Source organism: Papaver somniferum, chromosome 5, assembly GCF_003573695.1.
Source record: "Papaver somniferum cultivar HN1 chromosome 5, ASM357369v1, whole genome shotgun sequence".
Lineage (NCBI taxonomy): Eukaryota > Viridiplantae > Streptophyta > Magnoliopsida > Ranunculales > Papaveraceae > Papaver > Papaver somniferum.
In genome coordinates this window covers 121,927,411-122,071,589 of record NC_039362.1, presented here as the reverse complement: position 1 = coordinate 122,071,589, position 144,179 = coordinate 121,927,411, and positions in this window count along the sequence as shown.

Genomic DNA, 144,179 nt, shown 5'->3' with positions numbered 1-144,179 from the left:
GAATCTCTACCATAGGTTTAGTAACTTCATGAGAGCTCAAAGAATGAGTGTTCAAAGAATGAACAATTGTAGCTACCAGTGCAGTCATCTTCTTGTTTGTTGGTTCCTTGATTGAAGAAGATTGTAAAGGCCATAAAACTTTAGTAAAACCTTCATGAACAAAAGTATAAGTGTTGTAATAACAATTATGAACAAAACGACTATCATATTGCCAAGGTCTTCCCAATAGTAAGCTTGCTGCAGTCATATTAATAACATCACATAAGGCATAATCCTCATAGCCAGGGGAAAAAAAAAACTTGACCAAGCACTAATGAGTGATCTGTTGAGTTGAAGAAGTGTTTATCCAACCAACTGAGTATGGATTTGTATGAGTAGTAACAGGTAAACCAAGTTTTTCAACTAATTGAGCAGAAACGTAATTTTCCGTACTTCCACTGTCAATGATCATGTTTCAAAGTTTCTTTTCAATGGGACAATGAGATTTGAAAATACTATGTCTTTGAGTAGGACATGGTTCAGTGATCAACACTGGACGAATTACACCAAGAAAATCTTCATCATAAGTCTCATGTTCTTGTGAATAATTAAACTCGTGATCTCCCAATTCTTCTTCTGCTTGTGTTTCTTCTTGAATTTCATTAATGTAGGCATGAAACTTTCAACATTTACTAGAAGTATGACCAGTCTGGTTGCATTTGTTACACTTATCTCCTCGAAACTTTGAATAAGGATTAGATGGTTTAGATAAAGGAGGAAATTCTTGTGGAAATTGATTACCTCGAGTATTTTGAACAAAATTTCACTGTGGAGAAGCCGGAGGTGGCTTAGCAGATGATATATGCATTGTAGGAGCAGGTTCTGTAGGAACATAAGTAGTTTGTTGTTGCTGATATTGTTGGTTTGCACTTCTGTCGTGTGGATCAACAAAGACAGTTGATCCATGTGAAGATGGATCAACAACGACTGTTGAACCTTTTTCACCTTGGTAACCATAAGAGTTATATAATCTGGCAGCTTTGTAAAAATGTTGATAACGAGCCTGTTTTGGAGTTGGTTGGCGAGAAGTACTGAATACACGCCTTTCAACTTTAAGAGCTTGTTGTATTGCTTCAACCATTGTAAAAGTTGATTGTGTCATCCCTTTTTGAATTAAATTTTTCAACCCATCTACAAAGTGTGCAACTAATTGTTCTTCAGTTTCCTTTAATTGGTTACGAGCAACTAAACCATAGAACTCAGCTACATATTCTTCAACCAATTTTGCTTCTTCTCAACAGTTTTGAAGTTTGATAAACAGTTGTTGCTTATAATCTTTTGGTAAAAACTTGGCTCGTAATAATTCTCTCATTCTTTTCCAAGTACGTATAAGAGGTTTATCATATTTATCTCGATCTTCACATAGTGTTTCCCACCAAGCTGCAGCTCCACCTTTCAATTTATAGGCGACCAGTTTTAATTTAGAAGAGCCAGGGACGTCCATGAATTTGAAAAAGGATTCGACTTCATAAAACCAATCCAGCAAACCTTCAATTTGTAAACCACCATGAAAACTAGGTATATCAGCCTTCAACTTATATTCTGGTAGATTTACATAAGAATGTATAGTAGAGTCCAATCTCTTTTCATCAGTCCACTTTTGAAATTCTTGTTCTTAAACTATATCATCGTCATCAAGTTTTATAGTCACATTAACTTGTTTTTTTGGAGTGTGAAGAAAACCTTCCACCGGCTCTGTATGTTTGATGACATGCGAAACATGACCAGGAATAGAGGTGCTTTGAACAAAAGAAGTGTCCTTAACTTTTTTTGGTTCATCATCTTATGTTTCTCCAGTATTGTTTTCCCCTTCGTGTGTATCATCAGTTAAGCCAGGCATGTCGTTCTCTTCTAATCCAGTGTGTACCAATAATTCGTTTATAAATTCATCATGGGAAACTAATCTTGTTTTTCAATAGTTTCAAGCTTGTTTGTTACGTCAGTTTTATTGGTATCAAACTAGCCTTCCAGAGAGGTAATAGAGGTTTGAAGAGAGGTAACATATGTTTGAAGAGTTGTTAAAGCTGCTGCGATGTCAGCTAGGGTAGGAGTTTTATCTTCCATTGAAAAGCAAATTAGGTTTCTGAGTGTTGTTGCGGAAGCTGTGAAAGATCTGTTTCTAGATAAAAATATAAAAACTTTGTATCTGATACCAACTAGTGTAGCACAGATAAGGGTAACAAGGATAGGTTTAAGTTTCGTCAGAAACTTAATAGAAAACTGATTCTAGGATCAAGATTCTAAGGTAAAGATTGATAATTAATTTTGATAATAATAATAATAATAATAATAATATGTGTTCTTGTTTGGGCTGCACAACGGGTAGGGTGGGTAGGATATGGCCTATTTCGCTACCCTACCCGCTTACTGGCGGGTAAGAATTTTTTTACCCGCCACCCTACTCGCCATTAAACGGGTAAGATCCTACCATACCCATTAATTGGCGGGTCGATCGGGTAGGATAGGGTGGCGGGTATAACCGTTTTTTTTTTGGGTCTGCCTTGACTGTATACAAAAATGCTTCAGAAAAAAAAAGATCTTGCAACAACACAAAGGCCAATCTAGCTAAATATGTACCCAATGGTACTGCCAATCTAACTAGGTAAAAGTGAACAAAGAATAGAACAAAAAAAAAAGATCTTGCAATAGCACAAAGGCTCAAGAAATAAAAGCTCTATTCTTTTCAAAATCGACGATGAATCCCAACATAATTCCATGTTCTTCACGTAACCTTGTTCTTCAGATAAGAGTATCATCACCAAACGCTCTTCATATGACCTTCTTCAATCATCATCTACGATGATGGAATACGTACTAAGATCACCAAGTAAATCTGCATACAAGTTATCTCTTGTTAGATCCTCTTACTGATACAAGGGAGAGAGCAAGCATATAAGTAGTACTATTACAAAAGACCAGCCAATGAGAGATGCCAGGCCGCCACACCAATACGAATATTCTGATCAGATGCAGAGGATGTAAATGAGCAAGTCAGATAAAACAAACATGCCTAGATGAAAAAGCAATTCACAATTACAAGAATACTCTTCCTTATTGTTACTTCATTTCTCAATAAAAAACTCCCAGTTGCCAAACCAATATGGATATCCACACTTTAGGTTGATAGTAAGGTGTCGAATACAGGGAAAAAATAAAACCTTTTAATCTAGCATTTACTAATGGATAATGCATTTCCCTGTTGCAAGAGCAGTAGACAACAAGGTGTGCTTTTTATGGAATTCATTGCCTATTTTAGTACTATCCTAGAAGTCCAGGTGAGTTACTTATCGCCTAATGGAAGTGTGGCAAGAGTGCAAATGAAACTGACTACAAGCAGATTTTAAATCCTAGTTCCATGTAATTTCTTGTGTCTTACATAATCTCCCAAACGAGGTTATCTTATGAGTCTAGATCCTAAATCATTTTACAATTCATACTTCAATCCTAAGAACTTAAAGAATCAAATTAACTACTTCATATCACCTGGTACCAGCTGAGTTAATCGTTACCTTCACACTAAGAATTCATTGGCTTAGTCTGAGCGGTAAATGGCAACAGAATACCACCTGTGGTCTTCTGCTCTTCTGTCTTGATTTTAACAAGCACCCTGTCTCCCAAGGGCTTCAGGGTAGTGTACTGAAGAAATAATAGAGCAGAGCAAAATAGGTCTATTACAATAAGCGGATTTGAGTAATAACATGTGAACGAAAAGTGACAGTCATGGAACTTCATTCTCACACAAAAATTGATATTAACCAGCAAACCAATGGATTCATATACAAACGATATAGTTCGCAAATCTTATCCACTACCTAAACATGCTTCAAATAAACCCACCGAGCAAAGAAAATCATGGCTGCCGGCCTCAAACAACATAAATTATTAGTAAAGCAATCTCCGATTAGGTTTTATATCACCCCTTTATGAACACGCTTTTGATTATGTACAAGAACTATGTTATTATAGAATTTTCTTGGTAAATACCAAGAATTTAGCTCCTAATAATGTCTTTATCAATATTTCAAATCATTACGTTGAGACAATTAGTATCCTTTTAAAAACCTTAACTTATGCTAGTCGTCCTTCTCACTTCACATTTATGTCCGACGGACAATCAATTTCTCAAGATAAAAAAAACTATTCTCAATGCGCTGGAAGCAGACAGAGTCATAATCGAAAGAACCCACCACTAAACATAAGTGAAGGACCAACATGCGAACCAAAGTTAAACATGTGCAAATCAAAGGATCCTGCATACTAGGTGGAGAAATCAAAGTTATTACACTACAGCCTAAAACCAACCTCAAAGACCGAAATATACTCAAGAAGTACAGTTAGCTAAAATGCTACCTAGCCAGAAACTTTAATAAACCTGGTTGTCAAACCACAACTAAATTAGAAGATCACTAACTAAATTAAAATAAACTTTTTGTAAACCCCAAAATCAATTTAGAAAAACCTAGAAATTAAAATTAGAAGGTGGAACACCCCTAGCAATTGCAATTGCAATCTACGAAAGTACAAATTCATTCACTTATGGAAAACTAAGGATCCAAATTCATATCAGAATCAAGCTTCTGAAATATCAAGCTCAACTCAAGTAAGCAAAAGAAATACAAATCAATCACAAAATCAAGAAATTAGAGAAATCCTAATTCCCACGTTCTATTTAAGTAGTATAGGGTTTTTCATAAAAATTTCAAAATCAGTTACTAATAAAAAGGAAATCAAGACTCTAACCTTGATTTCGTCCTCCATGTGGAACAAACTAAACTCCTATGAAAATTTCATCAATCACTTAACATGCATGTTAATTTCTCATAATGGCAATCATATTACTCAACTGATTTCAAATAATTTCTTCAAATACAAATGAAACCACCAAGCAATACAACATACTTCAGGTATAAAAAGAAAAATCCATTCAGATTATCAAAAAAAAAAGATAATTATGTGATTATTATGGACTTACCTAAGATTGGACGTCAGTTCATAACTTCTTCATCAGATTTGCCGGAATTAGATTATTAGGGTGTAAACGAACCAATTGAGTAAAGGGTTTTAACCGAGACCTTGAAAGATGAACACGAATTCGAGAAGAGTAAGGTCTAGGGTTAGCACTGGGAAAGGGTTTCTATGACTCTGTGTTCGATTTGAGGAAGAAGAAGAAAGAAGAGAATAGAGATAGGTAGGCGAAAAGGCCAGTTTACATAATACCCCTAATATCTTTTAAAATAACAAAAAAATAGGCAGGAGAAAAAAAACAGTGGAAGGGTTATTTTGTCTTTTCAATATAAGGCGGGTAGGCGGGTAAGATACGATAATTTCGAGCTTTACCCGTTACCCTACCCATTTAGCGGCGGGTAAGAAATCTCTAACCGTCACCCTACCCGTCACATGGCGGGTAGGGTAGGATACGGTTAAAAATCTGGCGGGTAGGGTAGGATTGGCGGGTATGGGTAGGGTATGTGCACCCCTAGTTCTTGTATACAAGAGACCTAGCCTTTATATAGGCTTATATGAGCTGATAAAAGGAAAGAGTTTAACGAAAACTAGAAAAAGAAATACTTGCAAAGCAAACAAACTTAAACTGACGTAAGGAATCAACTACCATAGTTGATCCATAAACATGGGATCAAGTGTTAAGGTTGATACAAAAGAAAGGGATCAACAACCATTGTTGATATAGAGAAAGATGTACTACATCAGAACTTATGTATTTTCTCTTCTACGGGATCCTTAGAAAGCTTCAAAAATATTAGGTACAGCTGACATTGTTGGTCAGATAAAGGAAGTTCCTTTGTTGTACAAGAACAATCCGTGCTTTGAGCTGATACATTTGATGAGTTACATTGTGGATACCCTAGATAATGACTGACAATTAATCATTCTTGTTCTTGAAGTAGCAAACCAGCATTTTTAGAGCAACAATAAGCAAACTGAATCTTTGTTATCTTCAGGCGCTAAAGTTGGCATTAGTTCACCTTTGTTTGGCTCTTTTGGGAAGATTTTCTAAAATTTGTTGGCCGGCTATAAGCAATTCTGAATAAATGATTCGGATGCATCTGTTTTCACGTTCTGGGTCGAAGCGATGTGCACAGATTCATTTACATGGAATTCTATTCTTCCTTTCAGTGTTGCCATCTCTTTGGTTTCTCACCATGGATAAGTATCACGTGTTCCGGGGACAGGAATTTGACAAGATCCATGATTCCTTTTGCATCATTATGAGGACAAAATGATAGCTGATGAATCTACAACAGAGAAAACACAACCAATTTAGAAAGCGGAAAAATATTGAAGCATCTCGTAAGAAAAACTTCAATCTTAATTGGACTTACTATTCTCGTATTTCAGTTAGCCAAGAAAATATATATTGATTGAAAATATAACTTTAAAACCTGACAAAAAGAACGAAACATGATAATGAAATAACTTGGAACTTGACGTTGATTTTAGTTTCCTTATCGACCAAAATTTTGCCTTGTCTACCTGACATCAGCTTATGCCTTATGACAGAGTTTGTCATGGAAATATTCTCAAGGAATACAGACTCAACTTATACAAGATTACAGACGATAAATAAGGAAAAAAATACAACATAGTAACTACAGGATAACTACACAATATATGCAAGATATGGGATATCGTAACATGCAAGATACAGAATATCTTAACACCCCCCTCAAACTCAAGATGGTGCACAACACATCTTGAGTTTGTTAACCAGAAAACGAATGCGAGGAGAAGGTAGAGATTTGGTGAAGAGATATGCTAGATGGAACTCAGAAGACACGTGAGGTAGTGCAATGGTTTGTTGCTTGTAATGATGACGAACGAAATGGCAGTCTATTTCAATATATTTTGTGTGTTCATGAAAGACATCATTATGAGCTATATGAATAGCAGCCTTGTTGTCACAATAAAGAGGAGTAGAATCTGTCAGATGAACTCCCATATCAACCAAGAGACATCGTATCCATACAATCTCAGAGGTAGTATGAGCTAAAGCTCGATATTCTGCTTCTGCACTAGAGCGTGACACAACATATTGTTTCTTACTGCGCCAGGAAATGAGATAATTGCCAAGAAACATACAGTATCCAGTAGTTGATCTTCTGTCAGTTACATCTCCTGCCCAATCTGAGTAAGAGTGTGCACGAAGGCGAAGATCAGAGGCAGATGAAAAATATTACCCTTGATACAAAGTACTTTTAATATAGCGTAAGATCCGAAGAACAATAAAAAAATGTGTTGACCGTGGAGCATACATGAATTGACTAACAACATGTACTTCATAACTGATGTTTGGTCTGGTAATAGTCAGATAGTTTAGACTTCCTACTAGCTTCCTGTAAAGAGTAGGATTTAAAAGGGATTTTCCTTCGACAGGATTGAGCTTGACATTTAATTCAAGTGGTGTATTTGCAATTTTACAATCAGTTAGACCATCACGATGCAAAATTTCAGATGCATACTTGACTTGTGAGATGAAATATCCTTCAGAAAAGTTGTCAACTTCTACTCCAAGGAAATATCTCAAGAAACCAAGATCCTTCATTTCAAAACAAGAGCGGAGATGAGATTTAAGAGCTTGAATACCTTCTAAGTCACTTCATGTGATGATCATATCATCGACATAGAGAAAAAGAAGAACCATACCCTTACTAGTTGATCGAACAAACATAACTGAGTCGTAAGGGCTTTGAGTCAAACCATACTTAAGGATTACAGTGGAAAGATTTTCAAACCAAGCACGAGGGGATTGCTTCAGCCCATATAAAGCCTTGTGCAACTTACATACTTGATTTGGAGCATGTTCTAAGCCAGGGGGTGATCTCATATAAACTTCTTCTTGAAGATCACCATGAAGAAATACATTTTTTTAACATCCATTTGGTGGAGATTCCATTTGCGAGCAGAAGAAACAACGAGCAATGTACGAACTGTAGTCATTCTTGCAACCAGAGCAAAATTTTCTTCATAATCAATACCATACTCTTGTGTATAACCCTGTGCAACCACACAAAATTTTCGACGATCTAACGTACCACTTGATTTAGTCTTGACCTTGTAAACCCATCTACTTCCCGCAATAGGTTTACCAGGAGGAAGATCAACTATATCCCATGTGCCATCTTGTTTATGAGCAGTTAGTTCTTCTCCCATCGAGTCTTACCACTCTGGTATTACTGAAGCTTCCATGTAGTTTTTAGGTCATGTTCTGCTAAAATAGTTGTTAATGAGCAGTGATAGTCAGATAACTTAGCTGGAGGTCGTCATGTTCGAGGAGGAAGTTGAGCAGTTTCATGAGCAGGATCCCCATGTTTATTTGTTGTATTGGGATCTTCGATAGAGTGGTCAACAACTGCTTCTGTGGATTCAATAGGTGGAGGTTGAAAAACATTGCTATTAGAGGTACTAGGAGAAGTTGAGACAGATAGAGATTCATCATCAAATGGATCTAAGTATGAAAAGTTTTCTAGAGAAGATGTTTTACTACTAGGAAGGTACCAAAAGGTATCTTTTCCCAGAAGGTAATATGACGAGAAATACGTAATCTCCTGCTTTATAGATCGTAACATCTATACCCTTTCTGCTCTATGCTATAACCAAGAAACACACAAATAGTGTTCTTTTTACCAAGTTTGTTGCATTCTCTTTCAGAAGTAGGACAAAACAAGTTGAACCAAACATACACAGCTCTGAATAATATGGTTTCTTACTATATAATCTTTCATAGGGAGATATACCACCTATAACAGCAGTAGGAACTCGATTAATAGTGTATACAGCAGTGAAAACAGATTCACCCCAAAAATTAGAGGGAACAGAGGAAGAGAGAAGTTGTGTCCTAGCCGTTTCTATGATATGACGATGTTTACGTTCTGCGACACCATTCTGTCATGGTGTTTCAGTGCAAGATAACTGAATTAGAATACCCTCAGATTTCAAAAACTCTTTGAAAGGATTGGATATGTATTCACCTCCCTGATCTGCTCGAAATATTTTGATGGATTTTTCGAATTGGGTTTTGAAAAAGCGGGGGTACAACAACCACACTCGATATTTCGATTAGAAATCTGGATAGACAAACTCCAATATACTTTCTATAGAATCAACTAGACAGTCAGACTCAATCTAGATTAAAAGTATATCAAAGAGTTTACATCTCAATCTCTCGATTTGATCTTTACTCAAGCAAATAGAAATCTGCGAGTCTTTATCAAAGAGATATAACTTGGATGGTACCAAAGACCAATATCCAAGTGTCAATCAATTTAAATCAAAAACCAAAGAAGGTCGGATATTCTAATTGATTGAACATCGCACAAACTGTATTATTTTAATTATATAAACAAATATAATGCGGAATAGAAATAACACAGACACCAGAATTTTGTTAACGAGGAAACCGCAAATGCAGAAAAACCCCGGGACCTAGTCCATATTGAACACACATTGTATTAAGCCGCTACAGACACTAGCCTACTCCAAATTAACTTTGGCCTGGACTGTAGTTGAACCCAAATTAATCTCACACTGATCCAAGGTACAGTTATGCTCATACGCCCCTGATCTCAGCAAGTACTGCACACTTGATTCCCTTAGCTGATCTCACCCACAACTAAGAGTTGCTACGACCCAAAGTCGAAGACTTTAATAAACAAATCTGTATCACACAGAAAAGTCTACGATAGTAGATAAATCCGTCTCCCACGAATATACCTACGAGTTTTGTTCCGTCTTTTGATAAATTAAGGTGAACATGAACCAATCAATAATACCAGACTTATATTCCCGAAGAACAGCTTAGTATTATCAATCACCTCACAATAATCTTAATCGACACAGCGAAAAAAAATATTGCGGAATCACAAACGATGAGACGAAGTTTGTTTGTGATTACTTTTCTATCTTTCCTATCGGAGATATAAAATCTCAAGCCAATTATTTCAATTGTACTCGTACGATAGAAGATGCAAGATCAGATCACACAACTACAAGAAAAGTAGTATCGGTCTGGCTTCACAATCCCAATGAAGTCTTTAAGTCGTTAACCTGGTTTAGAAGAAGAAATCAAAGGTTAAAGGAGAATCGACTCTAGATTAGCACAACTAGTATCACACAGAATGTGTGGGGATTAGGTTTCCCAGTTGCTAGAGTTCTCCCTTATATACACTTTCAAATCAGGGTTTGCAATCAATGTTAGCTTCGTAACAAAGCATTCAATATTCACCGTTAGATGAATACCTGATTAGATTAAACCTAATATTTCTCAACCGTTAGATCGAAAACTTAGCTTGTCACACACAAATGAAATGTCCAATTTTGGGTTTATGAACCGTACCCAAACATTAACATTTGTTGGCTCAACAAGTCAACCAAATGGTTAGCCATATGATTACTCTCATGTCAACCTTATTCTTCTTCACTATAACTAGTTCAAATGACTCAAATGAAATAGTGAGAGAATTGTTTAATTGCAAGGAAATCTTATGTAACTACATAAGACACAATTGAAAAAAAATCGGTTTGATTCACTCGAATCGGTTCATGAAGTTTATAGCCACGGTTTGCAAAAGCATTCCGTAGTTTATTTAAACATTAGTTCAAGAACAACCGACTTTAGATATAACCTGCTTAAGTTCGCGGACTGGGTTCGCGGACTTAAGCTCATGGAAGGAGTACACGAACTCCAGCAGAAAATCTCGGGTCGAGAAGTTCCGCAAGTTCGCGGACTTGGCTCACGCCACTTCCAACTTCTCTTGATCAACAAAATTTAGCAAACTTTGGTTCAAGAAATAGGACTTATGCATATATGTGTTTCCACAACAATGCTTATATCCATCAATGGTTATGTAATCTAAACTCTCATTTCAATCATTGAAACATTCTCAGAGAATATTATATATCCGTTATTCACATACCATTTTTCGTCAGAGCAGAATGTTATATAGCCGTTATTCACAAACCATTTTTCGTCAGAGCAATTTTCAAAGTGATTAAAACATAACATGACTTTCGTCACTTGGTAAAGATGAATTCGGCTAAAGCGAAAGCTTACCAACACATATTTCGAGAAATAGATAGGCGAGATAAACTCGGGTCAAAATAGCAAATGTGTATAATGAAAGTCTATATATCAAAACGACTTTTGTCTCAAGAGTAGGAGATAGAGTAAATAGACTTTTGAGTGACAAATAAGTTCAAGTCTCCACATACCTTTTAGTCGATGGAGATCCACCAGTTCCTTGAGTAGTCCTTCGTCTTGTATGATGATTTCCATGGAGTATTGAGCTCAACTACACTTTCTATCCTAATCCAAGACCTTAGCTCTAATAGGCTAGTAATCAAGACTTACATTTTTGATCACTAATATTGACAAACATGCTTGAGATAGCAACGCATGCGAGTTCGACCGAGCAATGCTATAACAATCTCCCCCTTTGTCAATTTTAGTAGCAAAACTATTAAGACATATGGAATACAAAAAATAAATAAATTAACTTTTGTAGATCCTATTCCACATGCCTAATTTTCAACATTACTCGAAATATTCTTCACTTCCAAGTACTCCAATGATCCCAAAGGTTGTCAGTTTAGCATCATCGTTGTTGAAAATCCGTAGCTATAACAACAAGAAAACAATAGTTCTCAATCATTGTTATACAATGTCATAGTATCATTATACAACGTCAAAGTTCAATTGTATCACAACTTCAACAACAATACTATGGTGATATGTATCACTCCCCCTTAGTCAATACTCCATCTCACATGGAAACCACTTCCCCTTACATAATGATCCGAAAACCATATGTATTTGTAGTGTGAACTACATATTAATTCTCCCCCTTTTTGTCAATAAAATTGGCAAAGGTACAAGAACGGGATCCTAATGAAATTTCCGAAAGAGACATTTCATGAACAAAAGAAAGAACACATATCATCTTATTTAGATACAATCATAAAGCCGAAGCTAAATGCATTCATCAAGGAGTTTAAAGATACAAGATAACCCCTATAATATTCCACAGTCGCACTCCCCACAAAGATTTGGAAATTAAGCGCAAGTTCAAAAAGAACTCTCCCCCATAATATGTCATTCCCAAGGGAACAACAAAAGCGACCTTAATTTAGAGAGAGAAAAGAAGGATTTCTTTGGACATAACAAATCACATAAAAGTATGAATTTGAATCCAAAATATTAAATTAACCACAAGAAGTTCATGATTAATTTAACCGAAAATGCTCAACACAAGTAAACTTATGGAGACTTAAGAGCGCTTAGTTAGATTAATCACAAGTAAACCCATAATTAATCTAATCGAAATACACAATCAAACTAATCACAAAAGTAATCAATTTAATTGGTCATACTCACATAAGAGAGTCTATGGAGCAATGACTAAGTTAATCATGAAAACAATCAACCCAGTCATGAACGCTCAAACATAAGAAGACTTATGGAGTCATAACTAAATAACCAAACAAGATGATTAATTTAGTTCAATTTGCTCAACATAAAGTACCTTACGGAACAACAACAAGGATAATCATAAAAATAATCAACTTGGTTGTTTAATGCTCAACATAAGATACTTTACGGAGCCTCACAGTAATACATAAAATATGGATTAGGGAAGACCAATTACTGCGGAATACAGAAGGATTCATTCTATTTTCCATCACTATTTGCATAACGACATTTAATAGACATAATCTTTGCAAACAAAATATTTTAAGCTATCTTCCATCAATAATTGACAATATAGGCTTAACTTTTGTATTTGTCAAAAGTCTATTCATTCTTTTATCAATACATGAATATCGACATTCGAAAGACTTTAGTTTTGACAAGATATGGAATAGTCAAGTTCACGGACGTAAACATACACATCCCATAACAAACTTGCAATATATAAAATCATAAAGATTATTACTGAAAAAATCATCTTCCAAACAATTTAGAATTTAATCAATAAATCTAAAAACATGAAGATGAAAACGTTGGACATAGCTATGTGTAATCACAATAATGGCTATTCCAAACTCTAGTTATTCTTCTAAACAAAACAAATAAAATAGAAGATTTACTAGACAAATAAAAGAAATCAACAATCTAGGGAACAAAAGCAGACTCTAGTGCCATGTCCGAATACGAACTAAGGTCAAATAACGGTTCAGGATCTTCACGAGTCTTGGTGTCTTTGAGCTTGTGATTAGCAGCATCCATTCCATCTTCAGAGAAGAGATTCTCTTTGTGAAGATCATTGATGTGAGATTTTATGAGACCAAGGTCAGATGAAACCTTTTTCAACTCAGTTTTCAACACATCAAGATTTTTCATAGTATCAACGAGCTGCAGTTTTTCTTCCTCAGAATACTTAAGAAAGTCATGAACCACTTCAGCAGAAATCATATCATCCTTCTCAATATTCTCATGAGTATATGCATAGTAACACGAGGCATTAGGATGATCTTCATCTACAAGGGTTCTTTTCTTCCTCCCTTCGGATTCAAAACCAATACCTTTATCAAGAAAGCCTTTAGCAAAACCACTCGATTGTGAAGAGGACGAAATTCTTGATAAACCAAAATAACCTAGAGTACGCAAATGTGACTCAGTGGTTTGGTATTTATATGTTTTCTTAGGGAAAAAGATATTTAGGGTTTACAAACTGTTGACTCGTGATGGTAACGCACGTACACATACGAATACAACAAGACCCACAAAGAAAAACTAACAAAAACCTTTTGCTAAAAAAATGTCTCAATAAATTTCATAACAGGAAGAAATCTAGAACACAAGTGTAGCAGACCATAAATACAAAAAGTCTTGCATCAAAACAGAGAACCGATACTAGACAACACAAATACTTTTTAGGCAATATTGTCTGTAGACACTAGTTTAGCTATAAACGATAAGAGGATAGCTCAACTAGACAGAACATCAAATCGCCACAGTATACCTGACTTTTACACATCTTGCTCTGCAGGATTTTTATGAGCAAGTTCTCAACTCTTGTGATTAATTGGCACAAGTACGATCAAGTCTCTTTTTCCTTCTAAATTTATAGAGGGATCCCTTTTGATATGAGGAATTATCATAAAACTTACTATCATCAAAATATGACACATAGTTTGAGTTCTTACCTGAAGAGTTTTGGCATGAGGAGGATGACAACCTGTCGACGATTTCTTTATACCCTTCAATTGTCTCTATCAGATTATTTCTCATATCATCAATTTTTCTTCTTTCTCCTGAAATTTCATTCACATCAAGGTTAATGTTATTTCTCGAGGAACCGACTTGATCTTTCCTTAGAAAATTCTTGTTAAGACTTCTGTTCTGCTTTAGAACATTTGAGGAACTCAACGAACTGACTTTCCTGGTAACATACACAGGGTAAGTACGAAAACCAACTGGTTTAGACATACGTATGTCAGTTACACCTTTGAGAATTAAGTCCAGGGTGTGTTGAAATTTATTCAACCTCGAGTTTCTCTTTTGTTTAGCAGATCCTTTTGCACTGCAAAAGAGACATACTTTCTGATCACAAGAGTGACTAGACACAGTAGTCTTAACAACCTCGTTAGGAGATTTCTTCCTTTCATGTGATATGGAACATCCTTGATCAATGGGGACTTCAGATACATGTTTTTTTGAGTGAAAAGGATTTCGATTTTACTTCTGAAGTTGTAACATTTTCAGTTGTAGCAGAAATACTTGGTATGTTAGACTGCTTAGAGCATCCTTGAATAGAGAGTTTACTCAAGCGATGTTCTATTTCCAAAGCATCATTTTTGAGGCTAGCCTCAAGCGACATACATGAACAATGATCTTTAATATTTTCTTTGAATTTAGAGTCTCTTACAACACCAAGAAGGACTTCAACATGATGTTTTAACCGATTAAATCCATCAGCTTGGATTCTAACAAGATTTAGAGTCAACTTACTCTCTTCAGCTGTTTCCCGTTCATTTAGAGAGATAGACTCTTTTGAAGGGTAATCAGAAGTACACATGTTGGAGCATGTCTGTCTTCTTTGAACACAAGGTTCATCTATCTTTGATATTGAAGAATATTTCTCATTAATAGAAGTAGACGATACAGATCTTTTATTTCTGGTGACGCGTTTATCAGAGATACTATCGTCCATCCTCAGATCGCTACAAACACAGACTTGTAAGGTCTTGAACGTGTTTGCCTGCTCTGATACCAATTGAAAAAGCGGGGGTACAACAACCACACCCAATATTTCGATTAGCAATCTGGATAGACAAACTCCAATATACTTTTTAGAGAATCAACTAGACAGTCAGACTCAATCAAGATTAAAAGTATATCAAAGAGTTTATATCTCAATCTCTCGATTTGATCTTTACTCAAGCAAATAGAAATCTGCGAGTCTTTATCAAAGAGAGATAACTTGGATGGTACCAAAGACCAATATCCAAGTGTCAATCAATTTAAATCAACAACCAAAGAAGGTCGGATATTCTGATTGATTGAACAACGCACAACTTGTATTATTTCAATTATATAAACAAATATAATGCGGAATAGAAATAACACAGATACCAGAATTTTGTTAATGAGGAAACCGCAAATGCAAAAAAACCCGGGGACCTAGTCCAGATTGAACACACACTGTATTAAGCCGCTACAGACACTAGCATGCTCCAAATTAACTTCGGTCTGGATTGCAGTTGAACCCCAATCAATCTTACACTGATCCAAGGTACAGTTATGCTCCTACGCCTATGATCCCAGCAGGATACTACACACTTGATTCCCTTAAAAGATCTCACTCACAACTAAGATTTGCTACGACCCAAATTCTAAGAATTTAATAAACAAATCTGTATCACACAGAAAAGTCTACGAATAGATAAATCCGTCTCCCACGAATATACCCACGAGTTTTGTTCCGTCTTTTGATAAATCAAGGTGAACATGAACCAATCAATAATACCAGACTTATATTCCCGAAGAACAGCTTAATATTATCAATCAGCTCACAATAATCTTAATCGATGCAGCAAAAAAGATATTGCGGAATCACAAACGATGAGACGAAGTTTGTTTGTGATTACTTTTATATCTTTCCTATCGGAGATATAAAATCTCAAGCCAATTATTTCAATTGTACTCGTACGATAGAAGATGCAAGATCAGATCACACAAGTACAAGAAAAGTAGTATCGGTCTGGCTTCACAATCCCAATGAAGTCTTTAAGTCGTTAACCTGGTTTAGAAGAAGAAACCAAAGGTTAAAGGAGAATTGACTCTAGCTTAGCACAACTAGTATCACACAGAATGTGTGGGGATTAGGTTTCCCAGTTGCTAAAGTTCTCCCTTATATACACTTTCAAATCAGGGTTTGCAATCAATGTTAACTTAGTAACAAAGCATTCAATATTCACCGTTAGATGAAAACCTGATTAGATTCAAGCTAATATTTCTCAATCGTTAGATCGAAAACTTAGCTTCTCACACACAAATGAAATGTCCAATTTTGGATTTATGAACCGTACCCAAACATTAACATTTGTTGGTTCAACAAGTCAACCAAACGGTTAGCCATATGATTACTCTCATATCAACCTTATTCTTCTTCATCAAAACTAGTTCAAATGACTCAAATGAACTAGTTAGAGAGTTGTTCAATTGCAAGGAAATCTTATGTAACTACACAAGACACAATTGAAGAAAAATCGGTTTGATTCACTCGAATCGGTTCATGAACTTTATAACCACGGTTTGCAAAATCATTTCTTTGTAAACATTAGTTCAAGAACAACCGACTTTAGATATAACCTGCTCAAGTTCGCGGATTGGGTTCGCGGAATTAAGCTCATGGAAGGAGTACACGAACTCCAGCAGAAAATCTCGGGTCGAGAAGTTCCGCAAGTTCGCGTACTTATTTCGCGGACTTGGCTCACGCCACTTCCAACTTCTCTTGATCAACAAAGTTTAGCAAACTTTGGTTCAAGGAATATGACTTATGCATATATGTGTTTCCACAACAATGCTTATATCCATCAATGGTCATGTAATCTAAACTCTCATTTCAATCATTGAAACATTCTCAGAGAACGTTATATAGCCGTTATTCACAAACCATTTTTCGTCGGAGCAATTTTCAAAGTGATTGAAACATAACATGACTTTCGTCACTTGGTAAAGATGAATTCGGCTAAAGCGAAATCTTACCAACACATATTTTGAGAAATAGATAGGCGAGATAAACTCGGCTCGAAATAGCAAATGTGTATAATGAAAGTCTATATATCAAAACGACTTTTGTCTCAAGAGTAGGAGATAGAGTAAATAGACTTTTGAGTGACAGATAAGTTCAAGTCTCCCCATACCTTTTAGTCGATGAAGATCCACCAGTTCCTTGAGTAGTCCTTCGTATTGTATGATGATTGCCATGGATTCTTGAGCTCAACTACACTTTCTATCCTAATCCAAGACCTTAGCTCTAATAGGCTAGTAATCAAGACTTATAGTTTTGATCACTAATATTGACAAACATGCTTGAGATAGAAACGCATGCGAGTTCGACCGAGCAATGCTCTAACAGGTTTTGATCATATTGGAGAACTTAGTGTAAATTATTAAGAACTCTGATCTGTATTTAATAATATACACCCATGTATAACGAGTGTAATCATCAATGAAAATAACATAGTACAAAGCTCCCCCCTTTGAGGAAATAAGAGACTTTGCCCAAACATCAGAATGAATGAGATCAAAAGGTAGGAAGAAAAAGTAGTACTGTTATTAAATGGAAGAGCTGGTTGTTTACCCATCTTACAAGCAATACACTGAGGATATTTGTCTAAAGGAACAAAACCTAGCATCCATTTACTAATCATATTGGAAAGATGAGAAAAGGAGACATGACCAAGCTTAGAATGCCAAGAAATAAAAGGAGATACTATGGAAGGTAAAGTAGAAGATAGAGCAGCAACAAGTTTGTTGTTGGATTGAGGAATAGCTAGAGACTCCGGGAGGTAAATACGACCAACTCTACGGCTTATCCCAATAAGCCTCTTTGTTTTGGGATCCTGTATAACACAACCATGAGATGAAAAGAAGATATTAAAACCCTGGTTACATAACTGACTAATAGAAATAAGATTCATCTTAATTTTAGGAACAAGAAGGACATCTGCTATGTATATCTTGTTTGATACTTTAACCTGCCCAATATGAGTAGCAATGATACCTGGCCCGTATGATGTATGAATCTTAGGAGTAACTTCATTTTCTCAAATAAATTTGAGTTATATGTCATATGGTTTGATGCTCCTGAATCAAGAAACCATTCAGTTGAAAAATTACCTGAAGGAACTGAAAAAGAAGTTGTTGCTGTAGGATTGTTACCAATTACAAGAGCTTGTTTCAGCATCTCTTGAATGTCTGCCAAATTGGTTGTATCTGAAAAATTGTTTGATGTAGAGTTTGATGAATCATGTGCTTGCTCTAGAACTGGTGCCGCAGTAACATGACCTGGAGAGTAATATGATGGAGCTGCAGTACCAAATCTTCTCTTGTTTCTCATATTTCTTGAAGATGGAGAAGTGCAATTTCCTACAATGTGTCCAAATTCCTTGCAGTAGTTGCATTGTGGTGTGCTTGGTGATGGTGTTGAACCTTGCATAGTTAATCTTTGATAGTTACCTTGAGAGTTACTTGTATTCACAGGTGAAGGAAAATTCTTTACTAGATGTCCAAAATTCTTACAGTTATGACACTGTACTTGAGAAATATCACGATAATTTGGAGCTGAAAAGTTTCTCTGTGAACTAAAACTTGGATTAGAACTTGGACGAGAAGGTACTGCAAGAACTGTTGGGATATCTGGCTTGATTCTGTTGTGCGTTTCTTCAGTAATAAGTTCAGATAAGGCACTTTCTACAGTCGGCATTGGATTTCTATGAAGAATGGAAGCTCTCACAGATTCGAACTCATTTCTTAAATATATTAGAAGTTGAACAAGCCGTGATTCTTCTTTGTATTTCTGCCAAAATTCTACATCAATTGTACATTTAGGCTCCATAAGTGTGATACCCGTTGTTTTTGATCCGAATTTTGGTTTTGAAATGTGGCCCATTTTGTTAGAACACTGCTCGGTCGAACTCGCATGCGTTGCTATCTCAAGCATGTTTGTCAATGTTAGTGATCAAAATTATAAGTCTTGATTTTTAGTCTACTATTAGCTAAGTCTCGGACTAGGATAGAAAGTGTAGTTGAGATCAAGACTCCATGGCGATCATCATACAAAGACGAAGAACTACTCAAGGAACTAGTGGAACTTCATCGACTAAAAGGTATGTGGAGACTTGAACTTATCTATCACTCAAAAGCCTATCTACTATATCTCCTATCTTGAGACAAAAGTCGTTTTGCTATATAGACTTTGATTATACACATTTGTTATTTCGAGCCGAGTTTATCTCGCTTATCTATTTCTCGAAATATGTGTTGGTAAGCTTTCGCTTTGGCCAAATTCATCTTTACTAGTGATGAAAGTCATGTTAAGTTTCAATCACTTGAAAATGGCTTTGACGAAAAATGGTTTGTGAACAACAACTATATAACGTCCTCTAAGAATGTTTCAATGATTGAAATGCGAGTTTAGATTATATAACCATTGTTGGATATAAGCATTGTGTGTTAACTCATACATGTATAAGTCCTTATTCCTTGAACCAAAGTATGTGTACTTTGTTGATCAGGAAAACCGGAACAGAGTCAGCGAATCCAGTCCGCGTACTGTCGGAGGTTCTCTTCCCGAGAAAATCTGCTGGAGTTTGTGAACTATTTATAAACTTATTCCGGGTACTTAAGTCTGCGTACCAGTCCTCAGACTTAAGTTGGTTATTTTCTAAAAACGATTATTCGTGAAGTTAAACTTATATAAACTAAGGAATGCAAGTTTGCAAACCGTGGCTATAAAGTTCATGAATAGATTCGAGTGAATCAAATCGTTTTTGTTTCAATTGTGTCTATTATAAATATCTAAGCAATTGAACAACTCTCTAACTAGTTCATTTGAGTCATTTGAACTAGTTGTGGTAAAGAAGAATATGGTTGATATGAAAGTGCTCATATGGCTAACCATTTGGTTAACTACTGTTGAACCAACTAGATGTACATGTTTGGGTACGGTTACACAAACTAGATAAACGTGCATTTCATTTGTGTGTAAAAAGCTAAGTTTCAATCTAACGGTTGAAAGATATTAGCTTGAATCTAATCAGGTTTTCATCTAACGGTGAATATTGAATGCTTTGTTACTAAGCTAACATTGATTGCAAACCCTGATTTGAAAGACTATATAAGGGAGAACTCTAGCAACTGGGAAACCTATACCTCCTGTGTGATACTAGTTGTATTATCTAGAGTCGATTCTCCTTTAACCTTAGTTTTCTACCGAGACCCTGTAGGTTAACGACTTGAAGACTTCATTGGGATTGTGAAGCCAGACCGATACTACTTTCTCGTAGTTGTGTGATATGATAATGATGTTTCTATCGTACTAAGTACAATCGTAAAGATTGACTTGAGATTGATTTCTCCGATAGGAAAGATATAAAAGTAGTCACAAACATCTTCGTCTCATCGTTTGTGATTCCACAATATCTAGTATTAGAGCATAGCTCGGTCGACCTCGCATGCGTTGCTATATCAAGCATGTTTGTCAATGTTAGTGATCAAAACTATGAGTCTTCATTTATAGTCTATTATATCTAAGTCTTAGACTAGGATAAAAAAGTGTAGTTGAGCTCAAGGACTTCATGGCGATTCATCATACAACAACGAAGATCTACTCAAGAAACCATGGAACTTCATCAACAAAAAGGTATGTGGAGACTTGAACATATCTATCACTCAAAAGTCTATCTATTCTATCTCCTACTTCTTATAAGACAAAAATTCGTATGCTATATAGATTGGATCATACACATTTGACATTTCGAGCTGAGTATTCATTACTTATCTTTTTCTCGAAATCGTGTGTTGGTAAAGCGTTTAGCTTTGATCAAGTTTATCTTCACCTAGTAACGAAAGTCATGAAAAGTTTCAATTACTTTGAGAATTGCTCTGACGTGAAACGGTCTATGAATAACGGCTATATAACGTCCTCTGAGAATGTCTCAATGATTGGAATGAGAGTTTAGATTACATAACCATGTATTCCTTAATCTGAAGTTTTCGAACTTTGTTAATTGAGAGAAACATGAGAAATTGGCTTTTCCAAATCCGCAAACTCAGTTTGCGAACTCAGTCCGCGAACTGATGGAAGTTCTCTTGCCGAGAATTTCTGCTGGGATTTTCCAAAAACTCGTTTGCGTGTTTAGTCCGTGAACTGGCGGAAGTCTCTTTGCCGAGATTTTCTGCTGAGTTTGGAAACTCTGCCCGGTTTCCTTAAGTCCGCGAACTTGTTTGTGAACTTGAGTGGGTTATGATCTAAAGATGTTCTCTGAACATGAAACTTAAATTAGTAAGGAATACTTTATGCAAACAGTGGATATAAAGTTCATGAGCCGATTCATCGAATCATCTTTGTTTCAATTGTGTCTTGTGTAGTGACATAAGATCTCATAGCAATTGAACAACTCTCTAACTAATTCATTTGTGTCAATTGAACTAGTTATGGTGAAGAAGAACTAGGTTAATATGAATTGCTCATATGGTTAACATTTTGGGTTACTATGTTGAACCAACATACACGTACACGTTTGGGCACGGTTTTCACAAACCCAGTAAACGTCTACCCAAGTATGTGTGACAAGCTAAGTTTTCGATATAACGGTTGAGAAATATTAGCTTGAATCTAAATCAAGTTTTCATCTAACAGTGAATATGGATTGCTTGTAACTAAGGCAAAACCCTGATTTGAAGGCTATATAAAGGAGACATCTAGCATTGTGCAAAACTAATCCCCACACATTTGTGTGATACTAGTGCACTCGCTAGAGTCGATTCTCCTTTAACCTTTGGTTTTCTTCTCTAAAACCAGGTTCACGACTTAAAGACTTCATTGGGATTGTGAAGCCAGACCGATACTACTTTTATCGTAGTTGTGGGATATGATCTTGCATCTTCTATCGTACGAGTACAATATTTGATTGGATTGATATCGTGAGAGTTATCCGATAGGAAAGATAAATAAGTCAAAAACATCTTCATCTCATTGTTTGTGATTCCTCGACAAACCGCTTGTGTAGTCAAGAAGGATTGTTGAGAGGCGATTGATTAATCTAGGATGTTCTTCGGGAATATAAGACCGGATTATCAATTGTTTCCTGTTCACCTAGATCTTATATCTTAAGACGGAACAAAACCTAGGGTTTTTCTGTGGGAGACAGATTTATCCTTTGATAGACTTTTCTGTGTGAGACAGATTTGTTTGTTATCAAGTCTGCGATTTTGGGTTGCAACAACTCTTAGTTGTGGGTGAGATCAGCTAAGGGAATCAAGTGCGTAGTATCCTGCTGGGATCAGAGGCGTAGGAGTACAACTGTACCTTGAATTAGTGGGAGACTGATTGGGGTTCAACTATAGTCCAGTCCGAAGTTAGATTGGAGTAGGCTAGTGTCTGTAGCAGTTTAATACAGTGTGTATTCAATCTGGACTAGGTCCCGTGGGTTTTCTGCATTTGCGGTTTCCTCGTTAACAAAACTTCTGGTGTCTGTGTTATTTATTTTCCGCATTATATTTGTTATATAATTGAAATAATACAGGTTGTGCGTTTGTGTTCATCAATTGGAAATCCGACCTTTGGTTGTTGATTGATGTTGATTGATCCTTGGACATTGGTCTTTGGTACCGTCCAAGTATTCCTTGTATTTGATTAGGACTCGCTGATATATTAGCTTGAGTAATATCAAAAACAAGAGAGAGATATTAACTCCTTGAGATACTTTTATATAGATTGAGTTTGACTGTCTAGTTGATTCTCTAGCAAAGTATTTCGGAGTTAGTCCATACAGATTTCTAAGCGAAATATTGGGTGGTGTTGTTAGACCCCCGCTTTTTCAATTGGTATCAGAGCAGGAAAACACATTAAAGACCTTATAAGTTTGTGTTTGTAAGCGATCTGACAATATGGACAGTAGTGCTATCTCAATAAATGCACCACCAGATCCAGGGATTTCAGAATTCTCTTCCATGAATGATTTAATTAAATCTGTAGAAGAAATTCTATTTAAACCTCCACCAGGTTTAAAATCCCTTGAAGTGTTTCAGGGCTTGAAAAAAAGCTTGAGAACTTATCTCTTGATGTTGAGTTATACCTCCAGAAAGAGCAAGAATCTCTTGACAGGCTAAATCAAGTTATGATAAATAATATTTATGTTGAGGTTGATATTGATTTACTAATCAGTGAGAGCAATGCTCCTCCTCTGCGTAATCCAATTAGTTATAACAAACTAAACGAATTACAAGAGGAGTTTAAATCTCAGACATCTGAGTGTATCACCTCAAAGCATGAATTGATTCGTTGCTCAATTCCTGATACTTCATATCAAGATAGTAGTATTGCCTTCTTTTTTGAAGAAGCTAGGATGTCTCTGTTTACCAAAAGAGTTTCCCCTCGCAGTACTAAAAACTATCTGCAGAAACTGTTTTTTATAAGTTGGAAAACAAGAAATCAGAAACACAAATCCTTTTGGGTTCTCTTGAAGTTCTTTGATAGACTTATAAAAACAGTTCCTTGGGTGTTTCTCAACACTACAAGATGTAAGAGTTGCTGGAAAGAAACTCTCTCTTGGTGTCATGGTGAGCAAGACAATGTTCATCTCAATACAACTTGTTTGTGTTGAAAGTGCATCCTCACCAAGGAATGCCCTGTTACGGTAAAGGAAGCACGAGAACTGGGGCACACAGATTGTGTTCAGTAAGGCTATAGAATTCGATTGAATTCTTATAAAAAGGTATGTCTATAAACTTGAGAAATATTTGTGTTTTTACTTGATTAAGTACTTATTATGATCCATGTACCTTTCTTATCGTTCATTTTTACCAAACTTGATCCGTTTTAACGTTCTTATATGTTTAGGTTTGAAAATAGTTGCACGGGATGTTTAGACTTCATGGTACACATTCCAGGGATGCATACCATCATTTAAAATCAAAATCCAGGGGTTTAAGTTCGCAAACTTCTTCGTCCGAACTCGGAATAAACTCAGTCTTTTTGCATTCTCTTCCTCTTTGAATTCTATTCAAAATGGGGATGAGAATTATTGATTTTGAATGAGTTAATATTGGTATTTGTCATGTATCTTGTTTTTGAGTGTTTTGCTCCATTTCGTCGCACTTGTTCCACTTCTCTTGGACTTGGGCACTTGGATTCTTGGAGTAATACTCTTCTAAGCTAATTTGTAGCTTTTACTAGAATGTTGTTGGTGAATCACAAATAAGGAAGTTCAAGAATGGAAATTAGTACGCGTTGCTATGGGATTCTTGAATGTTCACAATCATCCTTTGTGAACTATGGTGCATGGTCGTTCGTGACTTTGTATGTTCTTCTTTGTGAAAATATTTTTATACGCCTTTGGTAGCTATTCTTGGTGTAAATCCGGGAGGAAAAGATTTATTCTATCCTCTAAGGACAAATCATCTTATATGTGCATTACGAGTTTGTCTTGATGCCTAGGAAACTTCTTAAGAGAATTTATTCTTGTTTTTGAGAAGCATTACTAGAGTTTGGAATAGCCATTATTGTGATTACACATAGCTATGTCCAACGTTTTCATCTTCATGTTTTTAGATTTATTGGTTTAAATTCTAAAAATATTTTGAGGATGATGTTATTGCAGTATCAATCTGTTTGATTTTGAAGTATTGCAATATTTTTATGGGGTATGTATTGTTTGCGTACGTGAACTTGAAGGTCCCATATGTTGTCAAAAGTAGAGTCGTTCATAAATTGGTATTCGTATTGATGAAAGGATGAATGGACTTTTGACAAATACAAAAGTTAAACCTATGCAGTCATTTATTTGATGGAAAATAGGGTAAAATCTTTTGTGTGACAATGATAAAGTCTATTATGTCATTATGCATATAGTGATGGAAAAATAGAATAGATCGTTGTATATATTCCACAGTAATGATCATCACTGATCCTTATCTTATGTATTACTGTGAGGCTCGGTAATTTGTCTTATGTCGAGCACGATACAACTAAGTTGATTATTTTGTGATTAACTTTGTTGGTTGTTCCGTAAGGTACTATATGTTGAGCATTATGAACTAAATTAATCGTCTTGGTTGGTTATTTAGTTATTTGCTATGAAAGTCTTCTTTTGTCGAGCAAAACTTTTGACAATTAAATTGATTACCTTCGTGATTAGTTTGGTTGTTTGTGTTCCAATTAGATTAATTATGGGTTCTCTTGTAATTAGTCTAGTTGAGTTTTCATATATTCAACAAGTTCTTGTGTTGAGTATATGAACGGCTATACTAACTATGTTCTATTGGTTGATGTAGTTGTATATTTCGTAAGGTTTTCCTTATGTTGAGTATGTGAACGATTAAGTTAGTCATCTCCGTATGATTACCTTAGTCGTAGCTCCGTAAGTTTACTTATGTTGAGCACAATCAACTAAATTGATCACTTTTGTGGTTTGATTTAGTTGCGTATTCCAATTAAATTAATCATGGGTTTACTTGTGATTAATTTGATTGAGTTTTGGATATAGAAAATCATTTTCCTATGGTTTTTGGTGTCCAATTAAAAAATCCTTCTTTTCTTTCGAAATTAAGGTCGCTCTTGTTGTTCTTTCGGGAATGACATCAAATGGGGGAGAGTTCTTTTGAACTTGTGCTTAATGGTAATATCTTGCGGGGTGTGCGGCTGTGGAATTTTATAGAGGTTATCTTGTATCTTAAAACTCCTTGATGAATGCATTTAGCTTCGGCTTTATGATTGCATCTAAATTAAGTTGGTATGTATTTTTTTTCTTGTAGTCTATGAAATATCTCTTGTGGAAATTTCATTATGATCCCGTTCTTTTACCTTTGCCAATTTTATTGACAAAAAGGGGGAGAAATAATGTAGTTCACACTACAAATACATATGGTTTTCGGATCATTGTGTAAGGGGGAGCGGTTTCCATGATCGAGATGGAGTATTGACTAAGGGAGAGTGATACATATCACCATACTATTGTTGTTAAAGTCGTGATGCAATTGGACTTTAATGTTACATAATGATACTATGATACTGTATAATAATGATCGAGAATCTCGATTTCTCTCATTGTTAAAGCTACGGATCTTCAACAACGGTGGTGCTAAACTTACAACCTTTGGGATTATTGGAGTACTTGGAAGGACGAAGATTTCAAGGAACGTTGAAGATTAGACTATGGAATAGGAGCCACTAAAGTTTATCTTTTTTGTATTTCATATGTATTAATAGTTTTGTCACTAAAATTACAAAGGGAAAGATTGTTAAAGCATAGCTCGGTCGACCTCGCATGCGTTGCTATATCAAGCATGTTTGTCAATGTTAGTGATCAAAACTATGAGTCTTGATTTCTAGTCTATTATAGATAAGTCTCAGACTAGGATAGAAAAGTGTAGTTGAGCTCAAGGACTTCATGGCGATTCATCATACAACGACGAAGATCTACTCAAGGAACCGTGGAACTTCATCAACAAAAAGGTATGTGGAGACTTGAATTTATCTATCACTCAAAAGTCTATCTATTCTATCTCCTACTTCTTGTGAGACAAAAAGTCGTATTCTATATAGACTGGATCATACACATTTGACATTTCGAGCTGAGTATTCACTACTTATCTTTTTCTCGAAATCGTGTGTTGGTAAAGCGTTTCGCTTTGATCAAGTTTATCTTCACCTAGTGACGAAAGTCATGAAAAGTTTCAATTACTTTGAGAATTGCTCTGACGTGAAACGGTCTGTGAATAACGGATATATAACGTCCTCTGAGAATGTCTCAATGATTGGAATGAGAGTTTAGATTACATAACCATGTATTCCTTAATCCGAAGTTTTCGAACTTTGTTGATTGAGAAAAACCGGAGGAATTGGCTTTGCCAAGTCCACGAACTCAGTACGCGAACTGACGGAAGTTCTCTTGCCGATAATTTCTGCTGGATTTTCCAAAAACTTGTTTGCGTGTTTATTCCTCGAACTCAGTCCGCGAACCTAGTCCACGAACTGGCGGAAGTCTCTTTGCCGAGATTTTCTGCTGAGTTTGGAAACTCTGCCGGTTGCCTTAAGTCCGCGAACTTGTTTGTGAACTTGAGTGGGTTATGATCTAAAGATGTGCTCCAAACACGAAACTTAAATTACTAAGGAATGCTTTATGAAAAACGTGGCTATAAAGTTCATGAGCCGATTCATCGAATCGAATCATCTTTGTTTCAATTGTGTCTTATGTAGTTACATAAGATCTCATAGCAATGACCCATTGATCTCGTCTTATCTTTTTCTCTAGTATTATTGGCTCTTCAGGATTGTCGCACAAATATGACAAGCCTTAATACCCTTGCGAGTAAAAAGCCTCATGACATTTGCGTCTTAAGACACTTATCAGCTCCCTAACGGAAGGTGTCGCCCTTATCTCCCCCTGGTTGCCCCTTCAAGGAGGCGTACTTCTACCATACAAGGTTAGCTCCTCTCATCCAGTCTTAACAACAACCAGTTGTTTTCGCAGCCTCCTATCCCTTTTACCTAGGGCTTATGGTTACGATACTGTGGGGTTTTCTTCGGGTCGAGTGCAGTATAAGCCAAGACTTGTCAAGAATGGCAAGGTACGCTCCAGACGCCCCTGGCACTCTTGACTCAACCGTGTACCTAGGCGCCTTGATCAGATTCTGTACTCCTTGGGAGAGTCCTTATTACCTTAGTCTCCCAACCTAAGTCATATGCTTAAGCTGAGAATCCAAGGTGTCTCTCCCGGATGGGCTTTATTGACCCCAAATCTCCATGACTCAGGTTCCAAGGGCGGTGTAACCTTTTCCCTGAGTCATGCTACAGGTACCCCCTTCTATGACGTACATTAGGTCTTACATTTGCCTCTTGCGAAAGTTTATTCGCGAACTAGGGTGTACGCCATAAAGGTTCGCCCCATTCTAATCTTAGATTTTTATGGATCTTAGATTGTCTCTTGCGAAATTTTCGCGTTTCTTTGTTCTTTTATTCTTTCATTCATTCTTTCATTTCTGTAATTTCTTTCATCCACTCTTTCATTCTCATAATATCATATCATTTGAAGCAAAGTAAATATTCAAGAGAAATTCTAATACATTATAATTCTGAAATCTTTGTAATTGTGAAATCTTTGTAATTCTGCGATTGTTTCGCATTTTGTAAATCAAATCAAAAATATTTTTATTCTCTGCAAAAGATATATTCTAGAGAAACATATAAATTGAATTTTCTCAGTTTTCTGTAATTTTGAAATCTCGAAATCTCTGTAATTTTGAAGTCTTTGTAATCTTGAAATCTTAGTAATCTTTATAATCTTTGAAATCTTGAAATCTTTGTAATCGTGCGATTGAATCGCTTTTTGTAAATCAAATCAAAAATCTTTTATTTTCTGTAAAAGTAAAATGTTCAAGGAAAGTGGTACTTAGCTTTTATGTGATTCGCTGTTGTTGTCAATCTCGCGCGAAAAATACGTTGCATGAAGTATAAATGTCGCTTAGCAAAAATAGATGCGAGAGGAAAGAATTGAACCCGCGACCTGCTACTTGCATATTCTCACACAATACCAACTGTGCTAAGCCTCTCTTGCGAAATAATCAGATTTCTTGCGAAGTAATAAAATTCCAACTGTGTGAGAGGCAATTCTGTATAAATTTCGCGTAACAAAAATAATCATGCAAGAAGCAAGAATTGATCTCGCGACCTGCTGCTTGCATTCATGCCTCCTGACCAACTGTGCAAGCTTCTTCTTTGCGAAATATCTCTGTGAAATTATCATCAACTCTCTTCTGTGCGAAATAATCAAAGAAATATATGTGCGAAAAAATACGCCTGTGTCTCACACGACCATGAACTCATTAACTTCGCAGATGACCAATTGTGCTGCCTCTTGTTTGCAAAATAATGAAACAATATTGCGAAATTATCATTTTTTCGCTCTCTGTAAAAAAGAAGAAAACTATGTTCGCAGGCGAATTCAAACTTGCGACCACGAACGCACATACTGCTCTCTGGACCAATTGTGCAAGAACCTCTCTGCGAAATTAACGCATAACTTTTTTCCTTATTCTTTTATTCTTCCATGCAAATGAGAAGAAAATGAAAAATATGTGTCTTTGCGAATTCGAACCCGTGACCTATTTGTTGTTCGCTCAGCCTTGAACCATATGTGCGAATTTCTGTTTGTGATGGAAATTGCAGCATCTGCCTCTTATCTTTTCTTCGTCCTTCCTTAACTTCTTTCACATTTGCCTTCATCTCCTGAATATGAAAATCTTCCACTGAAACTTCCATTTTTTCCTTAAATTTCACCACAACAACTAATTTTTTTCTCTCTCTCTTTTCATGTCTTTGAATTGTTGATGATGTTTACTCCCTGAAAGTGTGATTTCTTCCATAAAATTTCCATTTTTGAACCTAAATTTTGTAGATCTAGAAAAATATGAACAGTAGCTAATCTTCATGGAAATTTCTTGAACCAACAAGTTACAGGAAGGATAAATCCTTTACTCGCTCCCTGTTTCTAGTGCCAAAAATGTAGCTGCAGGAAATCCCACAACACACCCCTTGTATTATCATGACTATAATTTCTAGGTCTAAACTTATTTGATATGAAAATAAAGATAAAGATAATGAAAATATAAAATAAGACACAAGATTTACGTGGTTCGGTCAATATGATCTACATCCACGGGGTTAGGGATCTTCACTATGATTGTTTGTAATTACATATGAATTACATTGAGACTCCATTAATGAGTATTTGGAGCTCTCTCTCTAGTTTTTGGGGAAGAATAAGAAGATAATAATAATACAAGTTACTTTTCTCTCTCCTACCTTTCTCTTTATATAGGATGCTACCTAGTGGATGACAGCTCATATACAGTTAAGATTTCCCCTAATTTCGGATCTGGCTTGCGATGATATCGCAAGCTTACAAATGTTAATTTCACAGATCTTCTAATCTTCGCAAAGTTATTACATTTTTCTTATGTTTAAGCTAATATCACCTATTGTGTCGTTTCTCAAAGTACTCTGCGACATTTTTGTAATGCGTTGTTAAGAATTTCGCGAGCGTATCGTTGTCGCGAAATTCTGATCCTACAATTCTCTAGCAAAGTATTTCGGAGATAGTCCATACAGATTGCTAAGCGAAATATTGGGTGGTGTTGTTAGACCCCCGCTTTTTCATCTAGTTTCGCCATCATACGATTTAGATTATTGTGAGGTGATTGATAATACTAATCTGTTCTTCGGGAATTTAAGTCTGGTTTATCAATTGGTTACTGTTCACCTTGATTTATCAAAAGACGGAACAAAAACTCGTATGTATTTCTGTGGGAGACAGATTTATCTATTACCGTAGACTTTTCTGTGTGATACATATTTGTTTATTAAAGTCTTCGACTTTGGGTCGTAGCAACTCTTAGTTGTGGGTGAGATCATCTAAGGGAATCAAGTGTGTAGTATCATGCTGGGATCAGAGACGTAGGAGCGCAACTGTACCTTGAATCATTGTGAGATTGATTGGGGTTCAACTACAGTCCAGATCGAAGTTAGTTTGTAGTAGGCTAGTGTCTGTAGAGGCTTAATACAGTGTGTTCAATCTGGACTAGGTCCCGAGGTTTTTCTGCATTTGCGGTTTCCTCGTTAACAAAACTTCTGGTGTCTGTGTTATTTCTTTTCCGCATTATATTTTGTTATATAATTGAAATATCAGAGGTTGTGCGTTTGAATCAATCAATTGGGAAATCCAACCTTTGGTTGTTGATTGAAATTGATTGATACTTGAACATTGGTTTTTGGTACTGTTCAAGTGATTTCTCTCGTATTCAATTAGACTCGCAGATTTCTATTTGCTTGAGTAAGTATTGAATCGAGAAAGAGAGATATAACTCTTTGATATACTTTTATTAAGATTGAGTTTGAATGTCTAGTTGATTCTCTTAAAAGTATATTGGAGTTAGTCCATACAGATTTCTAATCGAAATATTGGGTGTGGTTGTTAGACCCCTGCTTTTTCAATTGGTATCAGAGCAGGCAAACACATTTAAAGACCTTATAAGTATGTGTTTGTAGCGATATGACTCTATGGACAAGAGTGCTATCTCTGATAAACGCATCACCAGAAATAAAAGTTATGTCTCTACGGTATATATTAAATAGAAAGATTCTTCAATCTCAAATATAGATGAACCTAGTGTTCTGATGAGACAGACAAACACTGACGTGTGTTGTTCCGATTACCCTTCAAAAGAGTCTATCTCCATTAATGAAAGGAAAACAGCTGAAGAGAGTCAACTGATTCTAAATCTTGTTAGAATCCAAGCTGATAGATTTAATCGGTTGAAAAACCATGTCAATGTCCTTCTTGGTGTAGTAAGAGACGGCAATTCCAAAAACGTTGTAGATCAGTCTTCATGTATCCTACTTGAGGCAAGTCTTGAAAAGGATGTGTTGGAAATTGAACATCGATTGAATAAAATCTCTATTCAAGGTCATGTCAAAAAGTTTATACCATCTACTTCTGTTGAAACCAAAGCTCCAGGTTTAGAAGTAAAATCAGAATCCCTTCCTATTAAAAAGGATGTGTCTGAAATCTCCATTAATCAAGGATGTTGCACATCAAATGGAAGGAAGAAATCTTCAAACGATGATGTTAAGACGAAGCCTTCTAATCATCCTCATGATCAAAAAATATGTTTCTTTTGTGATTCAAAAGGGCATGTTAAGCTAAAAAGAAACTCTAGGTTGAATAACAATTCCATTGTTCAACTTCAACACACCTTAGACTTAATTATCAAAGGTGTAACTGACATTTGCATGTCTAAACTAATTGGTTTTAGTACTTACCCTGTGTTTGCTATCAGGAGAGACAGTTCAATGAGTTCCTCGAATGCTCAAAAGAAGAACATATGTCTTAACAAAAATCGTCTAAGGAAAGATCGGAACGAAATCCCAGGATACAGAAGAAAAATTGATGATATGAGAAGTAACCTAAAGGAGATAATTGAAGGCTATAAAGAAATTGTCAACATGTTGTCATCCTCCTCAAGTCAAAATTCTTCTGGTAAGAACTCAAACTATGTCTCATATTTTGATGACAGTAAGTTTTATGATAATTTTTCACATCAAAAGAGATTCTTTCCTAGACTTGAAAGGAAAAAGAAACTCAACCATGAACTTCGTTCATCTAATGAGCTGAGAGCTCATTCTTGTGCTAATTAACCACAAGGGTTGAGAACTTACTCATAAAAAACCTGCTGGGTAAGTTATGTTAATAATCAGGTATACTTCTGCCAAAAATTGTTTTCTGTTTAGTTGAGCTATTTTCTTATCATCTATAACTAAACTATTGTCTACAGACAACTTTTCTTAAGTATTTGTTGTGTCTAAAGAGGTTCTTCGTTTTTCCTTCTCGTTTTCAAAGAAGTTTTTCTTTGCAACTATGATTGCATGCTACTCTTGTGCTTTAAATTATTTCTCTATGGAGATATAAAATTTATTGAGCCAAATTTCTTGTGATATTTCTCACATAGCAGAAATTCCGTCTTGTCGTAAAAATACGACCGATTGCGTACCTTTGTTGTTGGGTCAAGATTGTGTTCGTACGAGTACCAGTGTTACGGTTACGAATCAATTCTTAGAAACCCTAAAATTTACCTTCCCTAAGAAACCATTTAAATACAAAAACCCTTGAATCTCTTACGCATACTCTGGGATTTACTTTTTTTGGTTTGTAAAGGATGTCTTCTTCTAACTCTAGCGGTTTTGCAAAAGGGTTTCTTGACAAAGGTATTGGTTTCGAGTCCAAGGGAAGGAAGAAAAGAACCCCATTAGAAGATAATCATCCTAATGCGTCAGGTTATTATGCCTATACACATCAGGATATTGAGAATGAGGATATGGTCTCTGCTGAAGTGGTTCATGATTTTCTTAAATATTTGGAGGAAGCAAAACTGCATCTCGTTGATACTTTGAAGAGTCTTGATGTGTTAAGAACTGAGTTGAAAAAGGTTACTTTTGACCTTGGTCTCATAAAGACACATCTTAAAGATCTTCTCAATGAGGATATCTTCTCTGAAGAAGCAGTAGATGCTGTCAATCACAAGCTCAAAGACCTCAAGGCTCGTGAGGATTCCAAAACGTCTATTTGACTTCAGTTCGTGTTCGGCTTCGGCATAAGAGTTTGTTTTTGTTTATTAGCTTGTTGATTTTATTTTATCTAGTAAATCTTCTTATGAATTCTTGTGTTTTTAGGAAGAATAACTAGAATTTGGAACAACCATTATTGTGATTACACATAACTATGTCCAACGTTTTCATCTTCTTGTTTTTAGGTTTATTTGTTTAAATTCTAAAAAGTTGTTTGGAAGATGATTTTTGCAGTATTAATCTTTATGGTTTTATATATTACAAACTTGTTATGGGATATGTGTGTTTGCGTCCGTGAACTATGATTGTCCCATACTTTGTGAAAAGTTATGACTTTCATATATCGATATGCATGTATTGATAAAAGAATGAATGAGCTTTTGACATTTCAAAAGTTTAAAGCCTATTATGTCATTATGCAAATATTGATGGAAGATAGGATGAACTTTTTTTTACAAGGATTATGTCTATTGTATGTCATTGTGCAAATAGTAATGGGAAATATAATGAATCCTTGTCTATTCCGCAGTATTGATCTTCCCTGATCCATATTTTATACTGTGCGGCTCCGTAAGTTCTCTTATGTCGAGCATGACCAATTGAATTGATCACACTCTTGTGGTAATTTATTCGTGTATTCCGATTGAATTAATCATGGGTTTTCTTGTGGTTAATTTAATTGAGTATTTTTGGATTCAAATTCATATTCGTATGTGATTTGTTATGTCCAAAAGAAATCCTTCTTTTCTTGTGAAAGTAAGGTCGCTCTTGTTGTTCTTTCGGGAATGACATTTTATGGGGGAGAGTTCTTAATTGAACTTGTGCTTAATTGCCAAATCTTTGTGGGGAGTACGACTGTAGAAATAGGGGTTATCTTGTATCTTTATAAACTCCTTGATGAATGCATTTAGTTTAGGCTATATGATGGCATCTAAAAAGTTGTTATGTGCTTGCTTTTGGTCATGAAATGTCTCTATGAAAATTTCATTAGTATCCCACTAATTTTCCTACCTTTGCCAATTTTATTGACAAAAAGGGGAAGAATTAATGTGTAGTTCACACTACAAATACATATGATTTTTAGATCATTATGTAAGGGGGAGTGGTTTCCATGTGAGATGGAGTATTGACTAAGAGGGAGTGATACATATCACAATAGTATTGTTGTTGAAATTGTGATGCAATTGAACTTTGATGTTGTATAATAATACTATGACACTGTATAACAATGATTGCGAATTCTTGTTTTCTCATTGTTATGACTACGGATTTTCAAAAACGGTGATATTAAACTTACAACCTTTAGGATCATTGGAGTACTTGGAAGTGACGAAAATTTTGAGTAATGTTGAAGAACCAAGAAGATTAGGAATGTGGAAGAGAAGCTACAAAAGTTTATTTATCTATTTTTGTATTCCATATGTATTGATAGTTTTGTCACTAAAATTGACAAAGGGGAAGATTGTTAGGGAACTGCTCGGTCGAACTCGCATGCGTTGCTATCTCAAGCATGTTTGTCAATGTTAGTGATCAAAACTATAAGTCTTGGTTTCTAATCTACTATTAGCTAAGTCTCGGACTAGTATAGAAAGTGTAGTTGAGCTCAAGGCTCCATGGCGATCATCATACAAAGACGAAGAACTACTCAAGGAACTGGTGGAACTTCATCGACTAAAAGGTATGTGGAGACTTGAACTTATCTATCACTCAAAAGTCTATCTACTCTATCTCTTATCTTGAGACAAAAGTCGTTTTGCTATATAGACTTTGATTATACACATTTGCTATTTCGAGTCGAGTTTATCTCGCTTATCTATTTCTCGAAATATGTGTTGGTAAGCTTTCGATTTGGCCAAGTTCATCTTTACTAGTGACGAAAGTCATGTTAAGTTTCAATCACTTGAAAATGCCTTTGACGAAAAATGATTTGTGAACAACAACTATATAACGTCCTCTAAGAATGTTTCAAATACTGAAATGAGAGTTTAGATTATATAACCATTGTTGGATATAAAAATTGTGTGGTAACTCATACATGTATAAGTCCTTATTCCTTGAACCAAAGTATGCGTACTTTGTTGTTCAGGAAAACCAGAACGGAGTCCGCGGATCAAATCCGCGTACCCGTTCCGCGTACTGTCGGAGGTTCTCTTCCCGAGAAAATCTGCTGGAGTTTGTGAACTATTTACAAACTTATTCCGAGTATTTAAGTCCGCGTACCAGTCCGCGTACTTAAGTTGGTTATTTTCTAAAAACGATTATTCGTGAACTTAAACTTATATAAACTAAGGAATGCAAGTTTGCAAACCGTGACTATAAAGTTCATGAATCGATTCGAGTGAATCAAATCGTTTTTGTTTCAATTGTGTCTATTATAAATACCTAAGCAATTGAACAACTCTCTAACTAGTTCATTTGAGTCATTTGAACTAGTTGTGGTAAAGAAGAATATGGTTGTTATGAAAGTGCTCATATGGCTAACCATTTGGTTACCTACTGTTGAACCAACTAGATGTACATGTTTGGGTACGGTTACTCAAACTAGATAAACGTGCATTTCATTTGTGTGTAACAAGCTAAGTTTCGATCTAACGGTTGAAAGATATTAGCTTAAGTCTAATCAGGTTTTTATCTAACAGTGAATATTGAATGCTTTGTTACTAAGCTAACATTGATTGCAAACTCTGATTTGAAAGACTATATAGCAACTGGGAAACCTACACCTCCTGTGTGATACTAGTTATATTAGCTAGAGTCGATTCTCCTTTAACCTTAGGTTTCTACCGAGACCCCATAGGTTAACGACTTGAAGAATTCATTGGGATTGTGAGGCCAGACCGGTACTACTTTCTCGTAGTTGTGTGATCTGATCTTGTTGTTTCTATCGTACTAAGTACAATCGTAAGGAATGACTTGAGATTGATTTCTCCGATAGGTAAGATATAAAAGTAGTCACAAACATCTTCGTCTCATCGTGTGTGATTCCACAATATCTAGTTTCGCCATCATACGATTTAAATTATTGTGAGGTGATTGATAATACTAATCTGTTCTTCGGGAATATAAGTCGGGTTTATCAATTGATTCTTGTTCACCTTGATTTATCAAAAGACGGAACAAAAACTCGTAGGTATTTCTGTGGGAGTCAGATTTATCTATTACCGTAGACTTTTCTGTGTGATACAGATTTGTATATTAAAGTCTTAGAATTTGGGTCGTAGCAACTCTTAGTTGTGGATGAGATCAGCTAAGGGAATCAAGTGCGTAGTATCCTGCTTGGATCAGAGACGTAGGAGCGCAAATTTACCTTGAATCATTGTGAGATTGATTGGGTTTCAACTACAGTCCAGACCGAAGTTAGTTTGTAGTAGGCTAGTGTCTGTAGAGGCTCTATACAGTGTGTGTTCAATCTGGACTAGGTCCCGGGGTTTTTCTGCATTTGCGGTTTCCTCGAACTTCTGGTGTCTGTGTTATTTCTTTTCCGCATTATATTTTGTTATATAATTGAAATATCACAGGTTGTGCGTTTGAATCAATCAATTGGGAAATCCAACCTTTGGTTGTTGATTGAAATTGATTGATACTTGAACATTCGTCTTTGGTACCGTTCAAGTGATTTCTATTGTATTTCTATTTGCTTGAGTAAGTATTGAATCAAGAAAGAGAGATATAACTCTTTGATATTTTTATTAAGATTGAGTCTGACTGTCTAGTTGATTCTCTTAAAAGTATATTGGAGCTAGTCCATACAAATTGCTAATCGAAATATCGGGTGTGGTTGTTAGACCCCCGCTTTTTCACATTTAATATAAAAATATTTATCTTTTATAATAGTACTGTTGGCATTTAAAACCTTTGCTAGAATTAACTTTTGGAAATGAAATAAAGAAGAATTAAATTTGCAAGATTGTAAGGGTAGAAATAAATGCATGCAAATGCAAATGCAAATGGAAATCAACTGAAATTATTATTGGAAGCACAAAAGTATTTTTTTCTATACGCCATAAAGGAAAGTATTTTTTTCTATTTTTCTTTTGTTCAGATGAGCATTGATGATTTTATTGTACTATAAAACATTTTTGAGGATAAGTAAATAGAAAAATGTTAGTTTTTGTGCGTTCCGATTCGTAACGCTTAGAGTTCGTATTTCAAAGTGGATTTGACCCTGATCCGGAACTCGGGGTGTTACAAGTTGGTATCAGAGCTCTAGGCTTTAGATCTTACATGGGACCGTTAAACTATTTTTATTTTTAAAAAAATAATATTTAAACTCTGTGGGCGGAATTTCTTTTTAAGGAGGTAAGAATGTGATACCCGTTGTTTTTGATCCGAATTTTGGTTTTGAAATGTGTCCCATTTAATATAAAATATTCATCTTTTATAATATTAGTGTTGGTATTTAAAATTTTTGTTACATTAACTTTTGGAAATGAAATAAAAAAGAATTAAATTTGCAAGATTGTAATGGTAGAAAATAAATGCATGCAAATGCAAATGGAAATGAAATGAAGTTATTATTGGAAGCAAAAAAATCGTTAAAAGGTTACTTAATAAGATTTACTCATTTTAAAACGTTTAGCATTATGAGTCTGCATGGGCAATCAATTAATTAAGTCTTGATTTGAGATATATAGGGGATATAGATGGGAGGAGAGGGAGATAGTACAATGGAGGGAGAAAAAGAAAACGTTATGATGTTCTTATACTTTTTTATTTTATTTTGTTTTGCATGTAGTTCCTTTTTAGAATGAATAAGAAAATCCTTAGTTCTTGACTACTGTCGATAATGTTGCAGGAAAGACGTACATAAGGTGTAGAGCTCAGTTCCTACTTGATTTGGAAGTTGCTAGTGTGATTAGTGGATTAGATATGAAGGTGTAACTGTAAAATGAGAGTGTAGTGATGTGATTCAAAAGTAAGATTATTTGTATAAGCTGTTAGTTATAGTGTCCCGTACCAGTAAATGGATAGGCAGCATCCGTGCTGAGGATACACGGATAGGTGGGGCATGATCCAAGGATACTCGTGCAAATGTTGATGGCAGTGTCCATGATGAGGATACACGGATAGGCGGGGCACGAACCGAGTATACTCGTGCATTTAAGAGGACTGGATGGAAGTTGTGGAAAGGTATGAAGGCGGTTGCAAGGCTTCTGTAGATGAACTACGGCATGCCTGATCCCTTATTGGGTACGTAGGCATCCGCTTTGCGGTTCAGCATTTACGCCATAAAGGAAAGTATTTTTTTTCTATTTTTCTCTTGTTCAGATGAGCATTGATGATTTTATTGTACTATAAAACATTTTTTGGGATAAGTAAATATAAAAATGTTAGTTTTTGCGCGTTCCGATTCGTAACGCTTAGAGTTCGGATTTCAAAATGGGTTTGACCCTGATCCGAAACTCGGGTGTTACAATAAGTGCTAGTTGATTCCTCACAATTGACTTTTCAGAGTGAAAATCAGATATTGTTTGCTCTGGTTGTTGTTTCAACGCTCGAATATCTTGTTCAAGCTTGTATCTCCGTACAAAGTTATCTTGTGTGTATCTCTTTGCAAAAAAATCTCATGCTTGTTTGGCTTCTTCAAAACTAGTAAGCTGCATACTTATGGATGCAATGATAGTGTTGCTTATCCAAGTGATGATTTTGTTGTTGTTGATTTTTGAAGGACCTGTATCTGCAACATCTTTGTCTTTACAACTAGTGCTAGTCATCAGACGTTTTTATTTAGCATCAATATATTTCCACATGCTTTTTCCCTTTAGAAAACTTCTCATGAGAAAGGACCAATGATTATAGTTGGTTCCATCGAACTTCACAGTGATAGGTTGAGATTCTTCACGCGATATGATAACGGCTTAATGGATAGCTGGAAAAACACAGCAAGGATTCTTGACAGGTAGGGTTTAGGTTATAAAAAAAAGATAAAGATGAGATAGATTTATGGTTTCTTGATCACGATACTGAGAGTTTGATTTTTTTTTATTAGCAACGGAAGTGGATTATTGAATCTGAAAAAGCGGGGGTTTAACAACCACACCCAATATTTCGATTAGCAATCTGTATGGACTAACTCCAATATACTTTCTAGAGAATCAACTAGACAGTCATACTCAATCTAGAGAAAAGTATATCAAGGAGTTAATATCTCTCACTTGATTTGATCTTTACTCAAGCAAATAAGAATTTGCGAGTCTTTATCAAATACAAGGATAATAAACTTGGATGGTACCAAAGACCAATATCCAAGGATCAATCAATTTCCAATCAACAACCAAAGGTTGGATTTCACAATTGATCGATACAACGCACAACCTGTGATATTTCAATTATATAACAAAATATAATGCGGAATAGAAATAACACAGACACCAAAATTTTTGTTAACGAGGAAACCGAAAATGCAGAAAAACCCCGGGACCTACTCCAGATTGAACACCACACTGTGTTAACCCGCTACAGACACTAGATTACTACAAACTAACTTAGGTCTGGACTGTAGTTGAATCCTAATCAATATCACACTGATTCAAGGTACAGCATGCGCTCCCTACGTCTCTGATCCCAGCAGGATACTACGCACTTGATTCCCTTAGCTGATCTCACCCACAACCAAGAGTTGCTACGACCCAAAGTCGAAGACTTTAATATACAAATCTGTATCACACAGAAAAGTCTATGATAATAGATAAATATGTCTCCCACAGATAAACCTACAAGTTTGTTCCGTCTTTTGATAAAAATCAAGGTGAATAGGAACCAATTGATAAACCGACTTATATTCCCGAAGAACAGCTTAGTATTATCAATCACCTCACAATAATCTAAATCGTATGGTAGCGAAACTAGATATTGCGGAATCACAAACGATGAGACGAAGATGTTTGTGATTTATTTTTATCTTGTCCTATCGGAAAGATATAATCTCAAGTCAATTATTCAATTGAACTCGTACGATAGAAAATGGCAAGATCAGATCGCTCAACTACAAGAGAAGAAGTTTCGTCCGGCTTCACAATCCCAATGAAGTCTTTAAGTCGATAACCGACAGGGTCCCGAGAAGAAACCTACGGTTAAAGGAGAATCAACTCTAGCAAAACCAACTAGTATCACACAGGAGGTGTGGGAATTAGTTTTTCCAGTTGGTAGACGTCTCCCTTATATAGTTTTCAAATCAGGGTTTGCAATCTAAGTTACCTTGGTAACAAAGCATTCAATATTCACCGTTAGATGAAAACCTGACTTATCCAAGCTAATATATTTCAACCGTTAGATCGAAACTTAGCTTGTCTCACACAAAAATGAAATGTATTCATTTAGGTTTGAGTAACCGTACCTAAACGTGTACATTGGGTTGGTTCAGAAATAGTTAACCAATGGTTAGCCATATGAGCACTTTCATATTACCCGTATTCATCTTTCTCATAACTAGAACTAGTTCAAGAGTTGTTCAATTGTTTAGATATTTATACATAGACACAATTGAAACAAAATCGGTTTGATTCACTTGAATCAATTTATGAACAATATAGCCACGGTTTGCAAAGATTTTATTCCTTATTGATTTATTGTTTAAGTTCATGAACTTCCGATTTGAGAAATATAACCAGCTTAGGTACGCGTACGGGTACGTGTACCATAGCTACCAGACTTGAGTTTGGAAACTCAGCAGAAATTTTCGGTTTGAAAACTTTCGTGGGTACGCGTACGGGTACACATACCTAGGTGACTGGTTTTCAGTTTGAAAACTTCACAAACTACAGCAGAAATTTTCGGTATGAAAACTTCCGCCAGTACGCGTACGGCTACGCGTACCTAACCTGTCTCCTTCACCAATACCTCATGCACACATATGCACGCACTTGGTTTCCGACACATGGATTTATACACTAATGTGCAAACACACTATATATGCTTATATCCATAGTTGGTTACGTAATCTCAACTCCACGTTTCAATCATTGAAACATTCTTCCATAATGTTATAATAGTCGTTAGACAAAAAGAATCGACTATCGTCATCATGACTTTCTGATAGACGCATTAGTCCTCAATATTTCGTATTGTTAGTACTTGTTTTCGTCCTTATTATGGTGTTTTGTGAGTTTGTAAGTATTTTTTGGAAATAAATATTGATGGAAAATTCGGCTCAAAAAATTGTTAAAGGCACCCCGGAGGACATATGTTATTCGGACTCTAGCAACGGATAAGGGGCGACCACTGGATAAGGGGTGACCTTCTTTAACAAATTCAAAATTTTATTTTGGCGGGAAAATGGTGAAGAGAACTGGCATATTTTCAATCGGATGTTTGGACGTGATTTAGTGAGATTCAATCCCTGAAACTTCATGGTAGATGTGATTTGTCATAACAAAGCTGGTGTGGGTGTTTTTTTAGATCAAATTTGGCTAAATAAACCAAGATATGAAATCAGAGCATCACGGGTTGGTTTTCCATTCCGAGTCCTGATTGAGTGACCAAGAGATTTTCGCGTGGCTGCTGCATGTTGGAACACTTCTGGACAATGGCTGGATGCATTGAGAGTAATTTGGCGTGGGGAAACAGCGTGAGAAGCTAAATCAGGGAAGAAAATATTCCCAAAATATTTTTCATCAAGGCCGAGTTAAGAGAGAATTATCTTGAGTTATAGCGAGATTTCTTGGTGCTACTGGCTATATAAAGGGTGCCGGTGTTTCATAAAGGGGCATGGAGAGTTTGGGAGAGGAATAGAGCACCACGGAGTCGAAATATCAAGCGGCAGAGAGTCACCATTTCTGCTGCTGCATAGCTGAAGAACACGAAGAACAGACCAGCAAAGACAGTCGTTTTTCTACAGTGATAACGACACACAGCCAAGGGTCGTACATCAGAGACAGACTTATTTGCTACAGTATCAGTGACACATACTGTGGGTCGTTCTGGTTTGTAACACATATAACTGTTACAAACCCGGTTTTCATTATATTTCTCCCTTTTCATCATTTGTAAACCATTTTTGAGCAATAATAATGAATTTCGAGCGTGTTTCCAACATGATGATGTGCTAATTCTCTCACAACCAAGGCAATGAGGAAGCTATTTACGCATGAATAATTTGGTAACTATTATATTTTCTCTAATATTTAATTATAATTCACTCAATCACTGCTTTTGCAGAGTTTTTAATTGTTTGCATAATTTTCTTCATTAGTTGTGATTCAAGTAGATAGGTTATGCTTTGATTAGATAATCTATGCTTAGGGGATACAATGATTTCTGAGAATTTGCCTGATTATTTGTGAGTTAAGAAAATAAGGGACTTAAAGATAATTAGAGTTTTGGGTTATTTACCATCATTCATTCATGTGTAATAGTGGAATCAGTGTCTTGGTTGTTCCTAATATCTTGATATCACTTTATTTGAGGTTGCTATATTTTTATTTTAAAAATTAAATCTAGAATCTTTTGCTTTCACAAGTCTTACAAACCTTTTTACTACAACGACAATCAAAAATTTGAATCAATTTTTGGCTCCGCCGACGCGGACTTGTCTTTAGGCTTGAGTTTTTAGATTTTTTTTCTTTTTTAGGTTTTTATTTGTTTTTATTTTTTTTGTTCTTCTTTACGTTTTTGGGTTTTCGTCTTTTCCTTACAGAATTTGGAATTTGGAGCGAAAGAAAATTTTGCCAAAGCTTTTGGTGAATACTTAAAGACTTGGAGTAAAAGGCAAAGCGAAAGGAGCGAAAGAAGAAGAATTTTTTTTTATTTTATAAAAAAAAAGAGACATTTTTAATTGTTTTTATTTATTTTTTTTAGACTTTCCTTTTCCCTTGTACTTTATTTTTTGGACTTTGGACTGTAAACTTTGGGACATTATTTTTAAACCCTACGGAAGGGTAGTTTAAATATTAAACTGTTTGCAGAGAAGGACGGCGATTACGATATCGCCTCTGCCACTCGGGTTCGTACATGACATAGGAGTCGTGGTCCAAGTCGACTACAACGGTTCATCCCCCGTCTGGAACGAGAGGTAAGTTTGTCGAAACACTCGCGAATCCCCTGCTAGCGAGTTACTGTATTCCTTCATTTGCATATATGTCGAGGAACTGAATACGGCTGCTTTAATTTCCTAGTAAAGGGCAAGGACTGGCCATACAAGATAAGGGTTCGTATTTCATCACTGTTTACTTCTTGCCCTCCTTAGGAAAACGATACTTATCGCGAACCTAAGCTTTAAAATTTGGAATAGAACGAGACCTATAGGGTAACGAGCTTAGTAGGAAAGTCGTTCGAAAAATATTGGTTACCCTTTTAAGCATACTTCGAAGTTCATGATGGTTTCTGTGAGTTGAATGCGTGACTGCGCCGCCTTGTAATACCAGTGAGGCCTTGGGTATCAAAGCTCCACTGAGCTTCCCTCGCCTCTATTCAACTTACTTTGACTCGGATTGATTCCAGAGGGGTTTGCTTAAATTGTAACGAATTCCCTTTCGAAGGATTAGAAGCTGGTCTAGAAACAATCTAAGTGGAGCCATCATGCTTTTTGTTTGCTAGAAATCAGTAGGTTTGCTGTGTTGGAGTCAGCCTTGTTTGTGTTTGCTTAGATATTCCCTTCCTTTTAGGATTTTTCTTTGTATTTTTGTTTTTCTAGTGTATGACTGAGGTCATTAGAGAGCGGGCTTGGAAAATAAACACTCTAGGTCGTTTGATTAGTGACAAACCTAGTAGTTCTTCTTGTGAAGACGACGAGATCGAAGACTCTTCTTTTGAGAGCCATGTCTTTGGAAATTTCATCTTTGAAAACTTGACAATTAGTGAAGAAAGTACTCCTAGTCCTTTGGTAGTGCCAGAAATGGCAACTTTGAAAGCTTTGTTAAACCCAACTAGGACCTCTCGTCCATCTTGTATCAAGTTAGCTGAAACCGAAGCAAATTATGAACTGAAACCTGGGACTTTACAGATGCTCCCAATGTTTTTAGGAAAAGAGAATGAGAACCCCTATTTTCATGTTAGGGAATTTGAGGAAGTTTGTAGCACTCTGAAAATTAAAAACCTAAGTGATGATGCGTTGAAACTTAGGTTATTCCCCTTTTCCTTAAAAGATAAAGCCAAATCTTGGCTGTATAGTTTGGCCTCTGAGTCAATTGAAACCTATGACCAACTTACTTCTGCCTTTATACATAAGTTTTTCCCAAGTCATAAAACATCGTCTATTAGGACACAAATCTGTACTTTTTCCCAACAAGAGGGAGAATCTTTATATAGGTACTTAGAAAGGTTCAATGACTTGATATCTCAATGTCCTCATCATGGTTTGTAGAATGTTAGGTTAGTTCATATCTTCTACGAGGGTTTAGATTATTCAACAACAACCATGGTTGAGTCCTTATGCACAGGTGGGTTTGAGAATAAAACTGTTGATGAAGTGATGACATTTTTGAATGAAATCGCCGATAAGACCCAACAATGGGAAAATAGTAGGGAACCCCAGAAAAAAATTCTTCTAAGTAGAGGAAATGTTAATAGGGTAGAAGGAAATTATGAGTCAGATGCCAAAATAGAAGCTATAGCCAGAAGGTTAGAAGCCTTAGAATTAGGTCATTCTAGTGGTAGTAGTGGAAGAAATGAGCCTTTTTGGGAAGGCCTTGCTGTTGAAGAGCAAGCCAATGCTCTTTATAACAACACTAGGTTTGATAACCGACATAAGTTTGACCCATATTCATAAACCTATAACCCTGGATGGAGAAACCATCCAAACCTTTCTTGGTCCAAGGGTCAGAATCAAGGTCAGTCTAGTAATGCTCAGGTTCCCCCAGGTTTTGGCTATACTAAGAATCCTTCAGCTCCGGCACAGTTTCAGAACCTTTCGGATAAGAAGATTATGAGTTTAGAAGAGTCTCTTGCTTTGTTAACTCGTAATACTGTGCAGTTTCAGCAATCTGTTGCTCAAGGTTTAGAAGAAAATAAGAGAATAGGTCAGGCTAACTCTCAGGCTATTTCCGAGTTGAAAAACCAGGTTAGTCAGATAAATGAGTCTTAAAGAGAAAGAGGTAAGTTTCCTAGTCAGACTCAGCCCAACCCTAGAGGAATTAATAAAATAGGTGAAAGACCATATGATCATGTGAATTCTGTTACAACCCTTAGGAGTGGGAAGAAAGTTGACAATAAGGTCACCATGCCTGAAAGTGAACATGTTGTAGTTCACCCTTCTGAGCCAGAAAATGAGGATACTGATAGAGTCTCTAAAGAGACCAATGAGGGTCATGTTGAGCCCGGATTTGTTCCCAGAGCCCCGTTCCCCCAGCTGCTAGTTCCAACTAAGAGGGAGTCCAACTTTAATGATATATTGGAGGTTTTTAAGGAGGTAACTATCAACCTACCATTGCTGGATGCAATTAAGCAGATTCCCTCTTATGCCAAGTTTCTCAAGGATATGTGTACGCGAAAGCGAAAGATTAATGTCCAGAAGAAAACCTTTCTAGCTAGTCAAGTGAGTTCTATTATTCATAATATCACTACTCCTAAGTATAAAGACTCAGAGTCCCCTACCATTTCTTGCACAATAGGTAAATACCGTGTTGAGAAAGCGTTGCTTGACTTAGGAGTCAGTGTGAATTTACTTCAATACCATGTGTACCTCAAGCTAGGACTTTGTAGTTGCAGGAAATCCTACACTACACCCCTCATGTGATTTCATTGTTGATAAACTCATTTTTAGGTTTATATTCTTAATTTTATTGATTAAATTTTGAATGTTCTTACAAGAAAGATAAAGAAGTCAAGAATGATCTCTGCTCTGAACTTTCTCTCTCCTATTTACTTGTTTCTTACTCAAAAAAGATCTCTCTCTTTTCTTTACAACTCGAATGACTATTTATAAGGAAATACATAGTGGATGACAGCTAATATGTCCTTTATTTTTGGATATGGTTTGCGACATTCTCGCAACCTTACAAATGTTAATTTCGCAAGCTCTCTAATTTTCGCAGGACTATCATATCTTTCTCATGATCCTTGCTGACGTCGTTTCTGAAATTATTATGCGACGCTATTGTGCTGTACCATTGATAATTTCGCTGAGATATAATTGTTGCGAGATTCTGATCCTACATCTTGCCTCTTCTCATATATTCTCTGCAAAGTAGAGAATGATGTGAGAAATGCCGCAACTGTTTATCTTTTCATATTCTGCATTTATCACATGTATTCTTTCTTCCATTTATTTCTCGACGCGTCTTTTGTAACCGTTACTTTTTAACCGCTTATATATTTCCGTATTAACTGTGTTTATTTTCTCGAGGAAAAATTCCCTCTATATATATTCCTTTTCACTCTCTTCTTATTTCCTTTTATTCTCTCTGCAACTTCATCATTCTTCTGCAAATTCCATTACTGCAACTTTTCTTTTTTCTTCTTCAACCTTTTTAAGTTCTTCTTCATCTTCATACTAGATCCCTATAGCTCGTAATTTTCTTCGAGACAATCTCCCTGCTATTATTTTTCATGGATTCATCAAGGTTAGTCTTTTTTTTTTCTTCCTTATGATTTTTTGCTGAAATTGACATATTTGAAATTGATCTTGTTTATTGCCTTATTTGATGTTGTTTATGTTGTTTATGCGATTCCCATATTCTTGTTATTCCAGCAAAAGCGTCTCCAACACTAAATTTACAGTTCAGAACCCTAACAATCCCAAATCACAGCATAAGGTTGTCGCACATAAAAGAAAGTCTGCGAATGAGAAGGTAGTAAGAAACACTATATTTTTCTAATAACAATATTGTTGCCTATGTTTCTTATCTGGATTGTAATTCGCAGGGTGATAAAGATCTTCATAAACCTCACAAGAAATCTCGCCACCTTAAAACTATTCCAACTTCTATTCCCTTCCACCTACTCATTTCTTCCAAATCTCCTGCGACATCTTCGCAAGATAAACCTTTATCTCCAATTCGCGAAAATGCTGCTTCTGATTTCATTTCTTCCAAATCTCCCGCGACATCTTCGCAAGATAAACCATTATCTCCAATTCACGAAAATGCTGCCTTTGATTTCATTTCTTCAGTTGACCTTTATATGATTGAAATTCCCCCTGTGGATCCTTCTGCGAATGAAACCTCTTCTGTTCCCATTGAGAATGTTTCTCAACCTTCTGTCTCTACCAGTTCTCTATCCAAGTCTCTTCCTCCGTCGAAAGAAAACGTGTAAGGGATAGATATTGCTTTCAAAGTTTTATTTGAAATTCTGGATGATGGCAAGAAGTCTTCTACTGATCCCACCAAGTCTAATGTTTGCGAAATTCTGAGCAAGCATTTGGGATCTGGCAGAGCTGCTTCGCAGACAGCTTTAGAAAAAGAATGTAATGCTCTTCGTCTTGAAAATCAGAAGCTTCAGAATGTTTTGCTGGATCGTGACAATCTTCGCAAGAAGAATGATGAATTAAGAGGTATGATTTCCTTATCTATGTCTTTAATTTGCCTTTTCGATAGTTTTATCCTTCCCATGTTTAATTATCCTTTAAATCCCTCTTTCGCATGTTAAGCATTAAATCAGAAACGAATAATGGAGAGATATCAATTTGAATCTGCTGTTGAAGAAGCCCGTGATGATAAAGAAATCTTGATGGATCAATATAACCAATTAGATAACCTCTATTCATATTCTCTTGATCAGATAAATAATCTTACCAATGAAAATACCCAATTAGTTCAAATACAAGATCTATTAAGTAATGAAGTATCTCATCTTTCTTATTCTTTAACTAAAGCTAATTTAGGGATGGAAAATTTATCAGATGAGAATAAAACCTTATCTCAAGAGAAGCGAACTTATTTAAACAAGATGGCGATATCTTCGCAACAACTTAATATTCTCCAAAAAGTATGTGCTGACCAAGAGCAATCTCTTCGCTCTTTGAGAAATGAACTTAAAGAAGTAACAAAATCATCTATCGCTGAAAGAAATATACTCATTCAAGGTAGAATAGCTTTAAGTGTGAAGGAAAATTAGCTTAAAGAACAATATTCCAAATTAGAAGAATCTTATTCTTCTCTTGCGAAGAAAAATGCCTTTCTTGTTTCTAAAGAGAAAAATCTTCAGTCTCGACTTAAAGGTTTAGTTGGAGATAAATTTGATGACGCAATGGACCATTGGGAAAATAATTGTCTATCCTTGATTGAACACCTTATTTCACAAAAGGAAGGTAGTCATAATAGTTTGACTGCCTTAATTATCTTTTATTTGTCATATCTCTCTGAATTCCTTATCTTAGTAAAATTTTGTATTCTATTTTTCGCAGAGTCTGAGAAGAATCTTCATTCTTCTATTTCTGATTTGGAGGCTAAATATGCTAAAATTCGCAAAGAAAATGCATTGCTCGTCTCTACCCTTACTGGTTCTCGCGACCGAGCGGAAAGAAGACTTGATTATCTTGCTTATTTTAAGGATATTCAAGATAGGAATCATCAAAGAGCACTTCTTCTCCAAGTTCATCTCCGGGCTGAAGTCCTTGTAAATGACATCTTACTGTCCAACTCTCTTCCTCCTACATCAATTGATCCTCTAGAATTAGATGATGATGAAGTTCCTCGTCCTGCTGATAGTGATTATGATTACGAAAGCGGCGCAGAGGATAATTTCCTGGAAGATGAAGAGAAGGTTCCTTCTAAAGAAGTATCTGCTGGTGTTAATCAGAATGAGAAATAAATTTCTCCTGAAGAAGTAATTGCTGGAAATAATCAAGATGCTAGTCATGGCAAAGATCAAAGCCGAAATGAAGGAGAAGCTTGCGAGAATGTTGGCGAAGAATTTCTGTCATCTCCTGCTACTGACATTAATATTGAAGCTTGAGATTCTTATCTAGCTTTGTCTTCTTGAATTGTCTTATTTTTATCACTTTTGAGAGTTACATTTTTCAATCGACTTTGGAGTCAACTTTTCCTTTTAATATTTTGTTGATAAGAAAGATAATGCTTCTTGTGTATCGATTTTCATACTTGCCTCTCAAATATGACAAGCCATAATACTCTTGCGAATATAAAGCCTCATGACATTTGCGTCTTAAGACACTTATCAGCTCCCTAATGGAGGGTTCCGCCCTTATCTTCCCCCTGGTTGCCCCTTCAAGGAGGAGTACTTCTATCATACAAGGTTAGCTCCTCTCATCCAGTCTTAACAACAACCAATTGTTTTCGCAGCCTCTTGTCCCTTTTACCTATAGGGCTTATGGTTACGAGACTGCACCCTAAGTGGGGTTTTCTTCAGGCCGAGTGCAGTATAAGACAATACTTGTCAAGAATGGAAAAGTACGCTTCAAACGTCCCTGGTACTCTTGACTCAACCGTGTACCTCGGCGCCTTGATCAGATCTGCACTCCTTGGGAGAGTCCTTATTACCTTAGTCGCCCAACCTAAGTCATATGCTTAAGATGAGAATCCAAGGTGCCTCTCCCGGATGGGCTTTATTGACCCCAAATCTCCAGGACTCGGGTTCCGGTGGCGGTGTAGCCTTTCTCTGAGCCATGTAACAGGTACCCCTTAATATAACGTACTTTAGGTCTTACATTTGCCTCTTGCGAAATTTTATTCGCGAACTAGGGTGTACGCCATAAAGGTTCGCCCCTTTCTTTTATGTCATTGTTATGTGATTATCTCTGCGACAATTTCGCACATCATGATCTTCTTTTGATATGAGTAATTCTGCAATTATTCTTTCAGAATTCATAACTTCTCAAAGCTTCTTACTGATAATATCTTTTTAAATACAACCTGTTCCATGGTCTGTCTAATCTATGACCAACATCTCTTCCTTCTGGATCCATTAATCTATAAGCTCCTGTTCCAACTATCTCCTTAATGATGTAAGGTCCATCCCATTTTTCGCTAATTTTCCACCATTTTCTCGCTGATATATTGGTGTTTCTCGCAGAACTAAATCTCCTGGTTGAAATTCGCGTATTTTGACACGTTTATTATATTCTCGAGCTAATCTTCGCTGATAATTCTCCATATGTTGTAAAGTTTTTCTCTTTTCTTCTAATTCATCAAGTTTGTTTAAAATTAAGCCCGCACTAAGATTTTTCTCCCAAGCTTCTCTTTTTGTTGTCGGAATAACAACTTCTGTTGGTAACACCGCTTCAACTCCGTATGTTAAACAAAAAGGTGACATTCCAGTAGCTTCTCTTCTAGTTGTATTATAAGCCCATACTGCATTATGTACTTGTTCGCACCATGATCTGATGTCCTTCCAATTTCTTCTTTAATATATCTGCAATTGTTTTATTTGTTGCTTCTACTTGCCCATTAGCTTGTGGATACAAAGGAGTGGACTTTCCACATTTTATCTTGAATGCATTAAGTAACATTTCTATATTCTGCCCCTCAAACTGTTTCCCATTATCAGATACCAACTGTGCAGGAATTCCAAATCTGCAAATGATATTTTCGAATATGAATGTAAAGATATCTTTGTCGCGAATATGTTGTACTCCTTCACTTCTGTCCATTTTGTGAAATAATCTGTTGCGACTATTAAGTATCTTCTTTGTCCAGTTCCTGGTAAAAATGGCCCCACAATGTCTAAGCCCCATTTTCCAAAGGGCCACACACTGGTTGAAGATGACAATGGTGCTCCTGGTGCATGTATTTTCTTTCCATGCCGCTGACAATCTTCGCAACGTCTTGATATTTGTTTTGCATCTTCATGCATGTATGGCCATAATAACCTTGCATTTTTGCTCTATGTGCCAAAGATCTTCCTCCCTATGATTGCCAGCATCTCCACTATGTAACATTTTCAGCACCTTTTCTCCTTCCTCTCGTGTCAAACATCTGAGTGATGGTCCACTAAAGGATTTTCGGTATAGCAACCCATCTCTTAATTCATAATTCGTTGCTCGGATTTTTAACTTGTGTGTTTCCAATCTATTTCTTGGTGTTTCTCCTTTCGCCAAATATGCATGAAGTTCCATTCTCCAGTCTGCGACATTGTTTATTTGTTCTTCTTTTTCATTATCTATTATCATCACATCCACATCTTCCTCTTCTTATTTATTGATGGTGACAGAAGTGTTTGTATTTTTATGCATCTCGCAGTTGGATCTGTCATCATGCTTGAGATGAAAGCAAAAGCGTCTGCGAGTCTATTATCCTTTCTTGAAATGTGCCTCCATTTTATCTTTGGGATTTTCGCTGATAATTCTTCAACCAGCTTCTTGTATTTCTTCAAGGATTTCATTTGCGAATAACTAGCTGCGAATCACTAGTGATCCTGGCATTTTCTAGTTTCATTTCTATTGCGAATTTTAAGGCATGTATCACAGCTTCATATTCTGTTTCATTATTAGTGGATGCAAATTCCAATCTGAATGAAAAAGCCATCTTTATTCCTTCTGGCGAAATTAAAACAATTCCAACTCCATTTCCTTCTCCATTTGATGATCCATCTACCAATATTTCCCATCTATTTGGTTCTGTTAATAAATCTTTTGGATCTCCATGTTCTCTTCTACATCCATCATTTCTTCTACTGCTTCATCTTCTTCTAAAGGAAATTCTGCCAAGAAATCCGCAACAACTTGTGATTTTGGTGAAGACAAAATTTCATATTTAATATCAAAGTGGCCTACTTGTGCATTCCATCTCTCCACCCTTCCTGATCTTTTAGAATTCTTCATCACTGATTCAATTGGTACTTTTGTTAATACCTTTATCTTGTGTGCTTGAAAGTATATGCGGAGCTTAAATGATGCATAAACTAATGCTAAGATTAACTTTTCAATCTTTGAGTAATTCTTCTCAGCGGTATTAAAAGTTTTGCTAATGTAATAAATGGGTTTCTCCACTCCTGCGTCTACTCGCAATAAACAACACTTAATGCATGCGACGTTGTCGCAAGGTAAATCAATAATTCTTCTCCTGGTTCTGCTTTTGTAAAATAGTTGTATTCATAAGATGTTCTTTGATTCCTTGAAAAGCCTTTTCACATTCATCACTCCATTTAAATTTTGCACCCTTCTTGAGTATATCGAAAAAATATTTGCATTTGTCTGATGATCGCGAAATGAATCTCCCCAGCGAAGCTAGAAGCCCATTCAACTTCTGTACATCTTTTATTGTTGCTGGTGTTGGCATGTCACGAACTGCTTGCACTTTTTCTGGATCAACCTGTATTCCTTCCTTTGATACAATGTAGCCTAAAAATTTTCCCGATGCAACTCCAATAGTACACTTCTCAGGATTCAATTTAATGTTATACTGCCGCATTTGTTCAAAAATCTCCCTCAAGTCTTGTACATGGTCTTTAGCTTCTTTACTTTACTAACATGTCGTCCACGTATACTTCTAATGTTTTATGTATCCATTTTGCGAACACCTTCTCTACCATTCTTTGATATGTCGCTCCCGCATTTCGCAAACCAAATGGCATTTTCGTGTAACAATATAAACCTCTAGGGGCAAAGAAAGCAGTATGTTCTTGATCTTCTTCAGCGAGAGGATTTGGTTATACCCTTTGTACCCATCTAAAGATGATACCCTATCTTCCCGCTGCGGATTCCACCATTTGAGGAATATCTGGTAACGGAAAACTATCTTTGGGGCAAGCTTTGTTTAAATCAGTGAAATCTATGCAAATCCTGATTCCTTGTTTTTCTTTGGGACAATGACCATATTCGCTATCCATTCTGGGTATTTAGCTTCTCTTATAATCCTGCCTCAAGCATTTTCTGTAATTCTTCTTCTATTTGGGAATGGTAAGTTGTTGCAATTTTTCTTATTCTCTGTTTAAATGGTCTCACATTTTTGTTAATCTCCAATTTGTGGCATGCAATTGATGGATCTATTCCTGGTATCTCATCCATGTTTCCTGCGAAAATATCTTTATATTCTCGCAACAAGTTAACAGTTCTTTCTTCTTCTATATCCATTTTGGTTCCAATTCTCAATATTAGAGGCTTCTATAGTCCCAATTTATTTCTTTTGTTGGTTCTGCGGCAGTGTAACTGGGTTTAGGTTCTCCCATTGGTGTTGGTTTTATTGCTTTTATGGGTCCTTCCCTTCTTCCGAAATTTCGCTGGGTATTCCTTTGCCTTTTTTCCCTTATCATATATACTCTAAATTCTTCTTCTTCTTTGCTTCCTTTGCCAATTTTCTGCGAAATTGTTTCTTTTTTGCTTGTTCTTCATAATGTTTTACTTCAATTTGATGACATAATTTCGCATTGTCAACATCTCCTCTGATTTCACCTATTCCATTTGGAGTGGGGAATTTAATACATTGATGCAACGTTGATACCACACTTTTATCGCATGTATCCATGATCTTCCTAATAACATATTATATGGCGATTCCATATCCACCACGCACAATGTTACATGTGTTTCGATTTCTCCAAGTGGAATTCGTACCACTATTTCTCTTTAGGTTTTGTTGTGGATTTTCCAAAGCCGTGAAAAAATATGTTGAACTGGACATTTCTTCATCTTTAAATCCCATTCCCCGGAATGCATGATAAAATATTATATCAACTGAACTTCCTGTATCGATTAAAGTTCTGTTCAACATCCATTCTCCTGTGGATTTTATTGTTGTCTCCTTCTCTTTTCGTGTAATAGGCACTGTGATGACCAACGGAGATGTATGGTTCAAATTTTCTTTTGGTATTTCTTCCGCCATGAATGCAATTTTTTGCTTTTCCCAATCTTTCAAGGGTGATGTTTTTTCTACCGCCATAACTTTCTTTCCTTCAAAATTTCGTTTATGTATTCTTCCTTTGATGTTTTCATGGAATTCATTAATCAAGCTTTTTGTTATCATATTACACTCCAATTTTGCCATTTCATTAATTCTATTCATCTTTCTTCTAACTGATTCACTGATTTATTTAATCACTTTCTTGATTTGAATATTCTCAATCAACAATCTTCAACTTTCGATCTTCAATCCCTGTTTCTAGCGCCATTATGTAGTTGCAGGAAATCCTACACTACACCCCTCATATGATTTCATTGTTGATCAACTCATTTTTAGGTTTATACTCATTTTATTGATTAATTTTTGAATGTTCTTACAAGAAAGATAAAGAAGTCAAGAATGATCTCTGCTCTGAACTTTCTCTCTCCTATTTACTTGTTTCTTACTCAAAAAAGATCTCTCTCTTTTCTTTACAACTCGAATGACTATTTATAAGGAAATACATAGTGGATGACAGCTAATCTGTCCTTTATTTTTGGATATGGTTTGCGACATTCTCGCAACCTTACAAATGTTAATTTCGCAAGCTCTCTAATTTTCGCAGGACTATCATATCTTTCTCATGATCCTTGCTGACGTCGTTTCTGAAATTGTTCTGCGACACTATTGTGCTGTACCATTGATAATTTCGCTGAGATATAATTGTTGCGAGATTCTGATCCTACAGACTTGATGATATGAAACCTACCCAGATGACACTTCAGTTAGCTGATAGGTCCGTTAAAATTCCTCGTGGTGTGATCGAGGATGTTCTTATTGAGGTCGACAAGTTTATTTATCCGATGGATTTTGTTATCCTAGATACCCAACCTGTCCCTGACCCAAAGAACCAGATACCAGTGATTTTAGGTCGCACATTTTTAGCAACATCCAATGCGATCATTAATTGTCGAACTAGCATTATGAATTTGTCTTTTGGTAATATGACTATTGAGTTGAACGTCTTTCATATTAGTAATCTACCCTATGAACTAGATGACTCGAGAATAGAAGAGGTAAACATGATAGGAGTCATTACCAAACACTTTGTTAGAAGATCCGTTAGAGAAATGCCTAGCTCACTTTTGGGATTGATTTCGATGATGATAATGTGATTAATGAGGTGAATGCTTTGTTAGATTCAACCCCTTTGTTAGACACTAGTAACAGATGGAAACCTAAGTTCGAACCACTACCAGTTTCTAATTCTACCCTAGTTCCTTCGTTAGAAGAGCTTCCTAAGTTGGACCTAAAACCATTGCCAAATACCCTGAAGTATGTGTTTTTAGGCCCGTCTGAGACTTTACCTGTGATTGTTGCTTTCGACTTGGATAGTGATCAGGAAAGTAGGCTAGTGACCGTCCTTCAAAACAACAAGGAAGCTTTAGGGTGGACCATAGCATACATTAAGGGTATAAGTACTACTGTTTGTATGCATCAGATCTATTTAGAGGAAGATACCAAACCTTCTAGGGAGATGCAACGAAGACTAAACCCTAATATGAAAGAAGTAGTTCGAACCGAGGTTCTTAATCTGTTAGATGCAGACATTATCTACCTCATTTCAGATAGTAAGTGGGTCAGCCCCGTTCAGGTTGTTCCCAAGAAATCCAATATTACTGTAGTCCGGAATGATAACAATGAGTTAATCCCGACCCGAGTGACAACGGGTTGGCGTGTTTGTATTGACTATAGGAAATTGAACAAGGTCACTCGGAAGGACCACTTTCCCCTTCCCTTTATCGACCAAATGCTAGAGAGATTAGCTGGACATAGTCATTACTGTTTTCTAGATGGCTACTCAGGCTACAATCAGATCGTTATTGCCCCAGAAGACCAAGAAAAAACTACTTTTACCTGTCCCTTTGGCACCTTTGCGTATAGACGCATGCCTTTCGGGCTATGTAAAGCCCCTGCGACTTTTCAGCGTTGCATGATGAGCATATTTTCCGACATGGTAGAAAGTTTTCAGAGGTCTTTATGGATGATTTCTCAGTTTTTGGTTTGTCTTTCGATGAATGCTTGCATCATTTGTCATTAGTGTTGACCAGGTGTAAAGAAAATAATCTAGTGCTTAATTGGGAGAAATGTCATTTCATGGTTCGATCAGGAATTGTTTTAGGGCATATCGTATCTTCTAAGGGTATAGAGGTAGATAAAGCCAAAGTTCACCTTATCAAGACTTTACAGGTCTCAAAAACCGTAAGAGATATTAGGTCATTCTTAGGGCATGCAGGTTTTTATCGTCTATTCATTAAGGATTTTATCTTGATTTCTAGACCTCTTTGCAATTTGCTTGCAAAAGATGTTAAGTTTGTCTTTGATGATGCTTGTTTAGAGGCTTTTGAGAAGCTCAAGACTTTACTCACTACCGCCCCCATAGTCCAAGCACCCAACTGGAACTTACCCTTTGAGATCATGTGTGATGCTTCAGATTATGCTATTGGTGTTGTGCTAGGTCAGCGAGAAAACAAATTACTTCATGTGATTTACTATGCTAGCAAAACTCTGAATGATGCCCAGTTGAACTATACCACTACCGAGAAGGAACTGTTAGCCATTATGTTTGCCTTAGACAAGTTTAGACCCTATCTCTTAGGTTCTAAAAATCGTCATATATACTGATCATGCCGCTTTGAAATATCTTCTGTCTAAGAAGGATACAAAACCTAGATTGATTAGATGGATCCTTTTGTTGCAAGAGTTTTCTCCATACATTAGAGACAAAAAGGGTGCCGAAAATGTTGTAGCAGACCACTTGTCTAGGCTAGTTGTTAGTTCTCCTGATGATTCCCTTCCTATAAGGGATAACTTTCCTGATGAACAATTTTTCTTTGTTACCCAACTACCTTGGTATGCGAATATAGTGAACTATCTTGTTACTGGTCGAATGCCCCAACATTGGGGTAAACAAGATCGTTCTAGGTTTTTAGACGAGGCTAAGCACTTCTTTTGGGATGATCCTTATTTGTTTAAGTATTGTCCAGACCATATTATTAGGAGATGTATACCTGAGAGAGACCAGTCCAGTATTATTTCCTTTTGTCATGATCATGCTTGTGGGGGTCACTTTAGTGCTAAGAAGACTGCTGCTAAGATATTGCAGTGTGGATTCTATCGGCCTTCGTTTTTTAAAGACTCCCACATTTACTATGTGACTTGTGAACGTTGCCAGAAATTAGGAACCATATCCCGTAGGAACATGATGCCCTTGAACCCTATTTTAGTTGTTGGGGTCTTTGATGTGTGGGGTATTGACTTTATGGGTCCGTTTCCTAATTCTTTTGATAAATTATACATCCTTGTCGCTGTAGACTATGTCTCTTAGTGGATTGAGGCGGTTGCGTGTAAAACCATTGACCATATGGTTGTGATTGAGTTCTTGAAAGATAATATACTTACACGTTTTGGTACACCGCGAGCTATAATTAGTGATGGAGGGTCGCACTTTTGTAATGGACCTTTTAGGCTTTTGATGAAAAAATATGGTATTACACATAAGGTAGCTACTCCGTATCATCCACAGACTAGTGGTCAGGTAGAAGTTTCCAATAGGGAGATAAAACGTATACTAGAGAAAACAGTTAATCCTAATCGGAAAGACTGGTCGTCTAGGATTACTGATGCCTTATGGGATTACCGTACTGCGTTTAAGACCCCCATTGGAATGTCGCCTTATCGGCTTGTTTATGGCAAGGCATGTCACTTACCTGTTGAGTTAGAACATAGAGCTTATTGGGCTGTTAAGCAGCTATATTTTTCACTTGACAGCAGGAGCCCATAGGAAACTCCAGCTCAATGAGTTGGAAGAGATTCGTAGAGATGCATACTATAGTGCTAAGGAGTATAAGAACAAAATGAAACTTGTGCATGATAGAAATATCTTAAGAAAGTCATTTTCTACAGGTCAAAAAGTTCTTTTGTATGATACCCGCTTGCATTTTTCCCCTGGGAAGTTACGTTCTCGGTGGACGGGTCCTTTTATTGTTCGCACTGTCTTTCCTCATGGAGCTGTTGAAATCGAGACACCGGATGGTAGTAGTTCTTCGAAGGTTAACGTTTAGAGATTGAAACCCTTTTTAGAACCCTTTCCTACAGGTGATATTGAGGAGGTCCCTCTGGAGGATCCTGTTTACCCTTGATTGACCATCGAGGCGATTGTATGTTGTATATTAATTTTTGATTTCTCTCTTCACCCAGGTACTATCTTTCCGACTTCTCTCTTTACTGATTCCTCGTGTTACTTTACTTTTTGGTATTTCTCTTTCATTAGAAACATTGAGGACAATGTCAGATTTAAGTTTGGGGGTGGGGAAGAAACTTTTTAGCTTTTAGTTGCAATAAATAAACTCCAGAGCCTAGAAATTTATGCTTATTAAGGTTAGCACTAACCAATCTAATTGGATGGGAACATCTTGGTTGTAGGAGTTGAGGAACCAATCTGATTAGATGGAAACATCTAAAGATTCTATTCATAAAAGCACAGAGCTCAGGTGTTAGAATTAAAAAAAAAACATGATGGTTTCGCCATTTCTCGTTGAATCCTAATCCTTCTATTTTTATTTTCTTTAAGTGATTTGGTGGGGCACACGATTCAAGTTGTTACAATTGCTAGGGTGAAATAAAGTGATTGAGATTTCAAAAAAAAAATAAAAAAAAAAAATTTGAGTATTGAGACCAGACCATCAGACCAACCGGAATAAATTCAATAAAGTCGACCGCTGGTGCCCTTGTATATGTCAGTTGTGTTGACCTAGAGTTAGGATTATCGACCGCTGGCCCCCTTGTATATGCCAATTGTGTTGATATTAGTCTGACCGATATCTCAGTCCATTAGGATAGGTTCATCCTAGCATAGGCCTTTAGACAGATATGGGAAACACCGTTCACTTTAAACCATCTTTTTCTTTATCCATCTTCTTAATCTTTCCATGTGATTGGTTGACTCCAGTTATGATGTCCAGAAACTATCTGAGTAGAGCTCTGTCACTTTATATGAATTTTAGTATGCTTGAGTGCAAACTCGTGTACAACAATTGGAATTTCGCATCAGGGTACTTCCTCCTGTAGTCAGTGATTGTATGCCAACCAAGGAGATTCTTTAGTGCCTTCCAAGGTTCTGCGTAGACAGATAGGGTCTGGAGTAATGGTTTTGTGGGTACACCTCTGGTAAACCCTCCAGAGATTAACTCGATTTTGTTTATTTTTTTAGTTTTGCTCGAGGACTAGCAAATAATAAGTTTGGGGGTATTTGATAGACGCATTTATGTGTCTAATTTGTCCTCAATGTTTCGTATTGTTAGTACTTGTTTTCGTCCTTATTATGGTTTTTTGTGTGTTTGTAGGTATTTTTTGGAAATAAATATTGATGGAAAACTCGGCTCAAAAAGTTGTTAAAGGCACCCCGGAGGACATATGTTATTCGGACTCCAGCAACGGATAAGGGGCGACCACTGGATAAGGGGTGACCTTCTTTAACAAATTCAGAATTTTATTTTGGCGGGAACATGGTGAAGAGAATTGGTTGATTTTCAATCGGATGTTTGGACGTGATTTAGTGAGATTCAATCCCTGAAACTTCATGGGTAGATGTGATTTGTCATAACAAAGCTGGTATGGGTGTTTTTTTCAATCAAATTTGGCTAGATAACCCAAGATATGAAATCAGAGCATCACGGGTTGGTTTTCCATTCCGAGTCCTGATTGAGTGACCAAGAGATTTTCGCGTGGCTGCTGCATGTTGGAACACTTCTGGACAATGATTGGATGCGTTGAGAGTAATTTGGCATGGGGAAACAGCGTGAGAAGCTAAATCAGGGAAGAAAATATTCCCAAAATATTTTTCATCAAGGCCGAGTTAAGAGAGAATTATCTTGAGTTATAACGAGATTTCTTGGTGCTACAGGCTATATAAAGGGTGCTGGTGTTTCATAAAGGGGCACGGAGAGTTTGGGAGAGGAATAGAGCACCACAGAGTCGAAAAATCAAGCGGCAGAGAGTCACCATTTCTGCAGCTGCATAGCTGAAGAACACGAAGAACAGACCAGCAAAGACAGTCGTTTTTCTACAGTGATAACGACATACAACCGAGGGTCGTACATCAGAGGCAGACTTATTTGCTACAGTATCAGTGACACATACTGTGTGTCGTTCTGGTTTGTAACACATATAACTGTTACAAACCCGGTTTTCATTATATTTCTCCCTTTTCATCATTTGTAAACCATTTTTGAGCAATAATAATGAATTTCGAGCGTGTTTCCAACATGATGATGTGCTAATTCTCTCACAATCAAGGCAATGAGGAAGCTATTTACGCATGAATAATTTGGTAACTATTATATTTTCTCTAATATTTAATTATAATTCACTCAATCACTGCTTTTGCAGAGTTTTTAATTGTTTGCATAATTTTCTTCATTAGTTGTGATTCAAATAGATAGGTTATGCTTTGATTAGATAATCTATGCTTAGGGGATACAATTAATTTTTGAGAATTTGCCTGATTATTTGTGAGTTAAGAAAATAAGGGACTTAAAGATAATTAGAGTTTTGGGTTATTTACCATCATTCAATCATGTGTAATAGTGGAATCAGTGTCTTGGTTGTTCCTAATATCTTGATATCACTTTATTTGAGTTTGCTATATTTTTAGTTTAAAAATTGAACCTAGAATCTTTTGCTTTCACAACTCTTACGAACCTTTTTACTACAACTCAATTGAAAATCACATCACTTTCGTCATGGGTAAAGATGAAAATGGTTAAAGCAAAAGCTTACCAACACATATTTCGAGAAATAGATAGGCGAGTAAACTCGGATTGAAATAGAAAATGTGTATGTATGAAAACTATCATACTTATACGACTTTTGTCTCAAGATTAGGAGATAAAATAGATAGAATTTTGAGTGACAGATGAGTTCAAGTCTCCACATACATTTTGGTCGGATGAAGTTCCATTGGTTCCTTGAGTATTTCTTCGTCTTCATAAGATAATCGCCATGGAGTCTGGAGCTCAACTATACCTAACTATCCTAGACCGAGACTTATTCATAAGTAAACTAGTAATCAAGACATATAGTTTTGATCACTAACATTGACAAACATGCTTGAGATAGCAACGCATTCGAGTTCGACCGAGCAATGCTCTAACAATCTCCCCCTTTGTCAATTTTAATGACAAGATTATCAATACATATGGATTACGAAATAGATAAAACTTTTTAGCTTCTCGTCCACATGCTTGATCTCCTTGGTGCTTCAACATTACTCGAAAACTTCGTCTTTTCCAAGTACTCCCATGATTCCATAGATGTTCAATTAAGCATCATAGTTATTGAAGTCCCGTAGCCATGACAATGAGAAAACAAAAGCTTGCAATCATTGTTATACAGTGCCATAGTATTATTACACAGCATCAAAGTTCTTATATCACAACTTCGACAACAATACTATGGTGATATGTATCACTCCCCCTTAGTCAATACTTTCGTCTCAACATGAAAACCACTCCCCCTTACATAATGACCCGTAAAACACGTAAATCATATGTATTTGTAGTGTGAACTACATATTAATTCTCCCCCTTTTTGCCAATAAAATTGGCAAAGGTACGAAAACGGGATCCTAATGAAATTTCCACGAAGACGCTTCAAGATCAAAGAGTACATATCAACTTATTTAGATGTAATCATAAAGCCGAAGCTAAATGCATTCATCAAGGAGTTTATAAAGATACAATATAACCCCTAAATAATTCCACAGCCGTACTCCCCACAAAGATATGGAAATTAAGCGCAAGTTCAAAAGAACTCTCCCCCATTTGATGTCATTCCCGAGAGAACAACAAGAGCGACCTTACTTTTACAAGAAAAGAAGGATTTTATTGGACACCAAAAAACCATAATGAAATGATTTTCTATATCCAAAATTCTCAATTAAACTAACCACAAGTAAACCCATGATTAATTTAATCGGAATACTCAATCAAATTAAACACAAAAGTGATCAATTTAATTGAACATGCTCGACATAAGATAACTTACGGAGCTACGACTATGTTAACCATAAAGGAATGATCAACTCAATCGTTTTATGCTCAATCACAAGAAAACCTTATGGAGCATTGCAGTATACACATAAAATATGGATCAGGGAAAGATCAATACTGCAACATATACAAAGATTCATTCTATTTTCATCGCTATTTGCATAATGACTTATAACATACATAATATTTGTTAACAAAAGATTTTAACCTATCTTCCATTAAAATTGACATAATAGGCTTAACTTTTGTTTGGCAAAAGTTCATCGATCTTGTATCAATACTTGCATATCGACATATAAAAGAGATAACTTTTGACATCGTATGGGACAATAATAGTCCATGGACGCAAACACACATATCCCATAACATATTTCAATATATAAAACCATAAAGATTAATACTGCAAAATCTTCCAAACCAAACAAATAAATCTAAAAAAATGAAGATGAAAACGTTGGACATAGTTATGTGTACTCACAATAATGGCTATTCCAAACCCTAGTTATCCTTCTTAAACAAAAACAAGAATAAAATTTCTTTTAAGAAGTTTCACTAGTCATTAAGATCTTTGAAAAATTCCTTGTCGTCCCCGAAATCCTTGTCGTCAACAGCCATTGGAACATATGGTTCATGGAGGAAGGAGTCAATACCAATAAACCTTCTTGGCTGATGATGTCGAACCAGGGCCTTCTGAACTTCCAATGATCTTAAAACACAAGCCTTTATTTGTTGAATCTCTTTTCTTGCCAGCTTCAACTCTTCAAGAAAATCAGAAAACTTCTGAGAGTTTGAAGGAACAACTCTTGGCTTCCTCACATTCCTTCTTTTTCTTTTTAAAGTTGGAGGCAATTGAGATTTCTCTTTTTCCTTAGTGATTGATGGCTTAACAATCATATTGACATCTTTTCCATCAGAAGACATGATGCTTGGAGTTTCCATGAAAGCACGGTTTTGTGAGAGGAATTCACAATCAAAACTCAACAAGCAGTCTTAAGATATAAAGAGTATCAGAGAAGGAAAAAGGAATGTAGGGTTTCGAAACCTTTAAATAGGTTCGTACATGTTCAATTCACAACCCTATAAAGAGTAGAATTGTCGATAATAACCCTCTTCTTTTGGCAAACAGGTCCTTTCCAATATCAACAATGATATGAAGGAATTCCGAACACCAAGAAACACAAAGCTAAAAAACAAAACAAAACTATATAATAACTTTTTTATTTTAAAGCCTGAGGTGTGCAAGATCTTGTCTCTTTTGAACAGGCGTATGAGACAAAATGCACATTACAACACAATCAAGTTGTGCCGTGGTGAAAAACAATTTGTCCACCATGACCCTTTTGGTTGGAATTCATGGAACCCTGTATTTCTGTATGTTCAAACCATGTTTTCTTATCTAATGGCCTAGTTCTATCTTTGGAAACTAATCTCTTCGAGGAAGATAAGATCTTACATACCTCAGTTGTTTTCTCCGCGAGTTTAAACTTGGTGGCTAGACGATCTGCTATTCGTTGAAGCTTGTTGACATATCTCATCTTGTGTTTGTACTTGATACATTTTGGAAACTTGTGTCCCTTGAGAGAACAATAGGAGCATGTCAACGCAAAAGATGATTCAGGCGCCTTTGAAACCAAGCTGCTAGGCACAAGGTAGATCCTGAAACATTAAATGAAGGGTTTCCAACAGAGGGTTCAATTAATTCTTCCATCTTGATTGGGCTCTTTTCTAAAAGATTATCAAGATTGATGTATATATTGCTACAATTATCAAACCCAATATTTTCACATAGAAGAGCAACACTTGATTTTTTGTCTTCATCAGAATCATAATTGTCAGACATCTCATCAAGTGTCGCAGCAAGACCTTTGTTCCCAGTGTATTTTCTACGATTTGGGCACTCGTTTGCAAAATTATCAAATAATTTACACTTAAATCACTGAGGAATATCCTCTTCATCAGTTTCATCTGTATCCCTGTTTTTAAGAGGAATACGATTATGAGGTTTGACTGATGCTTTAGGCTTATCTCTGGAGAACCGTTTGCTTCTCTTCAACAGAAGATCTCTAAACTGTCTAGTGATCATCGAGACTGATTTGTCAAGATCTTCATATGATGAATCCTTCTCAGAGATCATCTTCAGAGATATACATATTTTTACTTTTATCCAGTAATTTTTTGTCTTTCAGTGCTTTGAACGCAATATCCTTTAATTTGGACGAATGTTCGTGATCAAAGATCTTAAGCTTCTCAACCAACGTATTTCTGGAGAGGTTATCAAGGTTATTTCCCTTAATGATGGCATGCTTCTTAGAATCGTATCTAGATGGAAGCGATCTGAGAATTTTCATTACAATGTCCTTTTCAGGAATAGTCTTACCCAATGCAAAGGATGCATTAACAATTTCCGACACTTTGTGATTAAACTCATCAAATGAATCTTCATCTGCCATACGAAGGTTTTCCCAATAGGAATTAAAGTTTTGAAGCCTAGCTTCCTTTTCACTGGTATTTCCTTCGAATACGGTTTCTAAGATATCCCATGCATCTTTAGACCTAGTGCAATTTGAGACATGGTGCTGAAGATTTGGGGTAATGGCATGTATGATGGCATTCAAACCGTCGGAGTTTTGCTTTGCAACAAGTATCTCAACAGCATCGTATTCGCCATTATTTTTTGGAACATTAACGTTACCAACTGCAACAACGGGAGCATCATAGCCATTAACAACATATACCCATGATTGAAAATCACGCGCTTGAAGAAAAGCTCGCATAGAAATTTTCCACCATAAGTAATTAGACCCGTCGAAGACTGGTGGTACGTTAATAGAGATGGCACCTCTGTCCATAGAGTCAGATCGCTACAAACACAGACTTTTGAGGTCTTAAACGTGTTTTCTTGCTCTGATACCAATTGAAAAAGCGGGGGTCTAACAAACACACCCAATATTTCGATTAGAAATCTGTATGGACTAACTCCAGTATACTTTATAGAGAATCAACTAGACATTCAGACTCAATATAGAGAAAAGTATATCAAGGAGTTAATATCTCTCTCACTTGATTTGATCTTTACTCAAGCAAATAAGAATTTGTGAGTCTTTATCAAATACAAGGATAATAAACTTGGATGGTACCAAATACCAATATCCAAGGATCAATCAATTTCCAGTCAACAACCAAAGGTTGGATTTCATAATTGATCGATACAAAGCACAACCTGTGATACTTCAATTATATAACAAAATATAATGCGGAATAGAGATAACACAAACACCAGAAATTTTGTTAATGACAAAACCACAAATGCAGAAAAACTCCGGAACCTAGTCCAGATTGAACACCACACTGTATTAAGCCGCCACAGACACTAACCTACTACAAACTAACTTCGGTCTGGACTGTAGTTGAACGCTAATCAATATCACACTGATTCAAGGTACAGTTGCTCTCCTTACGTCTCTGATACCAACATGATACTATGCACTTGATTCCCTTAGCTGATCTCACCCACAACCAAGAGTTGCTACGACCCAAAGTCGAAGATTTTAATAAACAAATCTGTATCACACAGAAAAGTCTACGATAATAGAAAAATCTGTCTCCCACAGATAAACCTACAAGTTTGTTCCGTCTTTTGATAAAAATCAAGGTGAACAGGAACCAATTGATAAACCGAACTTATATTCCCGAAGAACAGCCTAGTATTATCAATCACCTCACAATAGTCTAAATCGTATGGTAGCGAAACTAGATATTGCGGAATCACAAATGATGAGACGAAGATGTTTGTGATTTCTTTTTATCTTGCCCTATCGGAGATATAATCTCAAGTCAATTATTCAATTGAAATCGTACTATAGAAAATGGCAAGATCAGATCGCTCAACTACAAGAGAAGTAGTTTCATCTGGCTTCACAATCCCAATGAAGTCTTTAAGTCGTTAACCGACAGGGTCTCGAGAAGAAACCTATGGTTAAAGGAGAATCGACTCTAGCAAAACCAACTAGTATCACACATGAGGTGTGTGGATTAGTTTTTCCAGTTGCTAGATGTCTCCCTTATATAGTTTTCAAATCAGGGTTTGCATTCTAATTTACCTTGGTAACAAAGCATTCAATATTCACCGTTAGCTGAAAAATCTAACTTATCCAAGCTAATATCTTTCAAATGTTAGATTGAAACTTAGCTTGTCTCACATACAAATAAAATGTATTCATTTAGGTTTGACTAACCGTACCTAAACGTGTACATTGGGATGGTTCACAAATAGTTAATCAATGGTTAGCCATATGAGCACTTTCATATTAACCGTATTCATCTTTCTCATAACTAGTTCAAATGACTCATAAGAACTAGTTCAAGAGTTATTCAATTGCTTAAATCTTTATACATAGACACAATTGAAAAAAAAATCGGTTTGATTAACTTGAATCAATTCATGAACAATATAGCCACGATTTGAAAAGATTGCATTCCTTATTGATTTATTGTTTAAGTTCATGAACTTACGATTTGAGAAATATAACCAACTTAGGTACGCGTACGGGTACGTGTACCATAGCTACCGAACTTGAGTTTGGAAACTCAGCAGAAATTTTCGGTTTGAAAACTTACGTGGGTACACGTACGGGTACGCATACCCAGGTGACTGGTTTTCAGTTTGCAAACTTCACAAACTACAGCAGAAATTTCGGTATGAAAACTTCCGCTAGTACGCGTACGGGTACGCGTACCTAACCTGTCTCCTTCACCAATACCGCATGCACACATATGCACGCACTTGGTTCCCTGCACATGGATTTATACACTAATGTGCGAACACACTATATATGCTTATATCCATAGTTGGTTACGTAATCTCAACTCCACATTTCAATCGTTGAAACATTCTTTTATAATGTTATAATAGTCGTTAGACAAAAAGAATCGACTATCGTCATCAAAGCTATTTTCAAGATTGAAACGTCATCATGAATTTCGTCACGGGTAAAGATAAAAATGGTTAAAGAAAAAACTTAGTAAAACATATTTCGAGAAATAGATAGGCGAGTAAACTCGGCTCGAAATAGCAAATGTCTATGTATGAAAACTATCATACTTATACGACTTTTGTCTCAAGAGTAGGAGATGGAGTATATATACTTTTGAGTGACAGATGGGTTTAAGTCTCCACATACCTTTTGGTCGGATGAAGTTCCACTGGTTCCTTGAGTAGTTCTTCGTCTTCGTAAGATAATCGCCATGGAGTCTGGAGCTCAACTATTCCTAACTATCCTAGACCGAGACTTAGTCATAAGTAAACTAGAAATCAAGACATATAGTTTTGATTACTAACATTGACAAACATGCTTGAGATAGCAACGCATGCGAGTTCGACCGAGCAATGCTCTAACAAAATCTTACCTAGCTCTAATACCATGACAGAGTTTGTCATGGCATAGAGATCTAATGAAAGGGTTTCTGTGTATTGCGATATACTCAAGGAATACATACTCAATTTATACAAGATTACAAATAACAAATAAGGAAACAAAATACAACATAGTAACTACAGGATAACTATACAATATATGCAAGATATGGGATATCGTAACATGCAAGATACGGAATATCTTAACACCTTACAGTTCCAGTCACAGAATACCTGAATAAAAGGAGTATCCGGGAAGCGTAATAAGATTCTTTTCTAATGGAGATCACAGCTGAAAACTTCAAGTGAAAATCCACCACTGAGCATCCCAGGTGTTGCAAAGAGAACACAAGGACCAGGAGCATCTATTAGAGAACGTTCAAAACTGAAAAAGTGGGGGTACAACAACCACACCCAATATTTTGCTTAGAAATCTGTACGGACAAACTCCAGTATACTTTCTAGAGAATCAACTAGACAGTGAGACTCAATCTAGATAAAAAGTATATCAAAGAGTTTATATCTCAATCTCTCGATTTGATATATACTCAAGCAAATAGAAATCTGCGAGTCTTTATCAAATACTAGAGAGATAACTTGGATGGTACCAAAGACCAATATCCAAGTGTCAATCAATTTAAATCAACAACCAAAAGGTCAGATATTCTAATTGATTGAAAAACGCACAACCTGTGATATTTCAATTATATAACAAAATATAATGCGGAAAAGAAATAACACAGACACCAGAATATTGTTAACGAGGAAACCGCAAATGCAGAAAAACCGCAAGACCTAGTCCAGTTTGAACAAACACTGTATTAAGCCGCTACATACACTAGCCTACTCCTAATTAACTTCGTTCTGGCCTGTAGATGAACCCCAATAGATCTCACACTGATCCAAGGTACAATTATGTTCCTACGTCTCCTATCCCAGTAGGATGCTACGTACTTGATTCCCTTAGCTGATCGCACCCACAACTAAGAGTTGTTACGACCCAAAGTCGAAGACTTTAATAACCAAATTTGTATCACACAGAAAAGTCTACGGTAATAGATAAATCCGTCTCCCACGAATATACCTACGAGTTTTGTTCTGTATTTTGATAAATCAAGGTGAACAGGAACCAATTGATAAACCAGACTTATATTCTCGAAGAATAGCCTAGTATTATCAATCACCTCATAATAATCTTAATCGACGCAGCGAAAAAAGATTTTGCGGAATCACAAATGATGAGATGAAGTGTTTGTGATTTCTTTTATATCTTGCCTATCGGAGATATCAATCTCAAGCCAATTATTAAAATTGAACTCGTACGATAGAAACAACAAGATCAGATCACACAACTACAAGAAAGTAGTATCGGTCTGGCTTCACAATCCCAATGAAGTCTTTAAGTCGTTAACCTGGTTTAGAAGAAGAAACCAAAGGTTAAAGGGGAATCGACTCTAGCTTAGAAAAACTAGTATCACACAGAAGGTGTGGGGATTAGTTTTCCCAGTTGCTAGAGTTCTCCCTTATATAGTCTTTCAAATCAGGGTTTGCAATCTATGTTAGCTTGGCAATAAAGCATTCAATATTCACTGTTAGATGAAAACCTGATTAGATTCAAGCTAATATCTTTCAACCGTTAGATCGAAAACTAGCTTGTTACACAGAAATGAAAAGCACGTTTCTAGGCTTGTGTAACCGTACCCAAACTTGTACATTTGTTGGTTCAACAATAGTCAACCAAATGGTTAGCCATATGATCACTTTCATATCAACCATATTTTTCTTCACCATAACTAGTTCAAGTGACTCAAATGAACTAGTTAGATAGTTGTTCCATTGCAAGGAAATCTTATGTAACTACACAAGACACAATTGAAGAAAAAACGATTTGATTTACTCGAATCGGTTCATGAACTATATAGCCACGGTTTGCAATTTGCATTCCTTAGTTTATATAAGAATAAGTTCACAAACATCGTTTTTAGATATAACCTACTCAAGTTCGCGGACTGGGTTCGCGGACTTAAGTTCCCATACGGAGTTCACAAACTCCATAAGAATTTCTCGGGTCGAGAACTTTCGCCAGTTCGCGGACTGAGTTTGCGGACTTGGCTCACGCCACCATTCCGGTTCTCTTGATCAACAAAGTTCGCAAACTTCGGTTCAAGGAATAAGGACTTATACATATATGTTTTTCCAAAAAAATGCTTATATCCTCCAATGGTTATATAATCTAAACTCTCATTTAAATCATTGAAACATTCTTAGAGGACGTTGATATTCTGTAGTTGTTATTCACAAACTATTTCGTCACAGTAAGCAATTTTCACAGTGATTGAACTTTGTCATGACTTTCATCACTAGGTAAAGATGAACTTGGCTAAAGCGAAAGCTTACCAACATATATTTCGAGAAATAGATAGGCGAGATAATCTCAGCTCGAAATAGCAAATGTGTATAATTTAAGTCTATATAGCAAAACGACTTTTGTCTCAAGATAGGAGATAAATAGACTTTTGAGTGATAGATAAGTTCAAGTCTGCAGATACCTTTTAGTCGATGAAGATCCACCGGTTCCTTGGGTAGTCCTTCGGCTTGTATGATGATTGCCATGGAGTTCTTGAGCTCAAATACACTTTCTATCCTAGTCCGAGACCTTAGTTATAGTAGACTAGAAATCAAGACTTATAATTTTGATCACTAACATTGACAAACATGCTTGAGATAGAAATGCATGCGAGTTCGACCGAGCAATGCTCTAACAATCTCCCCCTTTGTCAATTTTAGTGACAAAACTATCAATACATATGGAATACAAAAAATAAATAAATTAACTTTTGTAGCTCCTATTCCACATGTTTAGTCTTCAACATTACTTGAAGTCTTCGTCACTTCCAAGTACTCCAATGATCCCAAAGGTTGTAAGTTCAACATCATCGTTGTTGAAAATCCGTAGCTATAACAACGAGAAAACAAGAGTTCTCAATCATTGTTATAAAGTGTCATAGTATCATTACACAGCGTCAAAGTTCAATTGTATCACAACTTCAACAACAATACTATGGTGATATGTATCACTCCCCCTTAGTCAATACTCCATCTCACATGGAAACCACTCCCCCTTACATAATGATCCGAAAACCATATGTATTTGTAGTGTGAACTACAGATTAATTCTCCCCCTTTTTGTCAATAAAATTGGCAAAGGTACAAGAACGGGATCCTAATGAAATTTCCGAAAGAGACATTTCATGACCAAAAGAAAGAAATACATATCATCTTATTTAGATGAAATCATATAGTCGAAGCTAATGCATTCATCAAGGAGTTTATAAAGATATAAGATAACCCCTATAATATTCCACAGCCGCACTCCCCACAAAGATTTGGCAATTAAGCACAAGTTCAATTAAGAACTCTCCCCCATAATATGTCATTCCCGAAAGAACAACAAGAGCGACCTTAATTTCGAAAGAAAAGAAGGATTTATTTGGACATAACAAATCACATACAAGTATGAATTTGAATCCAAAAAGCTCAATTGAATTAACCACAAGAGAACCCATGATTAATTCAATCGAAAATGCTCAACATAAGTGAACTTATGGAGACTCAAAAATATACACTTAGATTAATCACAAGAGAACTCATAATTAATCTAATCGAAATACACAACCAAACTAATCACAAAAGTAATCAATTTAATTGGACATGGTCATCATAAGAAAACTTACGGAGCAACAACTAATAACCAAACAAGATGATTAATTTAGTTGAATATGCTCGACATGAAGTATCTCGCGGAACAACAACTAAGCTAATCATAAAAATAATCAACTTGGACATTTAATGCTCAACATAAGACACTTTACGGAGCCTCACAGTAATACATAAAATATGGATCAGGGAAGATCAATACTGCTGAATACACAAGGATTCATTCTATTTTCCATCACTATTTTCATAACGACATTCAATAGACATAATCCTTGCAAACAAAAGATTTTAACCTATCTTCCATCAAAAATTGACAAAATAGGCTTAACTTTTGTATTTGTCAAAAGTCTATTCATTCTTTTATCAATACATGCATATCGACATACGAAAGACTTTACGTTTGACAAGGTATGGGACAATCATAGTTCACGGACGCAAACACACATATCCCATAACAATATTGCAATATAAAACCATAAAAATTAATACTGCAAAAATCTTCTACCAAACACATTTAGAATTTAAACCAATAAATCTAAAACATGAAGATGAAAACGTTGGACATAGCTATGTGTATTCACAATAATGTCTATTCCAAACTCTAGTTATTCTTCTAACAAAAACAAGAAAATAGATGATTTACTAGGCAATAAGACCTTTGAAGAATTCTTTATCGTCTCCGAACTCCTTGTCGTCAACAACCATTGGGACATAAGGTTCATTAAGGTAGGAGTTTATATCAATAAACCTTCTTGGATGATGATGTCGATCCAGGGCCTTCTGAATCTCATGAGTCTTATACACAAAATCCTTTATTTGTTGAATCTCCTTTCGCATCTCCTTCAACTCTTCAAGAACATCAGAAAACTTGTGAGAGTTTGAAGGAACGGCTCTTGGCTTCCTCACATTCCTTCTCTTTCTTTTCAAGGTAGGAGATAACGGAGATTTCTCTTTTTCCTTCATGATTTATGGCTTAACAATCATATTAAAATCTTTTTCATCAGAAGACATCATGCTTGGAGTATCCATAACGTATGGGTTTGTGAGAGGAAATCACAAATTGAGCTCAACAAGTAGTCTTGAGATAAAAGGAGGTTTTGAGAAAGGAAAAGGGAATGTAGGGTTTCGAAACATTTAAACAGGTTCATACACGTCCAACTCACAACCCTATAAAGAGTAGAATTGTCGATAATAACCCTCTTTTGTTGATAGACATGGAAGAAAAAAAACTAAGAAAAGAAGAGAGAAAAAAACTTTTCCTGAAGCCTGATAGGTACAAAATCATTGTCTCTTTTGATCAGGCAAATGAGACAAGATTTCCAAAACAACACAACCAAGTTGCGTTGCGGTGAACAACAATTTGTCCATCATTTTCCTCTTGAGAGGAATTCACAGACCTCTGTCTATCAAAACGACTCGACCATCCTTTCTTCTCTAATGGTCTTGGTTTATTCTTGGTAAACTAACTTCTTAGACGAAGATAAAATCCTACATACCTCAGCGGTTTTCTGAGCAAGTTTAAGCTTATTTGCTAATTGATTTGCTCTTCGTTGAAGTTTGTTGACGTGCCCCAGTTGGTGTTTGTACTTGTAAAACTTTGAAAGTTCATGACCCTTTAGAGAACAATACGAGCACGTAAAACTAGGATAAAAGTCAGGCTTCTGAGATGTGCACGCAGCTAGACACATGGTGGAACCTGAAACATTACAAACACAGTTTCCAAGAAATGGGTTAATTTTCTCTTCCAGATTAGTTGGGTTTTCTTCTGAAAGAATATCGAGATTGATGTATGTATTGCTACAGTTATCAAAATCAATATTTTCACCAAGAAGTGCAACACTTGATTTCTCGTCTTCATTAGAATCATAGTTGTCAGACATTTCATCAAGAGTTGCAGAAAAACCTTTGTTCCCGGTGTATTTTCTACGATTTGGACACTCGTTTGCAGAATGACCAAATCCCTTACACTTAAAGCACTGAGGCACATCCTCATCATCAATTTCATCTGTTTCCTTGTTTTTAGGAGGAATACGATTATGAGGTTTAACTGATGCTTTAGGCTTATCTCTGGAGAACCGTTTACTTCTCTTCAATAGAAGATCCCTAAATTGTGTTGTGATCATCGAGAACGACTTGTCAAGATCTTCATCTGATGAATCTGTCTCAGAGTGATCATCTTCAGAGATATACACTTTTTACTCTTATCAAGTAGTTTAGTGTCATTTTGTGCTTTGAATGCAACATCCTTAGTTTTGGATGAATGTTCGTGATCAAAGATCTTAAGCTTCCCAACCAGTGTATTTCTGGAGATATTATCAAGGTTATTTCCCTCAACGATGGCATGCTTCTTAGAATCGTATCTAGATGGCAGCGATCTGAGAATTTTCATCACAATGTCCTTTTCAGGAATAATCTTACCCAATGCAAAAGATGCATTAACAATTTCAGAAACTCTGTGATTCAACTCATCAAATGTATCTTCATCTACCATACGAAGGTTTTCCCAATCGTAATTAAGGTTTTGAAGCCTAGCTTCCTTTTCACTGGAGTTACCTTCGAATACGGTTTCTAAGATATCCCACGCATCTTTAGACCTCGTGCAATTTGATACATGGTGCTGGAGATTTGGGGTAATGGTATGTATGATGGCATTCAAACCGTCGGAATTTTGCTTTGCAGCATTTATCTCGGCAGGGGTGTATTCACCAATATCTTTGGGAACGTTTACATCTCCAACTGCCACGACGGGAGCATTATATCCATTAACAACATATTACCCATGATTGAAAATCACGTTCTTGAAGAAAAGATCACATAACAATTTTCCACCATAAGTAACTAGAGCCATCAAAGACTGGTGGTACGTTAATTGAGATATCACCTCTGTCCATAGAGTCAGATCGCTACAAACACAGACTTGTAAGGTCTTAAACGTGTTTGCCTGCTCTGATACCAATTGAAAAAGTGGGGGTACAACAACCACACCCAATATTTTGCTTAACAATCTGTATGGACAAGCTCTAATATACTTTCTAGAGAATCAACTAGAAAGTCAGACTCAATCTAGATAAAAAAGTATATTTAAGAGTTTATATATCAATCTCTCGATTTGATATATACTCAAGCAAATATAAATCTGCGAGTCTTTATCAAATACTAGTGAGATAACTTGGATGGTACCAAAGACCAATATCCAAGTGTCAATAAATTTAAACCAACATCCAAAAGGTCGGATATTCTAATTGATGGAACAACGCACAACCTGTGATATTTCAATTATATAACAAAATATAATGCGGAAAAGAATAACACATACACCAGAATTTTGTTAACGAGGAAACTGCAAATGCAGAAAAACCCCGGGACCTAGTCCAGTTTGAAAACACACTGTATTAAGCCGCTACAGACACTAGCCTACTCCAAATTAACTTCGGTCTGGACTATAGTTGAACCCTAATCAATCTCACACTGATCCAAGGTACAGTTATGCTCCTACGTCTCTGATCCCAACAGGATGTTATGTACTTGATTCCCTTAGCTGATCTCACCCACACTAAGAGTTGCTACGACCCAAATCCGAAGACTTTAATAAACAAATCTGTATCTGAAAAAGCGGGGGTCTAACAACACCACCCAATATTTCGCTTAGCAATCTGTATGGACTAACTCCGAAATACTTTGTTAGAGAATCAACTAGACAGTCAGACTCAATCTACATAGAAGTATCTCAAGGAGTTAATATCTCTCTCTTGATTTAATTTTTACTCAAGCTAAAAACAATAGCGAGTCTTTATCAAATACAAGGAATACTTGGACGGTACCAAAGACCAATGTCCAAGGATCAATCAATATCAATCAACAACCAAAGGTTGGATTTCCAATTGATGATCACGAACGCTAAACCTGTATTATTTCAATTATATAGAATATCATGCGGAAAAGAAATAACACAGACACCAGAAATTTTGTTAACGAGGAAACCGCAAATGCAGAAAAACCCCGGGACCTAGTCCAGATTGAATACACACTGTATTAAGCCACTACAGACACTAGCCTACTGCAAACTAACTTCGGACTGGACTATAGTTGAACCCCAATCAGTCTCCCACCGATCCAAGGTAAAGTTGTGCTACTACGCCTCTGATCCTAGCAGGATACTGCGCACTTGATTCCCTTAGATGATATCACCCACAACCAAGAGTTGTTGCAACCTAAAATCACATACTTGATATTAAACAGATCTGTCTCACATAGAAAATCTATCAAAGGATAAATCTGTCTCCCACAGATAAACCCTAGGTTATGTTCCGTCTTTTGATATAAAATCAAGGTGAACAAGAACCAATTGATAATCCGGTCTTATATTCCCGAAGAACAGCCTAGATTAATAAATCACCTCTCTACAATCCTTCCTGACTACACGAACGGATTGTCGAGGAATCACAAACAGTGAGACGAAGATGTTTGTGACTTTTGTATCTTGCCTATCGGAGAACTCTCACGATCTCAAGCCAATCAATCGATTTTACTCGTACGATAGAAGATGCAAGGTCAGATCACACAACTACGATAAAGTAGTATCGGTCTGGCTTCACAATCCCAATGAATTATTTAAGTCGTTAACCTGATTTTAGAGAAGAAAATCAAATGTTAATGGAGATCGACTCTAGCGGGCGCACTAGTAGCACACAGACGTGTGGGGATTAGTTTTTCACAATGCTAGATGTCTCCTTTATATAGTCTTCAAATCAGGGTTTTTCCTTAGTTACAAAACAACCTTATTCACCGTTAGATGAAAACCTGATTTAGATTCAAGCTAATATTTCTCAACCGTCAGATTGAAAACTTAGCTTGTGACACACACTTGGGTAGACATTTACTGGGTTCGTGAAAACCATGGCCAAACGTGTACGTGTATGTTGGTTCAACATAGTAACCCAAAAGGTTAACCATATGAGCATCTCATATTAACCTTGTTCTTCTTCACCATAACTAGTTCAATTGACTCAAACGAACTAGTTAAAGAGTTGTTCAAATTCTATGACATCTTATGTAACTACACAAGACACAATTGAAACAAAGATGATTCGGTTCGAGTGAATCGGCTCATAAACATTATAGCCACGGTTTGCATAAAGCATTCCTTAGTAATTTAATGTTTCATGTTCAGAGCACATATTTAGATCATAACCTCTTAAGTTCACAAATAAGTTCGCAGACTTAAATTAATCGGTTGAGTTTTCCAAACTCAGCAGAAATTCTCGGAAAGAGAACTTCCGCCAGTTCGGAATGGGTTCGCGGACTGAGTTCGCGGACTTAGCACACAAACGAGTTTTGGAAAATCCAGCAGAAATTCTCAGTCGAGAATTTCCGACAGTTCGCGGACTTGGCAAGCCAATTCCACAATCCTCCTTATTACTCTTGATCAACAAAGTTCGAAAACTTCGGTTTAAGGAATAGATGGTTATGTAATCTAAACTCTCATTTCAATCATTGAGACATTCTCAGAGGACGCTATGTAGACGTTATTCAAAGACCGATTCACAACAGAGAAATTTTCAAAGTGATTGAAACTTTTCATGATTTTGGTCACTAGGTGAAGATAAACTTGATCAAAGTGAAAAGCTTTACCAACACAGGATTTCGAGATAAAAGATAACCAATGAATGCTCAGCTCGAAATGTCAAATGTGTATGATCTAGTCTATATAACATACGACTTTTGTCTCATAAGAAGTAGGAGATGGAAGAGATAGACTTTTGAGTGATAGCTAATTTCAAGTCTCCACATACCTTTTTTTTGGTGAAGTTCTGCGGTTCCTTGTATAGATTTTCGTCGTTGTATGATGAATAGCCATGATGTCCTTGAGCTCAACTACACTTTTCTATCCTAGTCCGAGACTTAGCTATGTAGGCTAGAAATCAAGACTTATAGTTTTGATCACTAACATTCACAAACATGCTTGAGATAGCAACGCATGCGAGGTTGACCGAGCTATGCTCTAAAAATCTCCCCCTTTGTCAATTTTAGTGACAAAACTATTAATACATATGGAATACAAAAAAGATAAACTTTAGTGGCTACTATTCCATAGTCTAATCTTCAACGTTCCTTGAAATCTTCGTCCTTCCAAGTACTCCAATGATCCCAAAGGTTGTAAGTTTGATACCATCGTTGTTGAAGATCCGTAGCTATAACAATGAGAGAAATCGATAATCTCGATCATTATTATACAATGTCATAGTATTATTATATAACATCAAAGTCCAATTGTATCACAACTTTAACAATAATACTACGGTGATATGTATCACTTATCCTTAGTCAATACTCCATCTCGATCATGGAAACCACTCCCCCTTACACAATGATCCGAAAATCATATGTATTTGTAGTGTGAACTACAATATTTCTCCCCATTTTTGTCAATAAAATTGGCAAAGGAACAAGAATAGGATCATAATGAAATTTCCACAAGAGACATTTCATGACCAAAAGAAAAATACATACCAACTTAATTTAGATACAATATAATAGCCGAAGCTAACAACATTCATCAAGGATTTTTAAGATACAAGATAACCCCTATAAAATTCCACAACCGTACTCCCCGCAAGATATTACAATTAAGCACAAGTTCAAAAGAACTCTCCCCCATTTGATGTCATTCCCGAGAGAACAAAAAGAGCGACCTTAATTTCGAAAGAAAAGAAGGATTTTTTATTGGACACCAAAAACCATAGGAATGATTTTCTATATCCAAATCTCAACCAAATTAACCACAAGTAAACCCATAATTAATTCAATTGGAATACGCAACTAAATCAAACCACAAAAGTGATCAATTTAATTGAAAGTGCTCAACATAAGTAAACTCACGGAGCTACAACTAAGTCAATCATATGGAGATGACTAACTTAACAGTTCAAAAAACTCAACATAAGGAAAGCCTTATGGAATATATGACTACATTAACCAAAGAACATGATAGTGTAGCCTTTCATATACTCAACACAAGAACTTGTGGAATATATGAAAACTCAACTTGATTAATTACAAGAGAACCTATAATTAATATAATTGGAATACAAAACAACTAAACTAATCACCGAAGTAATTAATTTAATTATTTTGGGCTCAACATAAGAGAGCTTATGGAACCCCGACTAAGTTCATCATAGAATATGACAACCTTAACCGTACATGTACTCAACATAAGAAAGAATACTTATGGAGTACTAACTAAATAACCAAACTAGTTGATTAATTTAGTTCCTAATGCTTGACATATAACATCTTATGGAACAACCAACAAAGCTAAGGTAAATCGACTTAGTTGTAAGGTGCTCAACATAAGACACACAATGGAGCACGGTAAAACATAATAAAATGGATCAATGAAGATCAATACCGTGGATAAAATACAAGGATCTATTCTATTTTCCATCATAACGACATAATAGACTTTATCCTTGTTGAACAAAATATTTCATCATATTTTCCATCGAATACATGATTGCATAGGCATATCTTTTGTATATGTCAGAAGTCCATTCGTCCTTTCATCAATACGAATATTGTTCATGAACGACTTTACTTTTGACTGCAATATGGGACCTTCAAGCATGGACGTAAACAATACATATCCCATAAAAACATTGCAATATCACAAACCATTAAAATACTGCAATAAACATCATCCTCCAAATATTTTTAGAATTTAATACTAATAAACCTAAAAAATAACATAAGAAGATGAAAGAAATAATAGCTCTGTGTAGTTATAATCATCGCTATTCAAAGCACTAGTTATTCTTCCAACTAATCCAAAAAGAAGACATCCTAGGCATATAAACCAAAACAAAGACGATCAAACTAAATCTTGTCTGCAACCAGGGATTGAACATGAAAGAGTTCTTCAGTTTCCCTCCTTAGTTCGCCTTTTAGGTAATCAAGGTTCCTTTTTGCGGTACCAAGATGTTCGCGTACGACCTTAAAGTCTTCAAGAAGATTTCCTACTAGTTGTGAAGAAATCTGAACTGGCAGTTTGTCTTCGTTTTCATGATCAAGAGCATGAAAGCATGAGATATTAATAGGACAAATCTCAACATCATCAACCTTGTTGCTTCCCTCCATTGTGTACTGAAAAGACTTTTAGAAAATCTTTTTGCACTTCTGGAACACATTATAAAAATAAGGGATTCTATCAAACCCTAGGAAACAAGACGTTCATGAGGGTTGGTGCGTGTACTAGAGAAACGGGACTATGAAAGAAAGAATCCCAAAGATAAAGAGAAATAGATGTTGAGGAGAAAACGGAATAAGTAACATCGAATGCAGTACAATCCTGACAGTTTTTCTCAAGATGAAAATCCTGAGAATCATGAGCATCCCTTTTTAACAAATCATAAAAAAAAGGATGCAATCATGAACATGTCAGGGCGTAATAAGATCTTGCTCGTCATTATTCAGTTATTCTTTTTCCTTATCGGTATTTAGCAAACTACCTGGTTTAATTGAAGAAGCATTATCAATAGAAGACTTAGAAGTACCTGGGTTAACAACATTCCATGTTTTCTTGATATTCCATCTTAGTTTGTTTATGTGAATCTTCAGATCAGAGACTCAATTGTTGACATGTAAGAAGTCTGAATTGGAAGTCTTGGATTCCCAGTCCTTTTTGAGAGAATTAGAGGAACCTGACCTTTTCTTCCTTATGTTCCTTTTTCTCTTTTCAGACTGATTTAACAGATCCATTAGACTTTAGCCATTCTTTTTCCTTCCTTTGTAGAAATTCTTTCTAAGGAACATGGCAAGGATCAACTTTATCACACTTCATCCCTTGATAGCGAAAGTCCTTGATTCGCCAATCTGTGATACAAGTTTAACAACTTCTTTAGACATCCATGTAAGAATGTTACGAAGTTTTTCATTCCTTTTCCGAAGACGACACCTTTGCTCAGAGTGTCCTTTGTTTCCGCAGAAATAGCAGTGAAAGGATTTATATTCAGTGGTTCTCTTACTAGCAGACTTTGTTGGAGTATAATCCTTGTTCTTGCAAGCTGACACAGGTCTTTCACATGAAGAATTATTAACGGCTCGAACAAAGTTGATCTTTCCTGTGCTTGGAATGTCTATACCTTTATAGACCAAACCACGTGTATCACGATATTCTTTACATGCTCCAAGCATAGATGATAGCTTTGTAGAGCTAGTGTTGAACCTCTTCAGATTTTCCTCCAGAGATTTTACCTTCTCAAGCGCACCCGCAAGTTCAGTTTTCAAGGATTTTTCTTTGGTAAGAAACTGATGTTCTTTGTACTTGAACCATTTACGCTGAGATTCATATCTTGCTTCAGTTTCGTCAATCCTTTCTTTTAACACACCGAGGTTACAAAAAATATTATCGCATTCAGTTTTTTTTTTGAGCGAACCTCTTCTTCATGATCTTTAACGGTAGATTGTAATAGTTTATATCCACCATCATAACCCTTGAAGAGTTTTCTCAATTTTCTGTTTTCTTGACAGAGAGGACCCATGAATTTTCTCAGGGAAGCAGTTGTCTTTGTTTCTTTTAATTCACAATCAAACAACATGATGTATTGAGAAACTTCCTCATCGACACTCTGTTCTTCTTCTGAATCACTGTCATCTGAAAGATCATCCAACTGTTTATCAAGAGATTTTTTCCAGTTGAATGCAAATTCGGCAGAAGTAGACGAGGAGGAGTTTTTCTCAAAGGTTTCAGATCTCAGAAGCTTATCTAAATAACCCTGAACTGATGTTGCATTATCAGAGATAGTACTCTTGTCCATAGAGTCAGATCACTACAAACACATAATGATGAGGTCTTAAACGTGTTTGCCTGCTATGATACCAATTGAAAAAGCGGGGGTCTAACAACACCACGCAATATTTCGCTTAGCAATCTGTATGGACTAATTCCGAAATACTTTGCTAGAGAATCAACTAGACAGTCAGACTCAATCTACATAAAAGTATCTCAAGGAGTTAATATCTCTCTCTTGATTTGATTTTTACTCAAGCTAAAAACAATAGCGAGTTTTTATCAAATACAAGGAATACTTGGACGGTACCAAAGACCAATGTCCAAGGATCAATCAATATCAATCAAAAACCAAAGGTCGGATTTCCAATTGATGATTACGAACACACAACATGTATTATTTCAATTATATAGAATATAATGCGGAAAAGAAATAACACAGACACCAGAAATTTTGTTAACGAGGAAACCGCAAATGCAGAAAAACCCCGGGACCTAGTCCAGATTGAATACACACTGTATTAGGCCGCTACAGACACTAGCCTACTGCAAACTAACTTCGGACTGGACTATAGTTGAACCCCAATCAGTCTCCCACCGATCCAAGGTACAGTTGTACTCCTACGCCTCTGATCCTAGCAGGATACCGCGCACTTGATTTTCTTAGCTGATCTCACCCACAACCAAGAGTTGCTGCAATCCAAAATCACAGACTTGATAATAAACAAATATGCCTCACACAGAAAAGTCTATCAAAGGATAAATTTGTCTCCCACAGATAAACCCTAGGTTTTGTTCCGTCTTTCGATATAAAATCAGGGTGAACAGGAGCCAATAGATAATCCGGTCTTATATTCCCGAAGAACAGCCTAGATTAATCAATCACCTCTCTACAATCCTTCCTGACTACACAAGCGGATTGTCGAGGAATCACAAACAGTGAGACGAAGATGTTTGTGACTTTATCTTGCCTATCGGAGAACTCTCATGATCTCAAGCCAATCAATCGATTGTACTCGTACGATAGAAGATGCAAGATCAGATCACACAACTACGATGAAGTAGTATCGGTCTGGCTTCACAATCCCAATGAAGTCTTTAAGTCGTTAACCTGATTTTAGAGAAGAAAATCAAAGGTTAATGGAGATCGACTATAGCGGGCGCACTAGTAGCACACAGACGTGTGGGGATTAGTTTTGCACAATGCTAGATGTCTCCTTTATATAGCCTTCAAATCAAGGTTTTGCCTTAGTTACAAAGCAATCCTTATTCACCGTTAGATGAAAACCTGATTTAGATTCAAGCTAATATTTCTCAACCGTTAGATCGAAAACTTAGCTTGTCACACACACTTGGGTAGGCTTTTACTGGGTTCGTGAAAACCATGGCCAAACGTGTACGTGTATGTTGGTTCAACATAGTAACCCAAAAGGTTAACCATATGAGCATTTCATATTAACCTTGTTCTTCTTCACCATAACTAGTTAAATTGACTCAAATGAACTAGTTAAAGAGTTGTTCAATTGCTATGAGATCTTAGGTAACTACACAAGACACAATTGAAACAAAGATGATTCGATTCGATTGAATCGTCTCATGAACATTATAGCCACAGTTTGCATAAAGAATTCCTTAGTAATTTAATGTTTCATGTTCAGAGCACATCTTTAGATCATAACCTCTTAAGTTCACAAACAAGTTCGCGGACTTAAATTAATCGGTTGAGTTTTCCAGACTCAGCAAAAATTCTCGAAAAGAGAACTTCCGCCAGTTCGGACTGGGTTCGTGGACTTAGCACACAAACGAGTTTTGGAAAATCCAGGATAAATTCTCGGTCGTGAACTTCCGACAGTTCACGGACTTGGCAAGCCAATTCCACAATCCTCCCGATTTCTCTTGATGAACAAAGTTTGAAAACTTCGGTTCAAGGAATACATGGTTATGTAATCTAAACTCTAATTTCAATCATTGAGATATTCTCAGAGGACGCTATGTATCCGTTATTCACAGACCGATTCACGTCAGAGCAATTCTCAAAGTGATTGAAAATTTTCATGATTTCATCACTAGGTGAAGATAAACTTTATCAAAGCGAAATGCTTTACCAACACACGATTTCGAGATAAAAGATAAGCAATGAATGCTCAGCTCGAAATGTTAAATGTGTATGATCTAGTTTATATAGCATACGACTTTTGTCTCATAAGAAGTAGGAGATGGAAGAGATAGACTTTTGAGTGACAGATAAGTTCAAGTCTCCACATACCTTTTTATTGATGAAGTTCAACGGTTCCTTGTATAGATCTTCGTCGTTATATGATGAATCGCCATGAAGTCCTTGAGCTCAACTACACTTTACTATCCTAGTCCTAGACTTAACTATGTAGGCTAGAAATCAAGACTTATAGTTTTGATCATCAACATTGACAAACATGCTTGAGATAGCAACGCATGCGAGGTTGACCGAGCTATGCTCTAACAGTATCACACTGAAAAGTCTACAGTAATAGATAAATCCGTCTCCCACGAATATACCTACGAGTTTTGTTCCGTCTTTTGATAAATAAAGGTGAACGGGAACCAATTGATAAACCAGACTTATATTCCCGAAGAACAGCCTAATATTATCACAATAATCTTAATCGACGCAGCGAAAAAAGATATTGCGGAATCACAAACGATGAAATGAAGTGTTTGTGATTTCTTTTATATCTTGCTCATCGGAGATATCAATATCAAGCCAATTATTACAATTGTACTTGTACGATAGAAACGGCAAGATCAGATCACACAACTACAAGAAAGTAGCATCGGTCTGGCTTCACAATCCCAATGAAGTCTTTAAGTCGTTAACCTGGTTTAGAAGAAGAAACCAAAGGTTAAAGGAGAATCGACTCTAGCTTAGCACAACTAGTATCACACAGAAGGTGTGGGGATTAGGTTTCCCAGTTGCTAGAGTTCTCCCTGATATAGTCTTTCAAATCAGGGCTTGCAATTAATGTTAGCTTGGTAACAAAACATTCAATATTCACCGTTAGATGAAAATCTGATTAGATTCAAGCTAATATCTTTCAACCGTTAGATCGAAAACTAGCTTGTTACACACAAATGAAATGCACGTTTCTAGGCTTGTGTAACCGTACCCAAACTTGTACATTTGTTGGTTCAACAATAGTCAACCAAATGGTTAGCCATATGATCACTTTCATATCAACCATATTTTTCTTCACCATAACTAGTTCAAGTGACTCAAATGAACTAGTTAGAGAGTTGTTCAATTGCAAGGAAATCTTATATAACTACACAATTGAAGCAAAAACGATTTGATTCACTCGAATCGGTTCATGAACTATATAGCCACGATTTGCAATTTGCATTCCTTAGTTTATATAAGAATAAGTTCACAGACATCGTTTTTAGATATAACCTACTCAAGTTCGTGGATTGGGTTCGCGGACTTAAGTTCCCGGACGGAGTTCACAAACTCCAGCAGAATTTCTCGGGTCGAGAACTTCCGCCAGTTCGCGGACTGAGTTCGCGAACTTGGCTCACGCCACCATTCCGGTTCTCTTGATCAACAAAGTTCGCAAACTTCGGTTCAAGGAATAAGGACTTATACATATATGTGTTTCCAAAACAATGCTTATATCCTCCAATGGTTATATAATCTAAACTCTCATTTCAATCATTGAAATATTCTTAGAGGACGTTGATATTCTATAGTTGTTATTCACAAACTATTTTTCGTCAAAGTAAGCAATTTTCAAAGTGATTAAACTTTGTCATGACTTTCTTCACTAGGTAAAGATGAACTTGGCTAAAGCGAAAGCTTACCATAACATATTTCGAGAAATAGATAGGCGAGATAAACTCAGCTCCAAATAGCAAATGTGTATAATCTAAGTCTATATAGCAAAACGACTTTTGTCTCAAGATAGGAGATAAATAGACTTTTGAGTGATGAATAAGTTCAAGTCTCCACATACCTTTTAGTCGATGAAGATCCACTGGTTCCTTGAGTAGTCCTTCGTCTTGTATGATGATTGTCATGGAGTTCTTGAGCTCAACTACACTTTCTATCCTAGTCCGAGACCTTAGCTATAGTAGACTAGAAATCAAGACTTATAGTTTTGATCACTAATATTAACAAACATGGTTGAGATAGCAACGCATGCGAGTTCGACCGAGCAATGCTCTAACAAAAACTGCAAACTACATTGCCCACACAAATGAGAGTTAGTTAAGCAACCAATTTCATCAACATGAAGATTTCTCTATGGCCTAGTTAGTAGTTGATAATAAAAAATTCAATGTATAGTAAGAAGTTGTTGAAACTATGGAAAATTAAAAAGTCAAGAAATTCATGTGGGTGCATTCTTTTATACAAGATTTCTATGTCAAGCCATCAATTTTTGACGTTCACTAGCTTTATCATTCAATATTTCAAGTTAACAGAGTGTTAGTGCTAAGCATAAACGGTATCATTCTTAACCTGTGATACCATTGCTGCGCAAAGAAGTCTTTGAAGCAATTGAAAAGCATCACTAAACCTAGGTATTTTGTTTACAAGCTTAAGAAAAACCCTTGAAAATACATGCTGGAGTATAAAAATAGATAAATCAGTATGTATCGTTTTGAAGTTAAACCTTGAAATATCACATTTCATTTCATACGTAATAGCATATGGGCATCTAACTCAAAACCAATTGACAATAACTGGAGTGGCCCTATAGATTATAAACTGCAAGATCTTAGATTACCCAGACAATATGGGACTAAAAATCTCAACAGATATAGTAGAATCAAAAGTGACACCGTTGATTAGAACAAATGTGCAACAATGTCTTTCCATGGTAGGTGCTATATAAGAGGTGTATTGTGATCCATGTTCAACGTACAGAAAAAGACAAGACGATACATAAAGATCAATAGACATGCCTACATTATAAGATCTTGATGAGAATGTTTAAACCAAGAAACACATGATGAGTAGTGGTAGTAGTACTATAATGTCTAGCAACAACGCTGCAAGTAGTAGTAATATCATTGGGTTGGAAAGACCATCATGTAACCGCTTTTCCCAGAACTGGATTCCATGCGATACATTCCAGGGACGAACTTGTTCATCATAAGATCCATGGTTGATGGTTTCTTACTGTATCATTACAACCAAAAGAACAAGAGTTATAGCATTAGAAAGATTAATAGTAAGATTTCTACAACATCGAGAGATTAATATGACCAACTTTGCTACTGTTTTGAATTCTATACTTTCGCACCAAATCTTTTTCCTATAAATCGAGTGTTAATAACAGAGAAATCTTTGTTACTTTGTTGGTTTTCTAAGGGATCGAATCATAGAAAAGTTTGACACGAGATTGTCACCTTGGAAAAAGATTTTTTTATCTAAGGGAGTCCAATTACAATACATCTTGTCTTCTCTACTTAATTATTACTTCTCATTACTGGAAGATCCAATTTCAATCATTAAGATACTAAAGAAGAAGATGCTTAACTTTTAGTGGGAATATAAGGACGAATCAAACATATCGCATTTAGTAAATTGGGACTTAGTTTGTGCTGCTAAAGAAAAAGGGGGATTTGGTCTTTGGAATCTTAGAATGATGAACTTGGATTTGTTAGCTAAGTGGTGTTGACGATTTGGTGTCGAGAAAAATAAATTATGATAAATATGGTTCCAATTCCTCTTGTTGGATTTCGTGAAAGGTGAATATGACTTTTGGAGTTTCATGTTGGCGAACTATTTTGGATACATCGGCTCTTATCTCTGAAAATTCTACTCTATTTTTGCATTCAGGCAGAGACATTGCATTCTAGATTGATACTTGGTGTGGAAAGATTCCACTAGCTATTGTCTTCCCTAGTCTACATAAGTTAGCCAGAAAAAATATTAAGGTTGCGGACATGATCTCGCTCGAGGGTGAATGGAATTTTGATTTTAAAAGGATGCTGACAAGTACAGAAGTTGATGATTTCGCTGCTCTACTTTCTCTTATCGAAGACTCCCCTCCGGATACAGACGGCTTACCTGATACTCGAAGATGGTCACTCCATACATCATGTACTTTCTCTGTCAAGACCTTATATAAGCATCTAACTAGGGAAGATGGCGTCGAAGAGTTCCCATATACTTTTATTTTGAAACGGGCGGTACCTCCAAAACTAAACTTCTAGATGTGGTGTACCATTCATGGTAAACTCAACCGTATTGATATGCTACAATATAAGGGTATAGATATATACAATTATTGTGTGTTGTGTGAGGATGATGTAGAAACTCAAGATCACTTGTTCTTGCGCTGGAAAGCTGCTAGGAAAATCTGGAAAAATATGTAACCTCCTAGCCGGTTTTGGGTCTTTCCTAAAAGCATGTATGATCTTGCAAAATCATGGTTGTACCCTTTGCTACGTATTTCTGGTAAAACTATTTGGGAAATTATGCCTCGTGTCATTATATAAGTTTTATGGAACGAGAGAAATCGTAGCATCTTTGAGAGCAAGCACAACTTCAAAACTGATCTGATTTACTAGTTGATGCGAAAGCCAATGTACTTGCTTGGGCGGCAGCAGCGGGAAAACGTGTTCACTTTAATTTCTCAAATTCAGTTCAAAACTAGTAGTCTACCTTTTTGTAAGCTTTTGTAATTTTTCTTTTTTCTACCTCTTGGTAGCTCCTTGTACATTCTTTCTTATCTAATACAATTTCTCTTCTTATCAAAAAGAGAAAAAGAACTTTGTTGGTGTGCTTAATTGTACTGAAGATTGAGAAATTTTAACTTCACTATCATATTTTCCCGCGTGATTTTCGTCATATTTATTGTATTCTTTTTAGCTTGTTATTGTCATTATGATAGATATGGCAAAAATCATGCAAAACAGTAAACAAAAAATCTTACAAAAACGAAATATTCAATTATCAATTGCCAATGAAATAATAGATGATAGTGAGGTTAAAATCTTCCAATCTTCGTTCGAACCAAGTATACTAAGAGCATCTCCAATAATGAGTGTTAAAAATTCTACGTGGATTTTTTTTTGAGACCCTTATATGAAAGAATTTGTACATATAGTAAATATAGGATCCCAAGACTAGTAAACCATCTCCAACAGTATAGAGGTTTGACCCTTAGAAAACCTTGTGTGATAAAATCTTAACCGTTTAATTGTTTTTTAATTAATTATTAAAAATAAAAAGTATGACATGGAGGTCATTCCGGAGGTCAAGATAAGACTTTCTTCAAAACCTTCAAAATTAATATTTCATCCCTCCTATTTTATAGGACCCACTGTTGGAGATGGATTTAGTTAAAATGAAGGTCTAAAATCCTATGTGTCACTAAATAATAAATCCTCTATCTTCTCTTGGAGATGCTCTAACAGACTAACAAAGATTTTCCTTTTAATATCACAATTTATATACAAAATATTCGGAGTAAAAGTATCGAACTCGGCACACGAAGTTAGCCATATTAATCTCTTAATGTTGTTGAAATATTACTATTAATCATGCTGCTGCTATAACTCTTGTTCTTCTAGTTGTAATGATAAAATGAGAAGCCATCATCCATGGATCTTATGATAAACAAGTTCATCCCTGGAATGTATGACATGGAATCAAATTTTGCGAAAAAAGGCAACATGACGGTCTCTTCAACCCACGGATAATTGCTACTACCCAAAGGGTTGTTATTAGACATTGTAACACTACTACTAGTAGTCATCTTGTTTTTCTTGTTTTGAACATTCTCGTCAAGATCATACGGAGTACACATGTCTATTGATCTATATGTATAGTCTTCCCGTGTATAATAAGTTCACGAACAAAGTCTAAGGTTAATTGAGAAATTCCAGGAAACATAGTCTAACATCCATAGTGAGTAGAAACTACATCTAGTACTCTGGACTTACCATTTTACGCTCAAACTTTACGAAGTATAAAGTACAGAAAGTAGAGAGAAATCTCGGGGGTTTACTCAAAAAAATACTTTAGTGATTTCTAAAGACTTTAACGGATTTACAAAGTATTGTGTTATTGGTTGTATATTTTTAAAATCTCTCTCCAAGTTTATGTTACTGGTTGTAGATTGTAAAAATATCTTCTAAATTTTGTATTACTCGTTAAAAACTTGAAAATTCAAAGGCTTTGTATACTTACATATTTTCAAGACTTTGAGTGGCTTTTATCTATATATTTGCGTTGATTAAACTCTTGAAAATATGTAAGATTTTGGAAGACTTCCAAAAAGTTTAAAAATATTTTTTATTCTCTTTTATTTTATTTTATGAATATACAATCTATAAAGTCCATATGATAAATGCAAATATATTACTCCATGATATGATTAGTGATATATTTATTTTTCTTAAATATCTCTTTCAAACATTTTTTTATTTTAATTATTATGTGGTAATGTGTAAATATATATTTTTATTTTTAATGTTTATTGTATTTTGTTATACTAAAGAAGGATGTTGTATATACAATAATAATTTATTTATTTTTTAATTAGTTGAAGTTAGTATATTAAATAAGCTATGATAAATTACATATTTGTATTTCTCATGTAGATTTTTGTATAAATTTTTTTTATAAATCTTTAGGATTCTATAAATCTCTGTAAAACATTAGATAACTCTGCATAACTCCGCAAGATTTTGCCAATTTCTGTAAAATTCTCAACAAGTTATTAATTTTCATGACTTTTTTAAAATCTTTACAAATCTGTAAAGGTATTTGTTGAATAAACCCCTATAAATAACTTCTAGTTTGGCGGACATATCAACAAAGAAGTAAATACTCCTAACTTTAGATCAAGCGCTCTTAGACCCGGTAATCATCCAGTAGCGTGCACATCTCAAGGGAGACAAAATAATAAGAACTAAATTTTACGTGTAGTATTGGGAACATAAACCTTTATGGTTTCCATTATTCAAATCACAAAATTGGTTAAAAAGACCAAAATCAACAATTCCTTGGTGAAAACGACATTTAGATTTTGATACTGTTTAAATTGACAAAAACGAAAAAATAGTCGGGATGTAAACAGTTTCATCCTACCCATTTTCAAATACTTTTTCTTATTTTTAATTTACATCAGGATGCATCCAGTTTCATCCTTGCTGTTTTTTAAGTTTAAGTCAGGATGAATCCAGTTCCATCCTTGTTATTTTTTTGGTGTCCATTTCACCCATAATAATTTTTACTCGTCCATTTGAACCATGTTTTAAAAATATTTGGACAAATGACCCATTTTCCGTATTCAAATTCCTCATGCAGGTCCCAGTGTATCATAAAATCATTAAATTACTTCCCAAAGTATCTTTTCAGATATGAGCATCGCAATCAAGATTCATATTGCAACATTATACATTATATCCACCGAACAGAGACTACTGACCAATGTTTAACACATTCAAAGGCCAAAAAGGAAGGAGTCAGACGAGAAAAAGTAAAAAAAAAAGAAGACAAATCATGAGGTCATGAACCAATTAGCAGGAAAGAGAATTTATTTACATAAAAAGAAAAGAAATCTCAAAGCTTTTTTTATTGGTCAGAAACTGACATAAACTTTTCGTTCCAGGAAACCGAAAGTCCTCGAAAATCCTCGGCAGTGGCGGACTCGTATTGAACAAATCTAACATAGTACAACAATGGCTTCTTCTTTGTTTTTTAGTGCAATGAATTAAGACACTTACATAAAACCCCCGACAAAATGTTGAACAATAATCAACAAATTTGATAAATATTTACTAAATACCAAACAACTATGAATGTAGAAGAAGAATACTCACTCGTTGGTATTGTGAAAGGGGTTGCTTAAAAATGAAAGAGGAAGGATATTCACTAAAGTTGTTGATGTTGTTGAAGTAGTTATAAGATTTTTCCGGAACAGTTTTGAAATTGTTGATCAAGAAGATCTCAGTAAAGCTTATTATGGTATGGATTCTTGGATTTAAAACATAGCTTTAGAGATTAACTGTTGATTGTTGGGGAATTTTGAGAAGAAAAAGAATAGAAACACAAACTTCAAATAGGAAGGATAGGGTTTAAATGCCGGATGATACAAGGATGAGTTTTAATTTCGTCGTTAAAGTCGACACTAATGTGGGTAATGGTCCGAATTTGACCGGTTTTAGCCTCATTCACATCTAGTCTATTTCTAATTTGACATCTGCACCCAATCCTACATATAATAGACTTGCATCCAAGCGTGGATTGACGGACTAGATACGGATGATCCAATAATTTTTTTTATTACAGTTCATCTTAACATGATGAAATCCTCGGATAATAATTAAACAAGAATAGAAAAAAATAAAGTGGTAACAAAACAACACTTAAATCCTACCACAACAGAAGACAAAACCTATAAGTATTACGGGTCGTGACCACAATAATAACCAAACAATAAATCATTTTGAAAAAGCAGGGGTATAACAAAACCACCAAATATTTCGCTTAGCAATCTGTATGGACTAACTTCGAAATACTTTCTAGAGAATCAACTAGACAGTCAGACTTAATCTAGGTAAAACTATCTCAACGAGTTAATATCTCTCTCTTGTTTTGATTTACTCAAGCTAATAGAAATCAGCGAGTCCTAATCAAACACAAGGAATAACTTGGACGGTACCAAAGACCAATGTCCAAGGATCAATCACTGACAATAAAACAACCAAAGGTTGGATTATACCAATTGATGATCTATACGCACAACCTGTATTATTTCAATTATATAAACAAATATAATGCGGAAATAGAAATAACACAGACACCAGAAATTTTGTTAACGAGGAAACTGCAAATGCAGAAAAACCCCGGGACCTAGTCCAAATTGAATACACACTGTATTAAGCCGCTACAGACACTAGCCTACTCCAAGCTAACTTCAGACTGGACCACAGTTGAACCCCAATCAGTCTCCCACTGATCCAAGGTACAGTCGTACTCCCTACGCCTCTGATCCCAGCAGGATACTGCGCACTTGATTCCCTTAGCTGATGTCACCCACAACTAAGAGTTGATACGACCCAAAATCACAGGCTTTAACAATAAACAAATCTGTCTCACCCAGACAAGTCTATCAAAGGATCAATCTGTCTCCCACAGAAAAACCCTAAAAGTTTTTGTTCCGTCTTTTGATAATAATCAAGGTGAACAGGAACCCATTTATTATCCGGTCTTATATTCTCGAAGAACAGCCTAGATTAATCAATCACCTCAAAATAATCTTAATCGTATGGTAGCGAAACAAGATGTCGTGGAATCACAAACGATGAGAAGAAGGTGTTTGTGATTACATTTTATATATTGCCTATCGGAGAACTCTCACGATCTCAAGCCAATCAATATGATTGTACTGTTACGCTAGAAGATGCAAGATCAGATCACACAACTACGATAAAAGTAGTATCGGTCTGTCTTCACAATCCCAATGAAGTCTTTAAGTCGTTAACCTGGTTTTAGAAGAAGAAAACCAAAGGTTAAAGGACAAACGACTCTAGCACGCAAACTAGTATCACACGTAAGGTGTGGGGATTAGTCCCCTTATATAGTCTTTCAAATAAGGGTTTGCGTTAGTTACAAAGCAATCAATATCCACCCTTAGATGAAAACCTGATTTAGATTCAAGCTAATATTTCTCAACCGTTAGATCGAAAACTTAGCTTGTCATACACAAATTACTGTACGCTTCTAGGTTTGTTAACCGCAACCAAACGTGTACATTGTTGGTTCAACAATAGTATAACCAAAAAGGTTAACCATAAGAGCATTTCATACCAACCATGTTCTTCTTCACCATAACTAGTTCAAATGACTCAAATGAACTAGTTGAGAGTTGTTTAATTGCAAGGAAATCTTATGTAACTACACAAGACAGAATTGAAGCAAAGATGATTTGATTCACTCGAATCGGTTCATGAACTTTAATAGCCACGGTTTGTAAATGCATTCCTTAGTCTTTTAAGATTAAGTTCAGAAATCATCTTTACATATATAACCTTCTCAAGTTCGCAGAATAGGTTCGCGGACTTAAGACACCGGATAGAGTTTACAAACTCCAGCAGAAATTCTCGGGTTCGAGAACTAAGCCAGTTCGAGGACTGGGTTCGCGGACTTGGATCACGCAAGTAGTTTGTCAACTCCAGCTGAAATTCTCGGGTTTGAGAACTTCGGCAATTCGCGGACTAAGTTCGCGGACTTGGCACTTGCCATACTTCCGGTTCTCTTGATCAACAAAGTTCAAAAACTTCGGTTCAAGGAATCCATTGGTTATGTAATCTAAACTCTCATTCCAATCATTGAAACATTATTAGAGGACGTTATATGGTTGTTACACTATTTCTCGTCAAAACAATTTCCAAAGTGATTGAAACATTCATGACTTTCGTCACTAGGTAAAGATAAACTTGGTCGAAGCGAAAAGCTTACCAACACATATTTCGAGATATAGATAGGTGAGGTATACTCAGCTCGAAAAACCAAACGTGTATGATCTAGTCTATATATATAGCATACGACTTTTGTCTCAAAGAGTAGGAGATAGAATAGATAGACTTTTGAGTGAAAAATAAGTTCAAGTCTCCACATACCTTTTTGTCGAGAAGTTCCACCAGTTCCTTGAGTAGATCTTCTACTTGTATGATGAATCGCCGTGAATTCCTTGAGCTCAACTACACTTACTATCCTAATCCGAGACTTAGCTATAAGAGATTAAAAATGAAGACTTATAGTTTTGATCACTAACATTGACAAACATTCTTGAGATAGCAACGCATGCGAGTTTGACCGAGCAGTGCTCTAACAATCTCCCCCTTTGTCAATATTAGTGACAAAACTAGCAATACATATGGAATACAAAAAAGATAATGAAACTTTAGTAGATTCTATTCCACATGTCTAATCTTCGACATTCCTCGAAATTCTTCGTCACTTCCAAGTACTCCAATGATCCCAAAGGTTGTAAGTTTAGCATCACCGTTGTTGAAAATTCGTATCTATAACAATAAGAAAACAATAGTTCTCAATCATTGTTATACAGTGTCATAGTATCATTACACAACGTCAAAGTCCAATTGTATCACAACTTCAACAACAATACTATGGTGATATGTATCACTCCCCCTTAGTCAATACTTCATCTCACATGAAAACCACTCCCCCTTACACAATGATCCGAAAACCATATGTATTTGTAGTGTGAACTACATATTAATTCTCTCCCTTTTTGTCAATAAAATCGGCAAAGGTACAAGAACGGGATCATAATGAAATTCCCGTAAGATATATTTCATGACCGAGAGAAAGAAACACACATCATCTTATTTAGATGCAATCGTATATCCGAAGCTAACAACATTCATCAAGGAGTTTAAAGATACAAGATAACCCCTCTAAAATTCCACAGCCGCACACCCCTCAAGATATGACCATTAAGCACAAGTTCAATAGAACTCTCCCCCATTTTATGTTATTCCCAAGGGAACAACAACGAGCGACCTTAGTTTCAAGAGAAAAGAAGGATTTTATTGGACACCAAAACCATGAGAATGATTTTTATATCCAACACTCAATCAAATTATTCATAAGTAAACCCATGAATATTCTAATCGGAATACATAATCAAATTAACCACAAAAGTGATCAATTTAATTCATTGTGCTCAACATAAATAAACTTACGGAGAAACGACTAAGTTAATCATACAAGAGAGTGATTGGCTTAATCGTTCATGTACTCAACACAAGAGAAATTGCGGAGTAATAACTAAATAACCAAGGAGATGATTAATTTAGTTCTAAATGCTTAACATAATGTACCTCACGGAACAACCAACCAAGTTAATCAAAAATAATCAACTTAGTTGTATCGTGCTCAACATAAGACACATCACGAAGCCTCACGGTGATACAAAAAGATGGATCAATGAAGATCTATACCGCGGAATACACAAGACAAGCATATACAATAACAATAATCCTTGGATACAAAAGATTTTAACCTATCTTCCGTCAAGAGTTGAGAATATAGGCTTAACTTTTGTATATGTCAAAAGTCTATTCATTCTTAAACCAATACATGAATATCGATCATGAACCACTTTACTTTTGACAAACATATGGGACAACAAAGTTCACGGACGTAAACACAAATATCCCATAACAAGTTGCAATATAACAAAATAAAAAATATTGCAAGATATCATCCTAGAAATAGTTTTAGAATTTTAAACCAAAAAACCTAAAAACAAGAAGATGAAAATAATAGCCATGTGTGGTCACAATCATCGCTATTCAAAGCACTAGTTATTCTTCCCACTAAGCCAAAAAGAAGACTTACTAGGCATTGTAGATTTTCCTCAAGGAATCTACAGAAAACTCCTTCTTATTATTGAAATATCCATTGATAATGGGATCATTCAATTCCTCTAGATCTTCTGAAATTTCAGTTAACTCACTGAGTTCTCTTTTTATATTACGCAGAGTATTCTTGGTTAGAGACAACCTTTGTTCATAATGAGTTATATCTTCCAAAGAGGAAATGATTCAATATTTTAGATCATTTTGCTTGTTGATGAAAGCTTTCACCATGTCTCTCAAATGATTATTATGATACCCAGAAAAGAGACAGTTAGAGGAAGAACCTTTTTCATAGATTGTTGACTTCTTCTTTATCATCCTCGAGGAAGTGATTCCTTTGCACGGATATACTTTGACTTCTTCTACTGCATCACTTTTGGAAGTGCCTCTGGTTACAGGAGCCATGAGAACGTATGAGTGGGAAAAAGAATATGAGGAGATTTATAAGTGTCAAACCCTAGAGATCCTTGACACAATCTTCCACAGTTTAAAAGTCCACAATCTATATTTTTAGGAGAATATTTTCTTAACAAAAATAGATAAAATACTTGAGCCACACAAATGCAGAGCCTCATTTTCTCAAGTTAAGGATGAGGATGCGAACGTCTCTGGAGTTAGATAGAGACAATGTGAGCCAGACGCTCCCCTTGTTTACCAAGGTTTGTTGTATAAACAGGTTTCCTTCTTCTTCTGATTCTGGAAGAATTGCTTTTATAAGACTTTTGTTGATTCTCCAGTTTCATCTTTTGCATGATGTTTTGCAGTCTGTACATTCTTTTGTTGCTCCTCTTGAACTTCCAACACGTGCTTTGAGCATGATTTGCATTTCCACAAAACGAACAAGTCGATGATTCCTTGTCTTGTTGAAGTACCTTCTGTTTATCACAATTGCCAACCTTTGATTGCCCATGACACTTTGGACCATGGTTGACAATACCTGCAGACTTTCTTTTAAACACTAAACCATCGGTATTTCCAAAGGATTTCTGACCAAATAATATTGCTAAGATTTTATCAGAATTTCCAGACAACCGTTGAAGATCATCTTTGAGAATATTAATCTCTTTTTCCTTTAGAACAACGGTTCTGGTGAATTGATCATTAAGACAATCTATATCAAGATATTTTACCTGGTTTAAAGATTCTAGTTTCTTCAATGAAGCTTTTAATTGAATATTTTCTTGAAGAACCTCTTTATTCAAGAATTCAAAAATCTCTATGTCAGACTCAACTTCTGAAATAGACCTTGAGTACGTGGAGGTTTCTGCCGCCAGAGCTGCGGTTTCATCACATCCAATAGACGCATTCAAAGCGTTGACACTTAGAGAATTATCTTTCATAGAATCTTTAGTAGCAACAGTTGACAGGAGATGTTTATCACATCTAATGCTTCTTTTTACAAATTCCTTGATCCTTTCTGTGAACAATGGTTTATCAAACCTATTATCATTAGAATATCACTAATCAACCCAAGGTAAGTTAGAAGATTTACTTGTCCTGGAGACAGCGTTGAATGCAAAGGTTTGAACAGAATTTGGATCATGAATTGTCACCTGTCCAAGAGAGGTATTCATGGAGAGGGTGTTGAGGTTATTTCCTCCATTGATGGCATGCTTCTTAGAAACGTATCTCTTGTCTTCAAATATAGTTTCTAAGATATCCCAGGCATCTTTAGACTTTGTTCATGTATGCACAAAGTGATGAAGGTCCGGGGTAACGACATGTCTGATAGCATTTAATCCGTTAGAGTTTTGGAATGAAGCAAGAGATTCTTCAGGACTATAACTACCAACATCCTTAGGTATAGATACATCGCCTTTTGTATTAACCGGAGAATCATAACCTTTAACAATACGTACCCAGGTTTGAAAATCACAAGCTTGAAAATAAGCACACATAGCAACTTTCCACCCTGAGTAGTTTGAGCCATCAAAGACTGGTGGTATGTTTACTGAGATAGGACAGATATCCATAGAGTCATATCGCTACAAACACAGACTTGTAAGGTATTGAACGTGTTTGCCTGCTCTGATACCAATTGAAAAAGCGGGGGTCTAACAACACCATCCAATATTTCGGTTAGCAATCTGTATGAACTATTCCGAAATACTTTCTAGAGAATCAACTAGAAAGTCAGACACAATCTAGGTAAAATGATCTCAAGGAGTTAATATCTCTCTCTTGTTTTGATTTACTCAAGCTAATAGAAATCAGGGATTCCTAATCAAACACAAGGAATAACTTGGACGGTACCAAAGACCAATGTCCAAGGATCAATTAATGACAATCAAACAACCAAAATTTGGATTATACCAATTGATAATCTATACGCACAACCTGTATTATTTCAATTATTTAAACAAATATAATGCGAAAATAGAAATAACACAGACACCAGAAATTTTGTTAACGAGGAAACTGCAAATGCAGAAAAAACCCGGGACCTAGTACAGATTGAAGACACACTGTATAAAGCCGCTACTGCCATTAGCCTACTCCAAGCTAACTTCGGACTGGACTATAGTTGAACCCCAATCAGTCTTCTACTGATCCAAAGTACAGTTGTACTCCCTACGCCTCTGATCCCAGCAGGATACTGCGCACTTGATTCCCTTAGCTGATCTCACCCACAATTAAGAGTTGATACGACCCAAAATCGCAGGCTTTAACAATAAACAAATCTGTCTCACACAGAAAAGTCTATCAAAGGATCAATCTGTCACCCACAGAAAAACCCTAAAAGTTTTTGTTCTGTCTTTTGATAATACACAAGGTGAACAGGAACCAATTGATAATCCGGTCTTATATTCCCGAAGAATAGCCTAGATTAATCAATCACCTCACAACAATCTTAATCATATGGTAGCGAAACAAGATGTCGTGGAATCACAAACGATGAGACGAAGGTATTTGTGATTACTTTTTATATATTTCCTATCGGATAACTCTCACGATCTCAAGCCAATCAATATGATTGTACTGTTACGATAGAAGATGCAAGATCAGATCACACAACTACGATAAAAGTAGTATCGGTCTGGCTTCACAATCCCAATGAAGTCTTTAAGTTGTTAACCTGGTTTTAGAAGAATAAAACCAAAGGTTAAAGGAGAAACGACTCTAGCACGCAAACAAGCATCACACGTGAGGTGTGGTGATTAGTTTTGCAGAGTTGCTAGATGTCCCCTTATATAGTCTTTCAAATCAGGGTTTTGCCTTAGTTACAAAGCAATCAATATCCACCCTTAGATGAAAACATGATTTAGATTCAAGCTAATATTTCTCAACCGTTAGATCAAAAACTTAGCTTTTCATACACAAATGACTGTACGCTTCTAGGTTTGTTAACCGCACCCAAACGTGTACATTGTTGGTTCAACAATAGTCTAACCAAAAAGGTTAACCATAAGAGCATTTCATACCAACCATGTTCTTCTTCACCATAACTAGTTCAAATGACTCAAATGAACTAGTTAAGAGAGTTGTTCAATTGCAAGGAAATCTTATGTAACTACACAAGACACAATTGAAGCAAAGATGATTTGATTCACTCGAATCGGTTCATGAACTTTAATAGCCACGGTTTGCAAATGCATTCCTTAGTCTTTTAAGATTAAGTTCAGAAATCATCTTTAAATATATGACCTTATCAATTTCGCAGACTACGTTCGCGGACTTAAGACACTGGATAGAGTTTACAAACTCCAGCAGAAATTCTCGGGTTCGAGAACTAAGCCGGTTCGCGGACTTGGCTCACGCAAGTAGTTTGTCAACTCCAGCTGAAATTCTCGGGTTTGAGAACTTCGGCAGTTCGCGGACTTGGTACTTGCCATACTTCCGGTTCTCTTGATCAACAAAGTTCAAAAACTTCGGTTCAAGGAATCCATTGGTTATGTAATCTAAACTCTCATTCCAATCATTGAAACATTCTTAGAGGACGTTATATGGTTGTTACACTATTTCTCGTCAAAGCAATTTTCAAAGTGATTGAAACATTCATGACTTTCGTCACTAGGTAAAGATAAACTTGGTCGAAGCGAAAAGCTTACCAACACATATTTCGAGATATAGATAGGTGAGGTATACTCGGCTCGAAATACCAAATGTGTATGATCTAGTGTATATATATAGCATACGAATTTTGTCTCAAAGACTAGGAGATAGAATAGATATACTTTTGAGTGACAAATAAGTTCAGGTCTCCTCATACCTTTTTGTCGAGAAGTTCCACCAGTTCCTTGATTAGATCTTCTACTTGTATGATGAATCTCCATGAAGTCCTTGAGCTCAACTACACTTACTATCCTAGTCCGAGACTTAGCTATAGGAGACTAGAAATCAAGACTTATAGTTTTGATCACTAACATTGACAAACATGCTTGAGATAGCAACGCATGCGAGTTTGACCGAGCAGTGCTCTAACAATCTCCCCCTTTGTCAATATTAGTGACAAAACTATCAATACATATGGAATACAAAAAAGATAATGAAACTTTAGTAGATTCTATTCCACATGTCTAATCTTCGACATTCCTCGAGATCTTTGTCTCTTCCAAGTACTCCAATGATCCCAAAGGCTGTAAGTTTAGCATCACCGTTGTTGAAGATCCGTAGCTATAACAATGAGAAAGCATCGGTCTCGATCATTGTTATACAATGTCATAGTACTATTATACAGTGTCAATTTCCAATTGTATCACAACTTCAACAATAATACTATGGTGATATGTATCACTCCCCCTTAGTCAATACTTCATCTCACATGAAAACCACTCCCCCTTACACAATGATCCGAAAACCATATGTATTTATAGTGTGAACTACATATTAATTCTCCTCCTTTTTGTCAATAAAATCGGCAAAGGTACAAGAACGAGATCATAATAAAATTCCCGTAAGAGACATTTCATGACCGAGAGAAAGAAACACACATCATCTTATTTAGATGCAATCGTACAGCCGAAGCTAACAGCATTCATCAAGGAGTTTAAAGATACAAGATAACCCCTCTAAAAATCCACAGCCGTATACCCCTCAAGATATGACCATTAATCACAAGTTCAATAGAACTCTCCCCCATTTTATGTCATTCCCAAGGGAACAACAACGAGCGACCTTAGTTTCAAGAGAAAATAAGGATTTTATTGGACACCAAAAACATGAGAATGATTTTTATATCCAACACTCAAGCAAATTATTCATAAGTAAACCCATGAATAATCTAATCGGAATACATAATCAAATTAACCACAAAAGTGATCAATTTAATTCATTGTGCTCAACATAAGTAAACTTACGGAGCAACGACTAAGTTAATCATACAAGAGACTGATTGGCTTATTCGTTCATGTACTCAACACAAGAGAACTTGTGGAGTAATAACTAAATAACCAAGGAGATGATTAATTTAGTTCTAAATGCTCAACATAATGTACCTCACGGAACAACCAACCAAGCTAATAAAAAATAATCAACTTAGTTGTATCGTGCTCAACATAAGATACATCACGAAGCCTCACGGTAATACAAAAAGATGGATAAATGAAGATCTACACCGCGGAATACACAAGACAAGCATATACAATAACAATAATCCTTGGATACAAAAGATTTTAACCTATCTTCCGTCAAGAGTTGACAATATAGGCTTAACTTTTGTATATGTCAAAAGTCTATTCATTCTTAAACCAATACATGAATATCGATCATGAACCACTTTACTTTTGACAAACATATGGGACAACAAAGTTCACGGACGTAAACACAAATATCCCATAACAAGTTGCAATATAACAAAATCAAAAATATTGCAAGATATCATCCTACAAATAGTTTTATAATTTTAAACCAAAAACCCTAAAAACAAGAAGATGAAAATAATAGCCATGTGTGGTCACAATCATCGATATTCAAAGCACTAGTTATTCTTCCCACTAAGCCAATTGATAATCTAGTCTTATATTCCCGAAGAACAGCCTAGATTAATCAATCACCTCACAACAATCTTAATCGTATGGTAGCGAAACAAGATGTCGTGGAATCAAATATGATGAGACAAAGGTATTTGTGATTACTTTTTATATCTTTCCTATCGGAGAACTCTCACGATCTCAAGCAAATCAATATGATTGTACTGTTATGATAGAAGATGCAAGATCAGATTACACAACTACGATAAAAGTAGTATCGGTCTGGCTTCACAATCCCAATGAAGTCTTTAAGTCGTTAACCTGGTTTTAGAAGAAGAAAACCAAAGGTTAAAGGAGAAACGACTCTAGCACGCAAACTAGTATCACACGTGAGGTGTGGTGATTAGTTTTGCAGAGTTGCTAGATGTCCCCTTATATAGTCTTTCAAATCAGGGTTTTGCCTTAGTTACAAAGCAATCAATATCCACCGTTAGATGAAAACCTGATTTAGATTCAAGCTAATATTTCTCAACCGTTAGATCGAAAACTTAGCTTGTCATACACAAATGACTGTACGCTTCTAGGTTTGTTAACCGCACCCAAACGTGTACATTATTGGTTCAACAATAGTCTAACCAAAAAGGTTAACCATAAGAGCATTTCATACCAACCATGTTCTTCTTCAGCATAACTAGTTCAAATGACTCAAATGAACTAGTTAAGAGAGTTGTTCAATTGCAAGGAAATCTTATGTAACTACACAAGACACAATTGAAGCAAAGATAATTTGATTCACTCGAATCGGTTCATGAAATTTATTAGCCAAAGTTTGCAAATGCATTCCTTAGTCTTTTAAGATTAAGTTCAAAAATCATCTTTAGATATATAACCTTCTCAAGTTCGCAGACTAGGTTCGCGGACTTAAGACACCGGATAGAGTTTACAAACTCCAGCAGAAATTCTCGGGTTCGAGAACTACGCCGGTTCGCGGACTTGGCTCACGCAAGTAGTTTGTCAACTCCAGCAGAAATTCTCGGGTTTGAGAACTTCGGCAGTTCGCGGACTTGGCACTTGTCATACTTCCGGTTCTCTTGATCAACAAAGTTCGAAAACTTCGGTTCAATGAATCCATTGGTTATGTAATCTAAACTCTCATTCCAATCGTTGAAACATTCTTAGAGGACGTTATATAGTTTTTACACTATTTCTCGTCAAAGCAATTTTCAAAGTGATTGAAACATTCATGACTTTCGTCACTAGGTAAAGATAAACTTGGTCAAAACGAAAAGCTTACCAACACATATTTCGAGATATAGATAGGTGAGGTATACTCGGCTCGAAATACCAAATGTGTATGATCTAGTGTATATATATAGCATACGAATTTTGTCTCAAAGACTAGGAGATAGAATAGATATACTTTTGAGTGACAAATAAGTTCAGGTCTCCTCATACCTTTTTGTCGAGAAGTTCCACCGGTTCCTTGAGTAGATCTTCTACTTGTATGATGAATCGCCATGAAGTCCTTGAACTCAACTACACTTACTATCCTAGTCCGAGACTTAGCTGTAAGAGACTAGAAATCAAGACTTATAGGTTTGATCACTAACATTGACAAACATGCTTGAGATAGCAACACATGCGAGTTTGACCGAGCAGTGCTCTAACACATTTTTACAAAAACACAACTCTACATGTTGTATATTTGCTTACATTCAAGCCCTAAAAATATAAATGAAAATGAATGTTAAGAGATAAGATGAATATGTTATCATTTGTAAATACTATACAAGTCCCATATTTTACGGAAACTCCATGCATATCCTCCATATAACGGGTGTGGTTTCCAATTGATGTTTAAGACAATACCTGCGTCTAATCCAAAATTCGTGGATCCCAAAAATTGCATCTGTATCCATTACGTTAATATACGGTTTGGACACTCTACCGCAAAAAAACTGACAGGCCGGTTTGTATTTGAGGATTCGATCTCAAATGCTCACCCCTAGTCGGCACCAGTAGACACGAGTAATAGGGTTGTCCAACTAACAACCGCGTTTTAAAATTTCATCCCAAAATTGACGTAACCTACGAGTTGGTTGTTTTTTTCTGACTCAACTGACCTGTTTGAATTTGACTGATTACATGCGACTCAGATATTATTAAATCCTAAAATTATTTTAAAAAAAAAGGTGTTGGTGTAGCAATCCAATTATGATGCAAACTATAAGGTAGGTAGTTCTCTCTTCCAACGGATTGGTGTAGCAATCCAAAAAGGTGTTGGGGTGCAACTTGTTGCTAGACTCCCAACCCTTCCAAACATCTCTGTGTAAATATTTCCCTTTTTATTTCATAAATAAAAAATAATCTAGTCCAATCAGGTACAATATGGTACCTGACTCATACACCTCTGATTTAGGTGTATGAGTCGAGTCAGACCTTGAGTCGGTCGTCTGAAAAATAATCAATCTGACACTTGACTCGGGCTCAGGCACATCCAAACAAACAAGATGTTAGTTTTAACCCGGTGTTAAGCAGTCATATGATGTCGGTTCCGATTTTTATACACTTAAAGAGTGCCTAGGAAGTGGGTGATCTAGTAAAGTGCGTCTGAAACAGAGAATGAACTGTAAATGTACCCAGTTAACTTCAATTTTTCTCTTAAATTGCATTTTGGCGAAAAGCTAAAGCGAATAGCCAAATATAACTTTGAATTTCTGCTTTTGAGCATTCATGATCGTGGATTCTATAAAGTAACAAAGCTTTAATAAAACGTCAATCCTACTTTGTTTGGAAACTGAATTAATTAACTGTAATGTTATATGTGGAACCAAAATCCAGATAAAAAAATATCTAGGCAATAACAAACCCTAAGAATCTAAGATTATAGTTATTATAGTTAGAAAAAGATTAAAAATGTGTTCTTATCGCTAAAGAGTAACCGAGCTAAATATAACCTCAAGTCCCCATGGTTGAACGCCATAAACATTAAAACAGGATATACACCAGCTAACATATCCAAAACAAAATTCTGTTTTAGGGTAAAAATAGTGAAAGACGTGATTCAAATTATGAAAGTACCTAAGGCTGCATCTCGGTCGGTCAGCATCAAAACTGTTATCAAACCAACCGTGTTTTGGTTCAGTTCTAATAATGTATAAAATTGAGATAAATCAGACACAAAAGTGTGTATATCAAATACCCCAAACTTATTATTTGCTAATACCGAGCAAATTTAATATAGAAAATAAAATTCTAACTCAATGTCGCAAACATCGCGATTGCCCTTAGCGTGTGCAAGAATCCTTAACCCCTAAGTGTCCCTAGTGGCTAAGTTATAGTCTTGGGAGGGTTTACAAGAGGTGTACCTACAAAACCTTTACTTCAAACCCTAAATACCTATGCAGAACATTGGAACGACACTAAACAATCTCCTTATTTGGCATACTCACATTGACTACAAAAGAAAGTACCCTGACGTGAATTCAATACTAAAATTCATATATAAGCAACATAGCTCTACGCAGATAGTTGCACTATGGACATCAATATCCGGAATCAAACAAATCGCATGAATAGATTAAGAAAATGGGTATATAGAGATACATAGTTGCGATGTTGACTAAGGTGAACGGTGTTTCCCATATTTGTCTAAAGGTCACTGGAAGGATGAATCCTAATGGATTCAGATACTGGTCTGAACTTTAGTATCAACACAACTAGTATATATAACAGACCCAGTGGTCGATAATCCTAATTCTAGATCAACTCAGTTGGTGTATACAAGGGACCTAGCGTTCGATTTTATTAAACAATAATAATAATCTTTTTCTTCTTTTTTTTCTTTTTTTCTTCTTCTATTTTTTTCACTTAATAGGCTCCATTAATTTAGCACTAATCAAAACGTTTCATTTTTATTTTTGACTCTATTAATTCTTCATTCATTAGATAACGATGACAAATAGATTCTTTTACATAGAAGGCAAGCGAGCAACAAGCTGCGCCGCAAGCGTTTTTTGGATAGAAAAACCTATCCTTTTAAAAACAAACTCCATCGAACGGGGAGTCATGACATTACTATGCATGACTTTCTGAACTCTCTTGAGGAGTCCAACCGTCTCTGGAGCCAAATAACTGAAAGTGTCAAAAGCAAAGGGGATAAAATCATGTCCATTATCAATACACGCTTTCTCATGCTTTTCTATGTGGAAACTTGAACTTATCTGTCACTCAAAAGTCTATCTATTTTATCTCCTACTCTTTGAGACAAAAGTCGTATGCTATATATATAGACTAGATCATACACATTTGGTATTACGAGCCGAGTAAACCTCGCCTATCTATATCTCGAAATATGTGTTGGTAAGCTTTTCACTTAGACCAAGTTTATCTTTACCTAGTGACGAAAGTCATGAATGTTTCAGTCACTTTATTTGTCATTAATTCGATTGGTCAAATTGTTTTTTTTTTCTTTTTTTCTTGGTAACTCAATCACTCTACTTCATCTCGGTGGTGACAAAAATTTGATGCTGGTGCCCTACCAAATCACTTAAAGAAACAATAAATTTGCAAAAATAAAAACAAAAAGTAATAAGAAGACTCCGATATACAGTGAAACTACCATGTTATTTCTAACACCCGAGCTCTGTCCTTTTATGAGTAAACTCTATTTTTGGATTCCTCAACTCCTACAACCAAGATGTTTCCATCTACTTAGATTGCTTAGTGTTACCCTTAATTGGCATAAGTTTCTAGCTTATGGAGTTCAATAATGCAACTAAAAAGTTTCTCCCATACCCCGAAACTTAAATCTATCATTATCCGCAATGTTCTAAAGATGAAATTAAAAGCATGAACAAGGAGAAAATGTTATCACCTGAAGAAGAGAAGTTAAGGAAGGATATTACCGTGTTGCATGAGCATGGGCTATCTCTCATGATGTGTTAAGTTTAAAGTCTTCATCCAGACGTCAAATACCACAAAATGGCTAATTACCTTTCAAATCATATACCAAGAGTCGAAAAACTGCAAGTCATCAAAACCAAATAACACAATTATGATACAACTGCACTGGATGATAGAAATGAACAAACATAGCACAACCTGTGTAGGATCAGAATCTCGCAAAAATAATATCTTAGCAAAATTATCAACAACACAACACAACAGCGTCGCAGAATAATTTCAGAAATGATATAATAAACGACGTCAGCTAAAATCATGAGAAAGATGTGATGGTCTTGCGAAAATTAGAGAGTTTGCGAGATTAAGATTTGTAAGGTTGCGAGAATGTCGCAAGTCATATTCGAAAATAAATGACAGATTAGCTGTCATCCACTATGTATTTCCCTATAAATAGTCGCTCAGTTGTAAAGGAGGGGGAGAGATCTTTTTTGAGTAAGAAACAAGTAAATAGGAGAGAGAAAGTCTAGAGCAGAGGTCATTCTTGATTCCTTTATCTTTTCTTGTAAGAATATTCAAATATTGATAAATAAAAATTAAGAGTGTAAATCTAAAAATGAGTTGAGTAATAATGAAATCATATGAGGGGTGTAGTGTAGGATTTCCTGCAACTACATAATGGCGCTAGAAACAGGGAACTTGAAGATCGAAAGTTGAAGATTGTTGTTGAGATTAATATTGAGATTTGTGAAGATTTAGAGTGGTTGATTAATAATTTTACATAATTTCTTGCAATTTGTTAACGTTGAAGAAATGGCTAGAAGAAGAAATACATCCGAACAACCGACTACTGTTAGAAGAAGTAAGAGAATTGCTGGGAGAGAAAGAAGTGAAATGGGGGAATCTACTAGAATGAGAAGTAATAGAGAAAATCAAATTCAACCACCAATTCAACAAAAACTAGTACAAGGGAGGAATACAGATTATGATAGGTTAAGTATACACACTTGGGAATCAAATTCGGCAGAAGAAGTAGAAGAAGAGCAACAAACCAGAAACCATAGACAGGTAGAGAGAAATCAAGAAGCAGATGAAGGAATAATTCATGGAGATGAGGAAATTGGAGCGTTAGAAAAGTTGAGACGAAGAATACATGAAGAAAGAAGAGCTGAGGCAGAAGAACGTGCGAATCTAATAAGGCAAAATCACGAATTGAGGATGGAAAATATAAGACTACAGAGTAGAATATCGAGAAGTATTACAAAATCATATTAAAGATCGACTAGAAGAGAAATGAGGCAAAACTCACCCACAATTAATGCTGGAAACAATATTCAAGAAGAAATATCAAATCCTAATGAAGAATATCGCGAAAATAGAGAAAGAGCTGATGATCGTTACGTTCCAAAAAATGAAACTTTTGATGATGGTCAAAATGGTAGAAATCAAGAGAAAGGACAACGTCAGGGACGAAATGACCAAGATGGCGAAGGAAATCGAGAGGAAGGAATAAGAATTTTACATGAAAGGGAAACTCAAAGAAATCAACAGACGATTGAAGAAGAAATTGAAAGGCATTATGTTGAACAAGAACGTTTAATCTGCGAACGTGAAAGATTGAGAGCGGAAATGGAAGAACAAGAGCTTCAGGATACAATTCGCCAGAACAATCACGACAATCGAGAAAGAAGGCGTACACAAAACCGGAATAACGGTAATATCAATGAAGAGTACGATAGAATAAAGAGGATGGCTGAAAGGCAGCGAATGAAATTAATAATAAATGAATAAAATCATGAAGGGGAAAATGAAAGACATGAAGAAGAAACTCGCAGAAGAAGACGAGATGAGGATAATGAAGAAGAAATACAAAACTTCGCGAGAGAAGAAAGACATGAACGCAGAAGAAGAGAGGCGAAATTAAAAAGACCAATGGATCAAAATTCAGGTGTAAATAAACAAATCTTGAAAGAGTTAGAAGAAATGAGAGGAATGCTAAATAATAGAGGAGAAGTAGGCAGAAGACAATTGGATGAATCTATAGAAGAAGCTGCGAAAACTCCATTTACAAGGGAAGTACAATTAGGAGGAATACCACCGAAATGAAATTTACCCGCATTAACCAGCATTTTTGATGGAACAACTTGTGCAATTCAACACATTAAAGCCTACATGAGGTGCATGTTGCAATGGGAAAATCATGATGTTGTATTATGCAAGTATTTCGCATCCATCTTAACAGGGGAGGCGTTAAAATGGTTCGAAGGTCTACCAAAGAATACAATAACATCCTTCAATCATTTGCAGACTACATTCTTAGGGGAATATATAAGTAATAATTCTTCGCGGCCTGGTATAGAAGACGTGTTTGGATTAAAACAGAGGATTGGCGAAATTTTGAAGCACCTGACTAAAATATGGAGAACTATGTGTAGCGAAATGGCTGTCCGTGTAGATGAAAGATATCTTATATTATCATTTATCAATGCTATGTTTGCAACAAACCTATTGTATGTCCAAATTTTTAGAGTTAAGAATACGATCACAATGACTGAATTGCGAGAACTTCAAGAAGAATACATTGCTCTAGAGGAAAGGCAAAATGAAATGGAATCATATCCAGTTGCGAACACCAGCTCACAAACAGCAAAAGCAAGCTTATTACCCAAGCTAATAAACACAGTAGCGAATACTTCGCAAGTACAACAGGGGAAGGTGACGGGTAACAATCAACAGAAACTAGTGGCTATGGGAAGCTGAGATCAAGAGGAGTATGAAAGAGAAAGAAATTTCTACAATCATGGTGGAAATAATAAGATTCAAAGACTCGATCAACCACAAGAAACTTATGGAGGTCAAAGACGAAACTATAATAGAGTACAAGGAGGTCACAAGGGAGTATGGGAAGAAATCAAGATGCCACCTCTAAATGCAAGTGTGGAGAAAATATGGGAAGCTATAATTTTGATGGAGAATATACCAACACCATGGAACATGGGAACGGAACCACCTCCAAACCACAAAAGCCATGAGTTTTGTTCTTATCATCATTTTCATGGACATACAACAAATGATTGCAGAAATGTAAAAAGAATTATTTTGAGAATGATAGATCAAGGAAAACCAAACCACTTTTTGGTAGGGAACCCACAATCTCAACCATTGCCACCACCGCCAGAGCATCACAAAGTAAACACGATGAAAAAGAAAGAAACATTCTTCATAGAAGTTGGTGCAAAAGTAAAGAATCTATTCTGTCACTCTATCGTACATTCATATAAGACAATCGAAGATTTTCATGACAATGTTTTCAGTAGAGTGTTCGCAAGAGATAACGATGGAAGAGAAATTATGAATATTGCGAAAATCTCGCCACTAGAGGAATGACAGAAACAGATCATTTCTTTTACCGCAGAAGAATTCCCGAAGGTGAAGAGGTGCATGATAATCCATTGGTAGTAAAATTAGAAATTAATCCAAAACCGAAAGAAGATGAGGATGATGAAGCTGAAGATTCATGGGCAATTAATAGAATTCTAATCGATACTGGAAGCTCTGTGAACATCTTATTTTATCATACTTATAAAACTATGGGAGGAAGAGATGATGATCTTATACCATCAACATATAAGATATATGGTTTTAATGGTACTGCTAACAAGCCTAAAGGGGAGGTTACTATGCGAATTCCATTGAAGGGAATATCTTCTGAAATCTTATTTGTGTCGTTGATGTAGAATCACCCTACAATGCGTTAATTGGTCGACCTTGGCTACATGGGATTCTAGGTGTAGCTTCAACTTTCCACCAGTGCATCAAATTCCCTCACCCCAGTGGTGTAGGAATCATAAAGGGAGATTGGGTTGAAGGAAAGAGGTGTTACGAAACTGAGATAGAATCTTGCGAAGGAAGAGCAAACAAGAAGGAAAACTGGCGACACAAAATCAAAGATACACAAGAAGTGAGAGGTTGATGGTGGATGCAATCGAAAGAAAAGAAGAAGAGATGTTGCGAAACTAATGCTAGCTCAGAATAAAAATGATGAACATACCACTACCAAGGAAGCAGTAGTAGAAAATAATAAAGAAGCAGAGGATGGCAAAGGTAATAAAAACAGAAATGTATGAATGATTAAGTTGTTGCGACACTCTCGCAATAAGTAAAATTCTCAAAATACATTTTATTGAATGACAAAATTGAGATTGCGAAATGCAAATACAATATGATGATGCGAGACTCTCGCAGAGATAATGAATTTTACAGAAGATAATCAGAGAAAAATGACAAAAGAGAAAGAGGCGAACCTTTATGGCGTACACCCTAGTTCGCGAATACAATTTCGCAAGAGGCAAATGTAAGACCTAAAGTACGTCATATAAGGGGGTACCTGTTGCATGGCTCAGGGAAAGGCTACACCGCCACCGGAACCTGAGTCATGGAGATTTGGGGTCAATAAAGCCCATCCGGGAGAGGCACCTTGGATTCTCAGCTTAAGCATATGACTTAGGTTGGGCGACTAAGGTAATAAGGACTCTCCCAAGGAGTGCAGATCTGATCAAGGCGCCGAGGTACACGGTTGAGTCAAGAGTGCCAGGGACGTTTGAAGCGTACTTTCCATTCTTGACAAGTCTTGGCTTATACTGCACTCGGCCTGAAGAAAACCCCACTTAGGGTGCAGTCTCGTAACCATAAGCCCTATAGGTAAAAGGGATAAGAGGCTGCGAAAACAACTGGTTGTTGTTAAGACTGGATGGGAGGAGCTAACCTTGTATGGTAGAAGTACGCCTCCTTGAAGGGGCAACCAGGGGGAGATAAGGGCGGCACCCTCCATTAGGGAGCTGATAAGTGTCTTAAGACGCAAATGTCATGAGGCTTTTTATTCGCAAGGGTATTAAGGCTTGTCATATTTGTGCAACAATCCTGAAGAGGCAATAATACAAAAGAAAAATAAGACGAGATCAATGGGTTTTCGCATGAAAGTGCGAAGACGTCCTGCGATTTTCGCAAGACGGCAATGTCATGGGGCTTTATTTTCGCAAGAATATTTAGGCCTGTCATATTGTCGCAACATTCCTGAAGAGGCCACAATACAAAAGAAAAAGTTAAGGCAAGATCAATGGGTTTTTGCATGAAAGTGCAAGGACGTCCTGCGATTTTGTCGCAATGACAAGAGGTGGCATAATAAGACCTTTAATTAGGAAGGCAAAATAAGACCACACAGGAATGAGATTTTGAAAAGAATCAAAATTCACTTCGCATAAGATTGAAATTATACATAATTAACTGCGAAATTGAGGCATAAAATAAGAAAAATTTATAAAATCTCTCATTTGGATACAAATAACAGAGGCAAGTATGGGAATGAATGAAATTAGAAAATGTTATTTGTCTCCATATGATAGATTTACACAAAGATTCAAAAATTAATGATTATATTGATTAACTGTATTGCAAGGAAGAATTGTTTTAATGAATGCAGGTCAAAATGAAAGAAACACAAATATACAGAAAGAAGGAATAAATGTACAAGTATTACAGAGAATCAAAGAAAGAAACAAAGACTACTTCTTAGTTGATCCTTCATTATCTTCATCAGACTTGTTCCCTTCTTCGTCTGCGTCAGAATCTTCATCACCATCAGAACCTTCATCACCATCAGATTCTTCATCATCAGCTTCGCTATCAGAAATAATCAGACTGGGAGTATTCTGTGGGATCTCTTCCAAGAGACAAGGATAATCAGAATGAGGGATATTATGATCGTCACAAACCATTTGGATAGTTTGATTGCGAAAATGCATAGCATCATTCTTAAAATTCGCAACAGTGATCTTGATTTGATTCTTTAATCTAGAATACTTGTCGTTGCGAGAAGAAAGATTCTTTGCGAGTTCCTCCTTTTCAGCTTCGAGTTCCTCAATCTTTTCACGATATCTACTTTCAGAATCTGCGAGCAAAAGACAATCATTATTAACTTGATGAAAATTCATAAGAAGCAAAAGATTAGTAAAGAAGAGCAGTTAGTAACCTTCTCTGTCAGAAATCATATCTCTAATCAAGGTGTATGCTCAACTTGGAGACTAACATTTACACCTAAATCTTTTCTGGCATCATCTAAGATTTTCGCAGCCCAAACAAATTCATCCTCATTACTTATAAGAAGACGAGAACGAATTTGATTTTCCCTTTCGCAGAGCGATGTTCTTGCGGTTAGCTTCATCTCGTTCAAGTTGAACTTCAAGAAGAGTCTCTTGGAATTTCGCCAAAGCCTTAGCACCTTGATCAGAGATACGATCCTTATCATCTATGAGAGCGCTAATTTTGGTTCTTAACTCATTGGTTTTCTCTTTAGAATCAAGAAAGAGACGCTTAAATCGGTTGGATAAACCTAAACTAGACCTATGGTCAATTTCTAAGAGGCGAAATTTAGATCTAAGCTCATTCAGAGAAAGTGATGAAATTCTATCATTTGAGAAACTATTTAAGGAATTATTAAGATGCTCAAGAAGCATATCATTATCCAAGACATTAGGAAATGAACGAAGAAGGGTAGCTTCATCAAAAAGACCATAAATGTCTGTAAAAAGGATCATTTAAATAAGATAAAACAACAGGATGAATGAATGAAGGGAAAAGAGAAAAGTAACATACCGTAAAGTTGATTATTAGCTTGCTGAAGACTAGAGATTTTGTTCTTATACGAAGAAGAATCAATTTCTAGTTGTCTATTTTTCTCGCGAAGACCTTTAACTTCAGCTTCCAATTCTTCATTCTTTGTGCGAAATTGAAGATTCTTCTTTTCAAGATTTTCGCGTCTCCTCTCTAGATCTGAGGCAACAGCAAAAGAAGCTTTTCCAGCCTGCGAGAAAATATAAAAAGTATTAATATAGAAAGAAATTTTGAGCTATGACAATGAATAAGTAACAGGATGAAAGTATACCAGACTATTAAGAGAATGCAAGAAGTCGGGAGTCACTGATCCAGAAACTCCACGAAGAGAACTATCACCATCCAGCAAAGGGACATTGCAAATTGTAGCGAGAGATTTGCAGGTTTTATCGAATTGGCTATCTCCCATTCCTTGCAGAGAATTCGAAAAGAGGCCAGAGAGCTTAGCCATAGAAGATTCAGGTGGAAAATCTTCACTTGCGGCAAGATCATCATTGTCCTCATCATCCTTGTCACTTTCGGAATTTTCATGAGAAGGAATATTTGAAGGAGAAGAAGAACGGACTTTCCTTTTCTTTGAAGGAGGAGCAGTTGATTTTTCTCTGTGAAGAGCACCTTTGCTTTTATCACCAGTCTTCGCAACATCAGCAGGTTCTTCTATTTCAGCAATAATCTTCAAACACATATAGAAATAAGAAAGGTAAGCAACATTATACTATTTAAAATCATAAGAGAAAAATTTCTTACCTCATCTGAATATGAGCGAAGATCTAACAAGGTACTAGCCCTCCCAGTCCTGTTATAACTATCTTTCAGTTATTGGATATGTAGAATATCGCAAGATTCTCAGGAATACCCAAGGTTGATAAGTAGCGAGATTCTCAGGAAGAATATTTGATCCAGCAATATAAGGCCCTCTTAGCATCAAGGGAAAAACACACCATTTATCATCTTTAGATTGGCGAGGAGTTGTGTTCTTACCAGAATGCCAATCAATATCTTGCATAAGTATTTTCGCTTCATCAATGTTATCTTTCCTTTTCAAACGAATACCCCAGAGAGTATTCTCTTTCTTCATGGAGATCAGTTCATAATTTTCAAAAAAGCTCGCTATTGTATATTTCTCAGCAATTATTTCTAAGTCTGCGAATTTAGGATCCCTAAGTTCTTTGGAGTACAGAGATCCTTTACCAGCACCACGATTAGCGAACTCTAGCATCAGACGGATGCAATCCCCACTCAACTGGAAGATAGCTCGCGAAAATCCCGAATGAGCAAGAATTTCATAGAACAGAGGGATATCTGGGTCATAAAGAGGAATGGGAAGACCTGCGAGAATTTGGTCTAGCGAAATTATGATTGATTGATCATCACAATATTGATCAGAAAAAAGTTTGATAGAAAGAATTGATTTGGCACTTTCACCAGGAATGGTAGAAAGTGTGAAACCTTTCTCTGCAAGATCTTTTTGAACGTCTTTTAAGTTCTTCTCATGTTTATGGCCACCTGGATGCATATTTGAATACAGAGCATGGGAATGAATAAAAATTAAGAAGATTGAAGAAGGAAGAACTACAGTAGCGGAATTTACGGAAGAACAGTAGAGTTGCAGAGATTAGAGAATTGAAAGGGAAGAGAAAGTAAAAAGAAAGTGAGAAGAAGAGTAAGAAGAATATATAAGGAAGATTTTTTACTCGAACAAATAAACACCATTAAGACGAAAAGACATGAGCGGTTGAAAAGCAGTGGTTACTGAAGACGTGTCAAGAAACGGATGGAAGAAAGAATACGTGTGATAAATGCAGAATATGAAACGATGGATCTCTGCGGCATTTCTCACATCTTTCTCTATTTCGAAGAAAAGATATGAGAAGAGGAAAGATGTAGGATCAGAATCTCGCAACAATAATATCTTAGCGAAATTATCAACAACACAACACAACAGCGTCACAGAACAATTTCAGAAATGATATAATAAACGACGTCATCTAAAATCATGAGAAAGATGTGATGGTCCTGCGAAAATTAGAGAGTTCGCGAGATTAAGATTTGTAAGGTTGCGAGAATGTCGCAAGTCATATTCGAAAATAAAGGACAGATTAGCTGTCATCCACTATGTATTTTCCTATAAATAGTCGTTCAGTTGTAAATGAGGGGGAGAGATTTTTTTTGAGTAAGAAACAAGTAAATAGGAGAGAGAAAGTCTAGAGCAGAGGTCATTCTTGATTCCTTTATCTTTTCTTGTAAGAATATTCAAAGATTGATCAATAAAAAGTGTAAATCTAAAAATGAGTTTAGTAATAATGAAATCATATGAGGGGTGAAGTGTAGGATTTCCTGCAACTACAACCTGATCTAATGTTTCTCTCAAGACAACTGGGTGCATTTGTGGCGCCCACTTGGGCTTCATATGAGTGTCTCAGTAAACAGATTCATCTGAACAACGGGTCTCTAATAACTGGATTTTCTCCTGGACAGTATCCGGAGGATCTGGTTATGGAGTCTGAAGACACTCAAGTAATACCTCAGATGCACAAGGCTCGAGTCCTAAGTTAGGAACTTCTAATAGAGATACTTGTCGATCACAAAAACCACCACTACCCCCAAACATAGGGTAATCATTACTCTCAGGAAAACCTATAACTATTGCTTGACCTTCCGGATCTTTAGAGTCTGAAAAATATGCGAGAGCTTCCTCTGGATCACTACCCCCAAACTTAGGTTTTAGAATTAGTCTCCGACCGACCTAGTACTATTGCTTGAATCTCTGGATCCTTAGAAACTTTAAAATACTCAAGAGATTCTTCTAGAGACTGATTACTCACATTACTCCCTGAAAGAGCTAAAACTATTGGTTGCATTTCAGGGTCCGTAGAGTCTCTAAAATACTCGGGAGCTTTTGTTATAGACTACTCACTCATCTGATCTAAGAGAAAGCTATCTTCAAATTTTCTAAAGAATCACCAAATAAGGTGTCCTCCCAACTATCTTGAACTAGATCATGAACTAAAGTGTTAATCCTATTCACTTATTCAAAATCATTATAAGGTTGCTTAGTACCATTGAATACATTTGGTTCAGTGGTCATATTACCAAAAGATATGTTCATAAGTCCGACCCTACAGGTGATGACAGCATTTGACGTGGCTAAAAATGGTCAACCTAAATTTACAAGTATATGGTTCTCCAGGTCAGGGACAGGTAGGGTATCTAGGAAAACAAAATCCACTAGATAAATAAACCTATCGACCTCAATAAAAACAACCCCTATAACACCACGAGGAATTTCCACAGACCTATCAACTAACTGGAGTGTTATCTTGGTAAGTTTCAATTCAGCGAGTCCTAGTTGTAAGTACACATGGTACGAAAGTAAGTTCACACTAGCTCCTAAGTCAAGTAAATCTTTCTCTACCCGATGTTTTACTAACGTGCAAGTAATGGTAGGGGCACCAGAGTCTTTATACTTAGGATTTGTGGTTTTCTAAATAATCGAACTTACATGACTAGCTAAAAAGGCATTCTTAGGGACATGTGAATCTTTCGCTTTTGTGTACACATATCCTTAAGGAACTTGGCATAAGCCGGCAGCTGGCTAATTACATCTAATAAAGGAAGATTTATGTTATCTTTTTTAAAAACTTCCAATATGTCACTAAAGGTGGATTCATTCTTTGTTGGTACTAGTGGTTGTGGGAACGGGGCTATAGGCATAAAATTTGACCTACCAGGAACCATATTGGCATCACTATAGACTTTGTCAGTCCCTTCAACTATTGGCTCCTCCTAGGAACTAAACGGTGGATCTACAATATGTCCACTATTAGGCATGGATACCTTATTATCTACCCTTTATCCACTTAAGGTTTATGACAGAATTCACTTGATTAAATATTTTATCTCCTCTGGGATTAGAATTATTTTGACTAGGGAACCTTTCATTCTCTCTTTTACCTAAAATCTTAGCTATTTAACCTACTTGAAGTTCTAACTTAGCAAGAGTATTGACACTATTTTGAAAATTTTGGTTGGTTTCCTTTTGAAAACTAACATGGTTCTTTGCTAACATTTCGTGGGTCTTTGTTAACATACTAAGATATTTCTCTAAGCTAGTCATTTTACTCTCAAAAAGTTTTTGAGGGTAAGTTGGCTCTAATGGGTTCTTAGGATAACTAAACCCTGGTGGAGCTTGGAGATTACTAGTATAACCTTGATTTTGACCCTAGGACCATGATAAGTTCGGGTGTTTTTTTCAACTGGGTTTATAGGTCTCTGAATAGGGATCAAACTTCTTATGGTTATCAAATCTAAAGTTATTATAAAGAGCATGGGATTGCTCTTTACTAATTTGTCCTTCCTAAAATGAGTTATTGGGCTTTATTCCACAACTAGAGACTTGAGAGGTTTTAATCCTATTTTCAGTTTCAACAAAAGACTTATATTTAGACTGAATCAATACTAAAGCTTCTACCGTCTAGAAAAGGCAGCAAACTTAGCATCCGACTTAAAGCTTGAATCTACCATATTGGTACTGTTTGCATTTACCAAAAATCTTTTAGGGGGTATTACGCATGACTCCAACTGTAGGATTTTCAGCCACTTCTCCTAAAAAGGAATATGCCTGATCAACAGTTTTATTCAAGAACCCAATTGCACATAATGACTCAACCATGGCTTTGGTCGAGTAGTCTAACCCGTCATAAAGATTCTGCACTAGTTTCGTTCTGTCAAACCCATGATGGGGACAATATGCCAAGAGATCATTAAATCTTTATAAAAATCCATAAAGAGACTCTCCTTTTTGTTGCATACCGACACTATTTTTCTTCCTAATAGACACGGTTTTATGTTTTGGGTAAAACTTCTGGAGGAAAGCAGCAGTGAGTTCATCTTATGTTGTTATGGACTCTGATGGTAGATTATGCAACCATGACTTAACTTTATCTCTCTCAAAAAAAGGGAACAATCTAAGTTTTAAAATTTCATCACTTAGGTCTTTAATTCTAATTGTTCCTCAAATTTCCTCAAAGTCCGTTACATGAAAGTACGGGTTCTCATCATCTTTCTCTAAGAATATAGGGATCATCTGAATAGTACTAGGTTTTGACTCATAATTAGTCGTATTGGCTGGTAATCTTATGCACGATGATCGGTTGGACCTAGTTGGGTACATGTATTCTCTCACAGCTATAATTGATGGCACTATTGGAGTACAAAGGGTACTTTCCTCACTAAGAGACGAACGTTCAAAACTGAATTTTCTAAAAACAGGGCTCTCTAAATTAAGGTATTCAAGATCCTTGTTTCCTAAAATAGAACTACTAGGTTTCTCACTAATAAAACGACCTAGACTGTCTCTTTTACGTGTTGGCATACGAGAATTTAGCAAAAATATGTGCACATGCAAATGCTGGGCTGACTAATTTAGGTAATCTTGTGTTATCGCATCAAAATATACCTACAGTCAAAGATCAGTCAAAGGTACGAGGCTCGGGTCTATGGAATCTCAGCTGGTAACTCCTATAAGGCCAAAGGCACGGGTTCAGCTTACTAGCTTTTCCACCACTTTTAATAAACTCGGTGATCCGACGATGCAATTGGTGTGTGGACGTGTTTTTTTTAATAATAAATTACATACTTTAAAAAGATAAACAATCAACTAAACAAAGAAATTACAAGTCCAAAAGGGAAATTAAGAAACTAATAAATAATTATTCTTAAAAATAAAATCTTCGGTTTTCTCCCTTTTTGGAAGGAAAGTATAACTTTCCATTTTTAGCTTTAAGTCAATCCTACACACCAAAAACAAAAAATACCAACGTAAACTTTAGAAAAAATAAAAAATCCTAGACTAAACAAAAAAAAAAAAAAGAAATTAAAAAATATCTAAAACCTGAACCTAAATACAAGTCCACATCGACGGTGCAAAAATTGATGTGTTGTAGAAGTGATAAGTAAAGTGTTTGATTCTCAGACTTGTAATTTAATTTAAATTTCTAAAACTAAATAAAGAAAACTCTATTAAAAAGTTGGTATCAATATTGTAAAAACACTGAGATTTAGGATTCCACCAATTTCCAATTTTTATGTGATTCAATCAATAATAATCATGCAACTCATACATTCAAAGTGATTTTAAAATATTGCAACAAGTAGATTTTGAGAATAACAATTGTTAATCGAAAACACAGAACATGAAAACCCTAGACTAAGCATGCTCTATCGAAAGAAATCACAATTGCTTGACAAAAAATCAGTAAATCAATTTTTTAATCAAGGCATCATAAAAAGAATTGCAGTAATCAATTAAATAGAAATTACCACATAAATTTAGGAAAAATAGCTTCCTTCATCGCCTCAGCAAAGGGGTTTAGCTCCTCATATTAATCACTGGTTGAAAACAACTATTCATAACTCAAAAGTGTATCAAGAAGGAGGAAAAACAATAAAGCAGTGAATTTACAACGGAAATAAACGTTGCAGAATCATTGTTAAAGAAGATGTGTTGCTGATTTAAATAAAAGCATTACAATATTTTGTGGCAGTCACTGTTGAAAAACGACAGATTATGCGACTGACTTAAGCAGCTTATGTTCTTCGTGTTCTTGGTGATTGCAGCAGGAGAAAAGTTCCATGCAACTCGTTATTTTTCTCTGTTCTAGCTCTCCCAACTTCCTATAAACCCTCGATACCTTTATATTCACCATAGCACCTACAAATATTCAACAATAATTCAAAGTTTCTTCCTTCCTTTTCTCGGGAATTTTCTTTTTTTCTTTCCATCCACGGGAATAATTCTTCTCTTCACGTGTTTGCAGTGGCTCGATTCAATTCAAGCATGTCACAAACACGCTCTATCCTCACTCAATTCCCAAACATATCTCAAAAAAATCCTGAGAAAATATATTTTCCTGTTTTATCTCCAAGACGATTATCCAGCCCAATTTGATTGAATCAAATCACCATACCAGGCATGTCTACTTTATTCTGGTTCATCCAAAGCAAATCCCGTGATTGAATCTCCCTCTAATAACATCAAAATCGGAACCCTAACTTCTATCCGTGCGCTGCAACTTTTTCCACAAGAGTTTATTTCTCCAAAAACACCTACATACACATAAAACACCATAATAATTACAAAAATCGAGCTTTAACAATATATAAAATTGAGACAAATTAAACATAAAAATGTGTCTATCGGTCAGCATCAATATCGTTACTGAACCAACCTTGTTTGTATAAAGATTTTAAACCGATCCGAGTCGGCCTGTTCAATGTTCGTTTTTCAATCTTATTAAAGCAAGAGTAATTGCATTAATGGCAAATGAAGCCGGATCATCATATCCGATTACTAAGCACTCGGTAGTGATAAGGTATGAATATTCAACCGAGTAACCTGGTAGTGGTGAACATGCCCCTATTGGACATAAAATAAATCTTGTTATTTTTTATGAGTTACCTAACGAAATTAATGACTCGTTTTGGATGATGTTTTTTGTTGTTGTACCATGTTGTTGATGTTCTGAATAGGTATAATTAGGTTATGCATAAGAAGGAGTGGGTACTAATTACACCATAAACTTTTTATATGATAGGATTATGAACCTGTGTAGTACTTTTAATCAAATAAAAGATATGAAACTTCTAATGCAGAAAAGTAAAAGTACACTCACAAGAATTTTGTTAACAAGGAAAACTGCAATATGCAGAAAAACCTCGGGACCTAGTCTAGATTTGAACATCACATTGTATTAAATTTGTACAGACAATAGCTTATTATTAGAATTTGGAATGGAATGTAGTTGACACCGAATCGACCCTGCGAGTAATTCAACTTTACTTGTGTCCCTTTATGTCTTTTAGATCTCGGAAGACCCTATGTAACACGATTCCCCTGGCTGGCATCCTTTATAGTCCTAGGAGTTGCTTCAACCTAAGTGAATATTTTTAACTATTTGCCTCTAATAGAAAGCCTATTGATTGCCTCTAGATATGTTTCAGTCAAGGTCTGGAAATATTTTTGCAAAAGAACAAGTCCAGCAAACCTCGACGATCTGGATCACTATCACGTCACAAGAATAATCTAAATAAATCAAAATAGAAGTGTTTTAGATATCTATCTAGTGCAAATTCTGAGACAAAGAGTGCTTTGTGATTTCTATCTATCTTGTTCTTGATCTATAGTTCGAAAACTATAATAATCGATAAGAACAAGATCCATATAACAAGAACTATCAGGTAAAAGATAGTTTGACCGTGCTTCACGATCCCCTTAGTGAAGTATTTAAAAGTCGTATATAGAAGTGCCAAGATTGAGATTCTAGTGTGCCGGGAGTTATCTATTTATATTGATGAACAAGGCTTGGTAGATTACAAACAATACTAGGTTCGTGAACCAGTTTCCATGTTTACAAATTGCTTTGTAACCAAGCAATCTTAAGTTCTCTATATAGATTGTTCATCTAAGCATGTAAGAAGTTTTCCTTGAATCACAAAGAATACATTTATAATCGTATGTCGTACATAATGAACCCAATGGTTTTCCAAAAAATAACTGTTAAGTAGTTCTGGAACCGACAATCATAAGTGGAAGATAATATCACAACACCGAAATCAGTTCTTGAACCTGCCAAAATAGTTTGTAAACAAATACTCGTCTCGTAACTCATAAGTTTTATATTTGATAAGTTCGCAAACTGTCCAGAATTGTTTGTGTACTTAAAAACAAAAAGTATCCAGGAACCTTTCAAAATCAACCAATTCACGAACTGCATAAATTAGTTCGTGTACGATTGAAGTAAAAGTTATCCAGGAACATTCAAAATCGACTATTTCGTGAACTGAGAAAATTAGTTCGTGTAAGCGAGTTAATTAAAATTTAATTCATCATGGCTTTGTTTTTATAAGTTCAAGCTCGCGAACTGAGCGAAACGGTTTATGAACATATGAACTAACTTGACTTACTTCTTATTGATTTTGATTCTTCTTTACATGTTCATCATAACAGTAAAGTCATACGACATGTATCGGTAACTAGAATGGTATATAGTATGAGTAAATGGGATAGTCAGTACTCACATACCTTTCTTGATGAATTTTCCGTTGACGTCGTTGTTCTTCGGTCTTCAATGTCGATTGGTGAACTCTGATACTCAACTACCATGCTTTATTCCTAGACCGAGACTGACTCTTATAGACTATAAATCAATATGTAGTTTTGATCAACTAAATTTGAAAACAAGCTTGACATACCATAACTTGTGAGTTTTACCGAGCAATACTCTAACATCTTATGATTGTTCAACTTTCGTGTTAAACATCAGATAACAACTAAGAGAATTTGAATCTCATGATTCAATTTTTATGGACCTGAGATGTTATCTTGATTTTCTTTTTCATGGTTATATTTATTTTAAAATGATTTTTTTGATGTCGGTCGGATCTTTGTATCCAATAAACTATTATAAACATTAGACAACAACGGAGACAATTCTGGTCTAAGAATGCAATTTTTATGCCCATGAGATATGTAGTTGCAGGAAATCCTACAACACACCCCTTGTAATAATTTGTAGATCTAAACATAAAAATGATGATAAGAATGCTAAAATTGTAAAGAGACACAAGGTTTACGTGGTTCGATCAATTTGATCTACATCCACGGGGTTAGGTTTTACTATGATTATTTGTAATTACATATGGATTACAATTGAGACTCCATTAATAAGTATTTGGAGCTCTCTCTCTCTCTGGTTTTTGGGGAAGAATAAGAAGATAATAATAATACAAGTTACTTTTCTCTCTCCTACCTTTCTCTTTACATAGATATTTAAATAGTGGATGACAGCTCATATGTGGTGGGATACAGCTAACATTTCCCCTAATTTCGGAATCAGCATGCAATGTTCTCGCAGGCTCACGTTGGATCTTAATTTCACACATGCTACGTTCTCTCGCAAGCTTCCCTACATTCTCGCGAGATCTTATTATTGTGCGATATTTGGATCCTACATCTTGCCTCTTTTTTCTTGAATGTTGCTTGAAGAGCAATCTTTAAGGAAAAATACGTCTTGTTGAAGTTGTTGGAGTAGTCTTTAATCTTTATTGATGAAGGAACGAGCGAAAGAATACTGGACTTGAAAAGTACGTACTTGCCTCTATTCTTTTGTGAAGTTCTGGAAAGTTGCGAAGTAAATAAGAAGTATCATCTCTTGAAGTATGCGAAGTATGAAGTATCCTTGAAGAAGTATAAGAAGCATGAAGTATCCTCAATGAAGTATAAGAAATATTCAATTCTCGAAATATAAGAAGTATCCTTCCTTCAATGAGAATAATAAGTATTGCCTCTATTCATGCGAAATTATTACTCCATTTTTGGTGATTCTTGCCGAGAAGATAAAGAACATAAAATGTTTTCGTGGTAATCCATAGTTTCCTTCGTTCTTTATCTATGAGGTTAGAATCTTTGAGAAAATGTTGAATGCGCGAATTGTTTCCTCATTCTTATCTTGCCTCTGTCTCATGTGTTGTGCTCATGCGATAGTATAATCTGTTCAAGTTGCTTATAATTGTGTGAAATAATCATATCGTTCGGAATAATCACACTCTGCAAAATTCTGACACATTTGACGAAATTTTGAATCATTCTGCGAAATTCTGAATCATTTTGTGAAATTTTGAATCATTCTACGAAATTCTGAATCATTTTGTGAAATGCTGAATAATCCTGCGAAATTCTGAACGATTATGCGAAATTCTGAAAGATTCTGCGAAATTCTGAACGATTCTGCAAAATTCTGAATAATTCTGCGAATTTAATGCTTATGTGATGATTATGTTATGAAATGTGTATGCGATGTTTATGTCATGAAATGCTTGTGCAATGATTTTATGATGCGAGTATGATGCTTGTATGATGAGAATGCTTATCTATTGCAATGTATAGTTAATGTTTGTGTTACTTAGCTCATTTTGCCGTCTAAAATTGATGTAGCTTTAAATTGCTTCCATTCTTCATTTCTCTGGATTTTTCTTTAGTGTATGCATTCCTATTCGTGTAGTTATTGTTCCTCACAAGTTCTTACTTGTGTTTCATCTTTCCTCTTTCCTGCACTATTAGTATCTCACAACAGTATGATCATAATATCAAGTCTGCGGCATTTTCACTGCCTCAGTTTCATTTCCATGTACATATTCGCAAGCTTGTTTGCTTACATATAATAATTCTCGCAAGCTTACTTGCTTACTCATTTTCTTATGTGGTCTTATTTTGCCTTCCTAGTTAAAGGTCTTATTTTTCCTTCCTAGTTAAAGGTCTTATTTTGCCACCTCTTGTCATTGCGACAAAATCGCAGGACGTCTTTGCACTTTCATGCAAAAACCCATTGATCTTGCCTTAACTTTTTCTTTTGTATTATTGCCTTTTCAGGATTGTTGCGACAATATGACAGGCCTAAATATTCTTGCGAAAATAAAGCCCCATGACATTGCCGTCTTGCGACAAAATCGCAGGACGTCTTCGCACTTTCATGCGAAAACCCATTGATCTCGTCTTATATTTTTCTTTTGTATTATTTCCTCTTCAGGATTGTTTCACAAATATGACAAGCCTTAATATCCTTGCGAATAAAAAGCCTCATGACATTTGCGTCTTAAGACACTTATCAGCTCCCTAATAGAGGGTGCCGCCCTTATCTCCCCCCTGGTTGCCCCTTCAAGGAGGCGTACTTCTACCATACAAGGTTAGCTCCTCCCATCCGGTCTTAACAACAACCAGTTGTTTTCGCAGCCTCTTATCCATTTTACCTATAGGGCTTATGGTTACGAGACTGCACCCTAAGTGGGGTTTTCTTCGGGACGAGTGCAGTATAAGCCAAGACTTGTCAAGAATGGAAAGGACGCTTCAAACGCCCCTGGCACTCTTGACTCAACCGTGTACCTCGGCGCCTTGATCAGATTCTGCACTCCTTGGGAGAGTCCTTATTACCTTAGTCGCCCAACCTAAGTCATATGCTTAAGCTGAGAATCCAAGGTGCCTCTCCCGGATGGGCTTTATTGACCCCAAATCTCCATGACTCAGGTTCCGGGGGCGGTGTAACCTTTCCCTGAGCCATGCAAACAGGTACCCCCTTATATGACGTACTTTAGGTCTTACATTTGCCTCTTGCGAAATTTTATTCGCGAACTAGGGTGTACGCCATAAAGGTTCGCCCCTATTCGCGAAATTTTATTCGCGTTTCTGCGAAATTTTCGCGTCTCTTTGTTTCTGCAAAATGTTCGCGTTTCTTTATTCTCTCATTCATCTTTTCATTTCTGTCATCTCTTTCATTCATTCTTTCATTTATGTCATCTCTTTCATTCATTCTTTCATTCTCATAATATCATATCATTTGAATCAAAATAAGTATTCAAGAGAAATTGTAATACATGGTAACTCTGAAATCTTTGTAGTTGTGAAATCTTTGTAATTCTGCGATTCTATCGCGTTTTGTAAATCAAATAAAAAATCTTTGTATTCTCTGCAAAAGAAATATTCTAGAGAAATATGTAAATTGAAATTTCTCAGTTTTCTGTAATTTTGAAATCTCGCAATCTTTGTAATTTTGAAATCTTTGTAATCTTGAAATCTTAGTAATCTTTATAATCTTGAAATCTTTGAAATCTTTGTAAATCAAATCAAAAATCTTTTGTTTTCTGTAAAAGAAATATTCTAGAAATATATATATAAATGGAATTTTTTATTTTTTTTTAAAATCTTGAAATCTTAGTAATTTTTGAAGTCTTGAAATTTTTGTTATCGTGCGATTGAATCGCTTTTTGTAAATCAAATCAAAAATCTTTTTATTCGTTCTTAGTATAAAGTAAAATGTTCAAGGAAGTGGTACTTATCTTTCATGTGAGTCGCTGTTGTTATCAGAGAAGTGAATAAATGTCTTGAAATGTATGAATTTCGCGTAGCAAAAAGAAGTGTGAGAAGTGAGATTTGAACCCTTGATTTGCTTCTTGGATTTTCTCCACCATACCAACTGTGCTAAGCCTCTTTTGCGAAATAATCAAAGTTCTTGAGAAGTAATCAAATTCCAACTGTGTAAGAGGCAACTCTGTATAAATTTCGCATAATAAAAATAAACATGCGAGAAGCAAGAATTGATCCCGCGAGCTACTGCTTGCATTCATGCCTCCTGACCAACTGTGCTAACCCTCTCTTGCGAAATAATCAAAGACTGTGCGAAGTAATCAAATATCAACTCTGTGAAATGAATATTTACGAAGCAAAAATTATTTGGTCGCAGGGAGAATCGAACCCATGTCCTCTAGTTTGCATACTCCTTCTATGACCATCTGCGCTACTTGTTGCTTGCAAAAGAAACACACAATGTTGTACTTTATTCCATTTCTTCGCCTTTAGGATTTCAAAAATTTGCGAAAAATTAAGCTTGATGAGGGATTCGAACTCGAGTCTTACAACTCACTCTAGCTTGACCAACTGTTCTACCTATTGTTTGCTAACTAATGAAATAATATTGCGAAATTATTTATTTTTTCGCTATCTGTAAAAAAGAAGAAAACTATGCTCGCATGGAAGTTCGAACTTGCGACCACGAACGTACATATTGTTCTCTTGACCAACTGTTCAAGAATCTCTTTGCGAATTAAACACACAATGTTTTTCTCTTATTCTTTTATTCTCCCATGCAAATGAGAAGAAAATGAAAAATATGTGTCTCTGCAAAATTCGAACCCGTGACATATCGCTTACTCGCTCCAGCTCAAACCATCTGTGCGAATTTCTGTTTGTGATAGAAAATGCAGCATCTGCCTCTTATCTTTTCTTCGTCCTTCCTTAATTTCCTTCACATTTGCCTTCTTCTCATGAACATGAAAATCTTCCACTGAAACTTCCATTTTCTCCTTAAATTTCACCACAACAACTAATTTTTTCTCTCACTTTTTTCATGTCTTTTAATTGTTGATGATGTTTACTCCCTGAAAGTGTGATTTCTTCCATAAAATTTCCATTTTTGAACCTAAATTTTGTAGATCTAGAAAAATATGAACAGTATCTAATCTTCATGAAAATTTCTTGAATCAACAAGTTACAGGAAGGATAAATCCTTTACTCGTCCATGTTTCCAGCGCCATTATGTAGTTGCAGGAAATCCTACAACACACCCCTTGTAATAATTTGTAGATCTAAACATAAAAATGATGATAAGAATGCTAAAATTGTAAAGAGACACAAGGTTTACGTGGTTCGATCAATTTGATCTACATCCACGGGGTTAGGTTTTACTATTATTATTTGTAATTACATATGGATTACAATTGAGACTCCATTAATAAGTATTTGGAGCTCTCTCTCTCTGGTTTTTGGGGAAGAATAAGAAGATAATAATAATACAAGTTACTTTTCTCTCTCCTACCTTTCTTTTTATATAGATATTTACATAGTGGATGGCGGCTCATATGTGGTGGGATACAACTAACATTTCCCCTAATTTCGGAATCAGCATGCAATGTTCTCGCAGGCTCACGTTGGATCTTAATTTGCACACATGCTACGTTCTCTCGCAAGCTTCCCTACATTCTCGCGATATCTTATTATTGTGCGATATTTGGATCCTACAAGATACTTTTTTGTATTTTGTTTTTTTCGTGTTAATCTTTATCTTTATTTCGATATAATATTTGGGTTCTGAATGGAGATGACTCTCTACATTATATGTTGAACTAAAGAAAATGATTATTGCGGCTAGTCCGAATAACTCGGGTAGCGGCTCGGACATACCTGCCCTTAAGGACGCAACTGAGTTGAGTTTCTGTAATTTCTCGCCAAGTTGGTTATGTGTCCATTCGAATGCGAGTCATTCTTAGTCACGAGTTACTAAGGTCGGATCTGACATCTAAATATTTTTTTAAAAGGTAGAATAAGGTCGGATCTGACATCTAAATATTTTTTTAAAATGTAGAATAAATAAAAGGTCATGACAACTAGCCAAGTGACCTTTTTCTACACGTCGATTTGTGTATCAGTTTAATAAATATTAAACCTTTTTATACGAACTAATCTGGATGGACGTGTAATTCCCCTGCGGCTCCAACAATCGGACGATAATCCAACCAACAAACACTCGACCAAAACCTCTATTGTCGATCACATAAGGTAAAATTTCATATATTTTAATACAATTCAATTCAAATATAATTTTTTTTCCAAAGGTTGGGAGCGCATTTAAAGGAAATTTGGATTTGTTACATGATAACGTGCTCAAGGTCGGGACTTGAGAAAATTGAGTAAAAGATCTTCCTACTCAAAAGGATGTAGTATATATATACAAAGTGATAGTTCTTTGTCATATTTTCACTGGGCAATGTTAGTTCTTGTACCAACTTTTTAAATCATAATCCCACCCTTTACTTCCGTGCTTGTAGCAAACACGACGTGCATAGCAATCTAGGGGTCCTGCAACACCTTATATCTGCTTTTTAGTCATGTTTCAGTTGTGCAACAATTCAGATGCACCTGGTGCTCTGTTCAAAAACCAATTTAATAAATTTGGACCAATATAAGCATCTGATGATTTATGTACACACTAAGACGTTTATTGTGGAAAAATCGACTCTGAAAGCAACACACAGTATGTATCACGCACCAAATAGCCACAACTAACCTTTGTAAATGTATCTTCGCTTCTGGAACGCAAAATTACCTTAACCTGTAACGTCAAAAGTTTCATGGAATTAATCCACAACTTGCATTCAATTGTTGCACATACAACCAAAATGTAAAACATTTGGTTGTTTTGATATAAACTAATACACATCAGTTTCGTCGGATAACTAAAATATATGAAAAGGATGTCAGGAGGATTTATCTTAGTGGTTGTACTAAACTTTTTATCAGAATAAAAAAGGACCAAATTGGTAAAGTACGTAACAATGAAATTAAGATTTATTTGGTAAACCTTTTTATGTAGCCAATGTATTTGATCTACTATAGTTTATGGCCCATTCTACCAGGATCAACAAAGGTGCACTAAACATAACATCATCTTACCCAATCCTTCCCCTAAGTTATTTATCACCATTGTTTTCTGAGGTCACATCTATTGTACGTTCTACCTGGCCCAAATATATAAATAAGCATTTTACTTAAAGACTTATATTTTGAAATATCACAACTACCTCAATTAAGTTTCATAAGACTTGATGTGCAACTATATATTGTAATTCTACGAATACCTCAATTAAGTTTCATTAAACTTGATGGAAAAGACGGATGAAGCCACAAAATATCTAGCCACACATTCGCAATATCTCATTCTAATAATATCTCTTTCCTTTATATAAGTTATTATTATTAGTAGTGTTTCTTTTCTTTATATTAGTTAGATAAACATACATACATACATAAGTGGGGAAAAAGTATAAAATAGCAAAAGGAAGATAACCGATTTTTGTCATTTTGCGCTTGCATCAGTTCCTGACCTTGAGGATTGTCAAAAAGTTTGTGGACTTTTAACTGTGCCTAACCATTGGGCGCATCAGAATTGATTCAAGATTTATTGAATACATGGGCTATCAGCCAAGTTTTTCAAAAATTCACTAAATCAGACTTTATTCAAGATCCTCGGGAAATACCGAAGAAAAAAACATTATGAGTTAAAAAAAAAATATTTTGAAAATTTTGTTTTAAAACGAGATGGTTTATTCGGTGACCAAACGTGATGTTTAGAAAAATTGTTTCTAAGAGTGCAAAAAAGCAAACAAGAAATGGTTTATTTGGTGAACAAGAAAAAGTTTGAAAAAGAAAAAAAAGATTTTTGTGTGTATGGAAAACAATGATTTTTCAAGAGGGAGAAAAAATAAAAATATTTGGAAGACAAAGGTTTCCAGTGAGAAAATAAAAATATGATAAAGAGGTAAAAAAAACCTACTAATTGGTCCTAGGAAAACAAGGGTTTCCAGTAAGAAAACAAGGTTTCTAAGAAAAGACTTAATTTTTTTATGAAAAAATATTTGATTACAATTTTTGTTAATAAGAAAAAATTGTTAACAAGATATTTTTGATAAAGATTTTTAGTTCAAAATATGCAGGGGAATTCTAAAATTTTGTTTGAAAAATATATAATGTTATCTGTTAAAAATTTTGTCTTTAGCAAAATGTTGGTATATTCCTAATATTTAGGACTGTAAAACATTAAACATGTTTAATGTTGTTGTGGGAAGTGGTTCATATAACTTAAGAGTCTTACTTGTGCGCCAGAATTATGGACGTGCATTATTCATGTATGAGTTTTTAGTGGTCTTTCAGTTTATACTTTGTAGCCTATAAAAGGTAATTTTAATATGTTAATGAAACACAATCGGAGTTTTGGTATCTCGTATATTCCTTTTTTCTTTTTCTTTTTTGATAAACCAATATGTAAATTAATCTTTTGTTTTTTGCCATATGGATAATCATATTGTTGAATTAAACAAATTGAATAACTAGATTGTTAATAATCCATGTTTCCGAAGCATCAACATTGGGATTTATGCAAGGGGATTTCCTCTTAGGGAAGACTCATATGTGGTGTGTTCTTGTAGGATCTAAATCTTGAACCCGGACCCGAGCCTGAGATTCTTGATTTGAACCAAGAGCTTCAACTTGGACAGCCGTTCCAGCCAAATCTGGTTAGATGATCTTTACTTTGTAAGTTTCGTCAGTTTTTAATTTTTCTTGATTGTGATGCATATTTAACCTTTTTTTTTTTAGAATTGATATGTTGAACTTAGACTTGTGCTTTCTGAAATGAACCTAGAGCTTGAACCAAGTCTTCCTTTCATGCATCTGTTTAATTTATTTACTTTTAGATGACTTTGATGAAAAAATGTCAATCTCCTAGGTGTCTCTTGTCAGTTTTATTTTCCTTCCTTCTATGTTTACATGAAAAAATAACACATGCCCTTCTATCCATATCACTTTATTAGTTTAGTTACACATTAAACCTTCACATCCACAATAGTGGGTAATAATCTAGGAGATAGAATTAGGACACTCCATGATTTTGGCATCAAGAGCCAGGTGATCCTCAGGCAATGACAGAGAACGAAAAAAATTATTTGTTTTTTGTGAGTTAGGAAAGATTTTTCTAATATTTATGTTTTAAGAAGAAAGTTTTAATTTATCTGATGAGAAAAAATTATTTTAGGAAGTGTAAATATAAACAAAAAAAACCTTGGGTTTATTTGGTGAAGAAGAGAAATTCTGAAAAAGAAGAAAGATATTTGTGTATATGGAAAACAATGGGTTATCAGGCGAAAAAAGAAAACAAATTATGTATTTGAAAGTGTTTCCAATGATAAAATAAAAATATGATGAAGAAATAACAACTACTGATTGAGTCTTAGGAAAATAAGGGCTTCCAGTGGAAGAAAAAACAAAGAAGAAAGGTTTTTAAGAAGGAAAATAATTCGGTTACAGTTTTTGTTGAGAAGAGAAAATTATTATGGAAATATTTTTGATGAAGATCTTTTTGTTCAAAATATCAAGAGGGATTTTATTTTGTTCAAAAAATATTAGGTTGATTGAAATTATGCGGGATGTTGATTGGCTAACAATGATGATAATGATGACCGTGGTGAAGATCGATGATCATGATGATGATGGTGATGGTGACAAGCAATTAAGGATGTTGTTGATTATGGCGATATTTTGAATTACTAGAGGATGATATAATTCAAAATATTAATGTTATTCTTTAAAGATTGGGTCTTTAGCAAAATGTTGGTACGAAGTCTGAGGTAAATAACACTTTGTGATACCTATCTATCTTATTACTGATCTATAGTTCAAGAACTACAACAATCAACAAGAACAAGATCTAGATAAAAAATATATATCATGTAAAAGATAGTATGACCGGGATTCATGAATCCCTTAGTGAAGTCTTTCAAAGTCGTAATATAATACAGATTCTCCAAAAGAAACCTAGATATTTAGAAGACGGCTCTATCCGAATCTAGGACACAAAAGTGCCAGAATTGAGATTCTAGTATGTAGGGAGTCCTATATTTATATTGATGAACATGGATTTGTAGCTTACTGTTAAATCACTTCTAGGTCGAACTCGCTAGTTTTGCTATCTCAAGCTTGTTGTCAATGTTAGATGCACAAAATTATATCTTGATTTCTAGTCTACTAAAGTCAAGTCTCGGACTAGGTATAAAAGTTGGTAGTTGAGTATCAGACAACATTGAATAACCTTCAAAGATTGATGATCAACGAAGGCGTTTGGAGAACTTCATCAATAAAAGAGGTATGTGAATACTAAACCATTCTATTTAGTCACATGCATTACCATTCTATATGCGGTTGTGTCATGACTTCTAGTAGATTTATGTAGTGAACTCACTACAAATGCTCAAGCTATTCAGTGTAAGATTATCATAATAGAGATTATTGAAGAGTAAGAACTATAGTTGAGAAATATTGCAGAGAAAAGAAGAAACAGTAGCAGAGAAGAAGATTGAAGGAAGAAAATGAATATTTAGAGATTGCAGAGAGAAGAAGAATGAGTGGAGGAAATAGAGTTTCACTACAAAACAATTCACATGTCCTCACAACCACAAGAATGGTTCAAATATAAAGCTAGCCAAATACATTCACGTCATGCATGTGAATGTGGCTTAAGGCAGACAAGAAATGATAAGGGCAACCACCCAGGAAACCACCTAAGGTTCATGACAACTGCCTACTTCTCCAAAGGATACTTGTCCCCAAGGATCATCTAAGGGAAGTTCTGCTCCATAACAACCTTGTCCTTCCAAGTAGCATCATCAGAAGTGGAGTGAGACCAATGTACCATCACCTGAGCTACAGTTTGTTTGTTCCGCTTAACCAATCTGGAGCCCAGAATGTGCAGTGAGGAAATCTTCATGCATCCATCACTACCCAAAGTTGTCAAGACAGTTTGAGGAGTAACAGTTTGTCCTACCTTGAGCTTGAGCTGAGATACATGAAAAACATGGTGGATTCTGGAAGATGCTGGCAATTGTAGTTTGTAAGCTACTTCTCCTATCTTGCTATGATCTGATATGGCCCAAAAAAAATTGCAGCAAGCTTCAGGTTCCTTCTTAACTGAACTGAAGACTTTTTGTAAGGTTGGAGCCTAAGATAAACCCAATCCCCCACTTGAAACTGCCTCTCTCTTCTGTTCTTATCAGCTTGTTGCTTCATTCTATGTTGTGCCTCTTCCAAGGTGGATTTGAGTAGAATATTCATATCTTTTCTCTGTTGTAAGTAATCATCCATCTTAGCATTAATAGATGGAGAATAAGAAATCAACCCATACTGTGGTGTGGAATAACCATAGAGAGACTGAAATGGAGTGAGTTGCAAGCTAGTGTGATAAGTGGAGTTAAACCACCATTCTGCCAATAACAACCAGCTAACCCATTTGGTTGGTCTGTAGCATGTCATGCATCTCAAATAAGACTCTAAGCAAGCATTAACTCTCTCAGTCTGACCATCTGTTTGAGGGTGATATGATGTACTAAAATGAAGTGAAGTACCAAGCTTCTTGAATAACTCCTGCCAAAAGCTGCTCAAGAACACACTATCTCTGTCAGATGCAATGGTTTAAGGAAGACCATGGAGCTTGTAAATGTGATCAAGGAACATTTTGGAAACAGATTAAGCTGTATATGGATGGCTCATAGTAATAAAATGACAGTATTTAGTGAATTTGTCTACTATAACCATGATAACTTCTCTACCCTCAGACTTAGGCAACCCAGAGATGAAATCCATACTATGTGTTGCCATGCTTGATATGGAACTGGTAATGGCTGTAATAACCCACCTGGCAATGTATTAAAACCTTTATGTTGTTGAAAAATGTCACACTCTGCCACAAACTGAAAGATGTCCTTCTTCATATTACTCCAATAGAAGAAAGATTTTGCTCTATGGTAACTTGCTTGGGTACCAGAGTGACCTCCAATGGAAGAATAATGAACAACAACCATAATTTGTCTTCTTAGTTCATCAAAGGAACCCACATAAGTTCTCGCTTTGAATTTGAGTATTCCCTAAGAATAAGAATAGTGAGGTACACTGCCTGTGGAAATAAGGAGCTTTTGCATAGTAGTCTTGGCATGTTCATCTCCTTCATAACTAGAAATTACTTCAGTTAACCAAGTTGGATGAACTTCAGAGATAACATTGCAGGATGAAGATGATTGGGAAGGAACTCTGGATAAGGCATCTGCAACTCTATTCTCCGCTCCTTTCTTATATACCAGTTCATACTCATAACCAAGTAATTTGGATAACCATTTCTGTTGAAGTATGGAATGTAACCTTTGCTCCATAAAAAACTTAATACTTAGATGATCTGTATATATTTTTAAGTGATTCCCTAGCAGATAGGATCTCCATTTAGTAACTGCCAATACTATGGCAAGCAATTCTTTTTCATAGTTTGAGTAAGCTAAGAATCTGACACTCCTGCTTTTACTGAAATAAGCTATTGGTTGCTTGTCCTGCATGAGAACTGCTCCCACTCCTACATCAGAAGCATTTGTTTCTAATTCAAAGGGCTTTGAGAAGTCATGTAATGCTAGAACTGGAGTTGTTGCCATGTCCACCTTTATCTGATCAAATGTTGATTGAGCTGCAGAGTTCCATTAGAAGTTATTCTTCGTAAGTAATTCAGTCAGGGGCATGCTAATCAGACCATAGTGTTGCCCAAACTTTCTATAATATCCTGTCAATCCAAGAAACCCTCTTAATGCCTTAATGTCACTTGGAGTTGGCCATTGAAGCATGCACTTAATCTTTTATGGATCAGCTACAACTCCTTGTGCATTAATAACATGCCCCAAATATTCCACTTGTGACTGCCTAAAAGAACACTTGCTAATCTTAGCAAAGAGTGAATGTTCTTGTAATAGTGATAAAGTTATTTTGAGATGTCGTAAATGTGTATCCATATCAGGACTGTAAATGAGAATATCATCAAAGAATACTAGAATAAACTTCCTCAAATGTGGCTTAAACACATCATTCATGAGATCCTGAAAAGAAGCTGTAGCATTGGTCAATCCAAAGGGCATTAACAAGAATTCAAAGTACCCTTGGTGAGTTCTGAAAGCAGTTTTATGAATATCTGCAAGATGAACTCTAATTTGGTGGTAGCCTGCCCTGAGATCAATCTTACTGAAAACCTTTGCTCCTTTGAGTTCATCTAACAGTTCTTCTATAATTGGAATTGGATACTTATCCTTGATAGTAATATCATTCAATTTCCTATAATCCACACAAAATCTCCATCTGTCATCCTTCTTCTTTACAAGTATTATGGGAGAAGAAAATGGAATATGACTTGGTTGAATTACCCCTGCTGATAACATTTCTTCAACCAAATTCTCTACTACTTCTTTTTGGACATAAGGTATCCTATATGGCCTCTGATTTGTTGGTGAAGACAAAGGTTTAAGAGGGATATGATGATCATGAGTTCTTTGTGGTGGCAGGAATGTAGGTTCCTTGAAAATTTGAGGGTAAGCATTGAGTAAATTAGAAATTGGAGGAGGAATTGTTGAATCTTCTTGAATAGCTGAGATAGAATAAAAATTCCCAACAATGCCATGCTTGTTTTTCTTGAGAAGTTTTTGTAAAGCTGAGCCAGAAATCTATGTCAACTTAGTTGTTTCTCTTGTACCTTGAAGAACTATCTTTTGACCTTCTCTAGTAAAAATGACTGATAACTTTTTGAAGTCAAAACTTATAGGACTCACTTCTTTCATCCAATCTACCCCCAAAACCATATCACAACCTCCAAATTTGAGTAACCTCAAATCATACTGGAATTGGTGACCTTGCATTTGCTAACTAAATGCAGGGCACTTAGCATCACTGACTAGATTATTGCCATCTGCTACAGCAACATGTAAAGTTGCAGTTGGCTCTATATACACTCCACACAATTTAGCAACTTCAGGGTCTAAGAAACTATGTGTACTACCACTATCAATGAGTATAGTTCGTTTTCTCTTCTTATTGACTCCCTGAATCTTAATGGTGTTATGAGAAACATTACCTGACAATGCATGAACAGATATCTCTACTCCTTCTTCAGATTCTGGAGATTGAACTGTGTCAGATGGAGATTCTTCAGATGAAAAGTGTGCATCATCCTCTTCTGCAGCTAATATATATATTTGATGTTTAACACACTTATGTCATGAAGAAAAAACTTCATCACAATTATAACATAATCCTTTGTCCCTTCTAGATTTCATCTCAGCATATGTCAATCTTCTAATTGGAGGATTTGATGATTGAGAACTAGATGAATTGGTTGTGGTAGTTCTTCGTAATCTTGGACTAGTTAAAGGATAATAGAAACTCTTATTGGTATTGAAGTTTTGTACATAAGGATATGAGGGTTTAATTGTGTTTTTATTCTTCTTTGAAGAAAGATCTAATAACGCCTCCTGCATTCGAGCCAAGTAAATAGCATGAGCTAGAGTTTTTGGAGAAAACATCAACACATGCATACGCAATTCTTCCTTGAAGCAACTTATGAAACTCGAAGTAAAGTATTCTTCTGATAGATGTCGATTCTTAGCCAGCATAAGTGCTTTGAGTTCTTCAAACAATTCTTGATAATCTAACACAATTCCCACTTGAGATAACTTGTTAAATTCACCAACAATATCATCATGCCCTAACTCCTGAAATCTGTTACTCACAGCTATAATGAATTCCTCCCATGTAACTTCAGGTTTACCTTCTTGATAATCTTGATACCACACATCAACTCTACCTTCTAGATATAATGAAGCTAGGTGAACTTTTTGTTCTTCTCCCACAGAATGTATAAGAAAATATTTTTTAAATTTTTGAATCCAAGATCTAGGATTAGAACCATCAAACTTTGGAAACTCTCTTTTAGGTTTTGAGTGACGATACTGATGTTCATTATTATGTGTATAAGAATTATTCATATGACCAGTAGAATCGTTAAACTCACCGGTTCTTGGCATATGGTTCGCACCAGGACGAGATCCTAAGAATCCATTAGAACCTTCTGGTGTTGGTACGTTTCCAATATGGACTCTACTGTTCATCTCTGCATTCTCTAAACACCTCTCGAATGGACTGAAGATACCTTAATGATGGCTGTTCATGGTTCAGATCCACTTTCTTGAGTAGATCTGCGTGTTTGAGAGCTAATTCTTCTTGTCTTTGAATATACTCCTTCTGTGATTTAGCGAGCTTGTCAATCTTTCTGTTAATTTCATCGATCGCAGCTTTGTTTGACATGGAAGCAGTCGTAGAATCGACTGCTTCCATACCACTTGTAGTGAACTCACTACAAATGCTCAAGCTAGTCAGTGTAAGATTATCAGAATAGAGATCATTGAAGGGTAAGAACTAGAATAGTTGAGAAATATAGCAGAGAAAAGAAGAAACAGTAGCAGAGAAGAAGATTGAAGTAAGAAGATGAAGATTTAGAGATTGCAGAGAGAAGAAGAATGAGTTGAGGAAAATAGAGTTTCACTACAAAACAATTCACATGTCCTCACAACCACAAGAATGGTTCAAATATAAAGCTAGACAAATACATTCACGTAATGCATGTGAATGTGGCTTAAGGCAGACAAGAAATGATAAGGGCAACCACCCAGGAAACTACCTAAGGTTCATGACAATTTAATATTTCAAAGAAGAAATTTCGAGTCAAGCTTGTCTTGTTAAATATCTCAAAATATGATTTAAGCAATGGATGTTCTTTGGTACTTAGCAATCTAAGTTCGAAATACTTTATTGTTTAAGAATTATTTTTGTGTCATATGGATCATTTATTTTTGTATCATATGGATCATTTAAAAATTGCCCAAGCAATGATCTTGATATCTATGGAAAATGGGAATGTTTGAACATCGAAAGAGAGTTTATCAAAACTACTCAAATCTGGACTCAGGGTAGGTAAGCGAACCATCTCGTATATCATGGATATGTGAAGTTCTGGAATATAGGTAGGTTCACGTATCTAGTACGCGAACCATAGTGTTCTGAATCAGATAGTTCACAAACCCAGTTCACGAGTTGTGGTGATCTTAATTTGTGAATAACATAGTGGTTGCGAACCAAGTTCACGAACCGTAAAATTTGAGTTAACGGTTCAAGAACCATAACCATCTGAATTCACAAACTGGCTAACAATACACAAAACGTTTCACATACCTACACAATATGAATTAGCATATGCTCAAAAACTATTTTTATAACTATGTTTAGCATTGCTAGGATTCTTGAAAATGCGGGGGTCTAACAACCACACCCAACAATTCATTTGGCAATATGAGAGGACTTACTCCAATACACTTTCTAGAGAGTCAACTAGACAGTCAGACTCAATATAGAATAAAGTATATCAAAGAGCTTAATATCTCTAACTCTTAATTCAATCCGCAATCAGCAAATAGAAACCTGCGAGCCCGATTGAATATAAGAGGAATTACTTGAACGGTACCAAAGACCAATGTTAAGTGTCAATCAATGTAAATCAACAACCAAACGTTGGATATTCTAATTGATTGATCTTAACGCTCAACCTGTGATATTTCAATTATATAACAAAATAAAATGCGGAAAAGAAATAACACAGACACCAGAATTTTGTTAACGAGGAAACTGCAAATGCAGAAAAACCCCGGGACCTAGTCCAAATTGAACACCATACTGTATTAAGCCGCTACAGACACTATCCTACTATCATCAACTTCAGACTGGACTGTAGTTGAACCCTAATCAATCTCACACTGATTCAAGGTATAGTTGCGCTCCTTACGTCTCTGATCCCAGCAGGATATTACACACTTGATTCCCTTAGCTGATCTCACCCACCACTAAGAGTTGGTACGACCCAAAGTCGAAGACTTGATAAACAAATCTGTCTCACACAGAAAAGTCTATAGGATTGAATAAATCTGTCTCCCACAGAAATACCCAAGAGTTTTTGTTCTGTCTTTTGATTCCTGAAGAACATCCTAGTATTATCAATCATCTCACAATAAACTTAATCGACTAGCGAAACAAGTTATTGTGGAATCACAAACGATGAGACGAAGGTATTTGTGAGTACTTTTATATCTTGCCTATCGGAGATATAAACTCAAGCCAATTTTACAATTGCACTCAATCACGATAGAAACAACAAGATCGGATCACGCAACTACAAAGAGAATAGTTGCGTCTGGCTTCAAAATCCCAGTGAAGTCTTCAAGTCGTTAACCTACAGGGTCTCGAGAAGAAACCTAAGGTTAAAGGAGAATCGACTCTAGTTATGCAACTAGTAGCACACAAAAGGTGTGGGGTTAGGTTTTCCAGTTGCTAGAGTTTTCATTTATATGGTTTTCAAATCATGGTTTGCAATCCAAGTTACCTTGGTAACAAAACATTCAGTAATCACCGTTAGATGAAAAACCTGATTCAACCAACCTAATATCTTTCAATCGTTAGGTCGAACATAGCTTGTTACACACAAATGAAATGTACCCTCATTTAGGTTTATGTAATCGTACCCAAACGTTTACACCATGTTGGTTCACAAATAGTTAACCGAGGTTAGCCATATGATTACTCTCATATCAACCTTATTCATCTTAACCATAACAAGTTCAAATGACTCAAATGAAACTATTTAAAGAGTTGTTCAATTGCTATATTCTCATGGATTTATATAAGAACACAATTGAAGCAAAATCGGTATGATTCACTCGAATCGATACATGAACATTATAGCCACGGTTTGCAAAGATTGCATTCCTTATTGATAAATGTTTTAGGTTCATGTACAATCGATCTTAGAAAGTAACCACTTAAGTATGCGTACGGGTATGCGTACTTAAGTAACCTTATTTGAGTTTGTTTTAGTTTTCAAACTCATCAGAAATTCACGGACGTGAACATTCCGCCAGTATGCGTACGGGTACGCGTACTTTAGGTAACGGGTGAGTTTGATTTTGGTTTTCAAACTCAGCAGAAATTCACGGACGTGAACTTCCGCCAGTATGCGTACGGGTACGCATACTTACCCAGTCTCCTACAACCTTTTTCTATACACACAAGTATGCATACATTAGGCTCCCGGTTTTGGACTTATACACTAATGTGCGAACACACTATGCTTATATCCAAAGTTGGTTACAAGATTCTAAACTCTTTATTTCAATCATTGAAACATTCTTCTATAATGAGAATAGCCGTTTTCACACACTATTAGCATCAAAGAAATTTTCAAGATATTGAAATAATCATTATAGAAACATTCCAAGTCTCACACCAAATGATTGTATCACACAAACCATGTAAGATGTTACTCGTAAATTTTCTCATGATATAAGATGAACTTGGTCGAAGCGAAAGCTTACCAACACATATTTCGAGAAATATGTAAGCGAGATATACTCAACTCGAAATCTCAAATGTGTATAGAGAAAACTATATCGTAACACAACTTATGTCTCAATATAGGAGATAGAGTAGAAATAGACTGTCCAAGCGATAGATGAGTTTAACTCTCCACATACCTTTTGTCGATGAAGTTCCACAAGCTCTCCTTAGTAGTTCTTCGTCTTCAAGTGATAAGCGTCGTGAAGTCTAAGCTCAACTACACAAACTATGTCCTAGTCCGAGACATCTATAAATAGGCTAGAAATCAATACTTATAGTTTTGATCACTAACATTGACAAACATGCTTGAGATAGCAACGCATGCGAGTTCGACCGAGCAGTGCTCTAACAATCTCCCTTTTTGTCAATTTTAGTGAAAAAACTATCAATACATATGGATTACAAAATAAATAAAAATTGTAGCTTCTCATCCAAATGCTTGATCTCCTTGGCATCTTCAACGCGACTCGAAATCTTCATCACTTCCAAGTACTCCATGATCCTAAAGGTTGTAAGTTCAGCATCATAGTTGTTGAAGATCCGTAGCGATAACAATGAGAAAACAAATGCTCTCAACCATTGTTATACAGTGTCATAGTATTATTACACAGCATCAAAGTTCAATTGTATCACAACTTTGACAATAATACTATGGTGATATGTATCACTCCCCCTTAGTCAATACTTCATCTCGACATGAAAACCACTCCCTCATACATAATTTTCGTAAACCATATGTATTTGTAGTATCACCCTACACATTAATTCTTCCCCTTTCTGTCAATATAAATTTGCAAAGGTACGAAAACTAGTGGGATCCTCATGAAATTTTCATAGAGATACTTCATGACCAAAAGAGAATACCATATCAACTTATTTAAATGCCTTCATCAAGCCGAAGCTAAATGCATTCATCAAGGAGTTTATAAAGATACAAGATAACCCCTATAATATTCTGCAGCCGCACTCCCCACAAAGATTTGGCAATTAAGCACAAGTTCAAAAAGATCTCTCCCCCATAAAATGTCATTCCCGAAATAACAACAAAGGCGACCTTATTTTCACAAGAAAAGAAGGATTTCTTTGGACATAACCAAATCACATGAAAACATGAATTTGAATCCAAAGTATTCAACTGAATTATCCATAAAAGAATTCATGATTAGTCCAATCGAAATGCACAATTAAATTAACCACAAGAAAACCCATGATTAATTCAATTGGAATTACACAACTATATTAACCACAAAAATGATCAATTCAATTGGTCATGCTCGTCATAAGAGAACTTACGGAGCAACAACTAAACTGACCACAAGAGAATGATCAATTCAATTGGTCATGCTCAAACATAAGACAACTTATGGAGCAACACAGTATATGCACAAAAATGTGGATCGGAGATCGACCAATACTGCGTAATAGACAAGGATTCATTCTATTTTCCATTGCACAATGACATACAAATAGACTTAATACTTGTAAACAAAAGTTTTATCCTTTCTTCCAACAAAACAATGACATAAAAGGTTTTAACTTTTGTAATGTCAAAAGTTCATTTTATCTTCTATCAATACTTTCATACCGACATAATAGAGATAAATTTTGAACAAGTATGGGACAGTCATAGGTTCACGGACGTAAATAACATATCCCATAACAATTTTCAATATATAAAATCATAAAGATTAAAATTACAAAAAAAAAATCATCTTCCAAATAACTTAGAAAATAAATCTAAAAACATTGAAGATGAAAATCGTTGGACATAGCTATGTGTACTCACAATAATGGCTATTCCAAATCCTAGTTATTCTTCAAAAACATAAAAAAGAAGATTTACTAGAAAAATAAACTCAGACGAGATTAGAAACCATGGAACGGGCAAGGGAAAGTTTATCAGTTGCTTTCTTTAGCTCCTCCTTCAAAAATACTAGATTCTTTGATGCAATCTAGAGATGTTCATGCACGACCTCAAAATATTGAACAAGATTTCCAACCAATTGAATAGACATCTGGATTGAAAGATCTTTTTCATGATCAATTGATTTATAGCAAATAACGGGAATGGGATCATCATCAAGTTCAAAGGTTACTTCATCAAAGTTGTCTTCTTTTTTGCTTCCTTCCATCGTTACATGCTCAATCAATCCCAGAAAATCTCTTGGCATTACCGAACTAGTATATGTATACCAAAGACTTGATACATATTTAAAGGGAAAATCCCACAAGAGAAACCAGGGTTTCTTGTAAACGTTTGGTAACGGGCCAGTGTGAAGAGATACAAGGTTAATACCCAAGCCGAGGTCTATCAAATAGGTTGAGAAGATGACATGAATCATTGATACAAGGTGACTCGACTGTCATTCTAGGAAGATAAACTAGTGTATCTTAAGAAGGTAAAAGGTAAACAATTTTTAAAATCAAACTGTTTGGAGCAAAATACAGGGAAGAGAGAACATTTTCATCACAATACAACACAAACCATTTGTCAAGAAGAAGATTTTCGTTGAGGGTAATGTGTATCTTCTCATTGGTCCATAGAGAGGATACACATAAAAGAATAGTCAAGTTGTATACTGATGAACATGAAGTTCATCAGTGGTGTTGACACACTCCTTTTTACTCTCCTCCCCTATACTAGAATTATTGGGAGAATGACAAGGGTTACCCGAATCAGCTGCTTTCCTTGCCTTCTTGATCTTGTGTTTGAGGCCGTTGATACTGGTCTTGAGTTCCGAGACACAATTATTGATGTGAATGTAATCAGGAATATCAGCAAGATCATTATTGAGGGAAAGAGAGAAGTTTGAAGAATTTTTCTTTCTTCAACACCTTTTTCTTCTTACAGGTCTTTCAGAATTATCAGTCATCCACACAACATTGTTCCTTTTACAGTTGTAAGTAGAAGAAGTGGTGTGGTCATAATCAGGAAAAGTCTCTATGCAGCCTTTTTCATGATTGTGGAATGAGTTTTTAAATGGACACTGAGAAACAGGTTTAACGACTTATTTCGACATCCAAATAAGAGTGTTGTGAATTTTTTTCATTCCGTATACAAAGCTGACATCTTCTTTCAACATGACCTTTCTTTCTGCAATAATAGCAGTTGACAGGAGAGTTTTTATTTGTCTTAACTGAGTCATTCTTGTAGGCTCACGAACTTTACTATCAGATACATCTATGGTAGTAGAAGGATTTTTTGCCTTACCAAAACTCATATTACCTATACTTGGAGATTCTATACCTTTATAGCCCAGACCACGTGTATCACGATGTTCTTTGCAAGCTCCAAGCATAGAAGATAGTTTTGTAGAGCTAGAATTGAACCCTTTTCAAATTCTCTTCTAATGCCTTGATCCTTTTAAGGGCCGTACTAAGATCAGTCACCAATTATTTTTCCCGTGTGAGAAAAGTCTTTTCTCTAACGTTGAAACATTCTTGTTGAGAGACATACTTTGCATCGGTTTCTGCAAGCCTTTCTTTCAACACAAGGAGATTCTGACGAAGATCATCACATTCATAAATTTTTGAACATATATCTTTTTTACGATCTTTAAGAGTAGCTTGTAATAGGCTATCATAACCCTTAAAGAGTTTTCTCAATTTTATGTTTTCAACGCAGAGAGGGGTTAGAAATTCAGCCAAGCAGGATGTTAACTTCTTTTTCTTTAGAAGACGATCAAAGAGGAGGATGTATTGTGACACTTATTATTCAACATCTTGTCCCTCTTATAAATCACTCACATCAGAGAGATCATCTAATTGTTCATCAAGACGAGATTC